At 53.4% G+C, this 140,740-nt stretch overlaps 4 protein-coding genes across 4 annotated transcripts; 2 read left to right on the top strand and 2 right to left on the bottom strand.

Annotated features, from left to right (window-relative positions):
• Positions 1 to 420: 420 nt before the first annotated feature.
• On the bottom strand, positions 421 to 1,130 carry LOC135406280 (zinc finger protein 485-like; the record flags this gene model as incomplete). Its single annotated transcript, XM_064640703.1, has 1 exon — positions 421 to 1,130. A coding segment is annotated over one exon (624 nt), but the record flags the coding sequence as incomplete, so codon positions are not given.
• A 19,370-nt stretch (positions 1,131 to 20,500) lies between these two features.
• LOC135406278 (zinc finger protein 572-like) lies at positions 20,501 to 24,401 on the top strand. The gene is made up of 3 exons (XM_064640702.1): positions 20,501 to 20,972; positions 23,380 to 23,458; positions 23,647 to 24,401. The coding sequence occupies exons 2-3, from the start codon at positions 23,407 to 23,409 to the stop codon at positions 24,399 to 24,401; spliced, it is 807 nt and encodes a 268-aa protein (XP_064496772.1). The 5' UTR covers positions 20,501 to 20,972; positions 23,380 to 23,406.
• Positions 24,402 to 56,575: 32,174 nt separating this feature from the next.
• Positions 56,576 to 126,939, bottom strand: LOC135406011 (zinc finger protein 883-like). Its single transcript, XM_064640528.1, has 4 exons — positions 126,359 to 126,939; positions 123,748 to 123,823; positions 122,791 to 123,559; positions 56,576 to 57,972 (listed from the first exon to the last, which is right to left on the bottom strand). Exons 1-4 carry the CDS (start codon positions 126,401 to 126,403, stop codon positions 57,096 to 57,098), a joined length of 1,767 nt encoding a protein of 588 aa, XP_064496598.1. The 5' UTR covers positions 126,404 to 126,939; the 3' UTR covers positions 56,576 to 57,095.
• LOC135406067 (zinc finger protein 239-like) lies at positions 77,904 to 82,052 on the top strand. The gene is made up of 3 exons (XM_064640619.1): positions 77,904 to 78,273; positions 80,807 to 80,882; positions 81,071 to 82,052. The coding sequence occupies exons 1-3, from the start codon at positions 78,226 to 78,228 to the stop codon at positions 81,823 to 81,825; spliced, it is 879 nt and encodes a 292-aa protein (XP_064496689.1). The 5' UTR covers positions 77,904 to 78,225; the 3' UTR covers positions 81,826 to 82,052.
• Positions 126,940 to 140,740: the final 13,801 nt, after the last annotated feature.

Raw genomic sequence — 140,740 nt, 5'->3', positions numbered from 1 at the left:
ACCACTTTTAATGATGGCAAATCAGAACTATTGATAGAAATGAACTTATTTAGGGTTACAAATGATCAGACAGAAGATCTTCATCAGAATTATTTACTGCACAATACAAACACTAAAACTACCAGGAGTACAGGGTAAGATAGGACAGTGCTCTACACTAAAGCAATTGTTGAAGCCATTCTACTCAAGCTGGCACAAAAGCAATAATTCTTAATTAGAGATGGATGGTACTCCCCCAGACCAACGCTGGTGGGGAGATCTCTGCTCTGAACCTCCAGCAGTGACCTTTGGGGGTCCCCAGCCAAGGCAGGAATCTCCACACAGCCTCCAGGAAGGGTTCTGTTGGAAGAAGCTGCCCCTGGGAAAGGGGACTGGCCCTTTGTGGTCGAAAGAGATGGAGTGACAGTCACTGCACTCCAGGGGTTGCCTCCCCATCAGGGGGTTCATTCGGGGTGGAAGCAGCGGCCGAAGCTCTTCCCGCAGTCGGGGCACTCGCAGGGTTCCCCTTACTGGTGGGTCCGTTGGTGTGAGGTCAAGTTACCGCTCTGGGTGAAGCTCTTCCCACACTCCCCACACTTGTAGGGCCTCTCGCCGGTGTGGATGCGCCGGTGCCTGATGAGGGTGCAGTTCCGCTTAAAGCCCTTCCCGCAGTCGGTGCAGCGGAAGGGCCTCTCATCCGTGTGTGTCTGCTCATGCCTGAGGAGAGTACCCCTGAGCTGAAACCTCTTCCCACACTCCCCACATGTGTAGGGCCGTTCCCCACTGTGGATGTGCTGGTGTAGGATCAGGGTGGAGCTGTCCCTGAAGCTCTTCCCACACTCCCTACATGTGTAGGGCCGTTCCCCACTGTGGATGTGCTGGTGTAGGATCAGGGTGGAGCTGTCCCTGAAGCTCTTCCCACACTCCCCACATGTGTAGGGCCGTTCCCCACTGTGGATGTGCTGGTGTCGGATCAGGTTGGAGCTGTCCCTGAAGCTCTTCCCACATTCCCTACACGTGTAGGGCCGTTCCCCAGTGTGAATGTGCTGGTGGGCGAGGAGTTTGGTGCTCTTCCTGAAGCTCTTCCCACATTCCAAGCACCTGAAGGGCTTCTCTCTGCTGGGAGGCTGATCAGGGACCACCAGCTCAGAGCTCTGGCTCAAGCTCTGGTCGCCTTTCCGGCACAGGCTGGCTCTTTCCTCCTCAGAGCACCCTGGGCTGGCTTTGGAGCCCCTCCTGCAGGGGGATCTCCGGCCCTTTTCCTCCCCGCTGCCTTCCTGCGCCGTGGAGCCCTTCAAAACGGCCTCTCCCACCAGGGTCTCACGGGGGGATTTGTCCTCCGGGCTCTCCGTCCTCAGCTCGGGGCCTGGGGCAGGAAGCAACAAGGACAGGGAGGGGATTTGCCTCCGGCCCACAGGGAAGGCCAAGGACATCCCCCCAACTCCGGCCCCGGCAGGACGGCGGCGCCAGCGGGGTTGTCCTGCAGCCGGGGCCATGCTCGGCTGACAGAGCCAGCACAACACCCGCCCAAAGGGACACTGACTTCCTCCTCACCTGCCTGGGGGGCCCAAGGCATCTTCCTCTTCCTCGCAGCCTCCTCCATCCCCCCAAGCTTTGGGAAGGACAAATCCTGATGGGGGGGAAACAAGGGCTGAGCACGTTGCCTTGGGGGTTCCTCCTGCCCAAGTCCATCTCTAGAACTCACCGGGCATCCTGTGACCATAAAAACCTCCAAAACACCAAGATTCAGCCCAGAAAAACCCAAACCACCCAGATTCAGGCAAAACCCCCCTCAGAAATAGCAAGAAGAGCCCCACACCCTCAAACTGCAAAAACTTGAGATTCAGATGAAATATACTCCAAAAATATGAAGGTTAGTCAAAAAAAATCTCTCCCAGAAGTTCCCCTTCTCTGGTCTCTCCCCTCTGGGGTTGGAGGGTCTCCCCTGTCTGGGATGTTTGGGGTCCCCCTTAGGGATGCTGGCAGTGTTGGGGGTCCCAAGGGTCCCTTCTCTGACTCTCGCCTTCGAGGGGTCACGTTCCCAGACATTCCCCCTCTCCAGGTTCTCCACTCTGTTGTCCCAGGGATCCCAGGGGTCCCCACTGTCCAGGCTTCCCCTTCTCCACACCCCCCGTTTCAGGCTCCTGAGGGTCCCAGGGTTCCTCCCTCTCCGTGCTCCCCCCTCCAGGCTGCCGGGGGTCCCCCAGCTCCGGCATCTCCCCGCTCCGCCCTCCACACTCGGCAGCTCCCGGGCTCCACACCCACCCCCAGCACTCCTGGGGGGCCCCAAACCCGCTGTGTCCCCCCCATCAGCACCGGGCTGACAATGGAGCCGGCGGGGCCTGACCCAGCAACACCAACCCCCATCATGGGGGGGACCCGCATCCCCCACCCACCACCAGGGCTCTGACCCCAACCCAGCCCGGCCCCCAAAAAACACCTCCCACCCACCCCCAACAGCCCCCAAGGGCACAGCCCTGCACAAGGGCCGGCTGTGCCCCAGGCACCCAAACAGCCCCACGGGCGGGGGGACACCAGAGGCTGCCCCAGGGCAATGAGAGCAGGGAGCAGATCGGGGCCCCTGACACGTGGGCGGGCTCTGGGCTCAGCCTGACCAGGGGCAATTTGGCACCAACAGCAGGGCCCTGAACGCTGGCTCGGCACAGGGGGCCCGAGCTCCCCCCTCTCCAGCTCTCGGGGCTCTCACAGCTCCCCCCTCTCTCCAGGGATCAAGGCACGGGGACACCGAGGCACCCCCACAGCAACCCCAGTCCCGCTCCCTCCCCTCCCCTCAGCCCCCCTCTCCCACCCCTTCCCCATCGGCCCCCCAAACCCCGCTCCCCCAGCTCCCTTTGGGGGTGACCCACCGCCCCTCGCGCTCCCTTTGGGGGTCCCACCCGCTCTTTTCGCTCCTCTCCCCCCTTTCCCATCGTGGCCGCTCCGCTCACCCCACAGCGGCAGGAAGGGCCGGGACAGGGGTGGAGCAGCAACAGCAACAGCAGGAGAACAATCGCCCCCCATCCCACGGGTGCCCAGGAAGGGGGAAATCGTCCCAAATATCCTGGGGGGGAGCGTGGGGGGTCTTGACATACTCAGGCTGCCAGCACAGATTTCCCTGCAAAGTCTGCAGGGAGTCAAGCTCTGCAGAGGAGACTGTGCCCCATGGATGGGATTGCAGAGGCTCCCTCAGGTCCTCAGCAGGAATCACCAACCAGGAATAGACACAAAAGGCCCCCACGAAGTTTTTTGGGGGAGTGTCCTGTAGGGAGGGGACAGTGTCACCCCACCAGGGCAGGGCTGGCAAGTGGGAGGCTGCTCCAGGGCTCTGCAAGAGGCCTCGTGCTCTGCTCGGCCCCAGCACTGGCTGGTCCCAACAGCCCCGGCTGCCCCCGGCCCTGGGCAGCTCTGCTGCCACAGGCTGTGCCCTCACCGTGGCCCTGCAATGGCCCTGCCTGTCCCTCCCCCGTGGCCCTGCCCGTGGCCTGTCCCTTGGCTCTCTCTCTGCCAGCTCAGTGTGGGGCACACGGGCTGGGGGTCCCTCCCAAGCCCCCCGGGCAGCCGGCGTTGGCTGGGGGGATGTGAGGGCTGGGCCTGCTCAGCACAGCCCCGGCCTCGTGCCCAGCACCTCTTTCCTGCCCCACACAAGAGCTTCCCGGCCCCCCCAGGGCTCCCCTGCTGCTGCCTCTGCTCCGGGCCCTGCCTTTGCTGCTCCCTTGGCTGGGGCAGCGGCTGCAGGGGGGGATGGCAGCAGCTTCAGCTCCACGGCACTTCCTGGGGGGAGCTCAGCCCGGGGGGCATGGGCAGGGACCTGATGGGGATGGACAGGGGCCCAGCAGGGACAGACAGGGCCTGCAGGGGAAGGCACAGGGACAACCTGGCCCCCCACACTGCCAGGGCTGTCTCTGCTCCTCCTTGCAGGCTCCGTGGCCAGGCACAGGTGGTGTTCCTGGGTGCCCACCATCTCAGCACTTGCAGCCGCTCAAATCAGCACCCGCAGCTCTGCAGCAAAGCCCCAGCTCACCTGGCACACAGGGGATGGACACAGCACCTGCTCGGGGATGGGCAAACACAGCTTTGTGCCTTCCCCACCACGGGGCTCTCCTTCCTCAGCAGCACCTCTGCCTTGCACTTATTCTCAGCCTCACCTCAGGGCCTGGGCTCAAGGACAGGAACCTGCAGGGAGGGGACATCAGGTGCAAGCTGAGGGCTGCCTGCTTGCACTGGGCTGGGGGCTTCTTTCTCCTTCTACAACCAGCCCACAACTCAGCCTGCTTTGCTAACACCACACATTTACAGACTAACCTTGCAGATAGATATGGACAGACATCTCTCTCACCCTGGGGATGGAGCCTCAAGCATGTGCTGCCACAGGAATGGCAATCAGAGAATCACAGAATCAGCTGGGTTGGAAAAGACCTCCGAGATCATCAAGTCCAGCCCTGGATCCAACCCTGCTGTGCTTCCCAGACCATGGCACTGAGGCCACATCCACTCTCACCTTCAACACCTCCAGGGACAGGGACTCCACCCCTCCCTGCCCAGCCCATTCCAAGGCCTGATTACTCTCTTGGCAAAAAACTGCTTCCCAATACCCAACCTAAACCTCCCCTGGCACAGCTCCAGACCCAGCCCTCTTGTCCTACTGCTGCTTCCTGGCACAACAGCCCCACCCCCACCTGGCTCCCCCCTCCTGGCAGGGACTTGCAGAGAGTCAGGAGGTCTCCCCTGAGCCTCCTCTTCTCCAGCCTCAGCACCCCCAGCTCCCTCAGCCTCTCCTCACACCACTTGTGCTCCACTCCCTTCCCCAGCCTCGCTGCTCTTCTCTGCTCCTGCTCCAGCCCCTCCAGGGCCTTCCTCAACTCAGGGCCCAGAGCTGGACACAGCACTCCAGGGGTGGCCTCACCAGCGCTCACTCCAGCCCAACAATCCCTTCCCTGCTCCTGCTGCCACACTCTTCCTCACACATTGGCCACACTTCCTCACTCCATTGGCCCTCTTGGCCACCTGGCCACACTCTGGCTCCTGTTCAGCTTCCTGTCCATCCCCACTCCCAGCTCCCTTTCTGCCTGCCTGCTCTCCAGACACTCTGGCCCCAGCCCGGGGGGCTGACGGGGCTTCTTGTGGCCAAAGGGCAGGACCCGGCCCTTGGCCTGCTGGAACCTCATCCCCTTGCAATCAGCCCATGGATCCAGCTGGGCCAGGTCCCTCTGCAGAGCCCTCCTGCCTTCCAGCACATCAACACACCCCAGCTTGGGGTCATCTGCACATTTGCTGATGAAATGCCTGGTTCTGCAGCAGCTGCAGATGCTCAAGGGGCAGCAGGACCAAGTCAGGGGCCGGGGGGGCCTGGGGGGATTTGGGGTGCGGGAGGGTCCTGGGGGAGCTGGGGAGGGGCTTTGGGGATTGGGGGTACAAACCAGCACAGACCAGTACAGACCAGTACAGACCAGTACCTCCTCACTGCTCCCCAGATCTCTCCTGGAGCTGGGCCACATTGTTGTGGGACACCTGAGCCCACCCCAGTGCCCTCCCAGTACAGCCCAGTGCCCCCAGTACAGCCACTGTGCTCCTGCTGCTGGGTGATCCCTCTTTGGGGGGGGCTGGAAGGGATTTGAAGGGGGGCTGGGGGAGATTTGACGGGATCTGGGGGGATGGTTGGATGGGGATTTGGGGGGTTTTGGGGTGCTTTGGGTGCATTTAGGGGAGTTAAAAGGGGTCTTGGGAGGTCAAAGGGATCTGTAGGGGGAGGGGATTCAAAGGAAAATGGGGGTTGGGAGACATTGGGGGGGTTAATGATGTCTAGGGGGAAAGAGGAGGGGCAGCACCAAGAGCAGGTGAGTCCTGAGACCCCCCTGGGGTTCCCAAGACTTTCTTGGTGTCCCTAATTCCCCCCTTAACACCCTGCGACCCCCCTGGTGTCTCCAATGTCCCCAGGGCCTCTCCATGGCCATAATTCCCCCTAATTCCACGTTCCCCATACCCCACCCCACTGTCCCCATACCCCACCCCACTGTCCCCAAACCCCATCCCTGATGTCCCCATCCCTCCATCTCACCCCAGGAGCCCCCCCGGACCCTCTGACACCAAACTCATCCCCCCTCCCCACCATGCTCACAGAAAGGCCAAGGGCATCTGGGGACACACTGGGGACAGCTGGGGGGCTTTGGGGGCACTGGGGGATTACTGGGGGATACTGGGACACACTAGGGGGAACCAGGGGGCACTGGGAGGGACTGGGGCGTTACTGAGGGACACTGGGAGGGAGTGGGGGGGAACTGGGGCACACTGGGGGGCACTGGCAGAGAACTGGGGAGTTACTGGGAGATTACCAGGACACATGGGGGGACACTGGGAGGTTACTGGGCCATACTGGGGGTTACTGGGTGCTCACTGCAGGATCACTGGGCCATACTGGGGGGCAGTGGGAGGTCACTGGGACACACTGGCTGGTCACTGAGGGGGTTACTGGGCCATACTGAGGGTCACTGGGAGGTCACTGGGATATACTGGGGGCACTGGGATCCCCTTACCCAGATGTGGTACATCTTCCCCCCGGATTTTCGGGGCATCCCTAGGACCCCTCCCCTGGGAGCTGGGGGACCCCCTGAACCCACTGCTGGGCTTTAGGGGACCCCCTAAAATCCCCTCAAAACCCCTGAAATCCCCCCCTCGACCCATCGAAACCTCCTCAAGGACCCCTCATCCCTCCCCAGCACCCCCTAAACCCTCTCAGTGACCCGCAAAACCCACTTGAGACTCCCCAAGCCCATTCAGGGACCCCCAATCCCCCTCACGGACCCTCAGAACCGTCTGGGACACCTTAAACCCCCTAGAGACCCCAAAACTGCCTCGAAGGTCCCCGCAAAGCCCCCCAGGAACCCCAAACCTCCTCAAAGACCCCCAAAGCCCACCTGGGACCCCCCAAATCTCCTCAGAAACCAAGACCCCCATCAGAGCCCCCCAAACCCCTTCAGGGACCTTCAACCTCCCCCCTGAGTTCCCTCAGGACACCGAACCCCCTCAGGGACCCCTCAAAACGTCCCCGGGAACCCCCGAACCCCCCCGCTAAGCCCTCCCGAGCCCTCCGGCCCTCCCACCCCCAGCCGCGCTCCCCGCAGCCCCGAGGGGATGCCCAGACCCCGCTCTCGCCGCCCCCCGCCAGCTCTCACAGCGAAGTGCAGCGACCGGCACCTTCTCCCCCCTCACGCCACGAGGCCAACATGGCGCCCGCTCTGCCCGCCCCCCGCCTTTACAGACCCGCCCCGCAGCCAATCAGCGCGCGGCCCCGGCCCCGGCCCGCCCTCCGCCTGCGCGGTGCATTGTGGGAGTTGTAGTCCTTGCGGCGGGGAGGATCGGACTGTTTGGGGTTTTGTTTCTCTGTCTTCTTTTATTTTCTCTTTTTTCTTTCTTTCTTTTCTTTATTTCTTCTTTCTTCTTTCTTTTCTTCCCTTTTTTCTCTCTCTTTTTTCTTTTTTCTCTTTTTTCATTTTTTTCTCATTTTTTTCTGATTTTTCTTTCTTTTTTTTCTCCTTTTTCTCTTTTTTCTCCCTTTTTTTAAATTTTTTTTCTTATTTTTCCCTTTTCCTTTTTTTTATACATTGTTTTCTATCAGTTGTTCTTTCAAGGAAGATTTAAACACATATCAAAACAATCTCCAGGTACATATCTTACAACAGCAGATAATCTGCCATTGTTCCAGGTTTGTGAGGATTCCCAAGATCACAAACACCGAGACACCAAGGGTGGAAGTGAAGCATCTTTATCCTGTCCCTTGCCCCAGCCTTCAATCCACACCCAGCCCCGGATTTCTGCAAAGCCGCTGGGCAGGAGCAGGAGATGGAGCTGGTGCTCGGCGGGAGGGGCAGCAACAACAAACCCGTGTCTTTGGCACAGGGGAAGGAATTTGGTGCTTGAGGGGTTACATTCCACAGGCTGCCCTGGGGATCAGCTCATGCTCGGACAGTGAGAACAGCGAGAACATTCCTCATAAAAATGGCAGAGGGAAGGGAGCGGAGGGGGAGCAGGGGCAGGAAAAGGAAGCAGAGCGATGGAAGATGGGCTGGGGCGGTCGGGGCTGGGGGAAGGCGGGCTGGACAACGCCTTGTTTGGTCCAGCAGCTGTTCCAGCTCCAGGGCAGATGTCGGGGGAGCCTCTGCCACAGGGACATGGCCAAACAGACGCTACAAAAGCTCTCAGAGGGGTTGGGGGCTCTGGGCGGGGCTGCGCTCTCGCCTCAAGCCGGGATCTCCCAGGGCAGTGGAACAGCAATTCCTGTCAGCTCCCAGCAAAGATCATTGGGGTTTGCACTGGGGAAATATTGACGCTCCAGCTTCCTCTTCTCTTTTTAGAACTTTGAGCTTGCAGTCGGGTAGAAGGGCTGGGGGGGAGTGGGAAGAGACCCATTTTGAGGGACACATCTCAACCCTCAGTTAGATGGAGCTAAACCCCTGACCTTGCTTAGGAAGAGCTGCTGATGCTCAGTTGTCTTCTTTCCCTTCTGCTTCAGTGGGATATTACATTTCCCTGCAGTATTGGTGACAGAATGCTATGTCAGCTGGAATGGTTTGGTTCTTACAGAAAGCATAAATGCATTTTAAGGAAGGTATTTTTACATAAGTGAGGCCTCCAAAAAAACCCAAAAAACCCCAAAGGTAATATAAGTGCAGAATCAAGTGAACTTTGGGGTTTTCTTTTAAATTCTTGGGTAGAAAAGCCATCCCAGTTAGGGACAGCAATTTATTGCATTGCTGAAAAAGAACCAACAAACAAACAAAAAAAGAAATCTGACTTTGTTCTCTTTCAGATTTGTTTTTGATCATAAGAATCCTTCTAGTGAAAAGAGCTAATTTACTGTCTCTAGAGGAATGTTTTAGGTGTGATTATCACAATATCACAGCTGCTGAAAAGGTCTAAAATAGGACATTGACCTTGAACGTGTTCCTGCATTTAGGATGTGGTGTTTAACATTCAAGAGACAATAGAACTGCAACTCATTTATTAAGGTATCACCTCAAATGTTAACTCTTGCTCTGTACAGACATGCCACAAGGATTGCAGAAAGCTTGCAGTATCCCAGGAAGTACAGGTGGTATTTTATCAGTGTAAATATGTGTAAGATTGTCAAGATTTCTGCTGGCAACACTCCATAACTAAAGTAAGTTTTCCCTTTGCTACTGCACTAGTTTATGATTTCATTTTTACTGACATTCCACCAGTCACATTATTAGCTTCACCAAAAGAAAGGGAAATAATCCTGCATTAATTAGAGCAACTGAATTCCCTCAGTCACCTTATCCTTGGCTGTCTGGGACAGTGATGCACTTCAGCTTCCCTACAGAAACTTCCACTAAAGAAGAGTTTGGGGTGATAGTGAGAGATCCAGATTGAAGGGTGTGCCTGAATTATCTTTAGGGAGGAGACCTTTTTTGGTGGGTGACAGGCAATGTGCCTGTGGCTCCCTTTTTCTGTCTGGGGTTTTTTCCCTTTCTTTTTGTCAGAGGCTTTGGAAAAGGTGTTACTGAATGGAGTTCAGTAACAAGGTAAGGCAATTGCTGTTGTTTCACAGAGACATTTTTTGTCTGCTGGACCTGAGGGGAGCAGCAAAAGCTAAAAGCCTTGCTCTGTGTCTTTGTGAACACACTGTGGGTGAGTTCAAAGGAGCATTCAGAGGTTGTGTGGTGTGAGCCTTTTTCCCTCAGATCAAAACAAGGAGTAATTAATGCTAAATCCAGCAGGTGGCTTTCAAGTCATAACTTGGTCCAGTTTGTCCAGCTGTGTCCAAACAGGTGAGGGAAATCTGGAACTTTAGAAGGGTTAGTTTTTTACCTCCTTAGCAGGATACCCAGGGGTGCACCAAGTGCCTGCCAGTGAGGAGCACAAGAGACCAGGAGACAGTGACAATATTGTTCTAATGTTGATCTCACTGGAGCACAGAGTGAGATCACACCCGAGTTATGTTTCTTTAATTAGTGATTGGGAATAAAGAGGAAATCACAGAGTTGATGACACTTTAGGATTTATTTCACACTCTTAGCAATAAGGTATTTTCCAGCTGGACTTTGTTCCATGGTATATTGCAAATTTCTATCTCAAGTTAACAGTCTACTTCTTCCCAAAGAAATTCTCAGCAGCTAACACCCTTCCATCATCTGGCTCTTTCCCTGATGGCTTGAGCTTGTTGCTCCTTTGGGTAAATACCCATTTGACACAATGCACTGGGCAGCTTCTGCCAAGTGCCACTGAATCTCACTTCTTCCCTTGCCTTGAGGTAGCTGTGCTTTAAGAATCTGGCTGTTCAGATGCCCTGAAATGTCTCTTGTATTTCAGTGTGAAGAAACTTAATGATGTGCTGTTTGGCACACATGAAAAATTCCCTGCCCAGAGAGCCATGGAAATGTAGGTGCTGCTCAGTGATGCCCCTTGGCTGGGACAGGCACTGCTGAGGATGTTTTCCTTCCCCTCTCTGATTCCATCCCCACTGTTTTGCACAGACTCCTTGGGGTCAGATTTTGCACTGTGCAGTTTGATAAGTTAGTGCAGATGTGTGTTTGCAGGCATGTCCTTCTTCTGTATTCCTGGATGAAATTCAGTAAACTGATACCTGGCTTGAGCTTTTTTTTCCTCCTATAGTACTCTTTTTATTTATTTCTCCAGAACAGCTGGAGAAAATGAAGGTACACTTAGCCCCAGTTCACTTGCTGCTGTAATCTCTTCACCTCTTTTTCTTTTCCCCTCCCCCAAACTGATGGGTAACTGTGAAACCCAAGGTCAGGAATGTGGTTGGAATTCCAGGCCCCAGTCTGGGGGAGGGGACACTTTCAGCCCCCGGGGGAAGAAGCCACTGCTTTGTTTATCAACAGGCAAAGGACAGCCCAGGATTTCTGGCTCTCCAAGCAGCAGCACTGGCAGGGAAGAGCTGCTGGCTTGGATGGAAGAGGGTTGAGAGAAAAGTAGTGATGGCTCCCAGGGGGAGAGGAAAAACGTGTTATTTGGGGTGTAAAGGGGGGGATGACAAGCTAACAAGGCAGTGGAAGGCACAGGAACAGGAAAAGGAGGGATTAGAGGAGACAGATCAGGACAGGAGAGACCCTCATGTTTCAGCCCCTGAATATCAAATCTTAGGAGAGAATGAAAGAAAGCAGAAATGAAGCTCACCTGTCCTTGGGTGAGTTCCCAAATGGATCAGCTGTCATATTTTAAGGAGGGAACTTAACACAGAAAAGTGACCCCATCAAATGACACATGGACAGGGATTCCTTATGGGTGATTTTTATATGAGAGAACACGTACACATGCAAAGATTTGAAAGCATTTTGGAATAAAAACTATTGAAAAAGAGCCATTTTGGGTATAAATCTATAAACAGACACTTGGAGAGATACTCAGCACAAACAATACATTTGCATTTTCATGTTTTGCTCCTGTGCACATGTAAATCAGTTTGTAGGACCTGTATTTTGAGTTCATACAGTGATACAGAGAACTATACATAAAGACATCATATTGAAGTTCTGATTTGATCCCCAAATCTCTGTTTATCAATCTGTTACTTAAAGATGCTCTAATGCAGTACCCTGCATTAGTACCTCTCATTTTAAAATGTGTTAAAAACAGGTGGTTTTTTTGCCCTTGATGTTTCTACAGAGTACTTATATTTTACTCTCCATTTCAGAGCTCTTTAATCCAGTGCTCACAAGCCAATCTACATCTTGATGACAGAATTCCCATTTAACAATACAAACAGCATAATGCTACTGGTAATTAAGCTTTTACTGCCTGCTTTTCTACAGTGGTCTGAGCTGTAGTTTTGCTGTGGTGGTTCCAATTCCTAAACTTAACTGTATTTATACCATGTTTGTAGGCAGCAGGCCCAGTCTTCACATAACATTAAATACATGACACTGGAATCTCTGCTGTTAACAGACACAAACATGTCTATTGAACCTGTATACTTTGGAATTTGGTTCTGTTACTGTATTTACTTGCTAAAATACTTTGAAACAGATCTGGAGAGGGCATTTGTGTTTCCATTTGTGAGTGGCATTACTGCATTTTGAGGGTGTGCACTGATTAGTTTTGATCTGAAAGACTGCCATGTGCATCATGTCAGGGCTCCAGTCACCAAAGATTTTGTAAGGGTTGAGCTGCATTCTAAGAAATTATTGTCTTTCCAGTGCTGTTTTGTTTTTTTTTTTCCTGGCCAGAAAAAGCCTGTGTCTGTTTTTGCTGGTAGGGGCAGGAACACTTTGAACCTGGAAAATAAGTATGGCCTCTTAGTGGTAATTTTAAGGCAAGGTAGTAGGTTCTGAGAGAAAAAATGCATTCCTAATTCATTACTGACTCTTTCAACACAGAGTTCTGGGAGTGTGTTTCAGCGCAAACAGTGTCTCTAAAGCTGAGTGTGGTCATTGTGCTGGAAGAAGTTTCATCAGGGACCTTTCAGGTGACAGAAGAACAACTCTGAGCTGGCTCTGAGCGGGGGTTGCTGGAACCGGGCTGGGTGATGTTTATGCAGGCGTGCCCACAGGGCTGGGGGTTTAATGCCCTTGCAGTTCAGCAAAACTTGCTTTACAAAAGAACTAAACCCCCAAACACTGCAGAGGTCTGGGCACCCTCCCAGATTTACTAATGCAGAGCCAGGACAGCGCAGCCCTTGGCTCATTAAAATGAGGCTGAGTTAGTGCACTCTGATCCCTGCACACTCACAGAGGAAATGGAGCAGTTCTGGAGCTTTGATTTCTCTTTCTTATGTCTAAATACACACATCTAAAGGTCCAAATATTGGCACAGGGTGTAGATATAATATATATATGTTAGGATGCAGCTCTAATCTGTACAGGAGCACACGGAGCTGTATTTGCTCCCAGTTTCACCCAGGATGTTAAGGAATGGATTTGAGGGCTCCTTTTGTTAGGAATGTCTGGTGGTTTTTTTCCTAGCTAAGTAGAGAAGGAGGCTTTCAATTCTTAAATAGTTAATTATATAATTTTTATGGTTTTATATATCATATTATATATACACACATATTCATATACGAGTGTATACACTCTCCTGTGTCCCTTCTGTGTTCCTGCTATGGAGTGACGATATTTTTGTTCTAAGCTAATTCACTGCAGCTGTTTTGGGTACAACTAATGTCAAGCAGCAAAGCTGTAACATGCCAGAAACAGGCTACAGTGTGTTGAAGACACAGCTTATGTTTGATTGTGTAAATACAGAGAGTTAGTTGGGTTTATCTGAGAGCCTGGCAGAAGGAGAGAGGAGCAGCACAAACTGTTTTCAGTAACTGTGCTGTTCAGACACCTGATAAGATGGAGAGTGCTTTGGAACTACTGATGTGCTTTGAATAAGAAAAGAATAATCAGGTCCATTGGCACTGGCTTATCAGGAAGGAAGTAAAATGCCAGCACTTTTACATTAGAAAAAGAAATGTTTTAGACACTTTGGGCCATTTTTGCATTGACATTAAATAGCAGGTGCTTTTGCCTGTGCTGTAATGAGTGGAAGGATTTATTACCCTGACAGAATGACAGGTGAATGTGTTCAGAGAGGAGTCCTCAGCAGCAATAACAACTCTTTGGATAAGTGGCCACATCTATTCCTGCTTTTGGTAGAGATTCAGGAGTTCTCTCCTTTCTTTCTCCTGAAGTGCAGTGGCTCACTAAGTATGGGCAGTTTTTCAGAGTGTCACATCCTTGTGCATTTTGTAATATCCTGGCAGCATGTTTGATATTGGGCATGTAACAGGCTGTTCATAAAATAATGCTGGATCATTGACTGGTGTGTCCTCTGCCTTCAGTCCCTGGGTATTTTCATGTTCCAAAAAGAAAATATCTCAGCCTGTGCTGGGAAGGGAAGGTGGGATTCACCATTAACTTACCCCAGCAGGCATGAAACATGCTCAGATGCACTATTGTCTTCTCAAAGTTTACTGATTTTTGGTTTTGTACCTGTTCAAAATTAATTTCTAGGTTCTTTCACATGCTTACAATTAATTTGGGGAGATTCAAATTCGATCAATGACAGTGCACGAACACATTTGATTGATTTTGGATTCTAATTGATTCCTGTCAATGAGATCCCTGTGACACTCTGAAATCAATGATATGTGAGTCAACCAAGGCACCCCTGTTCTGTACATTAGGCAGCAGTTGGGAATTTAGGAACTAAATGTTCACAAGCCATAAATGGAGAAAATGTTTAGATTTCAATAGCCCTTTGTCTGGCATTTATTCACCCAAATATGTTTCTTGGGAAAGTTAGTTTTGCAAAGGGCAGGCTTTCAGTGAAAGAAAGGTCATTGATTTAAGGTTTATTACATTTTAGCTAAAAACAACAGGCTCCATTTGGGTGTAAAATAATTTAAGTATTTCCTGCAGGCAACCTTCATGCTTTAGAGCTGTTGCTCAAAGGTTTCATTCTTCTATGAAGGTGTCAACTGTAAATATAAAAATGCCTCACTGAAAATGTAATGGTTCAAAGATTCTAACTGAAATAAAAATTCCTGCCTGGGAAAGCACTATAATCAAAATAAAGTGCTCTTAACTTTTTTTTTTCCTGTGGAGGCCGCATTTGAAAAGAGTGCTTCAAGGCAGCAGGGTTGGTAGGGAATGCCAATTGTTATTCATTTATTCATCTACTCTCCCCCACAGATGATGATAGTCCAGCTTTGGAATCAGCAACACACTTCAGCCACTAATACAAGGCAATATGTGAGCTGCTGCTGCTTCCAAAATGCAGTATCCTGGCATTTCAGTCAACTTTATAATCTGGCAAAAACCCACTTGGCAATATTAAAATCTAGTTCTGAAAAACTTTTATTTTTGAAAGCCTTTTATGTTTTTTTGTATCTTTTTAGCATATATTCAATTTCTTGGGAGCAGTGGCCAGGATGTTCACTTGATGGCTGACTGGGGGGGGGGAGTCTCCCCTCACCCCCGGCTTTTTTTTTCCTCCCCTTTAATTTTAAAAAGAGGTGTGATAACTGTGCATTAGGTAATGCTGGAACAGGAATCCTGCAGATGCAGCTGTTTGACAACATTAAGGTGGGGGGATTGTACCATTGTTAGGGAAGTTAGCAGAGATTTTCCAAGCTGAGAAGGACAGCCTGCTGCCAAGCTCTGGCATCTGTCTTAAGAAACCTTTTGCTTCAAGGATGCCCTGAGGAAAATGATGGCTGGATGCTTTTCTGAAGGCACAAAGGGCCTGTTTTCTCTTCCACAGCATTCAGAATGGGACTCCTTGTTCCAGCCTGCCTGCTCAGGGTTTTGTGGTGCTGGGTTAGGGTTTTCATGGGGTTTTTCTCCTGGGATAAAGTTGTGTACAGTGAATATTGATTATTCATCCCATGTCTTGGTCACTGTCTGCATCTTGAATTTGACCCAGAGTCTGGGTAAATGAGGAATGCATTGAAACAAAGTCAAGGATCCTTCAGTGACTTGTTTCTGTGAGTTCAATCTTCTGAGACCTCTGATGAGTCTGGCAGGGCAGTGCCTGTGTGCAGAGGGGCAGGGAAAGAGAGTCCCAGCACAGCAGCAGTGCCAGGGAGCAGCAGCATTTGGCCTGTTGAGAGCTGCTCTTTTTCTCCTGCCCCCCTCCCCTTCTGGGCCTGGGTGAGGCCTCAGTGCTCTGGGCCTTGGTCCCTGGGCTGGGCTGGGTCAGTCCTGTGGCCATGGCACTGCTGCCATGAGCTGGGCTCCACTGCACTCTTTCCACCACACAAGGGGCTCCATTTGCTCAGGCACAGCCTGAAGCCTCAGCTCTTCTTCTCCAGGGCTCTCAAGAAGAAGGCCAAGGAGCAGACTCTCCAGAGGGTCCTTGCCTTGCTGGTTTCTCCCTGGAGTCCGTGTGCTGCCCTCAGGGTCCCCCTGTGGGGGCTCAGGGGCTGAGGCTGCTCCAGCTGGTGCTGGTGGTGGCCAGTGCCCCTGGAGATGGCAAATGGGGCCTGAGGAGCCCGGGGCCGATTCTCTGCTGCTGTGCTGGGGAGCGGGGCTGGCCCTGGGGCTGCAGGAGCTGCCTGAGCTGCTGATGTGCTGAGCATTGCAGACCCAGAGGGCCTGTCCCTGAGCTCCATGGCCTCCAGTCCTGCTGCAGGGCCAGCCCTGAGTGTGCTGCTCTGCTGGGCTGGGGCAGGGGCAGGAGATGGGGGGAGCAGGGAGGGGCTGGACTGGGCAGTGCCAGGGAGGGGAAAACCCCAGTGTTGAGCTGAAGTGTGTGAGTGGGCAGGGTGGGGGCTCTGCAGGGCTGAGGGGCCTCCAGCCCCTGGCAGTGGCAGCAGGAGCCAGGCAGACACTGCCCCTGCTGCCAGGAACTGGGGGGGTGTGCAAGGGAAGGACTCGTGTCCCTGCACAGCCCTGGGGGTGTGAGCAGGGCAGGAGCCCAGCTCAGCTCTGGAGCCCTGTCAGAGCCCTGACAGCTCTGGGGTGACTCCAGGAACAGCCTTCACTGGCCCAGGGACATTCATCTCCCCAGCCTCACACACATCCCCTGCAAATGGCCCTGTCTCCTCCATCACCCTCCTCTGCCTTTCTGGCCTGGCCCTTTCATTTCACACCAGCAAAGCAGCCTGGGCACCATCTCACCTGGGCACTCAGGGGGCTTCTGTGAGCAGCAGTGGCAGATTTCTCTGGAAGGTGCACTTGTCCCCTGTCCCATGGCACAGCTCAGAGGATGAATACACTCCCAGGCACACACATCCTGGAGAGCTTTTTCAAGACAAAAATAGGGAGAGGAAGAACAGAAGAGGCAAAATTAGAGAGATGAAAGGTGCCCCAAAAATCAGGAGCTTCCTCTGAGCCATGTTTCCATAACTGAATAATTGGTGGGATATTTAGTTTGATAAGTAGCTGCAAAAAACCTATTCATGTACATAGTGAAAGAATCAGCTTAATATATATAGAAGGTGTTGTCAATGAGAAAAACTGGAGAAAAATTGTTGAAATTAAAAAAAAAAAAAAAGGTCTGACAATGCTGGCCAGGAAGCCTTCAGCAATTCCCAAGAGTTCCGTTCTCTAGAGGTTTCAAGTGTCTCCTAAATTCCACACTCCTGGCTTCAGGCAGAGCAGTCCCAGAGCTGGCCACTGCCCAGAGACGCCCTGGGGCAGCTCCAGTGCCCAAGTGGGACAAGTGGCCCAGGGTGTGTGGGAGCCCTTTGGAGCAGGAGCTGGTGGGCAGGAAGGGCCCAGCTGGGGAGGGGCAGGGAGGAGGGAAGGGCCCGGCTGAGGAGGGGCAGGGAGGAGGGAAGGGCCCAGCTGAGGAGGTTCCTGTCCAGCCCACAGCACACCGGGTCCCTCGGGGCCCAGCTGAGGAGGTTCCTGTCCAGCCCACAGCACACCGGGTCCCTCGGGGCCCAGCTGAGGAGGTTCCTGTCCAGCCCACAGCACACCGGGTCCCTCGGGGCCCAGCTGAGGAGGTTCCTGTCCAGCCCACAGCACACCGGGTCCCTCGGGGCCCAGCTGAGGAGGTTCCTGTCCAGCCCACAGCACACCGGGTCCCTCGGGGCCCAGCTGAGGAGGTTCCTGTCCAGCCCACAGCACACCGGGTCCCTCGGGGCCCAGCTGAGGAGGTTCCTCTCCAGCCCACAGCACACCGGGTCCCTCGGGGCTGCGCTGCCGGGGCCGTGCCCGGCACTGACTGCGGAACCTCCCGGGGTGCCCCGCGCGAGGCGGGGGCGGGGCGGAGGGCGGGCAGGGGGCGTGGCCGCGCGCTGATTGGCTGCGGCGGGGGTGTGTCCATGCGAAGCGCGCGAAGGGCGCCATCTTTGGCGCGGGGGGATTCGGGGGCGGCCCCGGGCAAAGCTGCGCTCGGGTGTGTGAGCTGGGGGGGTCTGCGGGGGGAGCGGGTCTGGGGATCCCCTCGGGGGCTGCGGGGAGCGCGGCTGGGGGTGGAAAGGCTGGAGGGCTCGGGAGGGCTTAGCTGAGGAGTTCGGGGGTTCCCGAGGAGATTTTGAGGGGTCCCTGAGGGGGTTCGGTGTCCTGAGGGGACTGGGGGGGGGGGGGGGGGAGGTTGAAGGTCCCTGAAGGGGTTTGGGAGTCCCTGAAGGAGTTTTGGTTTCTGAGGGGATTGGGGGGGTCCCAGGTGGGCTTGGGGGATCTCTGAGGGGGTTTGGGGGTCCTGGGTGGGCTTTGCGGGGACCTTTGCAGCAGTTTTTGTGGTCTCTAGATGGTTCCAGACGGCTTTGAGGCTCCCTTAGAGGGACTGGGGGGGTCCCTGAATGGGCTTGGGGGGGTCCCAGGTGTGTTTTGCGGGTCACTGAGAGGGTTTAGGGACTCCGGGGGGGGGGATGAGGTCTCTTAGGGGAGTTGGGAGGTCCTTGAGGAGGTTTCGATGGGTCCTGGGGTGCATTTCTGAGGGGATTTCAGGGGGTTTGAGGGGATTTTGTGGAGTCCCCTAAAGCCCAGCAGTGGGTTCAGAGGGTCCCCCAGGCCCCAGGGGAGGGGTACTAGTGATGCTCCCCAAAATCGGAGGGGGGATATATACTACATCCGGGTAAGAGGATTCCAGTGCCCCCAGTATATCCCAATAACCTCCCAGTGACCCTCAGTATAGCCCAGTAACCCCCCAGTGACCACCCAGTGTATCCCAGTGAGCACCCAGTAACCCCCAGTATGGCCCAGTAACCTCCCAGTGTCCCCCCGTGTGTCCTGGTATCCCCCAGTAACTCCCCAGTTCTCTGCCAGTGCCCCCCAGTGTGCCCCAGTTCACCTCCAGTCCCTCCCAGTGTCCCTCAGTAACGCCCCAGTCCCTCCCAGTGCCCCCTGGTTCCCCCCAGTGTGTCCCAGTATCCCCCAGTAATCCCCCAGTGCCCCCAAAGCCCCCCAGCTGTCCCCAGTGTGTCCCCAGATGCCCTTGGCCTTTCTGTGAGCATGGTGGGGAGGGGGGATGTTTTTGGTGTCAGAGGGTCCAGGGGGGGCTCCTGGGGTGAGATGGAGGGGTGGGGACATCAGGGATGGGGTTTGGGGACATCAGGGATGGGGTTTGGGGACAGTGGGGTGGGGTATGGGGACAGTGGGGTGGGGTATGGGGACAGTGGGGTGAGGTATGGGTATGGGGAACGTGGAATTAGGGGGAATTATGGCCATGGAAAGGCCCTGGGGACATTGGAGACACCAGGGGGGTTGCAGGGTGTTAAGGGGGGAATTAGGGACACCAAGAAAGTCTTGGGAACCCCAGGGGGGTCTCAGGACTCACCTGCTCTTGGTGCTGCCCCTCCTCTTTCCCCCTAGACATCATTAACCCCCCCAATGTCTCCCAACCCCCATTTTCCTTTGAATCCCCTCCCCCTACAGATCCCTTGGACAACCCAAGACCCCTTTTAACTCCCCTAAATGCACCCAAAGCACCCCAAAACCCCCAAATTCTAATCCAACCCCCCCCCACGTCCCCCCAAATTTCCCCCAGCCCCCCTTCAAATCCCTTCCAACCCCCCCAAAGAGGGATCACCCGGCACCCTGGGACAGGAGCACAGTGGCTGTACTGGGGGCACTGGGCTGTACTGGGAGGGCACTGGAGGGGGCTCAGGTGTCCCACAACAATGTGGCCCAGCTCCAGGAGAGATCTGGGGAGCAGTGAGGAGGTACTGGTCTGTACTGGTCTGTCCTGGTTTGTACCCCCAATCCCCAAAGCCCCTCCCCAGCTCCCCCAGGACTCTCCCGCACCCCAAATCCCCCCAGGCCCCCCCGGCCCCTGACTTGTTCCTGCTGCCCCTTGAGCATCTGCAGCTGCTGCAGAACCAGGCATTTCATCAGCAAATGTGCAGGTGACCCCAAGCTGGGGTGTGTTGATGTGCTGGAAGGCAGGAGGGCTCTGCAGAGGGACCTGGCCCAGCTGGATCCATGGGCTGATTGCAAGGGGATGAGGTTCCAGCAGGCCAAGGGCCGGGTCCTGCCCTTTGGCCACAAGAAGCCCCGTCAGCCCCCCGGGCTGGGGCCAGAGTGGCTGGAGAGCAGGCAGGCAGAAAGGGAGCTGGGAGTGGGGATGGACAGGAAGCTGAACAGGAGGCAGAGTGTGGCCAGGGGGCCAAGAGGGCCAATGGAGTGAGGAAGTGTGGCCAATGTGTGAGGAAGAGTGTGGCAGCAGGAGCAGGGAAGGGATTGTTGGGCTGGAGTGAGCGCTGGTGAGGCCACCCCTGGAGTGCTGTGTCCAGCTCTGGGCCCCTGAGTTGAGGAAGGCCCTGGAGGGGCTGGAGCAGGAGCAGAGAAGAGCAGCGAGGCTGGGGAAGGGAGTGGAGCACAAGTGGTGTGAGGAGAGGCTGAGGGAGCTGGGGGTGCTGAGGCTGGAGAAGAGGAGGCTCAGGGGAGACCTCCTGACTCTCTGCAAGTCCCTGCCAGGAGGTTGGAGCCAGGTGGGGGTGGGGCTGTTGTGCCAGGAAGCAGCAGTAGGACAAGAGGGCTGGGTCTGGAGCTGTGCCAGGGGAGGTTTAGGTTGGATATTGGGAAGCAATTTTTTACCAAGAGAGTAATCAGGCCTTGGAATGGCTGGGCAGGGAGGGGGTGGAGTCCCTGTCCCTGGAGGTGTTGAAGGTGAGAGTGGATGTGGCCTCAGTGCCATGGTCTGTGAAGCACAGCAGGGTTGGATCCAGGGCTGGACTTGATCTCAGAGGTCTTTTCCAACCCAGCTGATTCTGTGATTCTCTGATTGCCATTCCTGTGGCAGCACATGCTTGAGGCTCCATCCCCAGGGTGAGAGAGATGTCTGTCCATATCTATCTGCAAGGTTAGTCTGTAAATGTGTGGTGTTAGCAAAGCAGGCTGAGTTGTGGGCTGGTTGTAGAAGGAGAAAGAAGCCCCCAGCCCAGTGCAAGCAGGCAGCCCTCAGCTTGCACCTGATGTCCCCTCCCTGCAGGTTCCTGTCCTTGAGCCCAGGCCCTGAGGTGAGGCTGAGAATAAGTGCAAGGCAGAGGTGCTGCTGAGGAAGGAGAGCCCCGTGGTGGGGAAGGCACAAAGCTGTGTTTGCCCATCCCCGAGCAGGTGCTGTGTCCATCCCCTGTGTGCCAGGTGAGCTGGGGCTTTGCTGCAGAGCTGCGGGCGCTGATTTGAGCGGCTGCAAGTGCTGAGATGGTGGGCACCCAGGAACACCAACTGTGCCTGGCCACGGAGCCTGCAAGGAGGAGCAGAGACAGCCCTGGCAGTGTGGGGGGCCAGGTTGTCCCTGTGCCTTCCCCTGCAGGCCCTGGCTGTCCCTGCTGGGTCCCTGTCCATCCCCATCAGGTCCCTGCCCGTCCCCCCGGGCTGAGCTCCCCCCAGGAAGTGCCGTGGAGCTGAAGCTGCTGCCATCCCCCCCTGCAGCCGCTGCCCCAGCCAAGGGAGCAGCAAAGGCAGGGCCCGGAGCAGAGGCAGCAGCAGGGGAGCCCTGGGGGGGCCGGGAAGCTCTTGTGTGGGTCAGGAAAGAGGTGCTGGGCACGAGGCCGGGGCTGTGCTGAGCAGGCCCAGCCCTCACATCCCCCCAGCCAACGCCGGCTGCCCGGGGGGCTTGGGAGGGACCCCCAGGCCGTGTGCCCCACACTGAGCTGGCAGAGAGAGAGCCAACGGACAGGGCCACGGGCAGGGCCACGGGGGAGGGACAGGCAGGGCCATTGCAGGGCCACGGTGAGGGCACAGCCTGTGGCAGCAGAGCTGCCCAGGGCCGGGGGCAGCCGGGGCTGTTGGGACCAGCCAGTGCTGGGGCCGAGCAGAGCACGAGGCCTCTTGCAGAGCCCTGGAGCAGCCTCCCACTTACCAGCCCTGCCCTGGTGGGGTGACACTGTCCCCTCCCTACAGGACACTCCCCCAAAAAACTTCGTGGGGGCCTTTGGTGTCTATTCCTGGTTGGTGATTCCTGCTGAGGACCTGAGGGAGCCTCTGCAATCCCATCCATGGGACACAGTCTCCTCTGCAGAGCTTGTCTCCCTGCAGACTTTGCAGGGAAATCTGTGCTGGCAGCCTGAGTATGTCAAGACCCCCCACGCTCCCCCCCAGGATATTTGGGACGAGTTCCCCCTTCCTGGGCACCCGTGGGATGGGGGGCGATTGTTCTCCTGCTGTTGCTGTTGCTGCTCCACCCCTGTCCCGGCCCTTCCTGCCGCTGTGGGGTGAGCGGAGCGGCCACGATGGGAAAGGGGGGAGAGGAGCGAAAAGAGCGGGTGGGACCCCCAAAGGGAGTGCGAGGGGCGGTGGGTCACCCCCAAAGGGAGCTGGGGGAGCGGGGTTTGGGGGGCCGATGGGGAAGGGGTGGGAGAGGGGGGCTGAGGGGAGGGGAGGGAGTGGGACTGGGGTTGCTGTGGGGGTGCCTCGGTGTCCCCGTGCCTTGATCCCTGGAGAGTAGGGGAGGCTGGAGAGAGGGGGGAGCTGTGAGAGCCCCGAGAGCTGGAGAGGGGGGAGCTCGGGCCCCCTGTGCCGAGCCAGCGTTCAGGGCCCTGCTGTTGGTGCCAAATTGCCCCTGGTCAGGCTGAGCCCAGAGCCCGCCCACGTGTCAGGGGGCCCGATCCGCTCCCTGCTCTCGTTGCCCTGGGGCAGCCTCTGGTGTCCCCCCGCCCGTGGGGCTGTTTGGGTGCCTGGGGCACAGCCGGCCCTTGTGCAGGGCTGTGCCCTTGGGGGCTGTTGGGGGTGGGTGGGAGGTGTTTTTTGGGGGCTGGGCTGGGTTGGGGTCAGAGCCCTGGTGGTGGGTGGGGGATGCGAGTCCCCCCACGATGGGGGTTGGTGTTGCTGGGTCAGGCCCCGCCAGCTCCATTGTCAGCCCAGTGCTGATGGGGGGGACACAGCGGGATTGGGGCCCCCCCGGAGTGCTGGGGGTGGGTGTGGAGCCCGGGAGCTGCCGAGTGTGGAGGGCAGAGCAGGGCAATGCTGGAGCTGGGGGACCCCCGGCAGCCTGGAGGGGGGAGCACGGAGAGGGAGGAGCCCCGGGACCCTCAGGAGCCTGAAACGGGGGGTGTGGAGAATGGGAAGCCTGGACAGTGGGGACCCCTGGAATCCCTGGGACAACAGAGTGGAGAACCTGGAGAGGGGGAATGTCTGGGAACGTGACCCCTTGAAGGCGAGAGTCAGAGAAGGGACCCTTGGGACCCCAGACACTCCCAGCATCCCTAAGGGGGACCCCCAGCATCCCAGACAGGGGAGACCCTCCAACCCCAGAGGGGAGAGACCAGAGAGGGGGAACTTCTGGGAGAGATTTTTTTTGACTAATCTTCATATTTTTGGAGTATATTTCATCTGAATCTCAAGTTTTTGCAGTTTGAGGGTGTGGGGCTCTTCTTGCTATTTCTGAGGGGGTTTTTGCCTGAATCTGGGTGGTTTGGGTTTTTCTGGGCTGAATCTTGGTGTTTTGGAGGTTTTTATGGTCACAGGATGCCCGGTGAGTTCTAGAGATGGACTTGGGCAGGAGGAACCCCCAAGGCAACGTGCTCAGCCCTTGTTTCCCCCCCATCAGGATTTGTCCTTCCCAAAGCTTGGGCGGATGGAGGAGGAGGCTGCGAGGAAGAGGAAGATGCCTTGGGCCCCCCAGGCAGGTGAGGAGGCAGTCAGTGTCCCTTTGGGCGGGTGTTGTGCTGGCTCTGTCAGCCGAGCATGGCCCCGGCTGCAGGACAACCCCGCTGGCGCCGCCGTCCTGCCGGGGCCGGAGTTGGGGGGATGTCCTTGGCCTTCCCTGTGGGCCGGAGGCAAATCCCCTGCCTGTCCTTGTTGCTTCCTGCCCCAGGCCCCGAGCTGAGGACGGAGAGCCCGGAGGACAAATCCCCCCGGCAGAGCCTGGTGGGAGAGGCCGTTTTGAAGGGCTCCCCAGCCCAGGAAGGCAGCAGGGAGGAAAAGGGCCGGAGATCCCCCCGCAGGAGGGGCTCCAAAGCCAGCCCAGGGGGCTCTGAGGAGGAAAGAGCCAGCCTGTGCCGGGAAGGCGGCCAGAGCTTGAGGGGAAGCTCTGAGCTGGTGGTCCCTGATCAGCCTCCCAGCGGGGAGAAGCCCTTCAGGTGCTTGGAATGTGGGAAGAGCTTCAGGAAGAGCTCCTACCTCCTCACCCACCAGCACATCCACACTGGGGAACGGCCCTACACATGTAGGGAATGTGGGAAGAGCTTCAGGAACAGCTCCAACCTGATCCAACACCAGCACATTCACACTGGGGAACGTGACTACAAGTGCTTGGAATGTGGGAAGAGGTTTAAGACCAGCTCCAATCTCCTCCTGCATGAGCGAACGCACACGGATGAGAGGCCCTTCCGCTGCACCGACTGTGGGAAGGGCTTTAAGCGGAACTGCATCCTCATCATCCACCAGCGGACACACACGGATGAGAGGCCCTTCCGCTGCACCGACTGCGGGAAGGGCTTTAACCGGAACTGCACCCTCGTCAGGCACCGGCGCATCCACACCGGCGAGAGGCCCTACAAGTGTGGGGAGTGTGGGAAGAGCTTCACCCAGAGCGGTAACTTGACCAAACACCGACGGACCCACCAGTAAGGGGAACCCTGCGAGTGCCCCGACTGCGGGAAGAGCTTCGGCCGCTGCTTCCACCCCGAATGAACCCCCTGATGGGGAGGCAACCCCTGGAGTGCAGTGACTGTCAGTCCATCCCTTTCGACCACAAAGGGCCAGTCCCCTTTCCCAGGGGCAGCTTCTTCCAACAGAACCCTTCTTGGGGGTTGTGTGTGGAGATTCCTGCCTTGGCTGGGGACGCCCCAAGGTCACTGCTGGAGGTTGAGAGCAGAGATCTCCCCACCAGCGTTGGTCTCGGGGAGTTCCATCCATCTCTAATTAAGAATTATTGCTTTTGTGCCAGCTTCAGTAGAATTGCTTCAACAATTGCTTTAGTGTAGAGCACTGTCCTATCTTCTCCTGTACTCCTGGTAGTTTTAGTGTTTGTATTGTGCAGTAAATAATTCTGATGAAGATCTTCTGTCTGATCATTTGTAACCCTAAATAAGTTCATTTCTATCAATAGTTCTGATTTGCCATCATTAAAAGCTGGGGGACAAAAGTGGTTCAGTCACAGCTCTGTAATTCCTCTAAACTGAAACTGTTGGTATGATGCAAGGCTGAGATTGGATCCAGCAGCCCCCAGCACCCCACAGGAAGTTGGGAGCTCAGGGGGGCCACCCCCCTTTGCCAACCCCCCTGTGCCCAAAGACCCCCATGGGACCGTTGGACCCACCAGCCCACCCTCCCTTTTCCACCCTTCTCCCTGTTCCTTCCACTTTCCCATTGTCCCCTCAATCCCCATTTTCCTCCCGACCAGTTTTGGGCTCCCAACCCCCACTTTTTACCCCCTTTCCTTTGGTTGTTGAAGGATAAAATGAGGCTGCACACACAGAGTTCCATTTCAGGACTTGTTTGCCGACACTTTTCTGTGTCCCCTTTTATTCCTCTTCTCTCGTGAGCAGCACTCAGTGTTTGTCTTTTAGTCCATCAGAATTCCCAGCATGGCCCCAAAGCAGTGCCCTGATCCCACACATTCCCCTCCCCTCATGTGCTGGCTGTTCAGCCACCAGAGAAAAACACAGGCTGGTCATGGAGGCTGGTTCAAGAGCATTTGCACTTGGAGAAACAACCTTCTGTCTCTCCAAGCACTCAGCCAAGGTCCATCCTCCCTTTGCATTCCCATGAACTCAGGGCAGGTGCAGAGTGACTCCTCTTGGTCCCACCTCTGCCCCTGTTCTGTTTGGACACGCAGAGTTCAGGGCCAAGAGGGCCAGGACCCGGGCTCCTTGTCTTGGGGCTTGTCCCATGTGCTTCCAGAGGACTTGGAATATTGAAACCAGGCAGATTCTGAACCCCTGCTCCTGGTGCTGCCACAGTGCCCATACACTGGCCCTGCAGGCATGGCCTGCACTGACTGGCCAGTGCAGCAGGAGCCGTGGCTGCGGCAGCTGCCGGGATTGCTGCAGAGATGATCCAAGCAATCAGCCCTCCCCTGAGGATTTCTGCATTTCACAGTTTCCTTCATTCACTGTGTCCTGCATCATCCTCCCAGCTTCTGCTTCCCTGGGAGCCCCAGTTTGGCTCTTCTGCCCACGGGAATTATTAATGATAAATGGAGGGTAGGCACGTTTTGATCTGTGATACAACTAAAATAACAAGGATTACTTACAGGGGTGTTACAGGGCCCCTCGCCTCTCCGGTGCCACACACAGAGCCCAGTGCCAGGGCTTGGTTACAGGGATTCAGGGAGAGGTCCCAGGTTGGACTCGATGATCTTGGAGCTCTTTTGCAACCTTCCTGATTCTGGGATTCTTTTCCCGTTGGAGCTGCAGCACGTTGGCTTTCCCAGGGCAGCTTCCTTTAGGACAGCCTTGCTGAGAGCTTTGCAGCTGATGGCACAGGGATCTGTGAGGAACAGCCCAGAGCAGCTGCTGCCTTAGGTGGGGGTGGGCGAGGGGAAGCCCTCCTGTGTCGGCCCAGGCTGTTGCAGGCAGGCAGTGCTGGGGAGGAACACACTGCAGCCTGGCCCCAGGGAGTGACCTCTGGGAGATGAGACTTTTGGGGAGAAATTGTTCCCTGGGAGGGAGGTGAGGCCCTGGGCCAGGTTGCCCAGAGAAGCTGTGGCTGCCCCACCGTGGGAAGTGTCCAAGGCCGGGTTGGCCGGGGTTGGAGCCAGCTGGTGTGGGGGAAGGTGTCCCTGCCCAGGTGTTCTGATCCCATTAGGGAGAGATGCCTCAGCCCAAATTAAGGTGTAAATGGGACCATTTGCTGACAACAGGCGGAGCAAAATGGCGGCCGCCGCGTCGCCGTACGGGCGCAGCCAATCAGTGTAATAAGTGAAACGAGACTATAATTTGGGTTGCAAGGTAATAAAAGATTTATTAATGCCAACAAGCAAAAGCGGCCAACCGGGCGACCGGAGGAAACCTCAATTCCTACCGCGGTCCGCAAAGAGGAACAGAAACAGCACTTGTTCTACCCTCTGTTGTCACCTCCCCCCAAAGTCATGGCATCAGTCCATTGGTGGAGGTTTCGCGGGCTGCATCCTGCTTGGTTCCCTCTTCGCGGGCCAACTTGGGGTTGGTTCCTCCTTTCGCGGGCAATCGCCGTTGCTGAGGGGTGTCCACCAAGAATTTCAAAGTCATTGATTTCTATGAAGCCGTGGTCCTGGAAATTTCCATCAGGATGACGGTTGATCACTCGGACTCCTCGTGGTCTACCCCTCCATATTGGTTCCTATTAATATGCTTAGAACAAACATCTCCAAAATACAATATGCTAAATCATTCTTGCGTTGTGTTAATCATTCCGCCCCTTACAGAACTCGTGGTTAGGCATTGCACAACTTGTCAACTTGTAATTCCAACAAAGCAGTTAACACAATACAGCAACTGGATTAACTTTTTCCCATTTTGAGCAGCAAATTTCTTTAGATCACTTATAACATCAGCAAGCGGGATTCTCCTTAAGGAGGAACAAAGCGCGGCCATTTTGGGCAAGACAGGTGACAACGGCAGCCAATCAGCGTTTTTAAAAACAAGATAAGAGCAGGGTGAAGGGCGGAGCTTGATGTCACTTTCTGTTGGGCTTGGGGGTGCCGATCACGCGGTCTTTCACCTGGGGGGGGATGGGGGCGGGTGAGACCCCCAAAACCAGCCTCAAGACCCCCCAGACCCCCCGTGACCCCCCAAAACCCCTCCAGTGACCACCAAGCCCCCTCAAATGCTCCCGTGACCCCCCAAAATTCCCTCTGCGACCTCCCCAAACCCCCCTGAATCCCACCCAAAACTCCCCCTGGACCCCCCCAAGCCCCTCTGCGACCTCCCCAAACCCCCCTGAATCCCACCCAAAACTCCCCCTGGACGCCCCCAAGCCCCTCTGTGACCTCCTCAAACCTCTCCCCAGACCCCCCAAGCCCCCTCTGTCACCCCCCAAATTCCCTCTGAGACCCCCCAAACCCCTTCAAATGCCCCCGAGGATCCCCCAAAACTCCCCCAGTGACCCCCAAACCCCCTCAAATCCCCCCCAACTGCCCCCCGGACCCTCCAAACCCCCCCAACTCCAACCTAAATTCCATCCCGAATCCCCCCAAAACTCCCCCAAACCCCTTCAAATGTTTTTGCAGGGGGAAAAAGGGATTTTTGAGGGGAAAACCCAACATTTTTGAGGGAGAAAAAACATAATTTTTAGGGGAAAAAGGACCATTTTTGAGAGGGAAAAAAGTAATTTTTGAGGGAAAAAATGACATTTTTGAAGGCAAAAAAGGGGTTTCTGAGGGGAAAAAGGGCATTTTTGGGTGCAGCCCTTCTCCCCTCGTCGGGCTGGCTGACAATGATGTTGTGCAGTTCTGCGGGGAGAAGTGCAGGTGCTGCAGCCCCCGCTGCCGCTCCGACTCCTCCGGCAGCACGGGCCGCACGCGGCAGAACACGGGGATGTTGTCCTGGAAAACGGGGAAAAATACGGGATTTAGGGATTTGGGGAAAGTTTACAGGGGGTTCCCCTCATAAAATCCCTCCCTCTGCCCCGGGCCCACTTTGGGCTCCTGGATGTCATTGTGGAGGCGGCGTCGCTCCATCTCCAGCTGGTGGATCCGTTCGTCCTGCTGATCCAGGAGGGATTTTTGCCATCTTTGCACCTCCTGGAGCGTGACCATCTGGTCCTTCTGCAGGTGGAGATGGTCCTCGACCCGCCTCCGATGAGCCTGGGGAGGAACGGGGGGGAAATGGCACCAAAAAAGAAAAAAACAGCGGAATCGGGGCAAAATTCCCAAGGTTTTCCTGACTTTTTGCAAATTTTGAGGTGCCACGAAGCGGATTTTGACGCCAAAATGGCAGAACGGGTAAAAAAGTGCCATTTTTTCCAGATTTTTGAGGGACCTCCTGAGGGATTTTGATGCCAAAAGCAGCACAATTGGTAAAAATTCCAAATTTTTTTCTCGGTTTTTCAGCATCCTCGGTGGGATTTTTGGCCGAAAAATCGTGAAACTGGTAAAAATTTCCATTTTTCCCATGAGAATTTTGAGGTGCTCCCCCCAAGGGATTTTGGGTGGAAAATTCCCTTTTTTTCTTCTTTTCCCAAATTCTGTGGTGCTCCCTGAGAGATTTCAATGCCACAAAGCTCAAAATCGGTGCAAACCCCCATTTTCCCACCTTTTTCTTTTTGGCACCACTGGTGGATTTCGGGCACAAAGCCGCCAGACCTGGTGCAAATTCCCCATTTTTCCCAATCTTTCCCGATTTTTTGGGATGGGCTTTTGATGCCAAAAAGAAAGCCGAAATCGGAGCAAATCCCCGATTTTTTTCCCATTTTTCCCAAATTCTGAGGTGTTTTCAGTTCAAAAACCAGCAACACTGGTGCCAATTCCCATTTCTTGCCTTTTTTCCTTGACTCTTCCCATGTTTTCGGGCCCCCCATGAGGAATTTTGGGCTCAAAAGACCGGGAATTGCTGCCACCCTCAGATTTTCCCGCCTTTTTTTCCTCCGCGTTGGCGCCCCCTGGCGGATTTCGCCCCACAAAGCACCCAAACGGCTCCGGATTTCCACGGTTTTTTCCCCCGTAAGTTTTTGGGAATTCCAGGCCCCCTGCAAACCTCTGTGTTCTCCGAGATGTTCGAGCTCGTCTCGTTCTGCCGCTGCTCCTCCTCCCGCAGACGCTGCTCCAGCTCCGACTCCAGGGAGCTGCGGGAAAGTCCCAGAATTTCTTCCTGAATCTCCCCCAAATTCCCATCAAACCTCTTCCCAAACCCCCCCCCCCAAAAGTCCCGAGTCCCCGGAATTTCCAACTCCCCCTTAGAATTCCAAAGTTCTTCCCAAATCCTCCCTCTGATCCCCCAAATGCCCTGAATTTTCCTGAATTTCCCCCTGAATTCCCACCAAATCCCTTCCCAAACCCCCCTCTGACCCCCGAAATGCCTGGAATTTCCCCCTGAATCCCCTCAAATTTCCCCCCAAACCCCTTTCAAATTCCCTGATCTTTGCCCTGAATGCCCCCAAATCCCCTGAATTTCCCCCCAAATTTCCCCCTGAATCCCCCAAATTCCCAAATTGGAATTCCCAAACCTCGAGGGGCTTGGGGGATTTGAAGGCAATTTGGAGGGAATTGATGCGATTTTGGAGGGGGCTTGGTGGGGAATTGGGGAATTTGTCGAAGGGTTTTGGGGAATTTCTGTGGGGATCCTTGAGAGAATCTCAGAAATTTCCCATGTTGAGGGATTTTGAGGAAATCTCTGGAATTTGGGGCGATTTGGGGAAATTGTGGAGAAGTTGGAGGGAATTGGGGAATTTTTGGAAGGCTTTTGGGGGAAATTCTGTGGGATCTTGAGGGGTTTGGGGTTGACTTGCATGGACTTGAGGTCAATTTTTGTGGATTTTCAGAAGGTTTTGAGGGATTCTTGATGGAATTTGCGGGGGTTTGGGTGGATTTCAGGGGAATTTTGGTGGTTCCCTCACCCACTCGGAGGCAGCTTTCCCACAGCTCCGGCTGGAGGGGGATTTTCGGTGGATCTTTGACAGATTTGGAGTGGGTTTGGAAGGATTTTTGCTCCATTTCAATGGATTTCAGCTCAGTTCTGCAGGATTTCCTGGGATTTTGAGTGGATTTCAGGGGGATTTTGAGGGACTTGGATGGATTTTGATGGCGTTTTTTACGGGATTTGGGCGGATTTTGCTGGATTTGGGGCAGTTTCGGGGGAGGTTTCGGTGCTTTGCTCACCGTACTCTGGAGCTCAGGGTGCTCTCCCTCCTCTCCCGCTCCCTGAGCTCCTGATGTAGAGTCTCTGTGGACTCCTTGAGCTGCTCCCTGGACTCCTGGAGTAGCTGGTTCTTTTGCTCCAGGCTACGTTTTTCTTTCTGCAGTTTCCGGAGTCACTTCTGGGCCTGGCGCAGCTTTTCCCGGAGCTCCCACATCTGCACCCAGAAGTCCCAGGGCGAGCCTTTGGGGGGGCACAGGGGGTTCCTGGGGGGACACCCAGGGTTGGGGACATCAGTCCATTACACCTTTCTACTTTTCCTGCAGCAGGTGCCTGATATGGAATGTGATAGACCCATTCAATCCCATGCTCCTGTGCCCAAGGGGCTACTGGGCTGTTCTTGAAATGAGTCCCTTGTCTGACTCAATCCTCTCTGGAGTGCCATGTCTCCACAGGACCTGCTTCTCCAGACCTAGAATGGTGTTTGGGCTGTTGCCTGCGGTACCGAATATGTTTCCAACCATCCTGTGGTTGCTTCCACCATGGGAAGCACACAGCGTTTACCTTGGCGGGTCTGTGGCAACATGATATAGTCAATCTGCCAGGCCTCCCATATTTATACTTCTCCCAGTGTCCACCATACCACAGGGGCTTCAACCTTTTTGCCTGCTTAATAGCGGCACAGGTTTCACAGTCACGGATAACTTGAGAGATGATATCCATGGCTAAATCCACCCCTCGGTCTCGTGCCCATCTAGGAGTGGCATCTCGGCCCTGATGACCTGAAGCATCATGGGCCCATCGAGCTAGGAACAATTCTCCCTTCTGCTGCCAGTCTAGGTCTGCTTGTGATACCTTGCCCTGTGCAGCTCGGTCTGCCTGTCTGTTCTTAGCATGTTCCTCATTAGCTCGTTTCTTGGGCACGTGGGCATCTACAGGGCGGACTCTCACGTTCAGTTTCTTCACTCTGGCAGCGATGTCTTGCCACAGATCAGCAGCCCAGATGGGTTTTCCTCTACGCTTCCAATTCACCTCTTTCCACCAGTCTAGCCACCCTCACAGGGCGTTGGTTCTCATCCACGAATCGGGGTACAGGTAGAGCCTTGGCCATCCTTCTCTCTGCGATATCCAGGGCCAATTGGACTGCTTTGAGTTCCACAAACTGACTCGATTCGCCTTTACCTTCAGTGGCTTCTGCCACTCGTCGGGTGGGACTCCAAACGGCTGCTTTCCACTTCCAGCTCCTCCCTACAGTACGGCAGGAGCCATCGGTGAAAAGGGCATGGCGTGTCTCTTCGTCTGGCAGCTGATCAAATGGCAGAGCTTCTTCAGCTCGGCTTGCTGGTTCTCCTTCTTCTTCTGCCAGACTGAAGTTCCCACCTTCAGGCCAGTTGGTTATGATTTCCAAGACGCCAGGGTGATTCGAGTTCCCGGTTCGGACACGTTGTGTAATCAAAGCGATCCACTTGCTCCACGTGGCATCGGTGGCATGATGCGTAGGGGGCACCTTCCCTTTGAACATCCAGCTCAGGACTGGTAATCGGGGTGCCAGGAAGAGCTGTGCTTCGGCACCAATTCCCTCTGAAGCTGCTCATGTGCCTTCATACGCCGCTAAGATTTCCTTCTCCACAGGGGTGGAATTGGCCTCAGAACCTCTGTAGCTTCGGCTCCAGAGACCCAGTGGTCGCCCTCGTGTCTCGCCAGGCACCTTTGGCCAGAGGCTCCAGGAGGGACCTTTATCTCCAGCTGCAGTGTAGAGTACATTCTTTACATCTGGTCCAAGAGCAATTTCTTGTTTGATCTGCCTGAAAGCTTGTTGTTGCTCAGGACCCCACTGGAAATTGTTCTTTTTACGGGTCACAAAGTAAAGAGGGCTGACAATCTGACTGTACTCTGGGATGTGCATCCTCCAGAAGCCTGTGGCTCCCAGAAAAGCTTGGGTCTCTTCCTTGTTTGTGGGTGGAGCCATGGCTACAATCTTGTTGATGACGTCTGTTGGTATCTGGCGTTGTCCATTTGCCATTTCACCCCTAGGAATTGGATCTCTTGGGCAGGTCCCTTGACTTTGCTCTTCTTGGTGGCAAAACCGGCCTGGAGGAGAATCTGGATGATCTTCTGTCCTTTCTTGAAAACTTCTTCAGCTGTGTCCCCCCCTCCAATGATGTCATGGATGTACTGGATGTGTTCGGGAGCCTCACCCTTCTCTAGTGTGGCCTGGATCAGTCCATGACAGACGGTTGGACTGTGTTTCCACCCCTGGGGCAGGGGGATCAGGCCCAGCCAGTGTGGGGTTGGGAAAGGCAGGTCCTGCCTGACCAACCTGGTCTCCTCCTCTGACACAATGAGCCCCTCAGTAGCTGAGGGAAAGGCTGGGGATGTGTCTCTTGTGACTTCAGGAAAGCCTTTGAGCCCATCTCCCCCTTTTCCACTCCAACTGCGTCTCTCCTACACTGGGGGGGCAGGGGAAAGACAAACTCTCTTAAATTCCTGACCTATAAGAGAATGTCTGATGGTTGCCATGGGAACTGACATGGGCAATGCGAATGTCTGCTGGTTGCCATGGTAACTGACCCTAGCAACCAGAATGTTTGCTGTTTGCCATGGTAACCGACCGTAGCAACACAAGTGTATGATGGTTGCCATGGTATCTGACTGTAGCAGTGGGACGTATGATGGTTGCCATGGTAACTGAGCGTAACAAAGGGAATGTATGATAGTTGCCATGGTAACTGACCGTAGTAATGGGAATATACGATGGTTGCCATGGTAACTGACCATGGCAATGGGAATGTATGATGGTTGCCACGGTAACTGAAAGTAGCAATGGAAAAATGTGATGGTTGCCATGGTAACTGACTATAGCAATGACAATGTACAATGGTTGCCATGGTAACTGACCGTAGCAACGGAAATGTGTGATGGTTGCCATGGTAACTGACCGTAGCAACGGGAATGTGTGATGGTTGCCCTGGTAACTGACTGTACCAATGGGAATATACAATGGTAGCCCTGGTAACTGAGTGTAGCAACGGAATATACGATGGTTGCCATGGTAACTGGCCATAACAAATGGGACTGGATGGTGGTTGCCATGGTAACCGACCATAGCGATGGGAATGTGTGATGGTTGCCACAATAACCGACCATGACAATGGGAATGTGTGAGGGTTCCCATGGTAACTGACTGTAGCAACGGGAATGGATGCTGGTTGTCATGGAATGTGACCGTAGCAACGTGACTGTATGATGGTTGCCATGGTAACTGACTGTAGAAACGGGAATGGATGCTGGTTGTCATGGAATGTGACCGTAGCAACGTGACTGTATGATGGTTGCCATGGTAACTGACTGTAGAAACGGGAATGGATGCTGGTTGTCATGGAATGTGACCGTAGCAACGTGACTGTATGATGGTTGCCACGGTAAGTGACCATCACAATGGGAATGGTTGCTGGTTGCCATGGTAACCAATGGTTGCAGTGGGAATGTATGCTGGTTACCATGGTAACTGACTGTAGCAACAGGAATGTCTGATGGTTGTCATGGTAACTGACCGTAGGAATGGAATGTATGACAGTTGCCATGGTAGCAGACCATGGTAGCTCCAACCTCATCACCCACCAGCGCATCCACACTGGGGAACGGCCCTACCTCTGTGAGGAATGTGGGAAGAGCTTTAGGAACAGCTCAATTCTCCTCAGGCATGAGCGGACGCACAGGGATGAGAGGCCCTTCCGCTGCACTGTCTGCGGGAAGGGCTTTAAGCAGAACGGCAACCTTGTCAGGTTGCCTGGTGTATCCTAGGGCTAAGGTTGATGGTGACATTGGCTGCCTTTACCCGCAGCTCAGACACAGCCTCACTGGCCTCGGGAGCAGAGGGAACCACTAGCTCAGGGGCTGTGGGCACCGGCAGGGATTTGGGAATGCCACGTTCCTCGGGAGAGCCATCCCCTGAGCTCGTGGGGAGCAGCTCTGCCGGCCTGGCTGTGCTCCTCTGGAGGGGCACCGCAGTGCCAGTCTGATCAGCTGCCACCCAGGGGTCCTTCCCCACTGCCTGCAGGGCAGGAGGTGGCTCAGAGACCACCTTGGAGCTCCTGACAGAGGCTGCGGCCTGGGATCGTGTCACACGCTGAGGGGGAGAGTTTCCTTTGGCCTCGGCTCTGCTGAGCTCCAGGTTTTGTTTGTCCTGGAGTCGCTGAGAACATCGCACAGGAGGCAATGGTTTGAGGCTGCTCTTCCTCCTCCTGGACAACCTGGCCACGGGAACAGTGCATTAGATGGGAATGGGAGCCGAGAACAGCCCAAAGGCCTGGACTGTTCTGGGCTGCTCACTGCCACAGTTTTGCTCCTGCAGCAAGAACAGGACCCCCAGGCAGGTGAGGCCCATCTTGTCTCCCCTTTCCCTGCCCGGGGTGCAACAGGCTGTGCCCCAACACACACTGTGTCCTGCCTGAGCCAGGCCCAGGAGCACCATCTGGGGCTCAGCAGGCCCACTGGGGTGTCTGTGCCCCCGCTCACTCCTTCCCTTCCCAGCACCAGCTCCTTCAGGGAGAGCTGTTCTCCACAGGCCCCTGTGCTCAGAGACACCTGCAGTGCTCATGGAGCTGGGTCTCCTTGGGGATCTTCAACAGGAAGACAAGGCTGGGATCACATGTGCCCCAACATGGCCCCAGGAGTGGGGAGTGGGAGAAGGGGAGTGGGGAAAGGGAGAGAGACGCTGACAGGACTGCAAGGGGGGAACCTTAACAAGGATCAGGGCATCAGAGAACTCACAGCACACACTCTGTCACCCCCCAAATTCCCTCTGGGACCCCCCAAACCCCTTCAAATGCCCCCGAGGATCCCCCAAAACTCCCCCAGTGACCCCCAAACCCCCTCAAATCCCCCCCAACTCCAACCTAAATTCCATCCCATATCCCCCCAAAACTCCCCCAAATCCCTTCAAATGTTTTTGCAGGGGGAAAAAGGGATTTTTCAGGGGAAAACTCAACATTTTTGAGGGAGAAAAAGCAAAATTTTTAGGGGAAAAAGGGCCATTTTTGAGAGGGAAAAAAGTAATTTTTGAGGGAAAAAATGTCATTTTTGAAGGCAAAAAAGGGGTTTCTGAGGGGAAAAAGGGCATTTTTGGGTGCAGCCCTTCTCCCCTTGTCGGGCTGGCTGACAATGATGTTGTGCAGTTCTGCGGGGAGAAGTGCAGGTGCTGCAGCCCCCGCTGCCGCTCCGACTCCTCCGGCAGCACGGGCCGCACGCGGCAGAACACGGGGATGTTGTCCTGGAAAACGGGGAAAAATACGGGATTTAGGGATTTTGGGAAAGTTTACAGGGGGTTCCCCTCATAAAATGCCCCCCTCTGCCCCGGGCCCACTTTGGGCTCCTGGATGTCATTGTGGAGGCGGCGTCGCTCCATCTCCAGCTGGTGGATCCGTTCGTCCTGCTGATCCAGGAGGGATTTTTGTGATTTCTGTACCTCCTGGATCACAGCCACTTGGTTCCAGTGCACGTGGAGCTGCTCCTCGACCCGCCTCCGGTGAGCCTCTGTGTTCTCCGAGATGTTTGAGAGCTCTTCCTCACGAGCTCTGGTCTCGTTCTGTCGCTGCTCCTCCTCCCGCAGACGCTGCTCCAGCTCCGACTCCAGGGAGCTGTGGGAAAGTCCCAGAATTTCTCCCGGAATCCCCCCCAAATTCCCATCAAACCTCTTTCCAAACCCCCCCAAAAAGTCCCAAGCCCCCCGGAATTCCCAGCTCCCCCTTAGAATTCTGAAATTCTTCCCAAATCCTCCCTCTGATCCCCCAAATGCCCTGAATTTTGCTGAATTTCCCCCTGAAATGCCCTGAATTTTCCCCTGAATTCCCACCAAATCCCTTCCCAAACCCCCCTCAGAATTCCCAAATCCTCCCTCTGACCCCCAAATGCCTGGAATTTCCCCCTGAATCCCCCCAGATTCCCTGAATTTCCCCCCAAATTTCCCCCTGAATCCCCCAAATCCCCAAATTGGAATTCCCAAACCTCGAGGGGCTTGGGGGATTTGAAGGCAATTTGGAGGGAATTGATGCGATTTTGGAGGGGGCTTGGTGGGGAATTGGGGAATTTGTCGAAGGGTTTTGGGGAATTTCTGTGGGAATCCTTGAGAGAATCTCAGAAAATGCCCATGTTGAGGGATTTTGAGGAAATCTCTGGAATTTGGGGCGATTTGGGGAAATTGTGGAGAAGTTGGAGGGAATTGGGGAATTTTTGGAAGGCTTTTGGGGGAAATTCTGTGGGATCTTGAGGGGTTTGGGGTTGACTTGCATGGACTTGAGGTCAGTTTTTGTGGATTTTCAGAAGGTTTTGAGGGATTCTTGATGGAATTTGCGGGGGTTTGGGTGGATTTCAGGGGAATTTTGGTGGTTCCCTCACCCCACTCGGAGGCAGCTTTCCCACAGCTCCGGCTGGAGGGGGATTTTCGGTGGATCTTTGACCGATTTGGAGTGGGTTTGGAAGGATTTTTGCTCCATTTCAAAGGATTTCAGCTCAGTTCTGCAGGATTTCCTGGGATTTTGAGTGGATTTCAGGGGGATTTTGAGGGACTTGGATGGATTTTGATGGCGTTTTTTACGGGATTTGGGCGGATTTTGCTGGATTTGGGGCAGTTTCGGGGGATGTTTCGGTGCTTTGCTCACCGTACTCTGGAGCTCAGGGTGCTCTCTCTCCTCTCCCGCTCCCTGAGCTCCTGATGTAGAGTCTCTGTGGACTCCTTGAGCTGCTCCCTGGACTCCTGGAGTAGCTGGTTCTTTTGCTCCAGGCTACGTTTTTCTTTCTGCAGTTTCCGGAGTCACTTCTGGGCCTGGCGCAGCTTTTCCCGGAGCTCCCACATCTGCACCCAGAAGTGCCAGGGCGAGCCTTTGGGGGGGCACAGGGGGCTCCTGGGGGGACACCCAGGGTTGGGGACATCAGTCCATTACACCTTCCTACTTTTCCTGCAGCAGGTGCCTGATATGGAATGTGATAGACCCATTCAATCCCATGCTCCTGTGCCCAAGGGGCTACTGGGCTGTTCTTGAAATGAGTCCCGTTGTCTGACTCAGTCCTCTCTGGAGTGCCATGTCTCCACAGGACCTGCTTCTCCAGACCTAGAATGGTGTTTGGGCTGTTGCCTGCGGTACCGAATATGTTTCCAACCATCCTGTGGTTGCTTCCACCATGGGAAGCACACAGCGTTTACCTTGGCGGGTCTGTGGCAACATGATATAGTCAATCTGCCAGGCCTCCCCGTATTTATACTTCTCCCAGCATCCACCATACCACAGGGGCTTCAACCTTTTTGCCTGCTTAATAGCGGCACAGGTTTCACAGTCACGGATAACTTGAGAGATGATATCCATGGCTAAATCCACCCCTCGGTCTCGTGCCCATCTAGGAGTGGCATCTCGGCCCTGATGACCTGAAGCATCACGGGCCCATCGAGCTAGGAACAATTCTCCCTTCTGCTGCCAGTCTAGGTCTGCTTGTGATACCTTGCCCTGTGCAGCTCGGTCTGCCTGTCTGTTCTTAGCATGTTCCTCATTAGCTCGTTTCTTGGGCACGTGGGCATCTACAGGGCGGACTCTCACGTTCAGTTTCTTCACTCTGGCAGCGATGTCTTGCCACAGATCAGCAGCCCAGATGGGTTTTCCTCTACGCTTCCAATTCACCTCTTTCCACCAGTCTAGCCACCCCCACAGGGCGTTGGTTCTCATCCACGAATCGGGGTACAGGTAGAGCCTTGGCCATCCTTCTCTCTGCGATATCCAGGGCCAATTGGACTGCTTTGAGTTCCACAAACTGACTCGATTCGCCTTTACCTTCAGTGGCTTCTGCCACTCGTCGGGTGGGACTCCAAACGGCTGCTTTCCACTTCCAGCTCCTCCCTACAGTACGGCAGGAGCCATCGGTGAAAAGGGCATGGCGTGTCTCTTCGTCTGGCAGCTGATCAAATGGCAGAGCTTCTTCAGCTCGGCGCACTGGTTCTCCTTCTTCTTCTGCCAGACTGAAGTTCCCACCTTCAGGCCAGTTGGTTATGATTTCCAAGATGCCAGGGCGATTCGAGTTCCCGGTTCGGACACGTTGCGTAATCAAAGCGATCCACTTGCTCCACGTGGCATCGGTGGCATGATGCGTAGGGGGCACCTTCCCTTTGAACATCCAGCTCAGGACTGGTAATCGGGGTGCCAGGAAGAGCTGTGCTTCGGCACCAATTCCCTCTGAAGCTGCTCGTGTGCCTTCATACGCCGCTAAGATTTCCTTCTCCACAGGGGTGGAATTGGCCTCAGAACCTCTGTAGCTTCGGCTCCAGAAACCCAGTGATCGCCCTCGCGTCTCACCAGGCACCTTTGGCCAGAGGCTCCAGGAGGGACCTTTATCTCCAGCTGCAGTGTAGAGAACATTCTTTACATCTGGTCCCGTCCTGACTGGTCCAAGAGCAATTTCTTGTTTGATCTGCCTGAAAGCTTGTTGTTGCTCAGGACCCCACTGGAAATTGTTCTTTTTACGGGTCACAAAGTGAAGAGGGCTGACAATCTGACTGTACTCTGGGATGTGCATCCTCCAGAAGCCTGTGGCTCCCAGAAAAGCTTGGGTCTCTTCCTTGTTTGTGGGTGGAGCCATGGCTACAATCTTGTTGATGACGTCTGTTGGTATCTGGCGTCGTCCATTTGCCATTTCACCCCTAGGAATTGGATCTCTTGGGCAGGTCCCTTGACTTTGCTCTTCTTGGTGGCAAAACCGGCCTGGAGGAGAATCTGGATGATCTTCTGTCCTTTCTTGAAAACTTCTTCAGCTGTGTCCCCCCCTCCAATGATGTCATGGATGTACTGGGTGTGTTCGGGAGCCTCACCCTTCTCTAGTGTGGCCTGGATCAGTCCACGACAGACGGTTGGACTGTGTTTCCACCCCTGGGGCAGGGGGATCAGGCCCAGCCAGTGTGGGGTTGGGAAAGGCAGGTCCTGCCTGACCAACCTGGTCTCCTCCTCTGACACAATGAGCCCCTCAGAGCTGAGGGAAAGGCTGGGGATGTGTCTCTTGTGACTTCAGGAAAGCCTTTGAGCCCATCTCCCCCTTTTCCACTCCAACTGCGTCTCTCCTACACTGGGGGGGCAGGGGAAAGACAAACTCTCTTAAATTCCTGACCTATAAGAGAATGTCTGATGGTTGCCATGGGAACTGACATGGGCAATGCGAATGTATGCTGGTTGCCATGGTAACTGACCCTAGCAACCAGAATGTTTGCTGTTTGCCATGGTAACCGACTGTAGCAACACAAGTGTATGATGGTTGCCATGGTATCTGACTGTAGCAGTGGGACGTATGATGGTTGCCATGGTAACTGAGCGTAACAATGGGAATGTATGATAGTTGCCATGGTAACTGAAAGTAGCAATGGAAAATGTGATGGTTTCCATGGTAACTGACTATAGCAATGACAATGTACAATGGTTGCCATGGTAACTAACCGTAGCAATGGAAATGTGTGATGGTTGCCATGGTAACTGAACGTAGCAACGGGAATGTGTGATTGTTGCCCTGGTAACTGACTGTAGCAATGGGAATATACAATGGTAGCCTGGTAACTGAGTGTAGCACCGGGAATATACGATGGTTGCCATGGTAACTGGCCGTAACAAATGGGACTGTATGGTGGTTGCCATGGTAACCGACCATAGCGATGGGAATGTGTGATGGTTGCCACGATAACCGACCATCACAATGGGAATGTGTGAGGGTTCCCATGGTAACTGACTGTAGCAACAGGAATGTCTGATGGTTGTCATGGTAACCGACCGTAGGAATGGAATGTATGATAGTTGCCATGGTAGCAGACCATGGTAGCTCCAACCTCATCACCCACCAGCGCATCCACAGTGGGGAACGGCCCTACCTCTGTGAGGAATGTGGGAAGAGCTTTAGGAACAGCTCAATTCTCCTCAGGCATGAGCGGACGCACAGGGATGAGAGGCCCTTCCGCTGCACTGTCTGCGGGAAGGGCTTTAAGCAGAACGGCAACCTTGTCAGGTTGCCTGGTGTATCCTAGGGCTAAGGTTGATGGTGACATTGGCTGCCTTTACCTGCAGCTCAGACACAGCCTCACTGGCCTCGGGAGCAGAGGGAACCACTAGCTCAGGGGCTGTGGGCACCGGCAGGGATTTGGGAATGCCACGTTCCTCGGGAGAGCCATCCCCTGAGCTCGTGGGGAGCAGCTCTGCCGGCCTGGCTGTGCTCCTCTGGAGGGGCACCGCAGTGCCAGTCTGATCAGCTGCCACCCAGGGGTCCTTCCCCACTGCCTGCAGGGCAGGAGGTGGCTCAGAGACCACCTTGGAGCTCCTGACAGAGGCTGCGGCCTGGGATCGTGTCACACGCTGAGGGGGAGAGTTTCCTTTGGCCTCGGCTCTGCTGAGCTCCAGGTTTTGTTTGTCCTGGAGTCGCTGAGAACATCGCACGGGAGGCAATGGTTTGAGGCTGCTCTTCCTCCTCCTGGACAACCTGGCCACGGGAACAGTGCATTAGATGGGAATGGGAGCCGAGAACAGCCCAAAGGCCTGGACTGTTCTGGGCTGCTCACTGCCACAGTTTTGCTCCTGCAGTAAGAACAGGACCCCCAGGCAGGTGAGGCCCATCTTGTCTCCCCTTTCCCTGCCCGGGGTGCAACAGGCTGTGCCCCAACACACACTGTGTCCTGCCTGAGCCAGGCCCAGGAGCACCATCTGGGGCTCAGCAGGCCCACTGGGGTGTCTGTGCCCCCGCTCACTCCTTCCCTTCCCAGCACCAGCTCCTTCAGGGAGAGCTGTTCTCCACAGGCCCCTGTGCTCAGAGACACCTGCAGTGCTCATGGAGCTGGGTCTCCTTGTGGATCTTCAACAGGAAGACAAGGCTGGGACCACATGTGCCCCAACATGGCCCCAGGAGTGGGGAGTGGGAGAAGGGGAGTGGGGAAAGGGAGAGAGACGCTGACAGGACTGCAAGGGGGGAACCTTAACAAGGATCAGGGCATCAGAGAACTCACAGCACACACTCTCTGCAGAGATGAGGGAGACAAGTGTGGCCATGACCACCTGCAGAGAACACTTCAGCAGGGAGCTGTTTCAGGGTCAGGCAGCACAAAAGCTGTGCCCCATGTCAGGGCCGTCCTTCTCCAGCCCCTTTGAGGAGCTGTGCAGGACGAGCTCTCAGAGTGGTTTGCCTGTAGAGCAGCTTTGGTGTTGAGAGAGATGGAAGTGCTTGGGAATGGCCCTGCTCACCTAGTTCCTGGTTCAGGCCTTCTATGAGCAGCTGAAAAAGCCAATTTGTGTATTCCTGCCCTTTCTGGAGATCTTCACGCAAAGCTTTCATTTCTCGCGTGAGCTTCTGGAAGTCCTCCTTCATCCATGATTCCTGGGGCTTTGAGGCCTCTGGTTCCCATCCTTTTTCTGTGAAAAAAGACTGATGTCAGTGGGAGACTAACACTGCCCTCTTGAAGGGGAGACCACCCATCTGCCCTGGGGATGCTCAAATCCTCTGTTTTCAAGTCTCTTCTTCAGGGTCTCTCCTTAGGCCTTCCTGCAGGTTGTCTTTTCAACTTCTCTCTCCTCCTGAGAAATACTCACTTCAGAGGAATTAAACCTTGCACTCAAGGTGCAACCTGCAAATGGACTTTTTTGACTTATTTCTTCATGCAGGGAGGGAACAAGAAACTCACACTCAGGTCCCTCATGTCCAGCCTGTTTACTGATTTGTTTGCTCCACACTTCCTTTTCTTTAGAGAATCCTTCCTAATTCAGCAGCCTTGGAAAAGAACTCACTCATCCCTGAAACACAGGGCTGGGGAATTCCCAAGCTGATGCACTGTGGGCACCATCAGTGATCTCTTGCCCAGCTTTCAAATCCTTTCCCACCAGGAATTTGCTCCGGGAAGGAGCCTTGGTCTCTCTCCTGGAGCTCCAGTCTTCCTTGGGACATGGAGACTTTTCTGTTCCAGCTTTTGTCTGTGGAAAGGAGTCTCAGCAGCACTGTGAGCCCTCAGAACCATGGGCTTGGAGCTCCTGTGCTGCTGGGGAGGAGCACTGACAGGAAGCCCCCTGCCCCCTCACTCCCCAAGGGCCTGGCCACGGGGGAGAGCCCAGGCCCTGCTGATTTCCAAGGGTTCCTTGAGGGAAGAACATTGCCCTGCCCCCATGCCAGCTGCAAAGAGCAGGGACAGACAAACAGCTGCCTTAGAACCTGGGCAGGATGGGAGCCAGCAGAGCCCAGGCTGTGCTGGGCAAAGCCACTGCCGGGGCAGCTCTGCACCCTGGGGGCCTGGACACCTGCCCAGGGGTGGGAAATACAGCAGAGCACTTCTGGAGGCCCTTGGAAGTGGGAATTTATGGACAGATGGGACTATTTGACCTCACTGTGCTGGGCCCTCATGCACAACAGGCCTTTGTCTCTTCTCTTTGTTCGGCAGGGTTTAGTTTCCAGGTAGTGTGGGCAAGTCCTGGCCCTCACCTGCACGGAAAGGCTTCTCCCTTTTGGGCCTGGAGGAAAGCCCAGGAGGAGATTCCTCCTTTAGTGGTCAAGGGAAGGAGAGGAAATCCCAGAAGTGCTGTGTTATGTCTTTCAATCCTTACCAATTTTGAGGGATACCCTCTGCTAGAGCGGGACATGAGGTCAGAGAGGGACATCCCTCTGACCAAAGTCACCCCACCCCAAAGGCCTCCTGCTGTGCACTGAAGGGGTTCTGCAGGTAATGTGCTCAGGGGAGAGACCTTGACTGGCTTTGCCTCTGCCAGGGGTAACACAGAAGGCAGCAGCTGGGACTCACAGGGGCTCCTGCTGCCAAGGTCCCTCAGTGCAGTCTGGGCAGTGACAGCCCCAACAGCGACTGTGACCTGCAGCCAGGCTGGAGAAAAGTGGCTGCCTCTCCCTCCAGTGCCCAGGGGGAAGAGGATGGCCATCCTTCCTCTTCTGGTCCTCCGATTTTTCCTGTCAAACCCTCGGCCCCCAGGATGAGGGGATGGGGTGGACATTCATCACAAAGCTCCACGCCCTGGCTTTGGAACCATAACACTGATGCTTCCTCCTTGAGAGGCAGACCAGCTCTCTGACACAAGGATGCCCAAAGGCTCTGATTTAAGCTCCCTGCCAGAGGGTCTCTTCTCAGGGCTCTCCTCTGGGTGCATATTTTCCTTGCTCACTCCCCCTCAGAAATCCTCAGCTCACAGGAATTCAATTTTGTGATGGAGGTACAGTCTGCAAATGGTTTTCCCTTTGCCCTCTGTCCTTTAGCAGGGAGGGAACAAGAAACTCAGAGCACATTTTCCTCTTTTTTCAACCCCTCATTGGTGCTTTCTGTAGCTCAATTAAATATGGCTTCAGCTTTGAAAAGAAGGTCACAGGCTTCATTCTAAGGCCACAATGGCCTGAGCCATCAGGAGGTCAAGGGGTTGCCCTGGACTGTTCTGGGCTGCTCACTGCCAGAGATTTGCTCCTGCAGCTGCTGCAAGAACCTGCTATGCTGGGGCCTGAAGATCCGGCCCTGAGCCAAAGTTAACCTATAAGATGAGCTCTCCTACCTAGTATTGTATTTCGCCCTATATCTGCTTATTAACCAAGAGGCTATATAATCCTTAGTACTGCCTGAAGAACACACATTTATGCTTGTTAGCCCAGCATGTTATCAATAATTAGTAAGGCCTGTATGTGTTATAAATATGCCTTTTCTTTCCAGCCAAGGTCACGAAAAATAGTAGGGCCTCACATGGTCACAGCTGGTTCAATTTGATTTCAATGTAGCTATAAGTTCTGTATTTAGTGACCAGTCAAGGCCATGAAGCATTTAATAGTGGATGCTCCAAATCTACTCCCTTGGTCTCCCTCTGGGCCCTGGCCAGGCCGAAGGGGAACACCAACGGAGGTAGAAAGGCAGATTGTGTTTCTGCCCCAATCGAGTGACTCAGCTGGTTTGTTTAACACTGTATAGGCTGGACCTTCTCACAGCGAGGATGGAGGCCCCACCTACGAGTGGATGCACTGCACAGGATTTCCCAGTTACAGGGAAGGGCTTCTCCAGGCCTTCACTGCCACAGGGCTCCCCAGCTGAAGTGTGGTCTGGATCATGACGATTCCTTAGGGGAACTGGTGATGTATCTGTCTCTTAATCACTCCGAGACTTTCTCTGTAGTAATGATTAGATGCATTGCTAAGTGTATCCTTTGATAAGCCACTGCTTCTTTTGTAATTCTTTACTGTCTTGCACTAAAGGAAACTTATACACTTACTCTTTAAAGTTGGTGTCTGTGCTCTCCAATCTATCCTGGTTACCAGGGGAGGGAGGGGGCAAAACAGAACAGGACCCCCAGGCAGGTGAGGCCCATCTTGTCTCCCCTTTCCCTGCCCGGGGTGCAACAGGCTGTGCCCCAACACACACTGTGTCCTGCCTGAGCCAGGCCCAGGAGCACCATCTGGGGCTCAGCAGGCCCACTGGGGTGTCTGTGCCCCCGCTCACTCCTTCCCTTCCCAGCACCAGCTCCTTCAGGGAGAGCTGTTCTCCACAGGCCCCTGTGCTCAGAGACACCTGCAGTGCTCATGGAGCTGGGTCTCCTTGTGGATCTTCAACAGGAAGACAAGGCTGGGACCACATGTGCCCCAACACGGCCCCAGGAGTGGGGAGTGGGAGAAGGGGAGTGGGGAAAGGGAGAGAGACGCTGACAGGACTGCAAGGGGGGAACCTTAACAAGGATCAGGGCATCAGAGAACTCACAGCACACACTCTGTCACCCCCCAAATTCCCTCTGGGACCCCCCAAACCCCTTCAAATGCCCCCGAGGATCCCCCAAAACTCCCCCAGTGACCCCCAAACCCCCTCAAATCCCCCCCAACTCCAACCTAAATTCCATCCCATATCCCCCCAAAACTCCCCCAAACCCCTTCAAATGTTTTTGCAGGGGGAAAAAGGGATTTTTCAGGGGAAAACTCAACATTTTTGAGGGAGAAAAAACAAAATTTTTAGGGGAAAAAGGGCCATTTTTGAGAGGGAAAAAAGTAATTTTTGAGGGAAAAAATGTCATTTTTGAAGGCAAAAAAGGGGTTTCTGAGGGGAAAAAGGGCATTTTTGGGTGCAGCCCTTCTCCCCTTGTCGGGCTGGCTGACAATGATGTTGTGCAGTTCTGCGGGGAGAAGTGCAGGTGCTGCAGCCCCCGCTGCCGCTCCGACTCCTCCGGCAGCACGGGCCGCACGCGGCAGAACACGGGGATGTTGTCCTGGAAAACGGGGGAAAAATACGGGATTTAGGGATTTTGGGAAAGTTTACGGGGGGTTCCCCTCATAAAATGCCCCCCTCTGCCCCGGGCCCACTTTGGGCTCCTGGATGTCACTGTGGAGGTGGCGTCGCTCCATCTCCAGCTGGTGGATCCGTTCGTCCTGCTGATCCAGGTGGGATTTTTGCCATCTTTGCACCTCCTGGAGAGCAGCCATCCGGTCCTTCTGCAGGTGGAGATGGTCCTCGACCCATCTCTGGTGAGCCTGGGGAGGAACGGGGGGTAAATGGCACCTAAAGGGAGCTCCCTCTGGAGCTACTCCTGGCACTCCCTGAGCTCCCTCTGGAGCTGCTCCCGACACTCCTTGAGCTCCCTCTGGAGCTGCTCCCGGGACTCCTTGAGCTCCCTCTGGAGCTGCTCCCAGCACTCCTTGAGCTCCCAATTCTCACACTCCAGGCCCCGTTTCTCTGTTTGCACCTTCCGGAGCTGCTCCCGGGCCTGGCCCAGCTTGTCCCGGAGCTCCCGCATCTGCACCCACAGGTCCCAGGGCGAGCGTTTGGGGGGGGGCACAGGGGGCTCCTGGGGGGACACCCGGGGTTGGGGACATCAGGAACGGGGTTTGGGGACTGTGAGGAGGGGTTTGGGGACATCAGGGAGGAACTGGCTCCGGATTATCCCAATTTTTTTTCTCCCCTCCCCGTAAGCTTTTGGGAATTCCAGGCCCCCCGCAAACCTCTGCGTTTTCCAGGTTTCCAACAGCGCTCGCTCTCGAGCTCTGGCCTCATCCTGTTCCCGGCACCACCACTCCTCCTCCTGCAGACACCGCTCCAGCTCCGACTCCAGCTCCGACTCCAGGGAGCTGCGGGAAAGTCCCAGAATTGAGTAATTGAGTCCATTTCTGGAATTCCCTTTTCTTCCAGTTACCAGGCCGCGGGTAATTGTTCTTTGGTATGTTACTCTCCCATTCTGATGTCTCTTCTTCACCCAGCGTCACTGTTTCCACCGTTGGTTTGGGTGCCCAGATATTCGGTATTTTATCTTTATCTCCTCCGGCTGTTATCCACAGTTTCTCATATATCTGTGTGATGTTTTCCTCCAGCAAAACCGCCCTTAAGGTGTCATCAGAACATCGTGCCAGCCTATGCAACCTTCTGGCTTGTACACTCGGGATCAGTGCTTGTAATTTCGTGATTCCTAACCCGCCATCCTTTGTGCTGGAATATAGAATGGCATCACAAGTGCTGGCTGGTAGATGTAACCATTTCTTAACCGTCGCCCTAATCTTTAAATCTAGTACTTCCAGAAATCCAGTTTTTATCTCTGTATGATCTGCTAAGTATATTATTCGAGGGATCACATATGTTCTCAACATATCCACTTTTTGTAATGGTTTGAGTGGTGCTTCACTGATGCGGCATAACCACGTTTCTATTTTTGATGACAAATCTGGTTTAGCTGTTTGTACCCAAGATATTTCTCAGAACTACCCGGATTGACCATATTGAGGGGTGTACCACCTATAGTCCATGGAGGACAATCATTAATTGTATATGCATCTCTAGTAGGCTTTATGAGAAAACCATGACATTTTTCCCCTTGCGTCTTGAGACCGGTTAAATCGCAAAATGTCTCAAGAATCTCGATGTTCTTTTTCACGCCTTCCCAGGATCCACTAAGTAAGACCAAATCATCGGCAAAAACCATTGCAGTAATTGATTTATTTCTGAATTGGAACCCTTCTCCATACTGTTCCAATTCACACAATAAAGGATCCACAGCCAGATTAAATAGCAATGGAGACATAGGGTCCCCTTGTTTAACACCCACTTTAATTTGAATTGGATCTGATTGTTTATTATTAATGCCAATTCGGGTGTAGATATTTTCATACATGTTTGCAATCAAATTAATTATATGGACATCTACCCCTTTTTGCTTTAGGCCTGTGATAATGTGTTGGTGACTTATTGTATCGAAAGCTTTCGCGATATCAACGAATACCACTCCCAGTTCATTGTGTTCTCTTTTTGCATTCTTCATAAGAAGTTGTAATAATTTTAAATTTTCAGAGCATCCCGGGGATTTTATGAAACCCCTTTGTCTAGGGTTTATGGGGCACGCCTTTGTTAGCCTGGCCATCAATATCCTTGAGAATAACCTTAAGATTACAGACCCGATCGGAATGGGTCTCCAATTATTGATGTCATTGAGACGGTCTGGCTTAGTTGATTCTGGCAATAATACAGTTCGGCATTTCCCTTATCATGTCCGGTGTTCTTCCAGATGTTAACCATAAATTAAACATTTCTGTTATTTGTGTATATTTGGGATCCATTTTAGTTAATTCTCTTACTGTGATCCCATCCGGCCCAGCTGTATTTTTATTTATCTCATTAATGTTCTTAATAATTACCTTTTCAGTAATCATGGCTTTAAAAGCTGTGTTATCAGCCATACCTATAGATCGATAGTTTCCAAGATTTTTAAACCCCCCAGTTGTTTCCCATCTGGGTTTAAACACTGGCCCCCTCATAAAATGCCCCCCTCTGCCCCGGGCCCACTTTGGGCTCCTGGATGTCATTGTGGAGGCGGCGTCGCTCCATCTCCAGCTGGTGGATCCGTTCGTCCGGCTGATCCAGGAGGGATTTTTGTGATTTCTGTACCCCCTGGAGCACAGCCACTTGGTTCCAGTGCACGTGGAGCTGCTCCTCGACCCGCCTCCGGTGAGCCTCTGTGTTCTCCGAGATGTTTGAGAGCTCTTCCTCACGAGCTCTGGTCTCATTCTGTCGCTGCTCCTCCTCCCGCAGACGCTGCTCCAGCTCCGACTCCAGGGAGCTGTGGGAAAGTCCCAGAATTTCTCCCGGAATCCCCCCCAAATTCCCATCAAACCTCTTTCCAAAGCCCCCCCCAAAAGTCCCGAGCCCCCCGGAATTCCCAGCTCCCCCTTAGAATTCTGAAATTCTTCCCAAATCCTCCCTCTGATCCCCCAAATGCCCTGAATTTTCCTGAATTTCCCCCTGAATTTTCCTGAATTTCCCCCTGAATTCCCACCAAATCCCTTCCCAAACCCCCCTCAGAATTCCCACCAAATCCCTTCCCAAACCCCCCTCAGAATTCCCAGATCCTCCCTCTGACCCCCCAAATGCCTGGAATTTCCCCCTGAATTTCCCCCCAAATTCCCTGGGTGTCTCTGAATTTCCACCCGAATGCCCCCAAATCCCCCGAATTTCCCCCCAAATTTCCCCCTGAATCCCCCAAATCCCCAAATTGGATTCCCAAACCTCGAGGGGCTTGGGGGATTTGAAGGCAATTTGGAGGGAATTGATGCGATTTTGGAGGGGGCTTGGTGGGGAATTGGGGAATTTGTCGAAGGGTTTTGGGGAATTTCTGTGGGGATCCTTGAGAGAATCTCAGAAAATTCCCATGTTGAGGGATTTTGAGGAAATCTTTGGAATTTGGGGTGATTTGGGGAAATTGTGGAGAAGTTGGAGGGAATTGGGGAATTTTTGGAAGGCTTTTGGGGGAAATTCTGTGGGATCTTGAGGGGTTTGGGGTTGACTTGCGTGGACTTGAGGTCAGTTTTTGTGGATTTTCAGAAGGTTTTGAGGGATTCTTGATGGAATTTGCGGGGGGTTGGGTGGATTTCAGGGGAATTTTGGTGGTTCCCTCACCCCACTCGGAGGCAGCTTTCCCACAGCTCCGGCTGGAGGGGGATTTTCAGTGGATCTTTGACAGATTTGGAGTGGGTTTGGAAGGATTTTTGCTCCATTTCAAAGGATTTCAGCTCAGTTCTGCAGGATTTCCTGGGATTTTGAGTGGATTTCAGGGGGATTTTGAGGGACTTGGATGGATTTTGATGGCGTTTTTTACGGGATTTGGGCAGATTTTGCTGGATTTGGGGCAGTTTCGGGGGAGGTTTCGGTGCTTTGCTCACTGTACTCTGGAGCTCAGGGTGCTCTCTCTCCTCTCCCGCTCCCTGAGCTCCTGATGTAGAGTCTCTGTGGACTCCTTGAGCTGCTCCCTGGACTCCTGGAGTAGCTGGTTCTTTTGCTCCAGGCTACGTTTTTCTTTCTGCAGTTTCCGGAGTCACTTCTGGGCCTGGCGCAGCTTTTCCCGGAGCTCCCACATCTGCACCCAGAAGTCCCAGGGCGAGCCTTTGGGGGGGCACAGGGGGCTCCTGGGGGGACACCTGGGGTTGGGGACATCAGTCCATTGCACCTTTCTACTTTTCCTGCAGCAGGTGCCTGATATGGAATGTGATAGACCCATTCAATCCCATGCTCCTGTGCCCAAGGGGCTACTGGGCTGTTCTTGAAATGAGTCCCTTGTCTGACTCAGTCCTCTCTGCAGTGCCATGTCTCCACAGGACCTGCTTCTCCAGGCCTAGAATGGTGTTTGGGCTGTTGCCTGCGGTACCGAATATGTTTCCAACCATCCTGTGGTTGCTTCCACCATGGGAAGCACACAGCGTTTACCTTGGCGGGTCTGTGGCAACATGATATAGTCAATCTGCCAGGCCTCCCCATATTTATACTTCTCCCAGCGTCCACCATACCACAGGGGCTTCAACCTTTTTGCCTGCTTAATAGCGGCACAGGTTTCACAGTCACGGATAACTTGAGAGATGATATCCATGGCTAAATCCACCCCTCGGTCTCGTGCCCATCTAGGAGTGGCATCTCGGCCCTGATGACCTGAAGCATCACGGGCCCATCGAGCTAGGAACAATTCTCCCTTCTGCTGCCAGTCTAGGTCTGCTTGTGATACCTTGCCCTGTGCAGCTCAGTCTGCCTGTCTGTTCTTAGCATGTTCCTCATTAGCTCGTTTCTTGGGCACGTGGGCATCTACAGGGCGGACTCTCACGTTCAGTTTCTTCACTCTGGCAGCGATGTCTTGCCACAGATCAGCAGCCCAGATGGGTTTTCCTCTACTCTTCCAATTCACCTCTTTCCACCAGTCTAGCCACCCCCACAGGGCGTTGGCTCTCGTCCACGAATCGGTGTACAGGTAGAGCCTTGGCCATCCTTCTCTCTGCGATATCCAGGGCCAATTGGACTGCTTTGAGTTCCCCAAACTGACTCGATTCGCCTTTACCTTCAGTGGCTTCCGCCACTCGTCGGGTGGGACTCCAAACGGCTGCTTTCCACTTCCAGCTCCTCCCTACAGTACGGCAGGAGCCATCGGTGAAAAGGGCATGGCGTGTCTCTTCGTCTGGCAGCTGATCAAATGGCAGAGCTTCTTCAGCTCGGCTTGCTGGTTCTCCTTCTTCTTCTGCCAGACTGAAGTTCCCACCTTCAGGCCAGTTGGTTATGATTTCCAAGACGCCAGGGCGATTCGAGTTCCCGGTTCGGACACGTTGTGTAATCAAAGCGATCCACTTGCTCCACGTGGCATCGGTGGCATGATGCGTAGGGGGCACCTTCCCTTTGAACATCCAGCTCAGGACTGGTAATCGGGGTGCCAGGAAGAGCTGTGCTTCGGCACCAATTCCCTCTGAAGCTGCTCGTGTGCCTTCATACGCCGCTAAGATTTCCTTCTCCACAGGGGTGGAATTGGCCTCAGAACCTCTGTAGCTTCGGCTCCAGAAACCCAGTGGTCGCCCTCGCGTCTCGCCAGGCACCTTTGGCCAGAGGCTCCAGGAGGGACCTTTATCTCCAGCTGCAGAGTAGAGAACATTCTTTACATCTGGTCCAAGAGCAATTTCTTGCTTGATCTGCCTGAAAGCTTGTTGTTGCTCAGGACCCCACTGGAAATTGTTCTTTTTACGGGTCACAAAGTAAAGAGGGCTGACAATCTGACTGTACTCTGGGATGTGCATCCTCCAGAAGCCTGTGGCTCCCAGAAAAGCTTGGGTCTCTTCCTTGTTTGTGGGTGGAGCCATGGCTACAATCTTGTTGATGACGTCTGTTGGTATCTGGCGTCGTCCATTTGCCATTTCACCCCTAGGAATTGGATCTCTTGGGCAGGTCCCTTGACTTTGCTCTTCTTGGTGGCAAAACCGGCCTGGAGGAGAATCTGGATGATCTTCTGTCCTTTCTTGAAAACTTCTTCAGCTGTGTCCCCCCCTCCAATGATGTCATGGATGTACTGGATGTGTTCGGGAGCCTCACCCTTCTCTAGTGTGGCCTGGATCAGTCCATGACAGACGGTTGGACTGTGTTTCCACCCCTGGGGCAGGGGGATCAGGCCCAGCCAGGTTGGGGTTGGGAAAGGCAGGTCCTGCCTGACCAACCTGGTCTCCTCCTCTGACACAATGAGCCCCTCAGTAGCTGAGGGAAAGGCTGGGGATGTGTCTCTTGTGACTTCAGGAAAGCCTTTGAGCCCATCTCCCCCTTTTCCACTCCAACTGCGTCTCTCCTACACTGGGGGGGCAGGGGAAAGACAAACTCTCTTAAATTCCTGACCTATAAGAGAATGTCTGATGGTTGCCATGGGAACTGACATGGGCAATGCGAATGTCTGCTGGTTGCCATGGTAACTGACCCTAGCAACCAGAATGTTTGCTGTTTGCCATGGTAACCGACCGTAGCAACACAAGTGTACGATGGTTGCCATGGTATCTGACTGTAGCAGTGGGACATATGATGGTTGCCATGGTAACTGACCATGGCAATGGGAATGTATTATGGTTGCCATGGCAACTGAAAGTAGCAATGGAAAATGTGATGGTTGCCATTGTAACTGACTATAGCAATGACAATGTACAATGGTTGCCATGGTAACTGAGTGTAGCAACGGGAATGTGTGATGGTTGCCATGGTAATTGACTGTAGCAGTGGGAGGTATGATGGTTGCCATGGTAACTGGCCGTAACAAATGGGACTGTATGGTGGTTGCCATGGTAACCGACCATAGCGATGGGAATGTGTGATGGTTGCCACGATAACCGACCATGACAATGGGAATGTGTGAGGTATGCCATGGTAACTGACTGTAGAAACGGGAATGGATGCTGGTTGTCATGGAATGTGACCATAGCAACGTGACTGTATGATGGTTGCCATGGTAACTGACCATAGCAATGGGAATGTATGATGGTTGCCATGGTAACCAAAGGTTGCAGTGGGAATGTATGCTGGTTGCCATGGTAACTGACTGTACCAGTGAGATGTATGATGGTTGCCATGGTAACCGACTGTGGCAACAGGAATGTCTGATGGTTGTCATGGTAACCGACCGTAGGAATGGAATGTATGATAGTTGCCATGGTAGCAGACCGTAGCAGTGGGAAGTATCATAGTTACCATGGTAACCAAACGTAGCAGTGAGAATGTGTGATAGTTGCCATGGCAACTGGCCATAGCAGTGGGAAGTAGGATGGTTGTCATGGTTACTGACTGTGGCACTAAAGCTGCATTATATGGGAAAACTGTTGTTTAAACGTGTCTTAAACTGGATCTTTGTGGTCTCTTTGCAAACACGTGTTTCTTCTTCCCAACACCCCCCACAGCAACTGTTATCTCCCATGCAGGAATGTCCTGGGAAGGTGTCCTGAGGTGTTTCCCATTGGACCTTGTTCACCCCTTCCTGTGATTGGGTGTTCCTGTAAGCCCCTTGAGACTTGTAATTGGTTAACCTGTGATTCTCCCTAACCCTATAAATGTAACATCCCCAACAATAAACTCCCTCTTGCCTCCTCTCCACACCGGTGTGCTGTCTCTGTACCAGCCATGGGACCACGTGGGTGCTGGGGGGAGGGGAGGGCACCTCTCCCCTCCAGGCTCAGGACCTGAAACCCCTGAAGAAACCCCTGGAGTTCCCTTTCCCCGTCCCTCAAGACGTCGGAATGGTTCTTCAGATGGAGGTGGAACTAGAACTGGGCTCCCCCACGTTGTGGGTGGGGAAAGGGATCCAGAAGCAGGAGCAGTCCCAAGGAGAAGAGAGTAGAGGCCAAGAAGTGTCTGACTGGGAAGAATACGGCGAGGAAGAGCTGTCCCATGGAGTGAAGAGCTACCAAGAAGTGTCCGACTGGGAAGACTACACACCCTCCTGGCTGTCCCGATGGGAAGATGACAGCGACAGAGAGCTGGCACCGGCGGACTGGGAACACATGAGCGTCCCCAGCTTGGGGTCAAGCCCTTGCTCCCGGAGGAGGATGAGTGGGAAGAATTGAGCGTGCTGGAGCTGTCCCAAGGAAGGACAAGGCACAGAAGACAGGCTGAGAATTCTTGCAGCAGAGGGGCTCCCAGTGCCCGTCCCTCGCCAGGCATAGGCTGAGCGCCGGGCACCCGCCCCGTGCACACAAGTGCCGCTCTGTGCCTCACCTCCCCAGCTGGAAGCCCTGTCCCCCAGAGGGACTGAAGCTTCTTCTGCCTTCGACCAGCAGGTGCCATGGGCAGAGACACAGAGCCAGGTCCCTGCCCCACGCAGCCCCTGCTGCCCCCCCAGCCCCTCGCCTCCCCAGCTGGAGGCCCAGGCCCTCAGCAGGCAGCTGCCTGTCCCCACCAAACGTCTCTCCCGCTAAAGGCGGGCGCTCGGGGCTCTGCGCAGGCTGTTCCACTCCTGCACGGCGGGACAGCCCCAGGATTAGGCCCCGCTCCAGCGCCAGGCGGGCCCGGACACCTCTGCAGTGCTTCCAGCACAGACACTGACACCACCACCCACCTGAGACACTGATTCCAATGCCTGACTGCTCCTGCAGGGAATGAACAAGACAGGACATTTTGCTCCCAGAAACTCCCTGCAGGATAACAACATACACGATTTTTGCCAAACAAACAAAATAAGCCTTAAGTCAATTAACTACTTTAATTAATTAATTAGGCTAGTTAGATAATTAAGTAATTTAATTAATAATTATTATAACATGTAGTTATAATATTTAGATAGACTATTGTAGATTTACTTCGAAGATAGAGTTACATAAGATAGATATACTATATTTACATATTATAATAATTACTATATTTATAGGGCACATAGATAGATGTTTACAGTTAGACTATAGGAATTAGAAACAAGACAAGACATAAGATTAGGAAGATTTCCTGTAGTTTCCATTTAAGTACCCATTCCCTCTACCTATCTCTTTAACTCACATTTATTGTTAAATAAAATCTGTGTTAAATAAAATCTGCATTAAATAAAATCCGCCTGTTTTGGGCAAATGGTCTCATTTACACCTTAATCCGGGCTGAGGCATCTCTCCCTAATGGGATCAGAACACCTGGGCAGGGACACCTTCCCCCACACCAGCTGGCTCCAACCCCGTCCAACCCGGCCTTGGACACTTCCCACGGTGGGGCAGCCACAGCTTCTCTGGGCAACCTGGCCCAGGGCCTCACCTCCCTCCCAGGGAACAATTTCTCCCCAAAAGTCTCATCTCCCAGAGGTCACTCCCTGGGGCCAGGCTGCAGTGTGTTCCTCCCCAGCACTGCCTGCCTGTAACAGCCTGGGCCGACACAGGAGGGCTTCCCCTCGCCCACCCCCACCTAAGGCAGCAGCTGCTCTGGGCTGTTCCTCACAGATCCCTGTGCCATCAGCTGCAAAGCTCTCAGCAAGGCTGTCCTAAAGGAAGCTGCCCTGGGAAAGCCAACGTGCTGCAGCTCCAACGGGAAAAGAATCCCAGAATCAGGAAGGTTGCAAAAGAGCTCCAAGGTCATCGAGTCCAACCTGGGACCTCTCCCTGAATCCCTGTAACCAAGCCCCGGCACTGGGCTCTGCGTGTGGCACCGGAGAGGCGAGGGGCCCTGTAACACCCCTGTAAGTAATCCTTGTTATTTTAGTTGTATCACAGATCAAAACGTGCCTCCATTTATCATTAATAATTCCCGTGGGCAGAAGAGCCAAACTGGGGCTCCCAGGGAAGCAGAAGCTGGGAGGATGATGCAGGATACAGTGAATGAAGGCAACTGTGAAATGCAGAAATCCTCAGGGGAGGGCTGATTGCTTGGATCATCTCTGCAGCAATCCCGGCAGCTGCCGCAGCCACGGCTCCTGCTGCACTGGCCAGTCAGTGCAGGCCATGCCTGCAGGGCCAGTGTATGGGCACTGTGGCAGCACCAGGAGCAGGGGTTCAGAATCTGCCTGGTTTCAATATTCCAAGTCCTCTGGAAGCACATGGGACAAGCCCCAAGACAAGGAGCCCGGGTCCTGGCCCTCTTGGCCCTGAACTCTGCGTGTCCAAACAGAACAGGGGCAGAGGTGGGACCAAGAGGAGTCACTCTGCACCTGCCCTGAGTTCATGGGAATGCAAAGGGAGGATGGACCTTGGCTGAGTGCTTGGAGAGACAGAAGGTTGTTTCTCCAAGTGCAAATGCTCTTGAACCAGCCTCCATGACCAGCCTGTGTTTTTCTCTGGTGGCTGAACAGCCAGCACATGAGGGGAGGGGAATGTGTGGGATCAGGGCACTGCTTTGGGGCCATGCTGGGAATTCTGATGGACTAAAAGACAAACACTGAGTGCTGCTCACAGGAGAAGAGGAATAAAAGGGGACACAGAAAAGTGTCGTCAAACAAGTCCTGAAATGGAACTCTGTGTGTGCAGCCTCATTTTATCCTTCAACAACCAAAGGAAAGGGGGTAAAAAGTGGGGGTTGGGAGCCCAAAACTGGTCGGGAGGAAAACGGGGATTGAGGGGACAATGGGAAAGTGGAAGGAACAGGGAGAAGGGTGGAAAAGGGAAGGTGGGCTGGTGGGTCCAACGGTCCCATGGGGGTCTTTGGGCACAGGGGGGTTGGCACAGGGGGGTGGCCCCCCTGAGCTCCCAACTTCCTGTGGGGTGCTGGGGGCTGCTGGATCCAATCTCAGCCTTGCATCATACCAACAGTTTCAGTTTAGAGGAATTACAGAGCTGTGACTGAACCACTTTTGTCCCCCAGCTTTTAATGATGGCAAATCAGAACTATTGATAGAAATGAACTTATTTAGGGTTACAAATGATCAGACAGAAGATCTTCATCAGAATTATTTACTGCACAATACAAACACTAAAACTACCAGGAGTACAGGGTAAGATAGGACAGTGCTCTACACTAAAGCAATTGTTGAAGCAATTCTACTCAAACTGGCACAAAAGCAATAATTCTTAATTAGAGATGGATGGAACTCCCCGAGACCAACGCTGGTGGGGAGATCTCTGCTCTCAACCTCCAGCAGTGACCTTGGGGGGTCCCCAGCCAAGGCAGGAATCTCCACACACAACCCCCAAGAAGGGTTCTGTTGGAAGAAGCTGCCCCTGGGAAAGGGGACTGGCCCTTTGTGGTCGAAAGGGATGGAGTGACAGTCACTGGACTCCAGGGGTTGCCTCCCCATCAGGGGGTTCATTCGGGGTGGAAGCAGCGGCCGAAGCTCTTCCCGCAGTCGGGGCACTCGCAGGGTTCCCCTTACTGGTGGGTCCGTTGGTGTTTGGTCAAGGTAGAGCTCTGGGTGAAGCTCTTCCCACACTCCCCACACTTGTAGGGCCTCTCGCCGGTGTGGATGCGCCGGTGCCTGACGAGGGTGCAGTTCCGCTTAAAGCCCTTCCCACAGTCGGTGCAGCGGAAGGGCCTCTCATCCGTGTGTGTCCGCTGGTGGATGATGAGGATGCAGTTCCGCTTAAAGCCCTTCCCGCAGTCGGTGCAGCGGAAGGGCCTCTCATCCGTGTGCGTTCGCTCATGCAGGAGGAGATTGGAGCTGGTCTTAAACCTCTTCCCACATTCCGAGCACCTGTAGGGTCGTTCCCCAGTGTGGATAAGATGGTGGGTGCGGGGGCTGGAGCTGTAGGGCCTCTCCCTGCTGTGGATGCGCTGGTGGGTGACAAGGGTGGAGTTCTGGTTGAAGCCCTTCCCGCAGTCGGTGCAGCGGAAGGGCCTCGCATCCGTGTGTGTCCGCTGGTGGATCATGAGGTGGGAGTTCCGCTTAAAGCCCTTCCCGCAGTCGGTGCAGCGGAAGGGCCTCTCATCCGTGTGTGTCTGCTCATGCCTGAGGAGATTCCCACTGCACTGAAACCTCTTCCCACATTCCCCACACGTGTAGGGCCGTTCCCCAGTGTGGGTGCGCTGGTGTCGGATCAGGGTGGAGCTCTGCTTGAAGCTCTTCCCACATTCCCTACATGTGTAGGGCCGTTCCCCAGTGTGAATGTGCTGGTGTTGGATCAGGTTGGAGCTGTGTCTGAAGCTCTTCCCACATTCCCTACACGTGTAGGGCCGTTCCCCAGTGTGAATGTGCTGGTGGGCAAGGAGTTTCGTGCTCTTCCTGAAGCTCTTCCCACATTCCAAGCACCTGAAGGGCTTCTCCCTGCTGGGAGGCTGCTCAGGGACCACCAGGTCAGAGTTCCCCCTCAAGCTCCAGCCGCCTTCCCGGCACAGGCTGGCTCTTTCCTCCTCAGAGCACCCTGGGCTGGCTTTGGAGCCCCTCCTGCGGGGGGATCTCCGGCCCTTTTCCTCCCCGCTGCCTTCCTGCGCCGTGGAGCCCTTCAAAACGGCCTCTCCCACCAGGCTCTGCCGGGGGGATTTGTCCTCCGGGCTCTCCGTCCTCAGCTCGGGGCCTGGGGCAGGAAGCAACAAGGACAGGGAGGGGATTTGCCTCCGGCCCACAGGGAAGGCCAAGGACATCCCCCCAACTCCGGCCCCGGCAGGACGGCGGCGCCAGCGGGGTTGTCCTGCAGCCGGGGCCATACTCGGCTGACAGAGCCAGCACAACACCCGCCCAAAGGGACACTGACTGCCTCCTCACCTGCCTGGGGGGCCCAAGGCATCTTCCTCTTCCTCGCAGCCTCCTCCATCTGCCCAAGCTTTGGGAAGGACAAATCCTGATGGGGGGGAAAACAAGGGCTGAGCGCGTTGGCTTGGGGGTTCCTCCTGCCCAAGTCCATCTCTAGAACTCACCGGGCATCCTGTGACCATAAAAACCTCCCAAACACCAAGATTCAGCCCAGAAAAACCCAAACCACCCAGATTCAGGCAAAACCCCCCTCAGAAATAGCAAGAAGAGCCCCACACCCTCAAACTGCAAAAACTTGAGATTCAGATGAAATATACTCCAAAAATATGAAGATTAGCCAAAAAAAATCTCTCCCAGAAGTTCCTCCTGTCTGGTCTCTCCCCTCTGGGGTTGGAGGGTCTGCCCTGTCTGGGATGTTTGGGGTCCCCCTTAGGGATGCTGGCAGTGTTGGGGGTCCCAAGGGTCCCTTCTCTGACTCTCGCCTTCGAGGGGTCACGTTCCCAGACATTCCCCCTCTCCAGGTTCTCCACTCTGTTGTCCCAGGGATCCCAGGGGTCCCCACTGTCCAGGCTTCCCCTTCTCCACACCCCCCGTTTCAGGCTCCTGAGGGTCCCGGGGCTCCTCCCTCTCCGTGCTCCCCCCTCCAGGCTGCCGGGGGTCCCCCAGCTCCAGCATCGCCCCACTCTGCCCTCCACACTCGGCAGCTCCCGGGCTCCACACCCACCCCCAGCACTCCTGGGGGGCCCCAAACCCGCTGTGTCCCCCCCATCAGCACGGGGCTGACAATGGAGCCGGCGGGGCCTGACCCAGCAACACCAACCCCCATCGTGGGGGGGACCTGCATCCCCCACCCACCACCAGGGCTTTGACCCCAACCCAGCCCGGCCCCCAAAAAACACCTCCCACCCACCCCCAACAGCCCCCAAGGGCACAGCCCTGCACAAGGGCCGGCTGTGCCCCAGGCACCCAAACAGCCCCACGGGCGGGGGGACACCAGAGGCTGCCCCAGGGCAACGAGAGCAGGGAGCGGATCGGGCCCCCTGACACGTGGGCGGGCTCTGGGCTCAGCCTGACCAGGGGGAATTTGGCACCAACAGCAGGGCCCTGAACGCTGGCTCGGCACAGGGGGCCCGAGCTCCCCCCTCTCCAGCTCTCGGGGCTCTCACAGCTCCCCCCTCTCTCCAGCCTCCCCTACTCTCCAGGGATCAAGGCACGGGGACACCGAGGCACCCCCACAGCAACCCCAGTCCCGCTCTCTCCCCTCCCCTCAGCCCCCCTCTCCCACCCCTTCCCCATCGGCCCCCCAAACCCCACTCCCCCAGCTCCCTTTGGGGGTGACCCACCGCCCCTCGCGCTCCCTTTGGGGGTCCCACCCGCTCTTTTCGCTCCTCTCCCCCCTTTCCCATCGTGGCCGCTCCGCTCACCCCACAGCGGCAGGAAGGGCCGGGACAGGGGTGGAGCAGCAACAGCAACAGCAGGAGAACAATCGCCCCCCATCCCACCAGTGCCCAGGAAGGGGGAAATCGTCCCAAATATCCTGGGGGGGAGCGTGGGGGGTCTTGACATACTCAGGCTGCCAGCACAGATTTCCCTGCAAAGTCTGCAGGGAGTCAAGCTCTGCAGAGGAGACTGTGCCCCATGGATGGGATTGCAGAGGCTCCCTCAGGTCCTCAGCAGGAATCACCAACCAGGAATAGACACAAAAGGCCCCCACGAAGTTTTTGGGGGGAGTGTCCTGTAGGGAGGGGACAGTGTCACCCCACCAGGGCGGGGCTGGCAAGTGGGAGGCTGCTCCAGGGCTCTGCAAGAGGCCTCGTGCTCTGCTCGGCCCCAGCACTGGCTGGTCCCAACAGCCCCGGCTGCCCCCGGCCCTGGGCAGCTCTGCTGCCACAGGCTGTGCCCTCACCGTGGCCCTGCAATGGCCCTGCCTGTCCCTCCCCCGGGGCCCTGCCCGTGGCCCTGTCCCTTGGCTCTCTCTCTGCCAGCTCAGTGTGGGGCACACGGGCTGGGGGTCCCTCCCAAGCCCCCCGGGCAGCCGGCGTTGGCTGGGGGGATGTGAGGGCTGGGCCTGCTCAGCACAGCCCCGGCCTCGTGCCCAGCGCCTCTTTCCTGCCCCACACAAGAGCTTCCCGGCCCCCCCAGGGCTCCCCTGCTGCTGCCTCTGCTCCTGGCCCTGCCTTTGCTGCTCCCTTGGCCGGGGCAGCGGCTGCAGGGGGGGATGGCAGCAGCTTCAGCTCCACGGCACTTCCTGGGGGGAGCTCAGCCCGGGGGGACGGGCAGGGACCTGATGGGGATGGACAGGGGCCCAGCAGGGACAGCCAGGGCCTGCAGGGGAAGGCACAGGGACAACCTGGCCCCCCACACTGCCAGGGCTGTCTCTGCTCCTCCTTGCAGGCTCCGTGGCCAGGCACAGTTGGTGTTCCTGGGTGCCCACCATCTCAGCACTTGCAGCCGCTCAAATCAGCGCCCGCAGCTCTACAGCAAAGCCCCAGCTCACCTGGCACACAGGGGATGGACACAGCACCTGCTCGGGGATGGGCACACACAGCTTTGTTCTTCCCCACCACGGGGCTCTCCTTCCTCAGCAGCACCTCTGCCTTGCACTTATTCTCAGCCTCACCTCAGGGCCTGGGCTCAAGGACAGGAACCTGCAGGGAGGGGACATCATGTGCAAGCTGAGGGCTGCCTGCTTGCACTGGCCTCTGGGCTTCTTTCTCCTTCTACAACCAGCCCACAACTCAGCCTGCTTTGCTAACACCACACATTTACAGACTAACCTTGGAGATAGATATGGACAGACATCTCTCTCACCCTGGGGATGGAGCCTCAAGCATGTGCTGCCACAGGAATGGCAATCAGAGAATCACAGAATCAGCTGGGTTGGAAAAGACCTCCGAGATCATCAAGTCCAGCCCTGGATCCAACCCTGCTGTGCTTCCCAGACCATGGCACTGAGGCCACATCCACTCTCACCTTCAACACCTCCAGGGACAGGGACTCCACCCCCTCCCTGCCCAGCCCATTCCAAGGCCTGATTACTCTCTTGGCAAAAAATTGCTTCCCAATATCCAACCTAAACCTCCCCTGGCACAGCTCCAGACCCAGCCCTCTTGTCCTACTGCTGCTTCCTGGCACAACAGCCCCACCCCCACCTGGCTCCAACCTCCTGGCAGGGACTTGCAGAGAGTCAGGAGGTCTCCCCTGAGCCTCCTCTTCTCCAGCCTCAGCACCCCCAGCTCCCTCAGCCTCTCCTCACACCACTTGTGCTCCACTCCCTTCCCCAGCCTCGCTGCTCTTCTCTGCTCCTGCTCCAGCCCCTCCAGGGCCTTCCTCAACTCAGGGGCCCAGAGCTGGACACAGCACTCCAGGGGTGGCCTCACCAGCGCTCACTCCAGCCCAACAATCCCTTCCCTGCTCCTGCTGCCACACTCTTCCTCACACATTGGCCACACTTCCTCACTCCATTGGCCCTCTTGGCCCCCTGGCCACACTCTGCCTCCTGTTCAGCTTCCTGTCCATCCCCACTCCCAGCTCCCTTTCTGCCTGCCTGCTCTCCAGCCACTCTGGCCCCAGCCCGGGGGGCTGACGGGGCTTCTTGTGGCCAAAGGGCAGGACCCGGCCCTTGGCCTGCTGGAACCTCATCCCCTTGCAATCAGCCCATGGATCCAGCTGGGCCAGGTCCCTCTGCAGAGCCCTCCTGCCTTCCAGCACATCAACACACCCCAGCTTGGGGTCACCTGCTCATTTGCTGATGAAATGCCTGGTTCTGCAGCAGCTGCAGATGCTCAAGGGGCAGCAGGAACAAGGCCTAGGGGGGCCTGGGGGGCTTTGAGGTCCAGGATGGTCCTGGGGGAGCTGGGGAGGGGCTTTGGGGATTGGGGGTACAAAGCAGGACAGACCAGTACAGACCAGTACCTCCTCACTGCTCCCCCAATCTCTCCTGGAGCTGGGCCACATTGTTGTGGGACACCTGAGCCCCTCTCAGTGCCCTCCCAGTACAGCCCAGTGCCCCCAGTACAGCCACTGTGCTCCTGCTGCCGGGTGATCCCTTTTTGAGGAGGTTGGAAGGGATTTGAAGGGGGGCTGGGGGAGATTTGAAGGGATCCGGGGGGATGGTTGGATGGGGATTTGGGGGGTTTTGGGGGTCTTTGATTGCATTTGGGGGAGCTAAAATGGGTTTTGGGGGCATTGGGGCATCAAAGGGATCTGTGGGGGGAGAGGATTAAAGGGAAAATGGAGGTTAGGGGACATTTGGGGGGGCTTAATGGGGCCTGTGGGGGGAGAGGAGGGGCTGCACCACAAGCAGGTGATCCCTGATGTCCCGAAGACCCTCTTGGTGTCCCCAGTTCCCCCCCTGACACCCCCAATTCCACTGTCCCCAAACCCCATTCCTGATGTCCCCAACGCTCCATCTCATCCCCCTGGACCCTCTGACACCAAACTCATCCCCCCTCCCCGCCACGCTCACAGAAAGGCCAAGGGCATCTGGGGACACACTGGGGACAGCTGGGGGGCTTTGGGGGCACTGGGGGATTACTGGGGGATACTGGGACACACTGGGGGGAACCAGGGGGCACTGGGAGGGACTGGGGTGTTACTGAGGGACACTGGGAGGGCACTGGGAGGGACTGGAGGTGAACTGGGGCACACTGGGGGGCACTGGCAGAGAACTGGGGAGTTACTGGGAGATTACCAGGACACACGGGGGGACACTGGGAGGTTACTGGGCCATACTGGGGGTTACTGGGTGCTCACTGCAGGATCACTGGGCCATACTGGGGGGCAGTGGGAGGTCACTGGGACACACTGGCTGGTCACTGAGGGGGTTACTGGGCCATACTGAGGGGGTCACTGGGAGGTCACTGGGATATACTGGGGGCACTGGGATCCCCTTACCCAGATGTGGTACATCTCCCCCCCAGATTTTGGGGGGCATCCCTAGGACCCCTCCCCTGGGAGCTGGGGGACCCCCTGAACCCACTGCTGGGCTTTAGAGGACCCCCTAAAATCCCCTCACAACCCCTGAAATCCCCCCTCGACCCATCGAAACCTCCTCAAGGACCCCTCATCCCTCCCCAGCACCCTCTAAACCCTCTCAGTGACCTGCAAAACCCACTTGAGACTCCCCAAGCCCATTCAGGGACCCCCAATCCCCCTCACGGACCCTCAGAACCGCCTGGGACCCCTTAAACCCCCTAGAGACCCCAAAACTGCCTCGAAGGTCCCCGCAAAGCCCCCTAGGAACCCCAAACCTCCTCACAGACCCCCAAAGCCCACCTGGGACCCCCCAAATCTCCTCAGAAACCAAAACCCCCATCAGAGCCCCCCAAACCCCTTCAGGGACCTTCAACCTCCCCCCTGAGTCCCCTCAGGACACCGAACCCCCTCAGGGACCCCTCAAAACGTTCCCGGGAACCCCCGAACCCCCCCGCTAAGCCCTCCCGAGCCCTCCGGCCCTCCCACCCACAGCCGCGCTCCCCGCAGCCCCGAGGGGATGCCCAGACCCCGCTCTCGCCGCCCCCCGCCAGCTCTCACAGCGAAGTGCAGCGACCGGCACCTTCTCCCCCCTCACGCCACGAGGCCAACATGGCGCCCGCTCTGCCCGCCCCCCGCCTTTACAGACCCGCCCCGCAGCCAATCAGCGCGCGGCCCCGGCCCCGGCCCGCCCTCCGCCTGCGCGGTGCATTGTGGGAGTTGTAGTCCTTGCGGCGGGGAGGATCGGACTGTTTGGGGTTTTGTTTCTCTGTCTTCTTTTATTTTCTCTTTTTTCTTTCTTTCTTTTCTTTATTTCTTCTTTCTTTTCTTCCCTTTTTTCTCTCTCTTTTTTCTTTTTTCTCTTTTCTCTTTTTTCATTGTTTTTTCTTTTTTTTTCTCATTTTTCCTGTTTTTCTTTCTTTTTTTCTCTTTTTTTTCTCCTTTTTCTCTTTTTTCTCCCTTTTTTTTATTTTTTTTTCTTTTTTTTCCCTTTTCCTTTTTTTTATACATTGTTTTCTATCAGTTGTTCTTTCAAGGAAGATTTAAACACATATCAAAACAATCTCCAGGTACATATCTTACAACAGCAGATAATCTGCCATTGTTCCAGGTTTGTGAGGATTCCCAAGATCACAAACACCGAGACACCAAGGGTGAAAGTGAAGCAACTTTATCCTGTCCCTTGCCCCAGCCTTCAATCCACACCCAGCCCCGGATTTCTGCAAAGCCGCTGGGCAGGAGCAGGAGATGGAGCTGGTGCTCGGCGGGAGGGGCAGCAACAACAAACCCGTGTCTTTGGCACAGGGGAAGGAATTCGGTGCTTGAGGGGTTACATTCCACAGGCTGCCCTGGGGATCAGCTCATGCTCGGACAGTGAGAACAGCGAGAACATTCCTCATAAAAATGGCAGAGGGAAGGGAGCGGAGGGGGAGCAGGGGCAGGAAAAGGAAGCAGAGCGATGGAAGATGGGCTGGGGCGGTCGGGGCTGGGGGAAGGCGGGCTGGACAACGCCTTGTTTGGTCCAGCAGCTGTTCCAGCTCCAGGGCAGATGTCAGGGGAGCCTCTGCCACAGGGACATGGACAAACAGACCCTACAAAAGCTCTCAGAGGGGTTGGGGGCTCTGGGCGGGGCTGCGCTCTCGCCTCAAGCCGGGATCTCCCAGGGCAGTGGAACAGCAATTCCTGTCAGCTCCCAGCAAAGATCATTGGGGTTTGCACTGGGGAAATATTGACGCTCCAGCTTCCTCTTCTCTTTTTAGAACTTTGAGCTTGCAGTCGGGTAGAAGGGCTGGGGGGGAGTGGGAAGAGACCCATTTTGAGGGACACATCTCACCCCTCAGTTAGATGGAGCTAAACCCCTGACCTTGCTTAGGAAGAGCTGCTGATGCTCAGTTGTCTTCTTTCCCTTCTGCTTCAGTGGGATATTACATTTCCCTGCAGTATTGGTGACAGAATGCTATGTCAGCTGGAATGGTTTGGTTCTTACAGAAAGCATAAATGCATTTTAAGGAAGGTATTTTTACATAAGTGAGGCCTCCAAAAAAACCCAAAAAACCCCAAAGGTAATATAAGTGCAGAATCAAGTGAACTTTGGGGTTTTCTTTTAAATTCTTGGGTAGAAAAGCCATCCCAGTTAGGGACAGCAATTTATTGCATTGCTGAAAAAAAACAACAAACAAACAAAAAAAGAAATCTGACTTTGTTCTCTTTCAGATTTGTTTTTGATCATAAGAATCCTTCTAGTGAAAAGAGCTAATTTACTGTCCCTAGAGGAATGTTTTAGGTGTGATTATCACAATATCACAGCTGCTGAAAAGGTCTAAAATAGGACATTGACCTTGAACGTGTTCCTGCATTTAGGATGTGGTGTTTAACATTCAAGAGACAATAGAACTGCAACTCATTTATTAAGGTATCACCTCAAATGTTAACTCTTGCTCTGTACAGACATGCCACAAGGATTGCAGAAAGCTTGCAGTATCCCAGGAAGTACAGGTGGTATTTTATCAGTGTAAATATGTGTAAGATTGTCAAGATTTCTGCTGGCAACACTCCATAACTAAAGTAAGTTTTCCCTTTGCTACTGCACTAGTTTATGATTTCATTTTTACTGACATTCCACCAGTCACATTATTAGCTTCACCAAAAGAAAGGGAAATAATCCTGCATTAATTAGAGCAACTGAATTCCCTCAGTCACCTTATCCTTGGCTGTCTGGGACAGTGATGCACTTCAGCTTCCCTACAGAAACTTCCACTAAAGAAGAGTTTGGGGTGATAGTGAGAGATCCAGATTGAAGGGTGTGCCTGAATTATCTTCAGGGAGGAGACCTTTTCTGGTGGGTGACAGGCAATGTGCCTGTGGCTCCCTTTTTCTGTCTGGGTTTTTTTCCCTTTCTTTTTGTCAGAGGCTTTGGAAAAGGTGTTTTGTCAAGAGAATAATATTCATTTATAGCCATGTGAACCGTTTCTATCCTGCACCAGTGAAGGCAGTCATCTAAATACCCAGACCCATGGCCTTGGAAATAAAACAAGGAGAAAATATGGAGTGTTTGTTTGAGACCAGATAAACTGAATGGAGTTCAGTAACAAGGTAAGGCAATTGCTGTTGTTTCACAGAGACATTTTTTGTCTGCTGGACCTGAGGGGAGCAGCAAAAGCTAAAAGCCTTGCTCTGTGTCTTTGTGAACACACTGTGGGTGAGTTCAAAGGAGCATTCAGAGGTTGTGTGGTGTGAGCCTTTTTCCCTCAGATCAAAACAAGGAGTAATTAATGCTAAATCCAGCAGGTGGCTTTCAAGTCATAACTTGGTCCAGTTTGTCCAACTGTGTCCAAACAGGTGAGGGAAATCTGGAACTTTAGAAGGGTTAGTTTTTTACCTCCTTAGCAGGATATCCAGGGGTGCACCAAGTGCCTGCCAGTGAGGAGCACAAGAGACCAGGAGACAGTGACAATATTGTTCTAATGTTGATCTCACTGGAGCACAGAGTGAGATCACATCTGAGTTATGTTTCTTTAATTAGTGATTGGGAATAAAGAGGAAATCACAGAGTTGATGACACTTTAGGATTTATTTCACACTCTTAGCAATAAGGTATTTTGCAGCTGGACTTTGAATAAGGTTCCATGGTATACTGCAAATTTCTATCTCAAGTTAACAGTCTACTTCTTCCCAAAGAAATTCTCAGCAGCTAACACCCTTCCATCATCTGGCTCTTTCCCTGATGGCTTGAGCTTGTTGCTCCTTTTGGTAAATACCCATTTGACACAATGCACTGGGCAGCTTCTGCCAAGTGCCACTGAATCTCACTTCTTCCCTTGCCTTGAGGTAGCTGTGCTTTAAGAATCTGGCTGTTCAGATGCCCTGAAATGTCTCTTGTATTTCAGTGTGAAGAAACTTAATGATGTGCTGTTTGGCACACATGAAAAATTCCCTGCCCAGAGAGCCATGGAAATGTAGGTGCTGCTCAGTGATGCCCCTGGACTGGGACAGGCACTGCTGAGGATGTTTTCCTTCCCCTCTCTGATTCCATCCCCACTGTTTTGCACAGACTCCTTGGGGTCAGATTTTGCACTGTGCAGTTTGAGAAGTTAGTGCAGATGTGTGTTTGCAGGCATGTTCTTCTTCTGTATTCCTGGATGAAATTCAGTAAACTGATACCTGGCTTGAGCTTTTTTTTCCTCCTATAGTACTCTTTTTATTTATTTCTCCAGAACAGCTGGAGAAAATGAAGGTGCACTTAGCCCCAGTTCACTTGCTGCTGTAATCTCTTCACCTCTTTTTCTTTTCCCCTCCCCCAAACTGATGGGTAACTGTGAAACCCAAGGTCAGGAATGTGGTTGGAATTCCAGGCCCCAGTCTGGGGGAGGGGACACTTTCAGCCCCCGGGGGAAGAAGCCACTGCTTTGTTTATCAACAGGTAAAGGACAGCCCAGGATTTCTGGCTCTCCAAGCAGCAGCACTGGCAGGGAAGAGCTGCTGGCTTGGATGGAAGAGGGTTGAGAGAAAAGTAGTGATGGCTCCCAGGGGGAGAGGAAAAACGTGTTATTTGGGGTGTAAAGGGGGGGATGACAAGCTAACAAGGCAGTGGAAGCCACAGGAACAGGAAAAGGAGGGATTAGAGGAGACAGATCAGGACAGGAGAGACCCTCATGTTTCAGCCCCTGAATATCAAATCTTAGGAGATAATGAAAGAAAGCAGAAATGAAGCTCACCTGTCCTTGGGTGAGTTCCCAAATGGATCAGCTGTCATATTTTAAGGAGGGAACTTAACACAGAAAAGTGACCCCATCAAATGACACATGGACAGGGATTCCTTATGGGTGATTTTTATATGAGAGAACACATACACATATATTTTACTCTTCATTTCAGAGCTCTTTAATCCAGTGCTCACAAGCCAATCTACATCTTGATGACAGAGTTCACATTTAACAATACAAACAGCATAATGCTACTGGTAATTAAGCTTTTACTGCCTGCTTTTCTACAGTGGTCTGAGCTGTAGTTTTGCTGTGGTGGTTCCAATTCCTAAACTTAACTGTATTTATACCATGTTTGTAGGCAGCAGGCCCAGTCTTCACATAACATTAAATACATAACACTGGAATCTCTGCTGTTAACAGACACAAACATGTCTATTGAACCTGTATATTTTGGAATTTGGTTCTGTTGCTGTATTTACTTGCTAAAATGCTTTGAAACAGATCTGGAGAGGGCATTTGTGTTTCCATTTGTGAGTGGCATTACTGCATTTTGAGGGTGTGCACTGATTAGTTTTGATCTGAAAGACTGCCATGTGCATCATGTCAGGGCTCCAGTCACCAAAGATTTTGTAAGGGTTGAGCTGCATTCTAAGAAATTATTGTCTTTCCAGTGCTGTTTTGTTTTTTTTTTTCCTGGCCAGAAAAAGCCTGTGTCTGTTTTTGCTGGTAGGGGCAGGAACACTTTGAACCTGGAAAATAAGTATGGCCTCTTAGTGGTAATTTTAAGGCAAGGTAGTAGCTTCTGAGAGAAAAAACGCATTCCTAATTCATTACTGACTCTTTCAACACAGAGTTCTGGGAGTGTGTTTCAGCCCAAACAGTGTCTCTAAAGCTGAGCGTGGTCATTGTGCTGGAAGAAGTTTAATCAGGGACCTTTCACGTGACAGAAGAACAACTCTGAGCTGGCTCTGAGCGGGGGTTGCTGGAACCGGGCTGGGTGATGTTTATGCAGGCGTGCCCACAGGGCTGGGGGTTTAATGCCCTTGCAGTTCAGCAAAACTTGCTTTACAAAAGAACTAAACCCCCAAACACTGCAGAGGTCTGGGCACCCTCCCAGATTTACTAATGCAGAGCCAGGACAGCGCAGCCCTTGGCTCATTAAAATGAGGCTGAGTTAGTGCACTCTGATCCCTGCACACTCACAGAGGAAATGGAGCAGTTCTGGAGCTTTGATTTCTCTTTCTTATGTCTAAATACACACATCTAAAGGTCCAAATATTGGCACAGGGTGTAGATATAATATATATATGTTAGGATGCAGCTCTAATCTGTACAGGAGCACACGGAGCTGTATTTGCTCCCAGTTTCACCCAGGATGTTAAGGAATGGATTTGAGGGCTCCTTTTGTTAGGAATGTCTGGTGGTTTTTTTCCTAGCTAAGTAGAGAAGGAGGCTTTCAATTCTTAAATAGTTAATTATATAATTTTTATGGTTTTATATATCATATATACACACCTATTCATATACGTGTGTATACACTCTCCTGTGTCCCTTCTGTGTTCCTGCTATGGAGTGACGATATTTTTGTTCTAAGCTAATTCACTGCTGCTGTTTTGGGTACAACTAATGTCAAGCAGCAAAGCTGTAACATGCCAGAAACAGGCTACAGTGTGTTGAAGACACAGCTTATGTTTGATTGTGTAAATACAGAGAGTTAGTTGGGTTTATCTGAGAGCCTGGCAGAAGGAGAGAGGAGCAGCACAAACTGTTTTCAGTAACTGTGCTGTTCAGACACCTGATAAGATGGAGAGTGCTTTGGAACTACTGATGTGCTTTGAATAAGAAAAGAATAATCAGGTCCATTGGCACTGGCTTATCAGGAAGGAAGTAAAATGCCAGCACTTTTACATTAGAAAAAGAAATGTTTTAGACACTTTGGGCCATTTTTGCATTGACATTAAATAGCAGGGTGCTTTTGAGTGTGCTGTAATGAGTGGAAGGATTTATTACCCTGACAGAATGACAGGTGAATGTGTTCAGAGAGGAGTCCTCAGCAGCAATAACAGCTCTTTGGATAAGTGGCCACATCTATTCCTGCTTTTGGTAGAGATTCAGGAATTCTCTCCTTTCTTTCTCCTGAAGTGCAGTGGCTCACTTACAATGGGCAGTTTTACACTTGTGCATTTTGTAATATCCTGGCAGCATGTTTGATATTGGCTGTGTAACAGGCTGTTCATAAAATAATGCTGGATCATTGACTGGTGTGTCCTCTGCCTTCAGTCCCTGGGTATTTTCATGTTCCAAAAAGAAAATATCTCAGCCTGTGCTGGGAAGGGAAGGTGTGATTCACCATTAACTTACCCCAGCAGGCATGAAACATGCTCAGATGCACTATTGTCTTCTCAAAGTTTACTGATTTTTGGTTTTGTACCTGTTCAAAATTAATTTCTAGGTTCTTTCACATGCTTACAATTAATTTGGGGAGATTCAAATTCGATGAATGACAGTGCACGAACACATTTGATTGATTTTGGATTCTAATTGATTCCTGTCAATGAGATCCCTGTGACACTCTGAAATCAATGATATGTGAGTCAACCAAGGCACCCCTGTTCTGTACATTAGGCAGCAGTTGGGAATTTAGGAACTAAATGTTCACAAGCCATAAATGGAGAAAATGTTTAGATTTCAATAGCCCTTTGTCTGGCATTTATTCACCCAAATATGTTTCTTGGGAAAGTTAGTTTTCCAAAGGGCAGGCTTTCAGTGAAAGAAAGGTCATTGATTTAAGGTTTATTACATTTTAGCTAAAAACAACAGGCTCCATTTGGGTGTAAAATAATTTAAGTATTTCCTGCAGGCAACCTTCATGCTTTAGAGCTGTTGCTCAAAGGTTTCATTCTTCTATGAAGGTGTCAACTGTAAATATAAAAATGCCTCACTGAAAATGTAATGGTTCAAAGATTCTAACTGAAATAAAAATTCCTGCCTGGGAAAGCACTATAATCAAAATAAAGTGCTCTTAACTTTTTTTTTTCCTGTGGAGGCCGCACTTGAAAAGAGTGCTTCAAGGCAGCAGGGTTGGTAGGGAATGCCAATTGTTATTCATTTATTTATCTACTCTCCCCCACAGATGATGATAGTCCAGCTTTGGAATCAGCAACACACTTCAGCCGCTAATACAAGGCAATATGTGAGCTGCTGCTGCTTCCAAAATGCAGTATCCTGGCATTTCAGTCAACTTTATAATCTGGCAAAAAACCACCTGGCAATATTAAAATCTAGTTCTGAAAAACTTTTATTTTTGAAAGCCTTTTATGTTTTTTTGTATCTTTTTAGCATATATTCAATTTCTTGGGAGCAGTGGCCAGGATGTTCACTTGATGGATGACTGGGGGGGGGAGTCTCCCCTCACCCCCGGCTTTTTTTTTCCTCCCCTTTAATTTTAAAAAGAGGTGTGATAACTGTGCATTAGGTAATGCTGGAACAGGAATCCTGCAGATGCAGCTGTTTGACAACATTAACGTGGGGGGATTGTACCATTGTTAGGGAAGTTAGCAGAGATTTTCCAAGCTGAGAAGGACAGCCTGCTGCCAAGCTCTGGCATCTGTCTTAAGAAACCTTTTGCTTCAAGGATGCCCTGAGGAAAATGATGACTGGATGCTTTTCTGAAGGCACAAAGGGCCTGTTTTCTCTTCCACAGCATTCAGAATGGGACTCCTTGTTCCAGCCTGCCTGCTCAGGGTTTTGTGGTGCTGGGTTAGGGTTTTCATGGGGTTTTTCTCCTGGGATAAAGTTGTGTACAGTGAATATTGATTATTCATCCCATGTCTTGGTCACTGTCTGCATCTTGAATTTGACCCAGAGTCTGGGTAAATGAGGAATGCATTGAAACAAAGTCAAGGATCCTTCAGTGACTTGTTTTTGTGAGTTCAATCTTCTGAGACCTCTGATGAGTCTGGCAGGGCAGTGCCTGTGTGCAGAGGGGCAGGGAACAGAGTCCCAGCACAGCAGCAGTGCCAGGGAGCAGCAGCATTTGGCCTGTTGAGAGCTGCTCTTTTTCTCCTGCCCCCCTCCCCTTCTGGGCCTGGGTGAGGCCTCAGTGCTCTGGGCCTTGGTCCCTGGGCTGGGCTGGGTCAGTCCTGTGGCCATGGCACTGCTGCCATGAGCTGGGCTCCACTGCACTCTTTCCACCACACAAGGGGCTCCATTTGCTCAGGCACAGCCTGAAGCCTCAGCTCTTCTTCTCCAGGGCTCTCAAGAAGAAGGCCAAGGAGCAGACTCTCCAGAGGGTCCTTGCCTTGCTGGTTTCTCCCTGGAGTCCGTGTGCTGCCCTCAGGGTCCCCCTGTGGGGGCTCAGGGGCTGAGGCTGCTCCAGCTGGTGCTGGTGGTGGCCAGTGCCCCTGGAGATGGCAAATGGGGCCTGAGGAGCCCGGGGCCAATTCTCTGCTGCTGTGCTGGGGAGCGGGGCTGGCCCTGGGGCTGCAGGAGCTGCCTGAGCTGCTGATGTGCTGAGCATTGCAGACCCAGAGGGCCTGTCCCTGAGCTCCATGGCCTCCAGTCCTGCTGCAGGGCCAGCCCTGAGTGTGCTGCTCTGCTGGGCTGGGGCAGGAGATGGGGGGAGCAGGGAGGGGCTGGACTGGGCAGTGCCAGGGAGGGGAAAACCCCAGTGTTGAGCTGAAGTGTGTGAGTGGGCAGGGTGGGGGCTCTGCAGGGCTGAGGGGCCTCCAGCCCCTGGCAGTGGCAGCAGGAGCCAGGCAGACACTGCCCCTGCTGCCAGGAACTGGGGGGGTGTGCAAGGGAAGGACTCGTGTCCCTGCACAGCCCTGGGGGTGTGAGCAGGGCAGGAGCCCAGCTCAGCTCTGGAGCCCTGTCAGAGCCCTGACAGCTCTGGGGTGACTCCATGAACAGCCTTCACTGGCCCAGGGACATTCATCTCCCCAGCCTCACACACATCCCCTGCAAATGGCCCTGTCTCCTCCATCACCCTCCTCTGCCTTTCTGGCCTGGCCCTTTCATTTCACACCAGCAAAGCAGCCTGGGCACCATCTCACCTGGGCACTCAAGGGGCTTCTGTGAGCAGGAGGGGCAGATTTCTCTAGAAGGTGCACTTGTCCCCTGTCCCATGGCACAGGGCACAGCTCAGAGGATGAATACACTCCCAGGCACACACATCCTGGAGAGCTTTTTCAAGACAAAAATAGGGAGAGGAAGAACAGAAGAGGCAAAATTAGAGAGATGAAAGGTGCCCCAAAAATCAGGAGCTTCCTCTGAGCCATGTTTCCATAACTGAATAATTGGTGGGATATTTAGTTTGATAAGTAGCTGCAAAAAACCTATTCATGTACATAGTGAAAGAATCAGCTTAATATATATAGAAGGTGTTGTCAATGAGAAAAACTGGAGAAAAATTGTTGAAATTAAAAAAAAAAAAAAGGTCTGACAATGCTGGCCAGGAAGCCTTCAGCAATTCCCAAGAGTTCCGTTCTCTAGAGGTTCCAAGTGTCTCCTAAATTCCACACTCCTGGCTTCAGGCAGAGCAGTCCCAGAGCTGGCCACTGCCCAGAGACGCCCTGGGGCAGCTCCAGTGCCCAAGTGGGACAAGTGCCCCAGGGTGTGTGGGAGCCCTTTGGAGCAGGAGCTGGTGGGCTGATATTGGAGATACAGGACAAGCTAATGTAAGGAGATGTCAGGAGTTTCACTTGAAATTAAAGGGTGTGTTTGCAATACATGTTTCACAGTTACCTTTTTAAACTCTTGATTTTCAGTGTCCTCTTCTACCACTTGCTCCACAGCATCCTGCTGCGGCTCGGCCTCCTCCTTCACCACCTGTTCTTCGGGAGCTTGCACAGCAGCAACCAGAACATCTGGCTGTTCAGAATTAACAGGGGTTGCACTTCTCCCACTCTCTTCCATCTCAGCTTCCTCAGCGTGTAACACAGGAGCATCACTCAAGATCTCAGGTTTATTTTTCAGGGCATCGACCGTTTCTGTCTTTGGCCCAGCAGGACTGACAGCGGCAGACGCTGAGGCAGAAGCCCTGCCCGATAACTCATCATCTGAGTTTATTTCACTCACACTTCTGCTGTCTAAGGACTGGACACTGAATGAGTCAATCCTTTCAAAAGCACCAGAGGAGCCACAGCTCTCTGTCATTTTTTGGAAGTCATCTAAACGATTATAATCCGCACAGGCAGAGGTGGATAAAAGCTGGAACGACGTCTGCATGAGGTGAAGGCTGGATTTGGAATCTGCAGCTTCTTGTCTTGAACTCACGGAGCTCTCACTTATCACACTTTCATGGTTTCAAGTGTCTCCTAAATTCCACACTCCTGGCTTCAGGCAGAGCAGTCCCAGAGCTGGCCACTGCCCAGAGGTGCCCTGGGGCAGCTCCAGTGCCCAAGTGGGACAAGTGCCCCAGGGTGTGTGGGAGCCCTTTGGAGCAGGAGCTGGTGGGCAGGAAGGGTCCAGCTGGGGAGGGGCAGGGAGGAGGGAAGGGCCCAGCTGAGGAGGGGCAGGGAGGAGGGAAGGGCCCGGCTGGGGAGGGGCAGGGAGGAGGGAAGGGCCCAGCTGAGGAGGGGCAGGGAGGAGGGAAGGGCCCGGCTGGGGAGGGGCAGGGAGGAGGGAAGGGCCCAGCTGAGGAGGGGCAGGGAGGAGGGAAGGGCCCGGCTGAGGAGGGCCCTGTCCAGCCCACAGCACACCGGGTCCCTCGGGGCCCAGCTGAGGAGGTTCCTGTCCAGCCCACAGCACACCGGGTCCCTCGGGGCCCAGCTGAGGAGGTTCCTGTCCAGCCCACAGCACACCGGGTCCCTCGGGGCCCAGCTGAGGAGGTTCCTCTCCAGCCCACAGCACACCGGGTCCCTCGGGGCCCAGCTGAGGAGGTTCCTCTCCAGCCCACAGCACACCGGGTCCCTCGGGGCTGCGCTGCCGGGGCCGTGCCCGGCACTGACTGCGGAACCTCCCGGGGTGCCCCGCGCGAGGCGGGGGCGGGGCGGAGGGCGGGCAGGGGGCGTGGCCGCGCGCTGATTGGCTGCGGCGGGGGTGTGTCCATGCGAAGCGCGCGAAGGGCGCCATCTTTGGCGCGGGGGGATTCGGGGGCGGCCCCGGGCAAAGCTGCGCTCGGGTGTGTGAGCTGGGGGGGTCTGCGGGGGGAGCGGGTCTGGGGATCCCCTCGGGGGCTGCGGGGAGCGCGGCTGGGGGTGGAAAGGCTGGAGGGCTCGGGAGGGCTTAGCTGAGGAGTTCAGGGGTTCCCGAGGAGATTTTGAGGGGTCCCTGAGGGGGTTCGGTGTCCTGAGGGGACTGGGGGGGGGGGAGGTTGAAGGTCCCTGAAGGGGTTTGGGAGTCCCTGAAGGAGTTTTGGTTTCTGAGGGGATTGGGGGGGTCCCAGGTGGGCTTGGGGGATCTCTGAGGGGGTTTGGGGGTCCTGGGTGGGCTTTGCGGGGACCTTTGCAGCAGTTTTTGTGGTCTCTAGATGGTTCCAGATGGCTTTGAGGCTCCCTTAGAGGGACTGGGGGGGTCCCTGAATGGGCTTGGGGGGGTCCCAGGTGTGTTTTGCGGGTCACTGAGAGGGTTTAGGGACTCCGGGGGGGGGATGAGGTCTCTTAGGGGAGTTGGGAGGTCCTTGAGGAGGTTTCGATGGGTCCTGGGGTGCATTTCTGAGGGGATTTCAGGGGGTTTGAGGGGATTTTGTGGAGTCCCCTAAAGCCCAGCAGTGGGTTCAGAGGGTCCCCCAGGCCCCAGGGGAGGGGTACTAGTGATGCTCCCCAAAATCGGAGGGGGGATATATACTACATCCGGGTAAGGGGATTCCAGTGCCCCCAGTATATCCCAATAACCTCCCAGTGACCCTCAGTATAGCCCAGTAACCCCCCAGTGACCACCCAGTGTATCCCAGTGAGCACCCAGTAACCCCCAGTATGGCCCAGTAACCTCCCAGTGTCCCCCCGTGTGTCCTGGTAATCTCCCAGTAACTCCCCAGTTCTCTGCCAGTGCCCCCCAGTGTGCCCCAGTTCACCTCCAGTCCCTCCCAGTGTCCCTCAGTAACGCCCCAGTCCCTCCCAGTGCCCCCTGGTTCCCCCCAGTGTGTCCCAGTATCCCCCAGTAATCCCCCAGTGCCCCCAAAGCCCCCCAGCTGTCCCCAGTGTGTCCCCAGATGCCCTTGGCCTTTCTGTGAGCATGGTGGGGAGGGGGGATGTTTTTGGTGTCAGAGGGTCCAGGGGGGGCTCCTGGGGTGAGATGGAGGGGTGGGGACATCAGGGATGGGGTTTGGGGACATCAGGGATGGGGTTTGGGGACAGTGGGGTGGGGTATGGGGACAGTGGGGTAGGGTATGGGGACAGTGGGGTGAGGTATGGGTATGGGGAACGTGGAATTAGGGGGAATTATGGCCATGGAAAGGCCCTGGGGACATTGGAGACACCAGGGGGGTTGCAGGGTGTTAAGGGGGGAATTAGGGACACCAAGAAAGTCTTGGGAACCCCAGGGGGGTCTCAGGACTCACCTGCTCTTGGTGCTGCCCCTCCTCTTTCCCCCTAGACATCATTAACCCCCCCAATGTCTCCCAACCCCCATTTTCCTTTGAATCCCCTCCCCCTACAGATCCCTTGGACAACCCAAGACCCCTTTTAACTCCCCTAAATGCACCCAAAGCACCCCAAAACCCCCAAATTCTAATCCAACCCCCCCCCACGTCCCCCCAAATTTCCCCCAGCCCCCCTTCAAATCCCTTCCAACCCCCCCAAAGAGGGATCACCCGGCACCCTGGGACAGGAGCACAGTGGCTGTACTGGGGGCACTGGGCTGTACTGGGAGGGCACTGGGGTGGGCTCAGGTGTCCCACAACAATGTGGCCCAGCTCCAGGAGAGATCTGGGGAGCAGTGAGGAGGTACTGGTCTGTACTGGTCTGTCCTGGTTTGTACCCCCAATCCCCAAAGCCCCTCCCCAGCTCCCCCAGGACCCTCCCGCACCCCAAATCCCCCCAGGCCCCCCCGGCCCCTGACTTGTTCCTGCTGCCCCTTGAGCATCTGCAGCTGCTGCAGAACCAGGCATTTCATCAGCAAATGTGCAGGTGACCCCAAGCTGGGGTGTGTTGATGTGCTGGAAGGCAGGAGGGCTCTGCAGAGGGACCTGGCCCAGCTGGATCCATGGGCTGATTGCAAGGGGATGAGGTTCCAGCAGGCCAAGGGCCGGGTCCTGCCCTTTGGCCACAAGAAGCCCCGTCAGCCCCCCGGGCTGGGGCCAGAGTGGCTGGAGAGCAGGCAGGCAGAAAGGGAGCTGGGAGTGGGGATGGACAGGAAGCTGAACAGGAGGCAGAGTGTGGCCAGGGGGCCAAGAGGGCCAATGGAGTGGGAAGTGTGGCCAATGTGTGAGGAACAGTGTGGCAGCAGGAGCAGGGAAGTGATTGTTGGGCTGGAGTGAGGGCTGGTGAGGCCACCCCTGGAGTGCTGTGTCCAGCTCTGGGCCCCTGAGTTGAGGAAGGCCCTGGAGGGGCTGGAGCAGGAGCAGAGAAGAGCAACGAGGCTGGGGAAGGGAGTGGAGCACAAGTGGTGTGAGGAGAGGCTGAGGGAGCTGGGGGTGCTGAGGCTGGAGAAGAGGAGGCTCAGAGGAGACCTCCTGACTCTCTGCAAGTCCCTGCCAGGAGGTTGGAGCCAGGTGGGGGTGGGGCTGTTGTGCCAGGAAGCAGCAGTAGGACAAGAGGGCTGGGTCTGGAGCTGTGCCAGGGGAGGTTTAGGTTGGATATTGGGAAGCAATTTTTTACCAAGAGAGTAATCAGGCCTTGGAATGGCTGGGCAGGGAGGGGGTGGAGTCCCTGTCCCTGGAGGTGTTGAAGGTGAGAGTGGATGTGGCCTCAGTGCCATGGTCTGGGAAGCACAGCAGGGTTGGATCCAGGGCTGGACTTGATCTCAGAGGTCTTTTCCAACCCAGCTGATTCTGTGATTCTCTGATTGCCATTCCTGTGGCAGCACATGCTTGAGGCTCCATCCCCAGGGTGACAGAGATGTCTGTCCATATCTATCTCCAAGGTTAGTCTGTAAATGTGTGGTGTTAGCAAAGCAGGCTGAGTTGTGGGCTGGTTGTAGAAGGAGAAAGAAGCCCCCAGGCCAGTGCAAGCAGGCAGCCCTCAGCTTGCACATGATGTCCCCTCCCTGCAGGTTCCTGTCCTTGAGCCCAGGCCCTGAGGTGAGGCTGAGAATAAGTGCAAAGCAGAGGTGCTGCTGAGGAAGGAGAGCCCCGTGGTGGGGAAGGCACAAAGCTGTGTTTGCCCATCCCCGAGCAGGTGCTGTGTCCATCCCCTGTGTGCCAGGTGAGCTGGGGCTTTGCTGCAGAGCTGCGGGCACTGATTTGAGCGGCTGCAAGTGCTGAGATGGTGGGCACCCAGGAACACCAACTGTGCCTGGCCACGGAGCCTGCAAGGAGGAGCAGAGACAGCCCTGGCAGTGTGGGGGGCCAGGTTGTCCCTGTGCCTTCCCCTGCAGGCCCTGGCTGTCCCTGCTGGGCCCCTGTCCATCCCCATCAGGTCCCTGCCCGTCCCCCCGGGCTGAGCTCCCCCCAGGAAGTGCCGTGGAGCTGAAGCTGCTGCCATCCCCCCCTGCAGCCGCTGCCCCGGCCAAGGGAGCAGCAAAGGCAGGGCCAGGAGCAGAGGCAGCAGCAGGGGAGCCCTGGGGGGCCGGGAAGCTCTTGTGTGGGGCAGGAAAGAGGCGCTGGGCACGAGGCCGGGGCTGTGCTGAGCAGGCCCAGCCCTCACATCCCCCCAGCCAACGCCGGCTGCCCGGGGGGCTTGGGAGGGACCCCCAGGCCGTGTGCCCCACACTGAGCTGGCAGAGAGAGAGCCAAGGGACAGGGCCACGGGCAGGGCCACGGGGGAGGGACAGGCAGGGCCATTGCAGGGCCACGGTGAGGGCACAGCCTGTGGCAGCAGAGCTGCCCAGGGCCGGGGGCAGCCGGGGCTGTTGGGACCAGCCAGTGCTGGGGCCGAGCAGAGCACGAGGCCTCTTGCAGAGCCCTGGAGCAGCCTCCCACTTGCCAGCCCCGCCCTGGTGGGGTGACACTGTCCCCTCCCTACAGGACACTCCCCCAAAAAACTTCGTGGGGGCCTTTTGTGTCTATTCCTGGTTGCTGATTCCTGCTGAGGACCTGAGGGAGCCTCTGCAATCCCATCCATGGGGCACAGTCTCCTCTGCAGAGCTTGACTCCCTGCAGACTTTGCAGGGAAATCTGTGCTGGCAGCCTGAGTATGTCAAGACCCCCCACGCTCCCCCCCAGGATATTTGGGACGATTTCCCCCTTCCCGGGCACCCGTGGGATGGGGGGCGATTGTTCTCCTGCTGTTGCTGTTGCTGCTCCACCCCTGTCCCGGCCCTTCCTGCCGCTGTGGGGTGAGCGGAGCGGCCACGATGGGAAAGGGGGGAGAGGAGCGAAAAGAGCGGGTGGGACCCCCAAAGGGAGCGCGAGGGGCGGTGGGTCACCCCCAAAGGGAGCTGGGGGAGCGGGGTTTGGGGGGCCGATGGGGAAGGGGTGGGAGAGGGGGGCTGAGGGGAGGGGAGGGAGTGGGACTGGGGTTGCCGTGGGGGTGCCTCGGTGTCCCCGTGCCTTGATCCCTGGAGAGTAGGGGAGGCTGGAGAGAGGGGGGAGCTGTGAGAGCCCCGAGAGCTGGAGAGGGGGGAGCTCGGGCCCCCTGTGCCGAGCCAGCGTTCAGGGCCCTGCTGTTGGTGCCAAATTGCCCCTGGTCAGGCTGAGCCCAGAGCCCGCCCACGTGTCAGGGGGCCCGATCCGCTCCCTGCTCTCGTTGCCCTGGGGCAGCCTCTGGTGTCCCCCCGCCCGTGGGGCTGTTTGGGTGCCTGGGGCACAGCCGGCCCTTGTGCAGGGCTGTGCCCTTGGGGGCTGTTGGGGGTGGGTGGGAGGTGTTTTTTGGGGGCCGGGCTGGGTTGGGGTCAGAGCCCTGGTGGTGGGTGGGGGATGCAGGTCCCCCCACGATGGGGGTTGGTGTTGCTGGGTCAGGCCCCGCCGGCTCCATTGTCAGCCCCGTGCTGATGGGGGGGACACAGCGGGTTTGGGGCCCCCCAGGAGTGCTGGGGGTGGGTGTGGAGCCCGGGAGCTGCCGAGTGTGGAGGGCGGAGCGGGGAGATGCCGGAGCTGGGGGACCCCCGGCAGCCTGGAGGGGGGAGCACGGAGAGGGAGGAGCCCCGGGACCCTCAGGAGCCTGAAACGGGGGGCGTGGAGAAGGGGAAACCTGGACAGTGGGGACCCCTGGGATCCCTGGGACAACAGAGTGGAGAACCTGGAGAGGGGGAATGTCTGGGAACGTGACCCCTCGAAGGTGAGAGTCAGAGGAGAAAGGACCCTTGGGACCCCCAACACTGCCAGCATCCCTAAGGGGGACCCCAAACATCCCAGACAGGGGAGACCCTCCAACCCCAGAGGGGAGAGACCAGAGAGGGGGAACTTCTGGGAGAGATTTTTTTTGGCTAATCTTCATATTTTTGGAGTATATTTCATCTGAATCTCAAGTTTTTGCAGTTTGAGGGTGTGGGGCTCTTCTTGCTATTTCTGAGGGGGTTTTTGCCTGAATCTGGGTGGTTTGGGTTTTTCTGGGCTGAATCTTGGTGTTTTGGAGGTTTTTATGGTCACAGGATGCCCGGTGAGTTCTAGAGATGGACTTGGGCAGGAGGAACCCCCAAGGCAACGTGCTCAGCCCTTGTTTCCCCCCCATCAGGATTTGTCCTTCCCAAAGCTTGGGCAGATGAAGGAGGCTGCGAGGAAGAGGAAGATGCCTTGGGCCCCCCAGGCAGGTGAGGAGGCAGTCAGTGTCCCTTTGGGCGGGTGTTGTGCTGGCTCTGTCAGCCGAGCATGGCCCTGGCTGCAGGACAACCCCGCTGGCGCCGCCGTCCTGCCGGGGCCGGAGTTGGGGGGATGTCCTTGGCCTTCCCTGTGGGCCGGAGGCAAATCCCCTCCCTGTCCTTGTTGCTTCCTGCCCCAGGCCCCGAGCTGAGGACGGAGAGCCCGGAGGACAAATCCCCCCGGCAGACCCTGGTGGGAGAGGCCGTTTTGAAGGGCTCCCCGGCGCAGGAAGGCAGCGGGGAGGAAAAGGGCCGGAGATCCCCCCGCAGGAGGGGCTCCAAAGCCAGCCCAGGGTGCTCTGAGGAGGAAAGAGCCAGCGTGTGCCGGGAAGGCGGCCGGAGCTTGAGGGGGAGCTCTGACCTGGTGGTCCCTGAGCAGCCTCCCAGCAGGGAGAAGCCCTTCAGGTGCTTGGAATGTGGGAAGAGCTTCAGGAAGAGCACCCAACTAATCCGACACCAGCACATCCACACTGGGGAACGGCCCTACACATGTAGGGAATGTGGGAAGAGCTTCAGGAACAGCTCCAACCTGATCCAACACCAGCGCATTCACACTGGGGAACGTCACTACAAGTGCTTGGAATGTGGGAAGAGGTTTAAGACCAGCTCCAATCTCCTCCTGCATGAGCGAACGCACACGGATGAGAGGCCCTTCCGCTGCACCGACTGTGGGAAGGGCTTTAAGCGGAACTCCATCCTCATCATCCACCAGCGGACACACACGGATGAGAGGCCCTTCCACTGCACCGACTGCGGGAAGGGCTTTAACCGGAACTGCACCCTCGTCAGGCACCGGCGCATCCACAGCGGGGAGAGGCCCTACAAGTGTGGGGAGTGTGGGAAGAGCTTCACCCAGAGCTCTAACTTGACCAAACACCAACGGACCCACCAGTAAGGGGAACCCTACGAGTGCCCCGACTGCAGGAAGAGCTTCGGCCGCTGCTTCCACCCCGAATGAACCCCCTGATGGGGAGGCAACCCCTGGAGTGCAGTGACTGTCACTCCATCCCTTTCGACCACAAAGGGCCAGTCCCCTTTCCCAGGGGCAGCTTCTTCCAACAGAACCCTTCCTGGGGGGTGTGTGGAGATTCCTGCCATGGCTGGGGACCCCCCAAAGTCACTCCTGGAGGCTGAGAGCAGAGATCTCCCCACGAGCATTGGTCTGGGGGAGTTCCATCCATCTCTAATTAAGAATTATTGCTTTTGTGCCAGCTTGAGTAGAATGGCTTCAACAATTGCTTTAGTGTAGAGCACTGTCCTATCTTACCCTGTACTCCTGGTAGTTTTAGTGTTTGTATTGTGCAGTAAATAATTCTGATGAAGATCTTCTGTCTGATCATTTGTAACCCTAAATAAGTTCATTTCTATCAATAGTTCTGATTTGCCATCATTAAAAGCTGGGGGACAAAAGTGGTTCAGTCACAGCTCTGTAATTCCTCTAAACTGAAACTGTTGGTATGATGCAAGGCTGAGATTGGATCCAGCAGCCCCCAGCACCCCACAGGAAGTTGGGAGCTCAGGGGGGCCACCCCCCTGTGCCAACCCCCCTGTGCCCAAAGACCCCCATGGGACCGTTGGACCCACCAGCCCACCCTCCCTTTTCCACCCTTCTCCCTGTTCCTTCCACTTTCCCATTGTCCCCTCAATCCCCGTTTTCCTCCCGACCAGTTTTGGGCTCCCAACCCCCACTTTTTACCCCCTTTCCTTTGGTTGTTGAAGGATAAAATGAGGCTGCACACACAGAGTTCCATTTCAGGACTTGTTTGCCGACACTTTTCTGTGTCCCCTTTTATTCCTCTTCTCTCGTGAGCAGCACTCAGTGTTTGTCTTTTAGTCCATCAGAATTCCCAGCATGGCCCCAAAGCAGTGCCCTGATCCCACACATTCCCCTCCCCTCACGTGCTGGCTGTTCAGCCACCAGAGAAAAACACAGGCTGGTCATGGAGGCTGGTTAAAGAGCATTTGCACTTGGAGAAACAACCTTCTGTCTCTCCAAGCACTCAGCCAAGGTCCATCCTCCCTTTGCATTCCCATGAACTCAGGGCAGGTGCAGAGTGACTCCTCTTGGTCCCACCTCTGCCCCTGTTCTGTTTGGACACGCAGAGTTCACGGCCAAGAGGGCCAGGACCCGGGCTCCTTGTCTTGGGGCTTGTCCCATGTGCTTCCAGAGGACTTGGAATATTGAAACCAGGCAGATTCTGAACCCCTGCTCCTGGTGCTGCCACAGTGCCCATACACTGGCCCTGCAGGCATGGCCTGCACTGACTGGCCAGTGCAGCAGGAGCCGTGGCTGCGGCAGCTGCCGGGATTGCTGCAGAGATGATCCAAGCAATCAGCCCTCCCCTGAGGATTTCTGCATTTCACAGTTTCCTTCATTCACTGTATCCTGCATCATCCTCCCAGCTTCTGCTTCCCTGGGAGGCCCAGTTTGGCTCTTCTGCCCACGGGAATTATTAATGATAAATGGAGGGTAGGCACGTTTTGATCTGTGATACAACTAAAATAACAAGGATTACTTACAGGGGTGTTACAGGGCCCCTCGCCTCTCCGGTGCCACACGCAGAGCCCAGTGCCGGGGCTTGGTTACAGGGATTCAGGGAGAGGTCCCAGGTTGGACTCGATGATCTTGGAGCTCTTTTGCAACCTTCCTGATTCTGGGATTCTTTTCCCGTTGGAGCTGCAGCACGTTGGCTTTCCCAGGGCAGCTTCCTTTAGGACAGCCTTGCTGAGAGCTTTGCAGCTGATGGCACAGGGATCTGTGAGGAACAGCCCAGAGCAGCTGCTGCCTTAGGTGGGGGTGGGCGAGGGGAAGCCCTCCTGTGTCGGCCCAGGCTGTTGCAGGCAGGCAGTGCTGGGGAGGAACACACTGCAGCCTGGCCCCAGGGAGTGACCTCTGGGAGATGAGACTTTTGGGGAGAAATTGTTCCCTGGGAGGGAGGTGAGGCCCTGGGCCAGGTTGCCCAGAGAAGCTGTGGCTGCCCCACCGTGGGAAGTGTCCAAGGCCGGGTTGGACGGGGTTGGAGCCAGCTGGTGTGGGGGAAGGTGTCCCTGCCCAGGTGTTCTGATCCCATTAGGGAGAGATGCCTCAGCCCGAATTAAGGTGTAAATGGGACCATTTGCTGACAGCAGGTGGATTTTATTTAGTACAGATTTTATTTAACAACAACAAATCTTTCTAATCTTCTGTCTTCTATTCTGTAATTCTTATCATCTAACTATGTATATACGTCTAACAAACGTCTGTGCCCTATAAATATGGTAATTATTATAATATTTAAATTTAGTATTACCTATCCTATGTAAGTCTATATTCACAGTAAATATATCTAAATATTAAAAAGGCATATTATATTAGTTTTAATTAAATTACTTTTTTATGTAACTATCAAAATTAATTAAATTAGTTAACTGACTTAAGCCATCTTTGTTTTTTTTGGCAATAATCGTCTTTGCTCATTCCCTGCAGGAGCAGTCAGGCATTGGAATCAGTGTCTCAGGTGGGTGGTGGTGTCAGTGTCTGTGTTGGAAGCACTGCAGAGGTGTCCGGGCCCGCCTGGCGCTGGAGCGGGGCCTAATCCTGGGGCTGTCCCGCCGTGCAGGAGTGGAACAGCCTGCACAGAGCCCCGAGCGCCCGCCTTTAGCGGGAGAGACGTTTGGTGGGGACAGGCAGCTGCCTGCTGAGGGCCTGGGCCTCCAGCTGGGGAGGCGAGGGGATGAAACAGGAACCCGGCCTGGAAGAGTTAACTGAGATATCTTGGCCTGCTAAGAAACCCAATACCTGTTTTGCTGGAAGAACATTTTCAGAGCACTGGTTAATATCATGTTCTGTTCTGCTCACTGGACCAAAGGCCTTATTCTAGAAAGAATAGGAGTAGTACACACACAGTAATAAATTAGGTAACCCAGATGTTTGAATAAGATCTAGAAGGCCCAGAGCCAGGATTTTGCAAGCTTGAAGAATTCAGGTCACCTGATTGAAGAGGTCAAATTGAGGAAGACGTCCATGGCGACCACCAGAGGGATGAAGGCTTGAGGAGAAGACCCCACAGTAAAGACTGGGCATGTCTGGAAAGACTCTGCTCAGAGACCAGCCTACTTATTAATATGTATAATAAATGAGGTAACCCTGTATCCAAAGCGTATAAAATGGCTTAGTTTTGCACTTGCAAGTTGAGCAAGTTTGTCCAGTGTGAGCTGGCTTGCTCCCAACGTTGAATAAACAAATACCTTGCTGCTTAAAGATAAAAGAATGTCTCTGAGCAGTCTTTCGGGCCGATTTTTCGGATTCACTGGTCATGTGCAAACAGGTGAGTGGTCAGTGCCCATCCCTGGCCATGCCCAGCAAGGGATCCCCACAGTCTGTCCCGTTTGCTTCATCCCTCCATTGCCAAGAACTTTTTAGGACAAGGGAACTCTGTGCTCTGGGTTTGGAGGGAGGTCCAAGTGCCACTTTCTGGAGTGGGAAGCACAAATGATGGGGTCTTGTGTTCTCTGGGGGGCCAGACTCCGGTGAGACTGGTGTGTGTGCACATGAGACTGGTGTGGGTGTGGGTGGGTGTAACCACCAGTGAACATCAAACCGGAGCACCCACTGCCTAGATGAGACCTGGGAACCATCTCCTGGAGGGATCCACCTGGGCTGGGTGTCCCTGTAGCTCTACATCTCCCCCTGAGGTGGCAGAGCACACAAACTGCCCATCCCTGTGTCCCTTTCTCCACTGGCTGTGCTTTGGTTTGGCCCAGAAACCTGCCGAGGTCCCTTCCAGGATGAGTCCCAGTGCACTGCCCTGCACCGTGGGCCTTCCCCTCCTGGTCCAGCATCTGTGGGGCAGCAGAGCTGGGTCAGTGCAGGGACAGGGCTGGCTCTGACAGGGGCCATGAAGCCACTGCCAGGAGGTGACAGCAAGGACAGTTTGCAAAGAACAAATTTAGATAGGGTGCCTTTGCTGGAATCAAGGGGGCCATTGTGACACCAGAGAAAGTCAGGGAATCAATGAGCTGTTGTGACACTTCAGGGTCTCCTGGAACCAAAGGAGCCCTGGGACAGTTTGGAACCTCATGGACTCAAGGGCCTATTGAGACCCTGCAAAGCTCATGGAAGCAGAGGAATTCTGGGAGAGTGTGGAACTTCCTGGAATCAAAGGGCCATTGTGACACTGCAGGGCCTCATGGATCTGAAGGAAAGCTGGGAGACTGCAGAATCTCCTGGAATCAAGTGGCCAGTGTGACACGGGGGACCTCATGGCAGCAAAGAAACCCTGGGTCATTTTGGAACTTCATGGAATCAATGGGCCATTGGGACACTGGGGAACCTGATGGAATTGTGTGGCCATTGTGCCATTGCAGAGCCTCCTGGAATAAAATGAAACCTGGGACACTGGGAAACCACATGGGAGCAAGGGGTGCCTGTGACCCTGCAGGACCTGATGGAACCAAGGGAAGCCTGGGACCCTGAGGAAACTCGTGGAACCAAGTGGCCTTTGTGACCCTGCAGAATTGCACGGAATCAACAACCCCTTGTGACACTGCAGGGCTTCGTGGAACCAAAGGAGTCCTTGGACACTGTGGAACCTCATAGAAACAAAGGGCCATTGTGCCACTGAAGAACCTCATGGAATCAAGGGGCCATTGTGACACTGCTGGGCCTTGTGGATCCAAAGGAATCTTGGGATGCTGTGGAACCTCCCAGAATCAAGGGGCCATTTTGACACCGTGGAACCTCATGGAATCAACAGTCCATTTTGCCTCTGCAGGGCCCAGGGAAGCAAAGGAATCCTGGGATACTGTGGAATCTGACAGAATCAAGGGACCATTGTGACCCTGCGGAGTCTCACGGAGATGAAGAAGCCCTGGGAGACTGGAACCTCATGGAATCAAGGGACCGTTGTGGCAGTGCAGGTCCCCATGGAAGCAAGGGGAAATGGGGACACTGTGAAAACTCATGGCATCAAGGGGCCATTGGGACATGCAGGGCTTCCTAGAACCAAAGGAAGCCTGGGACGTTTGGGATCGTCCTGGAATCGAGGGGCCATCGGGACACTGCGGAACCTCCTGAAAGCAGAGGAACCCTGAGACTGTGCAGAACCTGAGGGCAGAAAGGAGCCATCGGGACACTGCAAAACCTCGTGGAATCGAGGGGCCACTGCTTCGCATCTGGGTCTCATGGAACCAAAGGAAACCTGGGACTCTGGGCAAACTCATGGAAACAGGGAGACCCTGGGACACTGTGGAGCCTCACGGAATCGAGGGGCCATCGGGACACTGCAGGACCTTGTGGGGCCAAAGGGACTCTGGGCTGCTGCAGAACCTCACGGAGCTGGGAAGCTGCTGTGTGGGGCCCCCCGACGAGTGGCTGAGGTTGCTGCAGGAGAAGGTGAGTGAAGCCAATTTGCAGAAGTGGAAGCCGTGGGCAACGGCACTGAGCCCCCTTGCCAGGGTCAGTTACCATGGCAACCATCGTACGCTCCCATCGTGTGCTGGGTTAAAAGTAAACCGGAGGGAGAAATGAACCCACGCCAGGGATTACAAGTCAGACTGACAATTTCCTGAGAAGATGACAAGAAATACAATGATACAGAGAAAACTGGTTCTAACCCACAAAAACAGCTGTATAAGCCAGCAGCCTGGGACAAGAAGAGAACAGTGCTGAGCACCACGTGGCCCCCAGGGTGCAAAGGGAAAGGAAAGGCAACGCTGTTGGTGCAGATGATGGTGGCAGTTGTGTTGAGGTACTGATGGCAGTCCTGTGGAGAGTTCCAATCCCAGTCCTGTTGGAGTTCTGCTCCTCCTCTCGGTGCCACGAGTGGTAGCAGAAGTGCCCAAAGCCCAAGAGTAAATGGGCTCAGGTTCAGGTGGGGATGTGCAGCACCTCCCCCAGGGCAGGGAGTTTCCCAGTGGGTGATTTAACTCTGAGTCACGGGGTATTTTTGGAGTGTGTGATGGTCTGGGTGTTGCAGCTGCCTGTTCTGCCAGCCCAAGGCGGCCCATTGGCAGAGATGACCCCTCAGGCTGGGGGTGAAGGTGCTAATGCCTCCCCGAGGGGAGTTCTGACAGCAGAGTCCTGGGTGTGAAGGCAAAGGAACACTCCTTGCACAGTTCTTTCATGGCCAGCTTGTGGGCTGAGGTGGCAGGTGGGCCCTGGGCAGCTGCTGCAAAGGATCCATTCTTAAGAGTCCCTCAGAAATGCCCCAGAGGGTGTAAAATACACCGTTTTGGTGGCACCCACCCAGTGATAAACTGGTCCCGGCCCCTGCAACTAGGAGAGATTGTGTGGGTTGGTTACCATGGCAACCATCATACACTCCCATTGCTATGGTCAGTTACCATGGCAACCATCCTACATTCCCATAGCTACAGTTGGTTACCATGGCAACCATCATACATTCCCATAGCTATAGTCAGTTACCATGGCAAACGTCATACTTCCCACTGCTATGGTCGGTTACCATGGCAACCATCATAAATTCTCATTGCTATGGTCAGTTACCATGGCAATCATCAAACACTCCCACTGCTACTGTTGGTTACCATGGCAAACATCATACATTCCAGTTGCTACAGTCAGTTACCATGGCAACCCTCATACATTCCCATTGCTACAGTCAGTAGCAATGTACACCTCAGCCCACAAGCTGGCCATGAAAGAACTGTGCAAGGAGTGTCCCTTTGTCCCTTTGTTCTGGGCACCTGGGGGCACCTGGGACACCTGGGGACACCTGAGGACACACCTGGAGACACCTGGGGACACACCTGGGGAGGACCTGGGGGGACCTGGGCACACCTGGGGACACACCTGGGACACACCTGGGACATGTGAGGGCACACCTGGGGACAGGTGGGGACACACCTGGACACACCTGGGCACACACCTGGGACACACTTGGGGATACCTGGGACACACCTGGGACAAACCTGGACATGTGAGGGCACACCTGGACACACCTGGACACACCTGGGCACACCTGGGGGCACCTAGGACACACCTCAGACACACCTGGGCACACACCTGGGAACACACCTGGGGGCACCTGGGGACACCTGGGCACACCTGGGCACACCTGGGACACCTGGGGGGACCTGGACACACCTGGGGGCACCTGGGGGCACCTGGGGACACCTGAAATCACCTGGGGCAGGTGGGGGCACACCTGGGGACACACCTGGGGACACCTGGACACACCTGGGGACACACCTGGGACAAACCTGGACATGTGAGGGCACACCTGGAGACACCTGGGCACACCTGGGGGCACCTGGGACACACCTGGGGGCACCTGGGACACACCTGGGGACAGGTGGGGACACCTGGGGGGACCTGGGGGCACCTGGGACACACCTGGACACACCGGGGGACACACCTGGGACACACCTGGGGATACCTGGGACACACCTGGGACACCTGGGGACAGGTGGGGACACACCTGGAGACACCTGGGGACACCTGGAGACACCTGGGACACACCTGGGACACACCTGGGGACACCTGGGACACCTGGGGGGACCTGGACATGTTGCGGACGACGGGAAAGTATCACACGATCACAGTATTGATCATGACTAATCCAACTTTATTGCTGTAAGCTCCATGCTTATAAAGGTTAATAATTAGGCTCATTAATATTCCAAATACAAGCTCATCATTGGCTCCTAATTACCTAAGTTCTATTTGCGCAAATGCTGCCTCTTTCTCATGGCTATAGTTACTTTATTTACTATTTGCTACTTTCTCTACCTTTCCCATCCTGTTGCTCTAATTTTTCTATCACGTATGCAGTTTCTTAAACAATACAGCTTCACAGCAGACAATGCAGCCTTGCAGTTTCTTAGACAAAGCAGTTTCACAAACACACTAATCAGTGACCTTCTAATAGTTTTCTTGCTTTAGCGTGAGACCAGCGGTATAGAATCTTTAATGTGTCCTCTCTCTACCAACCAGGTTTCTGCAATATCTTCTACACTTCCCCCGCTCTGTTTAGACAATGTTAAAAACACGTCACTCATTGCCTTTGTTAGCATGCTTTGAATGCATTTAAAAGCACAAGGAACAATGCATAAAGCAGCCAGCAGTATTAGTAAAAGCGAAATTGCTTGTTTAGTGATCTCCGCAAGCCATGGTCCTAAACCTAATTTTGCTAGCCATCCCCTAATGGGATCTTTTTGAACTTCAAAGTCATTCAGGTGACTTTGCATTAGCAGGGCTCGAGACATTCACAGCAGCTCGAGTCCACTTGGCAGGTATCCAAAGAGGTCCCTGTGGTGAAGAAACACAAAGATAACCTCTTCCCCAATAGAGTACTTTTGCTGGATCTTGCCAAATCCCTGTGCGTGGATCTTTAAATCTGACCCACACCTCTTCAGGTTTCTCTGTATCCTGTTTTAATGTATAATGAATTGTTACAGGAGGATCTTTTTGATCTCCAAAAATGCATAAATGATTCAGGACAAACAGCACCTTGCTTAACCTTTTCTTAATATCAGTAATGTTTTTATGTTTTTCAAGATACGTTTTTAGTGTGTAATGAGCCCTTTCTATGATTGCTTGTCCTGTGGGAGAGTGAGCAATACCTGTGCGGTGAGTGATTTTCCACTTTTTCAAAAATTGGCCTACTCTAGTTCCCACATAGGCAGGTCCATTGTCTGTTTTTATCTGTTGTGGTTTCCCCATCACAGCAAAACATTCACACAAATGTCTTTCTACTTGTAAAGCTTTTTCTCCCGTTTGAGCTGTAGCCCACATAAAATGACTATATGTGTCAATACACACATGTATATATTTAAATCTTCCAAAAGGTGCATAATGTGTAACATCCATTTGCCAGATTTCATTACTCTTTAACCCTCTGGGATTTACTCCCATACCCAATCCTACACCACCATTATGATTGCTACATGTTGGACAGGATCGAACAATATTTTTAGCATCATTTAAGGTGATGTCATACATTCTTTTTAGTCCTCTGGCATTTTGATGATATTGTTCATGATCTTTCTGTGCTTTGGTAAATTCTTCCTCATCCTCTGTAGCCATAGAAACTAATCTGTCCGCCCTAGCATTTCCTTCACCCAGCCCAATGTCCCATTTATGGCTTCGTACATGTATGACAGCATAGTCATGATCTCTGTTTGTTACTGCCAACCATAATTGACAAAATAACTGAAAGAGCCTCTTATTCGGGACTTCTTTAATTAGGGCCCCTTCTATCCGATTAACTACTCCTGCTACATAGAATGAGTCAGTAACAATATTAAGGGGTCTATCCATGCTAACCAGTGCTCTGACCACTGCTAACAACTCTAAAGTTTGTAATGAATCTGTAGGTTCTCCTGTTAAAATTTCATGCTCCCATTCTCCTTTCTCTAACCAGGTTAGGGCAGCAGTGTGAGATTTTTTGCCAGCGTCTGTGTAAACTGTTCGTGCATGTGGAATTGGTTGTTCCTGTTTTTTAGGTTTCAGTATCCATTGCCAAGAACCAATCCATGCTGTAGGGACATTGTGCAGTCTACTGGTAATTATGGGACATGTCAGTCCTAATAATGCTTCTTGAAGACCCTCATTAGTACATAGGTACCAATCAAGATCATTTTTCTGCATTGGTAATCGTATACGTGCAGGCTCTTGAGCATCAATTTGTAACACACGCTCTCGACCCTTTTTTATCAGGGTTGCCAACATTTCAATTTTTTGTAAAAGTGTTTTAGGCTGTTGTATGCTAGTTGATAACCATTCTAAAACCCCTATATCCTCCCCCGTTTCTGTTTGTGATTGTGTAATAGCACCCAAAATGTATCGTTTGTCAGCCCAAAAGGTAAGTTCTAAAGGTAATTCCCATTGTCTTCTCCGAACACGGCCCTGAGTGACACAATCTAAAATTTGTTGGAGTATGAGTTGTTGGTGCTTTGTGACAGTAATTTTGGTTGTTGGGTCTGTTCCTTTTAATAGGGGTCGCAATTCAGCTAAAAGGTCAGCAGGGATTCCCACAACAGGGCGTAACCACTGTAAATCCCCAAGAAGTTTTTGTGCATCATTCACAGTGCGCAATTTTGATTGAAATACCAATTTCTGTGGGATAACAGCATGTCGAGAGATAGTCCACCCCAAATATCTCCATGGTTCTGTCGTTTGAATTTTTTCATCTGCTATTATTAACTTATATTGTTCCAAATGTCTGCGAATTATTTGTATTTGTTCGGGTACAAACTCCTCAGGCTGGCAAAACAATATATCATCCATATAGTGATAGATTATGCAGTCAGGCCATCTTCTTCGCAAGGCTTGTAAGGCAGTATCCACATATAGTTGACACAAAGTTGGACTGTTCCTCATCCCTTGTGGTAATACTGTCCATTCAAATCGTTGGTCAGGTCTTTCTCTGTTAATAGCAGGTAATGTAAAAGCAAAACGTTTAGTATCCCGAGGGTGCAATTGAATTGTAAAGAAACAATCCTTTAAGTCTACAATCAGTAAGGACCAATCCATGGGAAGCATTGCAGGATTTGGTAGTCCAGGCTGTAAAGCCCCCATGGCTTCCATTTGTGAGTTAACTGCTCTTAGATCATGCAATAATCGATATTTTCCAGACTTTTTCTTTATTACAAATATAGGTGTATTCCAGGGACTAGTAGAAAGTTTTAAGTGTCCTTGATCAATTTGTTCTTGTACTAATTCATGAGCAGCTTCCAAGCTTTCCCGTTTTAAAGGCCATTGCTTAACCCATACTGGAGTATCAACAATCCAAGTAATAGGAATTGGGAAAGACCAAGCAATGGCTATTCCCCCAAAGGGTAATCATTGGAGAGTTTCATCCCAATTTGTGTCAAAACATCTCTCCCGATTAAGCATTGTACTGTTGGTGGAAGCTGCACAACAGACAGGACAGCACTGGCCACACGACCTTCCACCTCGATGTTCACAGTAGGAGTCCGCATAGCAATTGAGGCACCCCCAATGCCAGTCACAGTTGTAGTAGCAGGTTGCAGAGGCCAGTGTCTAGGCCAACAATGAGGAGCTATTATACTGGAATCAGCTCCTGAATCTAGTAAAGCATCCAGTGTTTTTGTTTGATCTTTCCATATAATTGTAACTTTATGTTTTGGCCTCTCACTTAAATCCAGTGTCAGTAAGGTAAGTCCCCTTGTAGAACCAAATCCATGATCTCCACGTTGCATCAGTTGTCGGTCGTTGGTTAAAGGTTTTGCTAACTGTGGCAGGGGTATTAATTGAGCAATACGTTGTCCTTTAGGAATCCTTAAAGGTGGAAAAATAGTATATGCCATAACCATTATCTGTCCAGTGTAGTCAGCATCAATTAATCCAGGCAGCACAAATAATCCAGCAAGGCTAGCCGACGATCTGCCAATCAACAGTGCCCCAAATGCTTGTTTATTTATTACCAAAGGCCCGTAGATACCAGTAGGAATCTTTTGAGGTTGGGTGGATAGCAAAGTGACCTCTAGTGTCGTGGCCAGATCCAATCCGAGGCTACCGGCTGTGGCAGGTTGTAATCCGAAAGCATTGGCTGAGGCTGTGGTTGTGGCAGGTTGCAGCTGTTCTCCTGTCCGTGGAATGGATTGTTCGGTGAAAAGTTGCTGGCTGGGGTTATCTGTGCTGCAGCAACGATTTGTGTCTGAGCGCGGCCGCTGCAATTCCTCCCGCTCTGCCGTGAGTTTCCCGACCGGCTCCGACAAACAGAAGTGTTGTGGGTGGAGTTCTGACACTGCTGGCACCAAATTCCTGTTGCTCGGCACTCCCTTCTGAAGTGTCCAGTAGCTCCGCATCGATAACACTTTGATCGAGTTTTTCCATCTGTGGAGTTATTAGCCTTTCCCTGGAGGGGTGCAAGAGCTGCTAACACTTGAATTTGGGAATTTTGAGCCTGTTCTTTAAGCTCCTTAACTAAGTCCTGAGTCTGTTCTTTAAGCCCTTTAGTAAAATCCTGAATAGCATTGACTAAAAATGCATTCTCTCCTGTTGGTATTTGCAATACTTTGTCTAATAATTCTTCTATAGTCCAATAAGGACCCAATGTATTTATTACTTGTTTAACCATTGAGTTAGCATTTTGCAAAACACACTGCTTTAGCATGGTTCCCTTCATATAATCTGGGACCCCAGCTTTTGTGATAGCAGCTGTTAACTTGTCAACATATTCACCAAAAGATTCATTCCTTCCCTGTTTTAAGCTCATATATAATGGCACTCCCCCTGGCTCCTTGACCCTATTTAATGCTTTCCTTACAAGGTCCATGGCCTCTCTAATTTTATCTGCCCCAATGTGTACTTGTGCTTCGGTTCGTGAGTATGGACCTGTTCCCATTAGTTCGTCTGCTGTAACGCCGTGTAAAGGATCCCCCGGTTGCCTGATCACAGCAACACTTTCATTAACATATGCTTGCCAATAAGCATTAAACAAAAGTTGCTGATGTTCTGTAAGTATCATTCTCGAAATGGAACGGAGATCTGAGGGTAGTAAAAGTTGAGTGGCCCAGAAATAATCTAACATTTGTTTAACAGGTTCTCCATGCAAACCAAATTCACTTACAGTGCTCCGCAGTTGTGCCAAAAGTTTCCAATCTAATGGAGTTATAGTGGCATTTAGCCCTCCCCCTGGCATTTGATTATAAATAACTGGAAATGCCATGCCCTCTGCCCCCTGCAATTCTTCTGACAGGCAATGTTTAGCAATCGCTGCCCATGTATCTCTCCTCTCCTTGGCTATGGCCCCCGCCGGGTCAGTGCTTGCCCCAGGGACAGGCATCACAGCATCTAAAGCAGGAGGAGGGGGTGCTGGTGGCTCCAGCAATGGATCAGCGTTATTGCTTAAAGGTTCTGCAGGGGCAGGAGGGGCAGGAGGGGTTGCAGAAGGGGGAGCCGTATTTTCATTAGGAGGGGGGGCAGACGGCTGTGCTGGGAGCATAACTGATTGAAATGCAGGGGGGGTCGGGGAAATAGAGAACCAATCTCTGTTGTGTTGCTGCATACCTCGAGCTTGCTCAGCAGCTCGTTTCTCTGCCTCATGTTGTAACAATGTATCATTCACAACTTTCCAAAACTTTCCCAGCTTTTTTGCAAATTTATCCTCTTCTAGAATGGCCTCACATATTTTATCTCCAAACTTTCGCCACTCTTCTAAAGAATGCACGGTATGCGGGTTGATAAAACACCCTTTTGCATACCCAAAAGCAAGCAATCCTGGTAATTCTTTTTTTAAATCTATATCTTTAATACCCTTTTTCTGCAAAAATTCAGAAAATAAACTATATGCTGCTTCCCTTTCCATTTTTTACCTATTTTTAGCGCGCTCTTGCAGCCTCCAGGGTCCGGCAGCACGTACGGTGGAACTCGTCCCAAGTGACGCTTTAAGGATCCGAAGTTGCAGTTGCCCACTTTTTGATCCGGGTCCGAAGTCGCAAATTCTGCCGACTTTTTGACCAGTTCCAGGTCCAAGTCACTCCTCAATTTGACTTTTTGACCAGCCTCGCTGCTAAGGCTCCGACACTATGCCATCCCAACCGTGGATTCCCCTGTTTCTTTAAATTATCACGTCGGAGGTCACCATTTGTTGTGGACGACGGGAAAGTATCACACGATCACAGTATTGATCATGACTAATCCAACTTTATTGCTGTAAGCTCCATGCTTATAAAGGTTAATAATTAGGCTCATTAATATTCCAAATACAAGCTCATCATTGGCTCCTAATTACCTACGTTATATTTGCGCAAATGCTGCCTCTTTCTCATGGCTATAGTTACTTTATTTACTATTTGCTACTTTCTCTACCTTTCCCATCCTGTTGCTCTAATTTTTCTATCACGTATGCAGTTTCTTAAACAATACAGCTTCACAGCAGACAATGCAGCCTTGCAGTTTCTTAAACAATACAGCTTCACAAACACACTGATCAGTGACCTTCTAATAGTTTTCTTGCTTTAGCGTGAGACCAGCGGTATAGAATCTTTAATGTGTCCTCTCTCTACCAACCAGGTTTCTGCAATATCTTCTACAGGGTAAACGTTGGCTCTCAATTGCAGTGCTGTTCTGGGTTTCATGTGGGTGATGCCTCTGTAGTTGTTGATCCCAAAGTTGCTGGTCCCACCCCTTTCAAAGTTGGTAATGCCCAGGTGCTGGGATACCAGCTTGGTCCATTTTGTGAATTCTGATGCTCTCCAGTTTCAGGGTTTCAGAAAGCTGATCTTTGGAGTGGGTACCTCCCAGTCTGCTGGCCCAGATATTTCTCAGAACTACTGGGTTCAATCCCATTGAGGGGTGTGCAGTTAAGGGTCTGTGCTGGACAGTCACTGACGGTGTACGAATCCTTAGTTGGCTTGGTGTAGAAGCCGTGGCGCTTTTCTCCCTGTGTCCTGCAGAAGGTCTGTAGGATTTTGATGTTGGTTTTTATGCCTTGCCAGGATCCATTTAATAGGACCAAGTCATCAGTGAAGGGCATTGCTGTTACAGTGTTCCCTCCCTGCTGGTACCCTTTTCCACAGGCAAATTGAATAGAAGCAGCGACATTGGATCACCTTGTTTCACCCCACTTTGTATGTGGATGTGATCTGTGTGTTCATTCTTTGTGTCTATACAGGTGTAGAAGTTCTCATCCAGGTTCTTAAACAAGGTGATAATAGGAGGGTCTCCTCCCTTCTGTTTCAGAGCCCTTAGGATGTGTTGATGGCTCACGGTATCAAAGGCCTTTGCGATATCAACCAATAGCACTCGCAGTTCTCTGTGTTCTTAGCATTTCAGATTAGCAGTTGGAACAGTTTGGGATTTTTGGAGCATCCTGCCTGTCTTCTAAATGCTCTCTGCCTGAGATTAATGGGACATGCCTTGGCCAACTTTGCTGTCATTGTTCTGGAAAAGAGGCTTAAAGTGATTGATCCAATGGTAATGGGCTGTGAGTTGCTGATGTCCTTCAGACGTTTTGGTCTGATTGACTTAGGTATTAAAATAGTCCGGCAGCACCTCACCATGTCTGGTATCACTGCTGATGCCAGCCATAGATGGAAAACTTCCATGGTCTGGGAGTGGCGAGGGTCCAGCTGCCACTGCCACCCTCTGTGACGGTGAATGGCGAGTCGATAACTAAGTGATTGCAGGTGGAGGCGAGAAACTGGAATACTTTATTGAAGAGCAAAATGTAATTTAAGGGCCTTGGGGGTTGGGCATGTTAATGAGGAGGACAGGTCATGAAAATAAGGGAGTTCCACAAGTTTTTACTGAAGTTACTTAATTGATTAATCTTTCCCTCAACCAGGATTACATGGGGGGAAGAGAATAAAGGGTTTAAACATGGTCTGATAAAACCATCTCAAAGTCCTTTCTTATTTTGCTGCAGGAGCCAGGCTAAACCACATGGTTGTACATCACCAGGTCTTGTGAGGAAGGTCCAGTCCCTCAGGTCATGGGATTTCTCTCAGTCCCTGTTGTCGAAGGTTTACTGTTCAACCCACTAAGCCCCTTTCTGCTGGCAGCTGGGTTTGGGCTCCTACAACGAGAGGCCTCCCACGTGCCCTGCTATTGATGCCAGGCCCCCGGGCCCTGGGCACTTGGCACCAGAAGCAAGAGCCCCCCTCGGGGCTCACCCCTCCCTCACTGGTGAGTGACAAAACCATCAGAGTAGTGGCATTTCGGGGGCCCCCTGGTGGTCTAGTGGTCAGGATGTGGCACTCTCACCGCCGCGGCCCGGGTTCGATTCCCGGTCAGGGGACTTCCCCAGGCAGATGGAGCTCATCAGCCCTTTAAGGCCACCATCTGAGAGAAGGTCACTCTAATCAAACCTACGTCCTGAGGACCTCGCTGCCACCGTCCGAGCTTGCTCGGCCCCGGCAGATGAAGCTCAGGATTAAAGGGTGGGCTCAGTTCAGCGCACACTGTGTCTCACCTAAAAAATCCACTGCACAGGCTCAAAGGGTAAAAAGACCTTTCCCAAATCTTCGTTCACGAAGACTGGCCATGATGAGATGATGATGAGTGGTATTTCACCGACGGCCGGGACGCCGGCGGGCAGGTCGCCCTGCACTGCCGAGCACGTGCCCGGCCTCCCACTTATTCTACACCTCTCGTGTCTCTTCCCAGCGCCAGACTAAAGCTCAACAGGGTCTTCTTTCCCTGCTGATTCTGCCAAGCCCGTTCCCTTGGCTGTGGTTTCACTGGGTAGTAGGTAGGGACAGTGGGAATGTCCTTCATCCATTCATGCACATCACTAATTAGATGACGAGGCATTTGGCTATTTATTGAACACATAGAAATATATGTTCCTTTTCTGGGTTACATAAAGGTGGCCTGTCCACTTTGGTCAGAATGGTAGAATTTTGTCCAGAAGTCGACGTTATGTGACACGTGATGATCTGAGTCCCAATTGTCATCCCCACGTACTGTCTGCCCTGATCCAACTGGCTTGTGGCAGCCCTGCAGCTGTAGGTATTGCTTAACTTTATTGTAAATTAAGATACAGCAGTATGAGCTATTTTTGCCTTGACTATGCCATTAGCTTGCAGATAATGTGGTGTGTGGAATACCCACTGAACTCCTCCTTCTTTGGGCCAGTCTTGGACTGTAGCTGTGAAATATGACCTGTTGTCTGATTGAATTGACACAGGTTTTGGGAAGAAACTGAAACCTGCTTTAAGAGCTTCCAGAGTGTTTGCCCCAGTTGCTGGAGGGAAAGCCTCGGCTTGTCCCAGTCCTGATCTAACTTCCACTCCTACCAACACATATTGCTTTCCTTCTGATTTCCAGAAAGGTCCAGTATAGTCCAGCTGCCGTGTGTCCCCCGGTCTCTTCCTGTCTCTTATGTGCAAGGGAGGTTGTTGTAGGGGATGATGCTCTAGTTGGACTCGACACTGTTCCCATGCAGATATGCAGGTATGAGCCATCTCAGGAGTTACTGCCATCCTCTACTTCCTGCTTGTTTGTCTAGATCTTGTGCCCCTGTGTGCTTTTCCTTTGAGTGCAACCACTCTAATAATTGGTCCCAGTTTTCTGCTGGAGTTTTTACGTGTGGTGGGGCTAGTCTGGCCAGTTCATCTGCCTTGTCATTCCAGTGGCTAGTTGGGATTTCAGTCTCTTGGTGAGAGGCTACTGTTGCCTAAAATGAAAGGAAAATTCTCTGGAGAGTTTGTTGAAGTAAGGCAGAGAACAGGTCTTTATTTAAGGCCTTAAGGTGCATAAAATACATTCAGCACACACACGCAGAATAGCTGTTACAATTTTATAATACTGGCTAATTATCCTATCTAACTATTACATCCTGGCCCAAAAACTGTACATCCCCCCTCCCGCCTTCAGGCCCTGCCCTAGGCACACCTCCCCAAATTGGGTTGGTGGTCCCAAGAAAACAAGAGTTGGTCCCTCCTTCATCTTCATCATCCCTCTCTGTCGTGCTCGGCCCTCTTTCAAGGATCCTGGGTGTTCTCTACTAGTTTAGTCTAAAGTTTGATAAGGGGTGATCAAAATCTAGAATGGTGATAAAAGATTGTGGCCTTAGATACTTCCTAGAGTTAATTTTAGATATAATACTGTTAAATTAGAATAGGCCTTGCTTGCTTGTGTTAATTCACAGACAGGATATAGTTAACTTTATAATGAGAACTGTAGCAGGAGCAGAAAACCTTGGGGTTTCGATAAGGGGCTTTGAGGCTTAAGAAGAGGGACCTTGAAGACTGCTAAAGAAAGGTTCCTAGAGATGATACCAGTTTTGAGGTAATTGGACAGTGCCAGCTCAGCAATTCTTAGCAAAGGTGAAAAGTTTAGAGCTGAGGAAGACTCTTACTTCATCCAAAAGACCCCCAAATGAAGACCCTCAAGGGGCATTCTGAGGCGGAGTCGGAGGTGTGGTGTATGTTAATGACTTCCCCTCCCAGTTGTCAGGAATTTGCTGACTGCATCTGCAACACAATTAATGTGTATGTAACATTGTATGACAAAAAAGGGCCAAACAAAGGGAGTAGGTGTGCATAGTGGGCAGAGGTATTCCCTATGCACCTGGTGCCTGCATAAACATACCTACTCAGTACTCTCTGTGAGTTTTGGGCTTTGTTTCCACAAGTCAAGTTATATCAAACAATGTGTGTGTTATGTTGTCTAGGTACATCTCCTCCAGATTGGATGTTTTTGCTAAAATCTTTCTTTGGAAAAGAACATTAAACAGAGTTTCAGGAATTTGACACAAAGGGTGGTTAGAAATGACACTAAATTGTAAATACTAGGATCTAAGGATCATGCTGCAGGCCTTTTAATTTGGTCTAGGGCAGTGAGGGTGTCCGGGGAAATACAGACCATTCTATTCCCAGGAGTTTCACTTCTTGCGAAGGCAGTTGTACTTTTTCGGGAGGGAGATGTTTAAGAATGTGTGTTTGGGTTGACTGTCCAGGTGCAGTTTCATCTCCTGCTACCAAAATGTCATCAGTGTATTGGTTGGTATACTTTTACTCCCCGTGCAAGAAGAATGAATTACAATTCTGGTGCCAGAGTGTGGTGTGGTAGAGTGGGTGAATGCTTCAGTCTTGTAGGAGGCAGGTTACAGTGTCCTGCTGGCCTTCCCACGTGAAAGCAAAACACTCCTGATCTTGGTCCCACAGGGGAAGCGTAAAAGACATGTCTTTGACATCAACAGTGGCCATGATTTGGTGGTTTTGTTGTTGTATGGTAGCCATTAGTTCAGCAGTATTTGGGACTGCTGCAGTAAGGGGCCCTGTGTTTGCATTAAGGCGTCGGTAGTGCCCAGTTAATCTCCACTTGCCTTTTGGCTTGTGAAGTGGCCAGTTCTTAATTAGAGGTGGATGTAACTTCCCCAGACCAACGCTCGTGGGGAGATCTCTGCCCTCAACCTCGAGGAGTGACTTTGGGGGTTCCCCAGCCAAGGCAGGGATCTCCACACACCCCCCAAGAAGGGTTGTGTTGGAAGAACCTGTGCGGAGGTCGGCGCTTGAATAAAGACCTCCACAACTTTTCTGGGTGCAGCTGGTGAGGTGATTTTATTATAAAAGTAGCGGGGCAACTGAACGGCTTAAAGGGAGGAACAAAAGGGCACAAAAGAGCACTGCACAAAATGGCTCCAGCCTTAAATAATATGGGTAAGGAAGGCACTGGAACAGAAGGTGGGGTTTAGGTGGAGCATGCAAATTACAACCAATCATCGGAGATAGGGGCTGAACATAACCATGTATGGTACTGCCTCAAATACCAACCAATGAAAGGACAGAACATACATACAGTACAATACAATACAACTTATATGCATAATCTACGATTTCCTTATTAATTACAGAAACCTTAAAAGCCTTAAGAAAACCAAAAAGAATTGCTGTAGTGCATGTGAGAGCACATGGAAGGGGATTGAAGAATACAATTAGGGGAAATTGAAGGGATTTGATAAAGGGATATGGTGTGTTGCTGACAGAACCAGTTTCATGTGTGTGATGTTCTTGATGCTTCCTGGCTGGGGGTGCATCTCCCAGCACTTGGGGGTGCCACACGGCTCCTGTCACAGCAACTTCTATATTGGCTGCATTAATTTGGGGTCCGACGTTGCTGGCGGGACTGGTTTCACCTTTGGGATGTCCTCGATGCTTCCTGGCTGCTGTTGCACTTCCTAGCCCTTGGTGATCTCACATGGCTCCTGTCACGGTGACTTCTGGACCGTCCGGATGGATTCGGGGTCTGATATTGTTGGCGGGAGCGATTTTGTGTGCGGGATGTCCTCTGTTTCCTGGCTGCGGCTGCTCCTCCTGGCACTCGGTGCTCTCACACGGCTCCTGTCATGGGGACTTCTGTACTGGCCAGATGGATTTGGGGTCTGACTTTGCAGGCGAGAGTGGTTTCACCTGCAGGAAGGCCTGGGCCTCCAAGAACTTGGTGCTGGTACATGTGTCCTGCAATGGGGACTTCTGGACGGGCTCTGTGGATTTGGGGTCCGACGCTGCTGGCGGGAGTGGTGCTGCCTTTGGGAAGTCCTGGCTGCTCTCCCCCTTGGCTTTCGCCTCCCAGCACTCGGTGCTGGCGCGCAGTTCCTGCCATGGGGACTTCTGGACCGGCCGGATGGATCTGGGGTCTGACGTTGCAGGCTGGAGCGGTTTCGCCCACGGGATGGCTCTGATGCTTCCTGGCTGGGGGTGCACCTCCCAGCACTTGGTGCTATTAAGCAGTTCCTACCACGGTGACTTCTGGACCGGATGGATGGATTTGGGGTCTGACGTTGCAGGCTGGAGCGGTTTCGGGGGTGTTATAGTCAATAGACCAGAAATATTTTCATTTAAAATATATCGAAATTATTTTTTTTGTGTGCGGGATGTCCTCGATGTTTCCTGGCTGCGACTGCTCCTCCTGGCACTCGGTGCTCTCACACGGCTCCTTCTCCTCATCCCTTCGTACATACACCTTTTGTGCTGCCCTCAACAATTCATCCATTCCCTTATGTTGCCAATCTTCATTATCCTCCAATTTCTTTTTAATATCTTCCCATGCTCCTGCTACAAACTGCTTTTTAAGTACAGCTTGGCCCAGTTTATTACGTGATTCAAAGCTGGTATAAAGCTGAAAGCTTTTCCTTAACCTCTCCAGCCATTCAGTAGGAGTTTCCTCCTTCCTTTGACACTTATTAAAAGCTTTCTTAATATTTTGCCCCCCAGGAACAGCTTCACGTATGCTTTGAACTATCACGTTCCTTAAGTCATTCATGCTGTTCCTATCATTTGCCTCATGATTATTCCAGTCCGGTCGCTGCAAAGGCCATTTATTATCAGCAGCTGGACCGTGCTGATGGTTTTGGTCCCAAATCTTCATCCCTGCTCTCCTGATCATGCCTCGCTCTTCCACCGTGAATTAGTATTCCTAAAATTGCCTGCACTTCGTCCCAGGTATAAATGTTAGGACCTGGGAACTGATCGAATCTCTCTGCCACTCCTAAAGGATCCTCCAACAAATTTCCCATCTCTGTTTTAAATGCTCTGACATCTCCTGAATTCATTGGCACCGATATAAACCCTATGCCGTGTTGTCTCCCTGGTCCTTGCATTGGAGTTTCCCTTAGGAGGGGGTACAGCTGTGACTGGGTGGTAGGGGAAGAAATCATTTCTGTGTCATTAGATTCCCTCTCGGTTGACTGAGAGGTTGCCGGAGACAAGGTGGCGGACTCCAGCACTCGGGCTGGGGGAGACAAGATGGCGGACTCCAGCACTCGGGCTGGGGGAGACAAGATGGCGGATTCCCGCGCTTGGGCCGGACAGGACAAAATGGCAGATTCCCTCGTCCGTGCAGGTGCTGATGGAAAAGGGGGGACCAACTCCATTGAAGCACTTGGGGTGAGTCCACTCCCAAGGTCATTCCGGACTGAGGCATCACACGGGGGTAATGAGGTGGACATAGACAAGGGTGGAACATATGGTGGGGGGAACTTTTGAGACTCCCTGGAGTCACAGCAACTCCTTTGCTTTTTCCTTTCCCTTAAGGGGAATAGACTAATGCTTGTATCTGGTCTCAGCCACAAGCTAGCATATTCTTTCTCTTCCATACAGAAGGGCTCTTTACTGCTTACACAGAAATTTAAGCTTGACATATCCAATCCTCAGATGAGCCACTGGCCAATACAAATTGTCTGATCTTATTTGCTTCCCTCCCCACACTTCTATGCAATAGTATACCATTTTCTCTCTTGATCTTCCTTTTGTGTAGGGATAGTCATTCCAATACTTTAACATCATCCCCAGAGGACTATCTGGTGGAATTACCGGTGATTTTGCCTCAAAATCACCACCCGTGAGCTTTCCCTTCTCCTGAGAGATATTCTTAAAGTCGCTCATGAGTTTCCCCTTCTCCTGAGGGGTACCCTGTAGCCCTACATTACGGCCACCCGTGGGAGCAGAAGACTTACTTTTCTTCTGTCCCCTCTTCCAGAGTGCCTTCTTTCACTCGCACACGCACACTCCACACGCTTCCCTCCGTTCGTGGCTCGCTCCCTCGCGGGCTACGAGAACTGCACTACCAGGAGGTCCTCACTCGCCTCGTCCTGCCGGACGTCTCAGTCAGTCACACTCCAGGGCCCCCTCCCAACCGAAAGAGGGGGATCGCAAATACTCACCTCACCAGGGCAAGTCTTCGTCCAGCTCCTCACTGGACGGTCCCTTCCCCGACCGGACGGCACCCGCAGCCCTTCCTCTCGCCTGGAGTAAGGCACTTACTCTCTCCCGGAGTAAGTCCCGTTCGCTCACCTGGCAGAACAGACCCCTTTCACCCCAAGGGGTTTTCTACTCACTTCTGTCCTGAGTGAGTCTTCGCCCGGGCTTGTGCACAAAGATTGCAGGGAACTGTAGTGTTTTATTTGCTTATTTGTCTCTTTCTAATTCTCGGTCGGATATCGAGACTCTGTGCTGCAGGAGTCCCTCCAGGACCGTCCAAGCAGGGATGGGGGTGCCCCCCTGGAGAGATGATCCTACCGCCCAGGAGGTCTCGATCCGAGTCACGGCACCAATTGTTGTAGTCCTTAGACTCGAGAATTTTAAATTTGAAAATATAAAAGAATTTATTAAAGGTAAATAAGCAAAATGGAGCACCGGGCGACCGGAGGAAACCCTTGTTCCTGCCGCGGTCCGCAAAGAACACAGTCGAAACCCCATCTTTTATTCCCTTTGCAACCACCTCCCCCTCAGTCTCATGTCATCTCGTCATTGGTCCATCTTTTGCAGGCTTTGCTCTGCTTGGTTTCCCTTTTCCAACTTTAGCCCAACTCTTCCAACTTTCCAACCACTGGGCAAGGTTCTGAGTAAATAACTTCTGTATGTTATTACCAAAAATTTGTATTGATTCGTTTGATTACTCTCTCTGGGCAGTGACTCCAGACAATAGGGAGAGAGAGGCTTTAACCCCTCCTCCGAACTGGGGCCGAGGCCGACTTAGTTACCTGTAAAGTGCATCCAGCGGGACCACGAGGAGGTGCGACCACTGTGGCTGAGCCCAGTCAGTAACTCTACTCCACCTTAGGAGAGTGATAGTTACTCCCGCCGTTTACCTGCACTTCACTGAATTTCTTCCCTTTGCCATTGAGAGCTCTGGGCAGAAATCCCAGCGCGTCAGCCCCCGCCGTGGGCCTTGGCGATGCTTGGCTTTGATTAAACAGTCGGATTGCCCTGGTCCGCACCAGTTCCGAGCCTGGTGCTGAGCCCTGGCCAAGGTCCCCTCTGGGGACCCTCCCCCACCTGAGCCGTGGAGCTGATGTGTCCCCACCGGGCAGAGCGGGAACCCTCCAGACCCAGAGGGTCCACCCTGGGGTGGAGCTGGCACGATGTCATGGTTTGAGATAGCCCCAAAATCCTTATTCCCTAGTCTTAGCCCCCTCCCCCATCTCAACCTAATGTGAGATGGGTTTTTCCAGACAAAACCACACCAGACTCCAAATGGGGAAAGGGAATATATTACAATGACTGTACAAATAAATATTATTACACATTATACACACGATCACAACTATCTCTACCATGACATATAGTATTTACAATGGATCAGATCTCTTCTCCCCTCCAAATAAAAGTCCAGGAGGAAAAGAAGGACAGATCCCTTCCAGTCTCATAGCAGGAATCTCTTCTACAGCAGCAGTCATCTGTCCTCTCCACATGCAGCAGCTGATGGCTGGATTTCTGCCAGCACTCACGAGGGAGGCCTCCAAGCTCCCTCGGCCCCTTGACGCAGGCAAAGGGGTCTTCTGTGGGCTACGTTCACCCCAGACAAGGTCGTTCCACCACAGTCATATCACAAGCACAGGGGTCTTCGTGACGGTCTGGTATCTCCAGGAGATTCAAGCTCCTTGCAGGGCCTCTGTGCCCTGCCTCAGGCTGCGAGCTTCTTTGTAGCTTGCAGCAAGGGAGGGCCCCAAGGCCAACCTCCCACAGCGTCCTGGCTCAGCTCTCAGGACGACTGAGCTTCTCAGCTCCTCTGTCTCTCCGGTGCTGCTGTACTCCAAGGCTCCTCTCAAATAGGAGTCCATCTACTCCTCCTTTCTCGGAGGTCTCAAAGGAGTTTGGGGGATCTGGTACAGTTCTTACCCCCAGAACTCTGTAGCTCTGCTGCTGACTCTCCTCAGCTCTCCGGGACAACTCGGTGTCTCCCTTCCTCAGTTGCATGTCTGTGCTGCTTCTCCGGTTCAGTTCTTATCTGTCCTGGCTCTTAGCCAGTCTCTGGATGCTGCGTCTGCCGCTGCTGTCTCTGCTCACAGTGGCTCAGCTCTCACCTACAGGCACTTAGCTCAGCTTTAGGCTGTTCCAGGTCCCCGCAGGCCCCCGCTGGGGGCTGGGGGCCAAAGCCCCCCTGTGGGGCTCTGAGCCCCTTCCTCGTGGCTCTATAACATGGCCACCATTTCCTGCCACAACCAAAAACTACAACCCTTCTCTTCCAGTCAGCTTGTGGAATGTTTACATTTTGCAGGAGCGCCCTGTCATGGTTTGAGATAGCCCCAAAATCCTAATTCCCTAGTCCTAGCCCCCTCCCCCATCTCAACCTAATGTGAGATGGGTTTTTCCAGACAAAAACACACCAGACTCCAAATGGGGAAAGAGAATATATTACAATGACTGTACAAATAAATATTATAACACATTATACACACGATCACAACTATCTCTACCATGACATAAGTATTTACAATGGATCAGATCTCTTCTCCCCTCCAAATAAAAGTCCAGGAGGGAAAGAAGGACAGATCCCTTCCAGTCTCAGAGCAGAAGCATCTTCTAAGGCAGCAGGTTTTTTCATCTCTCTTCCATGCAGCAGTAACTGGGTTGTTGTAGCTGGATCTCTTTTCCATACACACAAGGGGGTCTCCAAGCCCCTCGGCTCTCCTTCGGTCCAAGCGAAGGCCTCACCTGTGGGCTGCCAGCAGGGACCAGACTCGCGTCACCACAGGTATGTCACGAAATGCAGGGGCATCTTCGTGAAAGTCCCTTCCTCAGGGGTTCACCCCTGAGTCAGAACATCTTGGGCAGCATTCAGTTGCAAGCCTTTGCCTCAAGAGTTCTGCCAGAGCTCCTGTGCTCTGTCTCAGGCTGCCAGGCTTGTCAGCAGCAGCAGGGGGGGGCCAAGGTCAACCCCCCCCCCCCATTCCATCTGGCCTTCCCAGTCCAGCTCCGGGACGTCTTTTGAGCTTCTCAGCTCCTCTCTCTCTCCAGTGCTGCATGTCCAAAACTCTTCTCCAAAATAGGAGTCCATCTCCCTCTTTTTCTCAGAGGGATCAAAGGAATTTTGGGGGGAGGGGTCTGGTATCAGTTCTTACCCCCAGAACTCTGTCTCTCAGCTGCTGGCTCTCTTTTCCTCGGCTCTCCTTCCAGGAGTCTTCTCTGCAGTGCTGCATGTTGTTCCTGCTGCTCCTCCGGTTCAGGTCTTATCTGTCCTGGCTCTCTGCCAGTCTCTGGACGCTGCGTCTCTGCTTTCTGCTCTGTCTCCACTGCCCAGGGTGGAGAGAAACATCTCCCAGCTTAACCACAAACACTTAGCCCAGTCTAACACTGTTCCAAGTCTCTGCAGTCCCCCCCCAGCTCGGGGCTGGGAGGGCCCAGAGGCCCCGAGGGGCTCAGAGCCCCTTCCTCGTGGCTCTACAACATGACCACCTCTCCACAACAACCAAACTACAATTTGTCTCTTCCGGTGCTTGTGATATGTTTACATTTTTGCAGGAGCACCCATTGGACAGAACTTCAAAACTTCCAGGGGTTTCCACCCCTTGGGGTTCTACCACTTTCTTAGCCTCTGGGGGAAAACAAGGTTCAAACCACTACACACGAGTAAATTGGGATAATGAGTGATTGGTCACTCAGAAATCTGAACATGAAATAACACGTTCTTTAGAAGATCTGGTGAAGGAGTTGTACTTTCAGTTAAATGAGGAGAAGGAAAAAGAGATGCAGGTAGAGGGGCTGCTGCTGGTGAGCACCGTGTTGGAAAGCTTCCCCCAGAGCTTTGGAATGCACATGAGAGAGAATCCCAGGGAAGAATTGCAGGATGTAGAACCTGTGACTCAGACCTTCTGTGTTCAGTGGAGGAGTTTGGGAGATGGTGAATGAGTGTTGTTCTGATAAAGAGCAAAATCTAATGTTTGCATTGACAGCTGATGACGAGGAAGTAACATTACGACCCTTAATTAAAACTGAAACCACAAACGATTGTCAGGGTCAGCAAACTGCTACTAAAATGGTGCCAGGCACGGCTACAGAGATGTGAAGGTCTGGCCATAAATGAGGTGAGATTGAAATCTGGTCAGTATTAAAGCAGTGGGATGGTGAGGGGCCAGGTGTGCTTCCCGGGTAGCAAAGAGTTAAAATCACTGCAGTAAACAGAGCAAGTGGGATCTGCCAAACTGCTGAGGTTACTTTATGGCTCCTGGTTGAAAAGTGGAAATCTGGTAATCTTAACCCTAAAGGAAACACAGGGACTGTGCTCTCACAGTGCTGGGGTTTGCTGCAACACCAAACAGAATTTCTGAAGTTACAGCTAATTTGGCTCCACTGACAGCTGCACTATTAAATGTTGCAAACCCGGGAGCCACAGGACCAGCACACCCGTGCTTCAGCCCTGGAGGAGTGGTCTCAGCCTTCCCTTCCTATTCTCCTCCCTGGGCAGTTTATTACAGACAGTTGAATACCAATGCTTGGCCTTTAAGGGCTGCTCTGCCAACCAGGACCCCCCTGAAAAATAGGGGAAGTTTGTGTTGTTTTCTTTTCCCAGGAAAGCCAGCACTGCCCCCACTGAAGATGAGAGGAAGGAGTTGCAAGCAGGGCAGCTGCCAGCGGATTTCCCCGAGAAGGCTCACAGCCAGCCAAGATGGGATAATCATTTTTCCCTTAGGCCCTTTGAACTTTGGTTACTTGCTGCTTGAGTAGCATCCTGCCAGACAAGACATTCTTTCTTCTTTTTCAGGATTGGTCTGTATTAGGCCAAATTTTCCCTTTTCTTTTCCTAGGAACCTGCTGACAGGTGAGACCCAGCTGCCTGAAACCGATGGAACTTTTAACTGCCCCATAATTGCTTGTGCTGTCAGTTTATTAATGTTTGTGATTTGTTTGTGTTTCCATGGCAAGCAACTTGTTGAGAACTAAAAATATTAGGAGGATTATATAAGACAAACCATTCTGTGTATTGCCAGTTTGATTTTTGCTAAGTTCATTTTGTCTTTTTACTAAAAAGAATGGGGTGGGGAAAGCTTTTATCGTATGGACGTATAAGTTTGTCTCAGAAAACTCAGTCAAATTTAGCCTGGGAGTTGGTACAAGAATTTATGCCTATTTGGAATCATATAAATGTGTATTAACCTTCCCATTCTGCTTCAGAAGGATTTAGATTTATTATGATTTGGCTAAATTTTTCAGAGATGTTAATGAGTGAACTAAATAATCTTAACAAAAGAAAACATTACATGGAAATGGTTGAGTCCCCCTTCCTAAACCAGAAGGAGGGATGGCCACGGACTGCAGAGGGGACATGGATAAAATACAGGAAGGTCTTTTACCAGCTCTCAAGACCTGTAACCAGTTTTGGAAACACTTGTATTCTCACTTGAACGTGTCTGATGTACTGTTGGGTTTCCTACCCTGTGTCCTAGGCAGGTTTTTTACTTTGCATCTCTTCTTTCATTTATGCTAATCAATATGGTAACTCTAGTCCACTGTGCACCCCACATGCTTCTAAACTTTGGGTGCAATTTACTGTAGCAGCAATTGTAAAGGAGTGTGATGAGGGGAATTTGCCCACTAAAATTAAAAAAATAAAAAAGGAAAAGCACCTGGGGATAATACAGTTAAATTTGAAAGGGAATTAATTTCATTTATGACCCCAACAGTAAAGCCACAGCTTTTTGTTTTGTGTCAGGACTAAATCACGACAGAGCTCTCCCCTGTGCTCTGTCCCCTGAGAATGGAGCATAGGCCCGATGTAAAGATGTGCTTATATGAACACTCTTTTATATTTTGTATGAGGACTTTGTATGCCAAAAGTTTATTTTTCATGGTGTGTAGAATTACCCAGTGGGGCAGGAACGTTGCCTAGAAATTCTTCCAACTCGATGTGGATGTGGCCAAGAGAGAACCCTGTTTTAAAGCCTTTGAACTGTATGAACACACCTCCTTACAAACCCAGTCACACTTGTTCTGGTGTGCAAAGGGAACCAATTTACTGGGAGACCTGGAGATGCCCTTTGAGTCTTGGCTGAAAAACACGTGTCTTATACGTGAGGTGTGTTTGTTGGGGATCCCCCTCGATGGGATTGAAAAATCAGAACTTGCTGTGGAATTCTGGGACTCATTTCAAGCCCCAAATGTACTTGATAGACCCCTGGACTTGCAAGACAAGCAGCTCTGGTGCCCCACTTGGGTCAGCTTGGGGTGTTCCTGACTCATCACTCTGCTCTGAGGTGGGGGGTAGTGCTGCCATCCATTTGCCCAAATCGTGTCTCTCCTTACCCGTGGGCAGGAAGGACAGGGCAGGAACTGAGTTGTCCTGAACAAAGCTGAGACTGGATCACTGACACACGTGCCCCAGATTATTAAACAGTCAGGCAAAGGATAGATTTTCATCTTTGGGTATTTTTTACACCTTCTGTAGTTCTAACACACCACCACTGGGCCTTGGAAAGTACCCCAGGGCAGGTGCATGCCCTCAGTAATTGGTCCAGGTGTGTGTTCAGAGAGCTGAACTTGGGAGTCCAGCAGGTGTCAAAACTGGCTTTACAAAATGGGTTGGTGTTAGATATGTTACTGTTAAAGGAACAAGGGGTGTGTGGAATGTTAAATCTTACTGAATGTTGTATTGCCATTCACAATGTAATGGCAGCAATTGAAAAAATCTGAGCCAAAATGAAAGAAAAGACTGATCAAACATCAGAACTTCTGCAATCACTCCAACCCAAGGACTGGCTTCAAGGAACTGGCCCTAGTTCCTGGCTGATGTCCATGTTCTAATCCTTGGGACTTGCGGGGTGGGGGCAGTGGCTGATGAGGGTTGGGTTGATGGTTGCAATTGGATTTACATTTTTCATGATTGGAACAGCTGATGTCCAGAGTATGATTACTCTTGTTGTTGTTTCTGCTGTTTGTGTCTTTTCTGCTCTGTCTTGTCTACGTGCACATCACCCTGATGGAAAACCCGTGAACTGAGGAAAAGTCCCTGGCAGAGAGTGTTTGAGCCATGGGGTGGGGTAAGGACTTCAGTGCAGTTCCCTCTCTCCAAACCCTGTCAAAGCCACAGAAGGAACTTGCTGTAAGAGAAGCCAGTGGACAAAAAATCCCTGCTGTGCAGACTGTGAGAACTTGAGATGAGCCCAGAAGGGAGGAATCTGCAAGAGGAAAGAGCTCATGCCAGGCAGGTGGTGAGGCAGATCTGGGGAACCTCCTCATTCCTGCATCTCAGCAAAAATTCCCCCTGTGGCAGCCTGGGGGAAAGGAAACAACTGCTCACACATGTGCCATCCCAAGTAATGGGAATGGGATCTAGGCCCCTTTTAAAGTCCATGAGTTCAAGTAAGGCAGTAAAACTTAGGAGACTGATGTATCTCACCATACTCAGCCATAAGGTTCACATCTGCAGCGGACACTTTTATAGCATGGAGGCAAGAGGTACCTGCACTACCACTTCATGAGGTAAAGATGACTGACTGTAGTCAAGGGGGGGCTGTGGCAGGGGGGCCTACCCCGAGAAGGCCCAGAAGCCCATCAGACAATGCCCACAGTGCAGGCTCTCATGCAAGCTGGCTGTGGTGAGTTCTGGTGGTGCCACGGTGGTGGGGTTTGGTGTTGAATGAGGCTAAAACCAGCCTGGTTCACCAAATTCCAAACACATCCTGCTTTTTGAAGTTGGGTGTGGCAGATAAGCTGGTGGCTGGCCTGTAAATTTGTGACTAGCAGTCAATCACTTTATACTATAAAAGTCCAGTCCACTTTTCTGCAGTCAGGTTCTTCAAACCTAACCCTTCTTGGGGTGTATGTGTGGAGATTCCTCCCTTGAGCTGGGGACCCCCCAAGGATACTCCTTGAGGTTGAGCAAAAGAATTCTCCCCACAAGCGTTGGTATGGGTGAGTTACATCCAATCTCTACTTAATGATTATTTCCTTCTGCTACCTTGAATATAATTGCTTCAGGAATTGCTTCAATAGAGTGCACTATCCTATCCTACCCTGTGTAGTAGTAGTCTTAGCCTTTATATTGTGCAGTAAATAATTCTCATTGAGGTCTTCCCTCTGTTCACTCATCTGTTGATTTTTCTGATCATTTGTATTAATAAATGATTAATTTTATAGAAATAGTCTCACTTTGTCATCATTCAAACCTGCAGGACAAAAGTGGTTCAGTCCCACCTCTGTAATTCCTCAGATTTAAACCATTGACATGATCCGAGGCTAAGATTGGATCCAGGCACACTGAGACTCCTCTCTGAGAAGGACTTTAGAAAGCAAGGGGGTCCTTTCTGCCCTTGTGACTCCCCAGCAGGGCTTCTGTAATAAATGTTGTCTGAGCCTTCCACTCCCACCCGTGACAGCGATCTGGGGGTGTCTCGGCCCTCCTGGTCTTGGAGCCAGAGGAGCTGCTCCCAGGGCTGCTCTCAGTGCTGCTCCTCGTGCAGAAGGAGCTGTGTCATGGCAGTCCCAGCCCTGAGGACGTGCTGCTTGTCCTGGAAAAGGAAAGGAGAGGCTCTGCTGGGAGGGCTGAAGGTTGGTCTGTCCTCCCTGCTGGGAGGGGTTTCCCTTTGCCTTCTGGCCTGCAGGAGAAGGGCTCCCTGGAGAGCAGAGAAAGCAGCATTTCCCCATGCTGGCCCCCCAGGCCTCCCTGCAGAAGGGGCCCAGGACTGGGCTGTGTCCCTCCAGGGAGCCCCCAGCCTCGGGCACGGTGCTGGCAGGCTCCTGGCTTGGGGTGCTTTGTCACCCACACGGCCCTTCCCAGCCCCCCTCTCCTGACGTGCCACCAGGCACAGATGGACCCACGGACGTGGCCATCCCAGCTGTGGCCCAAGGCGTGGGAAGCAGCAGCTCTCTCCTCTCCTCCTGGCAGCCCAGCCAATTGACCAGCACGTAATGGAAGAGAGGGTAAATGTCTTCACAGAGCTGCACTTCCCGGCTGCCAGGGAAGGGGTGTTGCTCCTGGGTGACATATTGACCCCTTTGGACCATTGTTTCACAACTGTGCCAGAAGAGAAAAGGGAGCACTTGAGAGTCTGCAGCCAGGAAGGTTCCTTGCACCCTCCCCCAAGCCAAGCTTTCTGGGCAGTTCCAGGCTCAGCCCAGGACCAACTCTGGATCCAAGCTCAGCCTGTGCCCTGAGGTATCTGGATTCAAACCCCTGGCTGTTTCTCTCCTCCTCCCCATTGCACCTTTTCCTTCTAAGTGGCTGTTCCCCTCCAGCCTCTTCCACTGCACCCCTGCACTTCCCCTCCCAATACTCACCCTTTTAACCCTAAAGCAAAGCCAGGGAACAAAGCCATGGGAAGGGACCCAGGAGTTCCTGTGCTCAGCACTGGGGAAGGGACCCTGCAGCTCCTCCACCCCAGCACTGCCACATCCTGCCCACAGAAACCTCCCAGGCTTCCCCCACTCCTCCTGCTCACTCACAGCAGTTGGGCATCGCCAAAGCCTGACCTTGCAGCAGGCTGACACTCCCCATGTTCCCTCTGAGATCACAGGGAGGCATCCAAGGTCACTCCAGCCCCATCCCCAGGATCCCGGCCAAGGAGCCGACACTCAGCACTGCAGACGGGCACAGGATCCGGCCCCTCCACACCCGACTGGGCACAGCAGGGCGAGAGCGGCGTTGCCACGAAGGGGATGCACCGGGGGCTGCGGAGAAGGCAGAGACAGGCACTGAGAGGAGCAGGGAGAGACACAGGAGGCTGGGGCTGTTCCCTGGCAAGGCTGGGGCTGCTGGGCCGTGCGGGATGAGCTGGGGGTGTGGGGAGAGCTGTCTTCCTAAGGGGGACCCAGAGGAGCCCTTGAGGCAAATGAGGAGGACAGAGAGGGGCAGAGACCCTGCAGGTTTTTCCCAGCGGGTTCCTACCCTGCAGGAACTGGGATTGGGCTGGTAAGGCAGAGCAGCCGGCTGGCCCTGGCTCAGAGCAAGGAGGCACAGCAACTTCACAGCCCCCAGTCCAACAGGGAGCTTTAGAGAAAGGGGAGGGACCTCCCCATGACCGCAGACCCCTGCCCAAACCAGGGGGCCGAGAGTGCCGTGCCGGAGCTGCGGCCACTTTGCCCAAGGTGAGGAGCACAGCCTCACCAGGGCCCTTCCCCGTGGCCTTCAGGTGGCTCTGGAGCTTGGACAGGGCACAGTGGGAGCAGGAGTGGGCCAGAGCCACCCAGATGTCACTCACAGCTGCCGTCACATCATCTGTCACCCCCTGAACAAGCACCACGGGACAAGCTCGTGGCTTCCATTATCTGGTGGTTTGACACTGTAATGGAACTACAGTGGTATTTTTGTTCCTGTCATGTACGTGCTTTGCCCACAGAAATAGGGAAGGTCTCCTTTCCCGGATGAAGCCGTCCCAAATGTCCCGTTGCTCTGGTGGCAACTCATGGAAGTTGTTCATTTCTGCAGCTTTATTTGCAAGCTGTTTCCTTCCACCTCTGGCTTGGGCTGCTGAGGCTGCACCAGCAGCTCCACTGTGCAGGGAACAGAGGCTCTTTGGCTCTTTGGTCCCTTAAGTGTCAGCTCATTTGGATCTTCCTCTGGAAACCACCCTCATGTGGGAGGCGTGTCTAGATGCACAGGGGATGTGCCAGGGCGAGGGGCCCGAGGGGACATGCACAGTCACATATAACTCTATTGGCTGAAGAAGTCACATGGTATACAGGGATTTAAGAGTGGGAATTTTGAATAAAGTTCTCTTTGACCACACCATCACACGAGGAGCGTCTTTCATTCCTTGTTATACAAGGGACCCCTGCTACAAATGGCGATCCGACAGGGACATTTTTAGCTTATATTAAGTGAGATATCTATCCTGGATCAGGAGATCAGCTGGTGACCCTGGGATCGTTTCAATTTTTGGAGACGGGGGTCTTGATCACAAAAAACCTTGACGTCAATAAACCCCGTGCTCTTAGTGGCGCCTAAGAGATGGACAGTTAGTTTAGCGAGCTCAAAAATAGTAAGATAGTGCACGGAAGAAGAGAAGAAAGAAGTTGAAGAAGAAACCGAGAGGTCAAAGCAGTCACCGGAGAGAGCGGAGAGGGTCAACGCAACATCAAAAGCGGTGAGTCTGGGACGCTCCCCGCACGACTGGACTGCTCCCTGGGCGAGAGCGTGCCTGCAGCTTGGAGAACAAGCCGCGGAGCACCTTAAGATCGTCAGGGAAAAGCCTGTTGGTCCCCTGAGAGTCGGTCATCTGGTAAAGCGACTCTTCGCTACCGACTGTGTGGACCACGTGCGAGAAGCGGTTTTGCCGCTGCCGCGTCTTAGCAACCCCAGCCACCGCTGACCCCCGCGGAGCCCCGTTCCAGTTTTCTGTCCAGCAGAAACTGCCGCGGCTCCCCGCCTGCTCGCCGCCGCTGACTGACCCTGCGGCGTGCTTAAAAAGCACTGCCAGCAAAAAGCCCTTGCGCCGTGTTCAGACCGCGCGGGCTTTACCGAGGCGCCACGCCACGCATTCCGATACAGCGCGCCCCGACCCCCGCACCGCCCAGCGAACCGCGGGAGCCCCCGGAGCCGCTGCTGCCGCCGCTGCGAACGCCGCGCTCACCGGAGACGGAGCCGGGACCACGCCGAGCCGTCGCCACATGACTGAGAGGCCGCCGCCAGCGCCGCCGCTTCGTTCGCCGCTTTGCAGCCCGCGCACGCCGATCGCCACAGCCCCAGGTCACCGCCTCTACAGCCAGCCCCTGCGTCCGTTGCTACAGCTGCCCGTGCCTGCCGCCGCCGCTTGCTGCTTGCCGCCTGCACCGGGACACCACCCACCACCGCCGCCGGGACGCCACAGCCCAGCCGACAGAGAGCCAACACGAATCAACAAACCGACAGACCCTCTTCAGCAGCGCACCCCAGCAGCGCCGAGGCTCAAAGGTAACATGGGGAATTTTTTCCCTACCGAGCTATCACGGGACACAGAAACATTGGCTACTCTGCTGAATCCTATGTTCAGGTTACAAGGGTTGAACTATCAGAGTTGGTGCGGCTCATTAAAGCAGCCGTACCAGAACTGCCTCTGGTTGAAGCCCTCAACATTCACATATGGGACAAAACAGGGAATCTTATCAGACTCAAGGCTCAGGGAGGGGATTCCCAAGCAAACAAAGCTTACCCAGCCTGACAAGCTATAATGACTGCATTGAGCAGAGCCCACCAAAGAACGACAAACACACCCCCCCACTCACGCTGCGAGCAGCAGCCCCACTTTTACGCGCCGCAGTTCAAACACACAAAGCTCGGCGGGGGGAGGGGGTGGAGCCGTTCACAATTCAACTCCGGGGAAGGGAACCGGGAGCCCAAGGGACACGGACCGGCGGGAGGGAGCGGGGCCCCAGATGCGAGGTTCCAGTCCGTGGGACAGCAGCAGGGGGTCCCGTGACGGGGGTGGGGGGCTAGCCCAGCTTACTTGCCAACCCATCCCGCAGATGAACGCCGAGCACGCGCCCAGGGACGGGCACCATCATCTCACCCACCACGCAGTACGGACACCAACCCGTCCTTCCCCACCCCTGCGCCGTACCCCCCACCCACCACCACCCACCCACAGGCAGCCGCTTCCACCAGAGCTGCAGGGGGGGGAATGGGAGGAATGGGGGGAGGAGGAACAGGGGGATTTCGGGATAGCTCTGCCGGAAGGGGAGGAAGCAACATACCGAGAGGGTTCCATTGACAGATGGGCTTTGTGCAGGGAGGAGGCATCGCGAATTGGGGACTTGTCGCTGATAATGTCGGAACGGCCAAAGCGACACGAAAAAAGGTTCCAGCAAAGTTTATTCCAAGGAAAAATCAGGGACCCCGGGGCTGCTGCGCAGCCCCTTAAGTAGAGTTTTAGAACACATGTAATGCACATGGATAGGACAGTTCAAACTTTCACACCAGAATTCTTACAGCTAATAGGTGCATTTTCTAAACTCTACTTTCTCACAACAACTTTGCTCTTTCTCAAAACAGCCCAGTTCTTTCCCACAACAGTCCCGAGCACCTGCTCTTATTTTTCTCTCATGTTGATGTTTTTCCCAACTACTCTCGTTCAAAACAGGTCCTTGTTCTCATGAGACAGTGCTCCTGTTTTCATGAGACAGTGTTCTCTGTTCCCACGGGACAGTTTCTTCAGGATGCATCAGTATGTTGTCAGGATCAGGGCCTCCATTTTCAGTCTTCTCTTTCAGTCCATCTCAGGGGTATACTTTGATCTGGTCAACATCTATTGCTTCATCAGTATGTGCCAAGGTGCTGACAGACCCGCTGTCACCCCTGACAGGGACTTACAAGTTATACAAGCATGTCCAGTAATTATCGGGCCACGCCAAAGCCGCAGGTTTCAGCCCTTGCCACATGAACTAACCAAAGCACTGAGACAGCTGATAAGAGAAACTGGTGTATCTTCCCCTAACACACCTGCATTTTTAGAAACACTGAGCTCCACATACATCTTCATGCCACATGACTGGAGAACCCTGTTGAAAATAAGCCTCCCTAACACACAGTACAATGTATGGCTGAACAATTTTAGAGAAATCTGTTCCACTTATGTCAATGACCCACAAACTGGGGTAACAGCACACCAGCTCACAGGGGAGGGAAACTACTGTTCCATAGATGCTCAAACCGGGTACAATAGAGAAATATATGAAGTCATAGCAAAACATGCCATGCGGGCAATGAGAAAACTACCCACATCAGACAGAGACACAAACTTGTCTTTTACAAAAATAATGCAGGGCCCAACAGAACCTTACACACAATTCCTAGATCGGCTGCAATCTGCTCTGGATAGGCAGATTGAAAATGAGGAAGCCAGGGAAATCCTTAGCAGAACACTGGCTTTCGAAAATGCTAATGTTGATTGTAAAAGAGTTCTGCAAACCCTTCCTAAAAGGGAAACTTGTAGCATCTCAGAACTAGTTCGTGCTTGCCAGGGGTTGGTTCCTTGACACACCAAACCGATTTACTGGCAGTAGCACTGAGTGTTCAATTAAGGACACAGCAGGGGGCCAGACCCAGAGATGGTTGCTACATCTGTGGGGCTCCCGACCACTTCCAAAGGGATTGCTTGACGAAACCTCTAGCAGTGGTACCTCGAAAGCACCCCAAAGCAAGGAGGGTGCCAAAAAACTGGAGGAGAGGGGCTCTGTCGCACGCCCCGATACAGCAAACACATGCGACACAGGGGAGCAGGCTGGTGATTTGTGCCCCCCCAACTCAGCCAGCAATCTGTGCCCCCCCACATCAGCCAGCAATCTGTGCCCCCCCACATCAGCCAGCAATCTGTGCCCCCCCACATCAGCCAGCAATCTGTGCCCCTGCAACCCACCCAGTGCTCTGTGCCCCTATACCTGGGGGTACTAATTGACAGGAAGCTCAACATGAGCCAACAGTGTGCCCAGGTGGCCAAGAAGGCCAATGGGATCTTGTCCTGTATCAAAAATAGCGTGGCCAGCAGGAGCAGGGAAGTGATCCTTCCCCTGGACTCTGCATTGGTGAGGCCACACCTTGAGTATTGTGTTCAGTTCTGGGCCCCTCAGTTCAGGAAGGATATTGAGGTGCTGGAGCGGGTCCAGAGAAGAGCAACAAGGCTGGGGAAGGGACTGGAGCATAAGTCCTATGGGGAGAGGCTGAGGGGGGAGAGGCTGAGGGAGCTGGGGTTGTTTAGCCTGGAGAAGAGGAGGCTCAGAGGTGACCTCATCACCGTCTATAACTACCTGAAGGGAAGTTCCAGCCAGGTGGGGGTTGGTCTCTTCTCTCAGGCACTCAGCAATAGGACAAGGGGGCACGGGCTTAAGCTCCGCCAGGGGAAATTTAAGTTGGATATCAGGAGGAAATTCTTTACAGAGAGAGTGATCAGGCAGTGGAATGGGCTGCCCAGAGAGGTGGTGGATTCACCATCCCTGGAGATTTTCAAACGCAGATTGGACGTGGCACTGAGTGCCATGATCTAGTAAATGGACTGGATTTGGACCAAGGGTTGGACTCGGTGATCTCGGAGGTCTTTTCCAACCCAGTCGATTCTATGATTCTATGATTCTATGATCACATTCTTCCTGTGACATCACATCCTTCCTGTGACATCATGTCCCCACTGTGACATCACATCTCTCATGGTACATCACATCTTCTCTAAGATGTCACATCAATCATATGACATCACACACCTCTCCTGTGATATCATATCATCCCTGTGACATCCCGTGCTTGTCTGTGACATCAAATCCTCCCTGTGACATCGCATCCTTATTGTGACATCACATCTCCCTTGTGATATCACATACTTGTTGTGACATCAGGGTCCTCTATGATGTCACATCAATCATTTGACATCACACCTGCCCCGCAACTTCACATCTCCCCTAAAACATCACATCCTTCCTGTGACATCACATCCTTCCTGTGACATCACATCCTTCCTGTGACATCACATCCTTCCTGTGACATCAAATCTCCCATATGACATCACAGCTCTCCTTTGAAATCACATCCTCCCCATGACATCACATCTCACTTATGATGTCACATCCATCATGATATCAGACCTCCCCTGTGACATCACTCCATCCCCTATGACATCACAACCATCATATGACATCAAATCCTCCCTGTGACATCACATCCTTTTTGTGACATCACATCTCACGTCTGATATCACATCCTGGTGGTGACATCAAGGCTCCTCTATGACATCACATCCATCATATGACATCACATCTCTCCAGTGACATCACATCCAGTGACATCCAGATCCATCCCAAGGTTGGGGGGGTGTGTGACACAGGCAGAACCACAAATGCCTGCACAGCCCAGAGCAGTCAGTGTGGGGCTGTGCTTGCTGCTGCAGAGACCCCCAGGGAACAAACCCAGGCAGGAGTTTGAGGGGGGGGTGTCCCTAATGAGGACACTTGCCTTATTATTGCTCATTATTTGTAATATCTTATAGATCTATCACACAACACCTAAGGATGGATTCTATAGAATATGTGCCAGAGATATTTGGGTTGGGTCTGGCTGAGCTGCAGTTCAGTTCCCCACAGCAGCCCTCCCAGGGCTGGGCTTGGCATTGGCAGCTGGAAGGGGGTTGAGAACACCCCAGTGTTTTGGCCACTGCTGAGCACAGCACCAACACTGGGACATTCCTTCCTTAGCTGAGGGCAAGAGCCTGGCAGGGGACCCAAGTAGGCCAGCTGAGCCCAACTGACCCAAGGGACATTGCAGCCCATGGGAGGTCAGCTCAGCTCTAAAAGCTGAGGCCCGGAGCAGGAGGGGGGCATTCATTGCCTAATGGCTGCCTGCTGAGGAACCCTCACAGGTACCCAAGCCCTGCTCCTCGGGAGTGGCCGACCATGGCTGCTCATGGGAAGCAGAGAACAAACCCTGCTGTCTTTGGCTTCTGTTTGCACAAGCTTTGCTTTGCTTTTTGCTTTAAATAAACTGCCTTATCTCAACCCACTATTTTTTTTTCCACCTTACTCTCTCCCCTGTCCTGCTGGGAAGGGGAGTGAGAGAGTGTCTGGGAGGGCACCTGGTGTCCAGCCAAAGTCAACCCACCACACACCTGAACACTTCCAGAGACTCCACCACCTCCCTGGGCTACTTGTTCCAATGCCTGAACACTCTCGCAGTGGAAAAAGGGTTTTTTTAACATCTAATCTGAGCCTCGCCTGATGCAATTTAAGGCCGTTTCTCCTCTTCCTGTCACTAAAGGCTTTGCAGAAGAGACCAACTCCCACCCCACTAAAACCTCCTTTCAGGCCATTGCAGAGAGCAATGAGGTCCCCCCTGAGCCTCCCCTTCTCCACACTCAACCAGCCCAGTTCCCTCAGCCGTCCCTCAGCACACATGTTTTCCAGAGCCTTCCCCAGCTCCGTTCCCTTCTCTGGACACGCTCCAGCCCCTCAAGGGCCTTTTGGCACTGAGGGGCCAGAACTGGACACAGCACTCCAGGTGGGGCCTCCCCAGTGCCCAGCACAGAGGGGCAATCAGTTCTCTGCTCCTGCTGGCCACACTCTTCTCCACAAAGGCCACGATGCCCTTGGCCTTCTTGCCCCCCTGGGCACACTCTGCCTCATATCCAGCCGCTGTCAAGCAGCACCCCCAAGTCCCTTCCTGCTGAGCAGCTCTCCAGCCCCTCTGCCCCCAGCCTGGAGCGTTCCAGGGGGTTGTTGGGACCCAAGGGCAGGGCCTGACACTTGGCCTTATTGATCCAGCCTGTCCTGATCCCAGAGCATGTTCCAGGAAGGACATGGTGGAACCTCATGGAACCAAGGACCACTGTGACACTGTAGGGTTTTCTGGAGCCAAAGGAGCCCTGGGACACTGGGCAATCTCATGGAATCAAGGCAGCACTGTCACCCTGGGAAAACTCCTGGAATTCAGGGCCCATTGTTACACTGCAGCTCCCCATGGAACAAAAGGAACTCTGAGATGCTGCAGAAACTCATGGAACCAAGGGACCATTGTGACATTGAGGGGGCTGATGGAATCAGGAGTCCATTGGGACAATAGAGGGCTTCATGAAATCAAAGGAATTCTGGGACACTGTCAAACCTCCAGGAACCAAGGGTTCCAGGTGACATGTGTGTCCTCCTGGAACCAGGGGAGCCCGGAGATATTTCTGAACCTCCCAGAATCCAGGGGCCATTGTGACCCTGCAGAACCTCCTGCATTCCAGTGGTCCTTGTGAAACTGCAGGCTCTCCTGGAACCCAAGGATTCCTGGAACACTGCAGAGCTCACGGAACCAAGGGGCCACTGTCCCACTGCAGCTGCTTCTGAAGCACAGGGGACCCTGGGACAGTGGGAAATCTCCTGGAATCCAAAGGGCATTTTGGGACTGCAGGGACTCATGGAACTAAAGGAACCTTTGGAAACTGTGGAAGTTCATGGAATCCAGGGGCCACTGGGACATGTGGGGCCTCCTGGAAGCAAAGGAACCCTGAGAATTTTTGTGGGAACAAGTTAAGGCAGCAGCAGCTGCATTCAGTTAATCAGGATCCAAAAGGAGTGTTTTGGCCTTGACCGGTGTTCTCCATCCAGAGAGTGCTGTTTGCCAAAGTGGAAACCACTTGGAACATGGTTGGCACGGTAGTCTGTGTTTTTCTTTGGTGGCTGAACACAGCCAGCACATGAGGCTGAACCACTTTTGTCCCCCAGGTTGTAATGATTGCAAATAAAATCTATTGATAGAAATGAATTTATTTAGGGTTACAAACGATCAGACAGAAGATCTTCATCAGAATTATTTACTGCACAATACAAACACTAAAACTACCAGGAGTACAGGGTAAGATAGGACAGTGCTCTACACTAAAGCAATTGTTGAAGCCATTCTACTCAAGCTGGCACAAAAGCAATAATTCTTAATTAGAGATGGATGGAACTCCCCCAGACCAACGCTGGTGGGGAGATCTCTGCTCTCAACCTCCAGGAGTGACCTTGGGGCGTCCCCAGTCAAGGCAGGAATCTCCACACACCCCCCAGGAAGGGTTCTGTTGGAAGAAGCTGCCCCTGGGAAAGGGGACTGGCCCTTTGTGGTCGAAAGAGATGGAGTGACAGTCACTGGACTCCAGGGGTTGCCTCCCCATCAGGGGCTTCATTCAGGGTGGAAGCAGCGGCCGAAGCTCTTCCTGCAGTCGGGGCACTCGAGGGCTTCCCTTACCGGCGTGTCCGTTGGTGTTTGGTCAAGTTAGAGCTCTGGGTGAAGCTCTTCCCACACTCCCCACACTTGTAGGGCCTCTCCCCGCTGTGGATGCGCCGGTGCCTGACGAGGGTGCAGTTCCGGTTAAAGCCCTTCCCGCAGTCGGTGCAGCGGAAGGGCCTCTCATCCGTGTGTGTCCGCTGGTGGATGATGAGGATGCAGTTCCGCTTAAAGCCCTTCCCACAGTCGGTGCAGCGGAAGGGCCTCTCATCCGTGTGTGTCCGCTGGTGCAGGAGGAGATTGGAGCTGGTCTGAAACCTCTTCCCACATTCCAAGCACTTGTAGGGACGTTCCCCAGTGTGGATGTGCTGGTGTTGGATCAGGTTGGAGCTCTGCCTGAAGCTCTTCCCACATTCCCTACATGTGTAGGGCCGTTCCCCACTGTGGATGCGCTGGTGTCGGATCAGGTTGGAGCTGTCCCTGAAGCTCTTCCCACATTCCCTACATGTGTAGGGCCGTTCCCCAGTGTGGATGTGCTGGTGGGTGAGGAGTTGGGTGCTCTTCCTGAAGCTCTTCCCACATTCCAAGCACCTGAAGGCCTTCTCCCTGCTGGGAGGCTGCTCAGGGACCACCAGGTCAGAGCTCTGGCTCAAGCTCCAGCCGCCTTCCCGGCACAGGCTGGCTCTTTCCTCCTCAGAGCACCCTGGGCTGGCTTTGGAGCCCCTCCTGTGGGGGGATCTCCGGCCCTTTTCCTCCCTGCTGCCTTCCTGCGCCGGGGAGCCCTTCAAAACGGCCTCTCCCACCAGGCTCTGCCGGGGGGATTTGTCCTCCGGGCTCTCCGTCCTCAGCTCGGGGCCTGGGGCAGGAAGCAAGAAGGACAGGCAGGGGATTTGCCTCCGGCCCACAGGGAAGGCCAAGGACATCCCCCCAACTCCGGCCCCGGCAGGACGGCGGCGCCAGCGGGGTTGTCCTGCAGCCGGGGCCATGCTGGGCTGACAGAGCCAGCACAACACCCGCCCAAAGGGACACTGACTGCCTCCTCACCTGCCTGGGGGGCCCAAGGCATCTTCCTCTTCCTCGCAGCCTCCTTCATCTGCCCAAGCTTTGGGAAGGACAAATCCTGATGGGGGGGGAAACAAGGGCTGAGCACGTTGGCTTGGGGGTTCCTCCTGCCCAAGTCCATCTCTAGAACTCACCGGGCATCCTGTGACCATAAAAACCTCCCAAACACCAAGATTCAGCCCAGAAAAACCCAAACCACCCAGATTCAGGCAAAACCCCCCTCAGAAATAGCAAGAAGAGCCCCACACCCTCAAACTTCAAAAACTTGAGATTCAGATGAAATATACTCCAAAAATATGAAGATTAGTCAAAAAAAATCTCTCCCAGAAGTTCCCCTTCTCTGGTCTCTCCCCTCTGGGGTTGGAGGGTCTGCCCTGTCTGGGATGCTGGGGGTCCCCCTTAGGGATGCTGGCAGTGTTGGGGGTCCCAAGGGTCCCTTCTCCTCTGACTCTCGCCTTCGAGGGGTCACGTTCCCAGACATTCCCCCTCTCCAGGTTCTCCACTCTGTTGTCCCAGGGATCCCAGGGGTCCCCACTGTCCAGGTTTCCCCTTCTCCACACCCCCCGTTTCAGGCTCCTGAGGGTCCCGGGGCTCCTCCCTCTCCGTGCTCCCCCCTCCAGGCTGCCGGGGGTCCCCCAGCTCCGACATCTCCCCGCTCCGCCCTCCACACTCGGCAGCTCCCGGGCTCCACACCCACCCCCAGCACTCCTGGGGGGCCCCAAACCCGCTGTGTCCCCCCCATCAGCACCGGGCTGACAATGGAGCCGGCGGGGCCTGACCCAGCAACACCAACCCCCATCGTGGGGGGAACCCGCATCCCCCACCCACCACCAGGGCTCTGACCCCAACCCAGCCCGGCCCCCAAAAAACACCTCCCACCCACCCCCAACAGCCCCCAAGGGCACAGCCCTGCACAAGGGCCGGCTGTGCCCCAGGCACCCAAACAGCCCCACGGGCGGGGGGACACCAGAGGCTGCCCCAGGGCAACGAGAGCAGGGAGCGGATCGGGCCCCCTGACACGTGGGCGGGCTCTGGGCTCAGCCTGACCAGGGGCAATTTGGCACCAACAGCAGGGCCCTGAACGCTGGCTCGGCATAGGGGGCCCGAGCTCCCCCCTCTCCAGCTCTCGGGGCTCTCACAGCTCCCCCCTCTCTCCAGCCTCCCCCGCTCTCCAGGGATCAAGGCACGGGGACACCGAGGCACCCCCACGGCAACCCCAGTCCCGCTCCCTCCCCTCCCCTCAGCCCCCCTCTCCCACCCCTTCCCCATCGGCCCCCCAAACCCCGCTCCCCCAGCTCCCTTTGGGGGTGACCCACCGCCCCTCGCGCTCCCTTTGGGGGTCCCACCCGCTCTTTTCGCTCCTCTCCCCCCTTTCCCATCGTGGCCGCTCCGCTCACCCCACAGCGGCAGGAAGGGCCGGGACAGGGGTGGAGCAGCAACAGCAACAGCAGGAGAACAATCGCCCCCCATCCCACGGGTGCCCGGGAAGGGGGAACTCGTCCCAAATATCCTGGGGGGGAGCGTGGGGGGTCTTGACATACTCAGGCTGCCAGCACAGATTTCCCTGCAAAGTCTGCAGGGAGTCAAGCTCTGCAGAGGAGACTGTGCCCCATGGATGGGATTGCAGAGGCTCCCTCAGGTCCTCAGCAGGAATCACCAACCAGGAATAGACACAAAAGGCCCCCACAAAGTTTTTTGGGGGAGTGTCCTGTAGGGAGGGGACAGTGTCACCCCACCAGGGCAGGGCTGGCAAGTGGGAGGCTGCTCCAGGGCTCTGCAAGAGGCCTCGTGCTCTGCTCGGCCCCAGCACTGGCTGGTCCCAACAGCCCCGGCTGCCCCCGGCCCTGGGCAGCTCTGCTGCCACAGGCTGTGCCCTCACCGTGGCCCTGCAATGGCCCTGCCTGTCCCTCCCCCGGGGCCCTGCCCGTGGCCTGTCCCTTGGCTCTCTCTCTGCCAGCTCAGTGTGGGGCACACGGGCTGGGGGTCCCTCCCAAGCCCCCCGGGCAGCCGGCGTTGGCTGGGGGGATGTGAGGGCTGGGCCTGCTCAGCACAGCCCCGGCCTCGTGCCCAGCGCCTCTTTCCTGCCCCACACAAGAGCTTCCCGGCCCCCCCAGGGCTCCCCTGCTGCTGCCTCTGCTCCTGGCCCTGCCTTTGCTGCTCCCTTGGCCGGGGCAGCGGCTGCAGGGGGGGATGGCAGCAGCTTCAGCTCCACGGCACTTCCTGGGGGGAGCTCAGCCCGGGGGGACGGGCAGGGACCTGATGGGGATGGACAGGGGCCCAGCAGGGACAGCCAGGGCCTGCAGGGGAAGGCACAGGCACAACCAGGCCCCCCACACTGCCAGGGCTGTCTCTGCTCCTCCTTGCAGGCTCCGTGGCCAGGCACAGGTGGTGTTCCTGGGTGCCCACCATCTCAGCACTTGCAGCCGCTCAAATCAGCGCCCGCAGCTCTGCAGCAAAGCCCCAGCTCACCTGGCACACAGGGGATGGACACAGCACCTGCTCGGGGATGGGCACACACAGCTTTGTGCCTTCCCCACCACGGGGCTCTCCTTCCTCAGCAGCACCTCTGCCTTGCACTTATTCTCAGCCTCACCTCAGGGCCTGGGCTCAAGGACAGGAACCTGCAGGGAGGGGACATCAGGTGCAAGCTGAGGGCTGCCTGCTTGCACTGGGCTGGGGGCTTCTTTCTCCTTCTACAACCAGCCCACAACTCAGCCTGCTTTTCTAACACCACACATTTACAGACTAACCTTGCAGATAGATATGGACAGACATCTCTCTCACCCTGGGGATGGAGCCTCAAGCATGTGCTGCCACAGGAATGGCAATCAGAGAATCACAGAATCAGCCACGTTGGAAAAGACCTCCGAGATCATCAAGTCCAGCCCTGGATCCAACCCTGCTGTGCTTCCCAGACCATGGCACTGAGGCCACATCCACTCTCACCTTCAACACCTCCAGGGACAGGGACTCCACCCCCTCCCTGCCCAGCCCATTCCAAGGCCTGATTACTCTCTCAGCAAAAAACTGCTTCCCAATATCCAACCTAAACCTCCCCTGGCACAGCTCCAGACCCAGCCCTCTTGTCCTACTGCTGCTTCCTGGCACAACAGCCCCACCCCCACCTGGCTCCAACCTCCTGGCAGGGACTTGCAGAGAGTCAGGAGGTCTCCCCTGAGCCTCCTCTTCTCCAGCCTCAGCACCCCCAGCTCCTCAGCCTCTCCTCACACCACTTGTGCTCCACTCCCTTCCCCAGCCTCGCTGCTCTTCTCTGCTCCTGCTCCAGCCCCTCCAGGGCCTTCCTCAACTCAGGGGCCCAGAGCTGGACACAGCACTCCAGGGGTGGCCTCACCAGCGCTCACTCCAGCCCAACAATCCCTTCCCTGCTCCTGCTGCCACACTCTTCCTCACACATTGGCCACACTTCCTCACTCCATTGGCCCTCTTGGCCCCCTGGCCACACTCTGCCTCCTGTTCAGCTTCCTGTCCATCCCCACTCCCAGCTCCCTTTCTGCCTGCCTGCTCTCCAGCCACTCTGGCCCCAGCCCGGGGGGCTGACGGGGCTTCTTGTGGCCAAAGGGCAGGACCCGGCCCTTGGCCTGCTGGAACCTCATCCCCTTGCAATCAGCCCATGGATCCAGCTGGGCCAGGTCCCTCTGCAGAGCCCTCCTGCCTTCCAGCACATCAACACACCCCAGCTTGGGGTCACCTGCACATTTGCTGATGAAATGCCTGGTTCTGCAGCAGCTGCAGATGCTCAAGGGGCAGCAGGAAAAAGTCAGGGGCCTGGGGGGGCCTGGGGGGATTTGGGGTGCGGGAGGGTCCTGGGGGAGCTGGGGAGGGGCTTTGGGGATTGGGGGTACAAACCAGGACAGACCAGGACAGACCAGTACCTCCTCACTGCTCCCCCGATCTCTCCTGGAGCTGGGCCACCTTGTCGTGGGACACCTGAGCCCCTCTCAGTGCCCTCCCAGTACAGCCCAGTGCCCCCAGTACAGCCACTGTGCTCCGGCTGCCGGGTGATCCCTCTTTGGGGCGGCTGGAAGGGATTTGAAGGGGGGCTGGGGGAAATTTGGGGGGACGTGGGGGGGTTGGATTAGAATTTGGGGGGGGGGGTTGGGGTGCTTTGGGTGCATTTAGGGGAGTTAAAAGGGGTCTTGGGAGGTCCAAGGGATCTGTAGGGGGAGGGGATTCAAAGGAAAATGGGGGCTGGGAGACATTGGGGGGGTTAATGATGTCTAGGGGGAAAGAGGAGGGGCAGCACCAAGAGCAGGTGAGTCCTGAGACCCCCCTGGGGTTCCCAAGACTTTCTTGGTGTCCCTAATTCCCCCCTTAACACCCTGCGACCCCCCTGGTGTCTCCAATGTCCCCAGGGCCTCTCCATGGCCATAATTCCCCCTAATTCCACTGTCCCCATACCCCACCCCACTGTCCCCATACCCCACCCACTGTCCCCATACCCCACCCCACTGTCCCCATACCCCACCCACTGTCCCCAAACCCCACCCCACTGTCCCCAAACCCCATCCCTGATGTCCCCACCCCTCCATCTCACCCCAGGAGCCCCCCCTGGACCCTCTGACACCAAAAACATCCCCCCTCCCCACCATGCTCACAGAAAGGCCAAGGGCATCTGGGGACACACTGGGGACAGCTGGGGGGCTTTGGGGGCACTGGGGGATTACTGGGGGATACTGGGACACACTGGGGGGAACCAGGGGGCACTGGGAGGGACTGGGGCGTTACTGAGGGACACTGGGAGGGAGTGGGGGGGAACTGGGGCACACTGGGGGGCACTGGCAGAAAACTGGGGAGTTACTGGGAGATTACCAGGACACACGGGGGGACACTGGGAGGTTACTGAGCCATACTGGGGGTTACTGGGTGCTCACTGGGATACATTGGGTGGTCACTGGGGGGTTACTGGGCTATACTGAGGGTCACTGGGAGGTTATTGGGATATACTGGGGGCACTGGAATCCCCTTACCTGGATGTAGTATATATCCCCCCTCCGATTTTGGGGAGCATCACTAGTACCCCTCCCCTGGGGCCTGGGGGACCCCCTGAACCCACTGCTGGGCTTTAGGGGACTCCACAAAATCCCCTCAAAACCCCTGAAATCCCCTCAGAAATGCACCCCAGGACCCATCGAAACCTCCTCAAGGACCCCCCAACTCCCCTAAGAGACCTCATCCCCCCCCCCCCGGAGTCCCTAAACCCTCTCAGTGACCCGCAAAACACACCTGGGACCCCCCAAGCCCATTCAGGGACCCCCCCAGTCCCTCTAAGGGAGCCTCAAAGCCGTCTGGAACCACCTAGACACCACAAAAACTGCTGCAAAGGTCCGCACAAAACCCACCCAGGACCCCCAAACCCCCTCAGAGATCCCCCAAGCCCACCTGGGACCCCCCCAATCCCCTCAGAAACCAAAACTCCTTCAGGGACTCCCAAACCCCTTCAGGGACCTTCAACCTCCCCCCCCCCCCAGTCCCCTCAGGACACCGAACCCCCTCAGGGACCCCTCAAAATCTCCTCGGGAACCCCTGAACTCCTCAGCTAAGCCCTCCCGAGCCCTCCAGCCTTTCCACCCCCAGCCGCGCTCCCCGCAGCCCCCGAGGGGATCCCCAGACCCGCTCCCCCCGCAGACCCCCCCAGCTCACACACCCGAGCGCAGCTTTGCCCGGGGCCGCCCCCGAATCCCCCCGCGCCAAAGATGGCGCCCTTCGCGCGCTTCGCATGGACACACCCCCGCCGCAGCCAATCAGCGCGCGGCCACGCCCCCTGCCCGCCCTCCGCCCCGCCCCCGCCTCGCGCGGGGCACCCCGGGAGGTTCCGCAGTCAGTGCCGGGCACGGCCCCGGCAGCGCAGCCCCGAGGGACCCGGTGTGCTGTGGGCTGGAGAGGAACCTCCTCAGCTGGGCCCCGAGGGACCCGGTGTGCTGTGGGCTGGACAGGAACCTCCTCAGCTGGGCCCCGAGGGACCCGGTGTGCTGTGGGCTGGACAGGAACCTCCTCAGCTGGGCCCCGAGGGACCCGGTGTGCTGTGGGCTGGACAGGAACCTCCTCAGCTGGGCCCCGAGGGACCCGGTGTGCTGTGGGCTGGAGAGGAACCTCCTCAGCTGGGCCCCGAGGGACCCGGTGTGCTGTGGGCTGGAGAGGAACCTCCTCAGCTGGGCCCCGAGGGACCCGGTGTGCTGTGGGCTGGACAGGGCCCTCCTCAGCTGGGCCCTTCCCTCCTCCCTGCCCCTCCTCAGCCGGGCCCTTCCCTCCTCCCTGCCCCTCCTCAGCTGGGCCCTTCCCTCCTCCCTGCCCCTCCCCAGCTGGGCCCTTCCTGCCCACCAGCTCCTGCTCCAAAGGGCTCCCACACACCCTGGGGCACTTGTCCCACTTGGGCACTGGAGCTGCCCCAGGGCGTCTCTGGGCAGTGGCCAGCTCTGGGACTGCTCTGCCTGAAGCCAGGAGTGTGGAATTTAGGAGACACTTGAAACCTCTAGAGAACGGAACTCTTGGGAATTGCTGAAGGCTTCCTGGCCAGCATTGTCAGACCTTTTTTTTTTTTTTTAATTTCAACAATTTTTCTCCAGTTTTTCTCATTGACAACACCTTCTATATATATTAAGCTGATTCTTTCACTATGTACATGAATAGGTTTTTTGCAGCTACTTATCAAACTAAATATCCCACCAATTATTCAGTTATGGAAACCTGGCTCAGAGGAAGCTCCTGATTTTTGGGGCACCTTTCATCTCTCTAATTTTGCCTCTTTTGTTCTTCCTCTCCCTATTTTTGTCTTCAAAAAGCTCTCCAGGATGTGTGTGCCTGGGAGTGTATTCATCCTCTGAGCTGTGCCCTGTGCCATGGGACAGGGGACAAATGCACCTTCCAGAGAAATCTGCCCCTCCTGCTCACAGAAGCCCCTTGAGTGCCCAGGTGAGATGGTGCCCAGGCTGCTTTGCTGGTGTGAAATGAAAGGGCCAGGCCAGAAAGGCAGAGGAGGGTGATGGAGGAGACAGGGCCATTTGCAGGGGATGTGTGTGAGGCTGGGGAGATGAATGTCCCTGGGCCAGTGAAGGCTGTTCCTGGAGTCACCCCAGAGCTGTCAGGGCTCTGACAGGGCTCCAGAGCTGAGCTGGGCTCCTGCCCTGCTCACACCCCCAGGGCTGTGCAGGGACACGAGTCCTCCCCTTGCACACACCCCCAGTTCCTGGCAGCAGGGGCAGTGTCTGCCTGGCTCCTGCTGCCACTGCCAGGGGCTGGAGGCCCCTCAGCCCTGCAGAGCCCCCACCCTGCCCACTCACACACTTCAGCTCAACATTGGGGGTTTCCCCTCCCTGGCACTGCCCAGTCCAGCCCCTCCCTGCTCCCCCCATCTCCTGCCCCAGCCCAGCAGAGCAGCACACTCAGGGCTGGCCCTGCAGCAGGACTGGAGGCCATGGAGCTCAGGGACAGGCCCTCTGGGTCTGCAATGCTCAGCACATCAGCAGCTCAGGCAGCTCCTGCAGCCCCAGGGCCAGCCCCGCTCCCCAGCCCAGCAGCAGAGAATCGGCCCCGGGCTCCTCAGGCCCCATTTGCCATCTCCAGGGGCACTGGCCACCACCAGCACCAGCTGGAGCAGCCTCAGCCCCTCAGCCCCCACAGTGGGACCCTGAGGGCAGCACACGGACTCCAGGGAGAAACCAGCAAGGCAAGGACCCTCTGGAGAGTCTGCTCCTTGGCCTTCTTCTTGAGAGCCCTGGAGAAGAAGAGCTGAGGCTTCAGGCTGTGCCTGAGCAAATGGAGCCCCTTGTGTGGTGGAAAGAGTGCAGTGGAGCCCAGCTCATGCCAGCAGTGCCATGGCCACAGGACTGACCCAGCCCAGCCCAGGGACCAAGGCCCAGAGCACTGAGGCCTCACCCAGGCCCAGAAGGGGAGGGGGGCAGGAGAAAAAGAGCAGCTCTCAACAGGCCAAATGCTGCTGCTCCCTGGCACTGCTGCTGTGCTGGGACTCTGTTCCCTGCCCCTCTGCACACAGGCACTGCCCTGCCAGACTCATCAGAGGTCTCAGAAGATTGAACTCACAAAAACAAGTCACTGAAGGATCCTTGACTTTGTTTCAATGCATTCCTCATTTACCCAGACTCTGGGTCAAATTCAAGATGCAGACAGTGACCAAGACATGGGATGAATAATCAATATTCACTGTACACAACTTTATCCCAGGAGAAAAACCCCATGAAAACCCTAACCCAGCACCACAAAACCCTGAGCAGGCAGGATGGAACAAGGAGTCCCATTCTGAATGCTGTGGAAGAGAAAACAGGCCCTTTGTGCCTTCAGAAAAGCATCCAGCCATCATTTTCCTCAGGGCATCCTTGAAGCAAAAGGTTTCTTAAGACAGATGCCAGAGCTTGGCAGCAGGCTGTCCTTCTCAGCTTGGAAAATCTCTGCTAACTTCCCTAACAATGGTACAATCCCCCCACGTTAATGTTGTCAAACAGCTGCATCTGCAGGATTCATGTTCCAGCATTACCTAATGCACAGTTATCACACCTCTTTTTAAAATTAAAGGGGAGGAAAAAAAAAGCCGGGGGTGAGGGGAGACTCCCCCCCCCCAGTCATCCATCAAGTGAACATCCTGGCCACTGCTCCCAAGAAATTGAATATATGCTAAAAAGATACAAAAAAACATAAAAGGCTTTCAAAAATAAAAGTTTTTCAGAACTAGATTTTAATATTGCCAGGTGGTTTTTTGCCAGATTATAAAGTTGACTGAAATGCCAGGATACTGCATTTTGGAAGCAGCAGCAGCTCACATATTGCCTTGTATTAGTGGCTGAAGTGTGTTGCTGATTCCAAAGCTGGACTATCATCATCTGTGGGGGAGAGTAGATGAATAAATGAATAACAATTGGCATTCCCTACCAACCCTGCTGCCTTGAAGCACTCTTTTCAAGTGCGGCCTCCACAGGAAAAAAAAAAGTTAAGAGCACTTTATTTTGATTATAGTGCTTTCCCAGGCAGGAATTTTTATTTCAGTTAGAATCTTTGAACCATTACATTTTCAGTGAGGCATTTTTATATTTACAGTTGACACCTTCATAGAAGAATGAAACCTTTGAGCAACAGCTCTAAAGCATGAAGGTTGCCTGCAGGAAATACTTAAATTATTTTACACCCAAATGGAGCCTGTTGTTTTTAGCTAAAATGTAATAAACCTTAAATCAATGACCTTTCTTTCACTGAAAGCCTGCCCTTTGGAAAACTAACTTTCCCAAGAAACATATTTGGGTGAATAAATGCCAAACAAAGGGCTATTGAAATCTAAACATTTTCTCCATTTATGGCTTGTGAACATTTAGTTCCTAAATTCCCGACTGCTGCCTAATGTACAGAACAGGGGTGCCTTGGTTGACTCACATATCATTGATTTCAGAGTGTCCCAGGGATCTCATTGACAGGAATCAATTAGAATCCAAAATCAATCAAATGTGTTCGTGCACTGTCATTGATCGAATTTGAATCTCCCCAAATTAATTGTAAGCATGTGAAAGAACCTAGAAATTAATTTTGAACAGGTACAAAACCAAAAATCAGTAAACTTTGAGAAGACAATAGTGCATCTGAGCATGTTTCATGCCTGCTGGGGTAAGTTAATGGTGAATCCCACCTTCCCTTCCCAGCACAGGCTGAGATATTTTCTTTTTGGAACATGAAAATACCCAGGGACTGAAGGCAGAGGACACACCAGTCAATGATCCAGCATTATTTTATGAACAGCCTGTTACACAGCCAATATCAAACATGCTGCCAGGATATTACAAAATGCACAAGTGTGTGACACTCTGAAAAACTGCCCATTGTAAATGAGCCACTGCACTTCAGGAGAAAGAAAGGAGAGAATTCCTGAATCTCTACCAAAAGCAGGAATAGATGTGGCCACTTATCCAAAGAGCTGTTATTGCTGCTGAGGACTCCTCTCTGAACACATTCACCTGTCATTCTGTCAGGGTAATAAATCCTTCCACTCATTACAGCACACTCAAAAGCACCTGCTATTTAATGTCAATGCAAAAATGGCCCAAAGTGTCTAAAACATTTCTTTTTCTAATGTAAAAGTGCTGGCATTTTACTTCCTTCCTGATAAGCCAGTGCCAATGGACCTGATTATTCTTTTCTTATTCAAAGCACATCAGTAGTTCCAAAGCACTCTCCATCTTATCAGGTGTCTGAACAGCACAGTTACTGAAAACAGTTTGTGCTGCTCCTCTCTCCTTCTGCCAGGCTCTCAGATAAACCCAACTAACTCTCTGTATTTACACAATCAAACATAAGCTGTGTCTTCAACACACTGTAGCCTGTTTCTGGCATGTTACAGCTTTGCTGCTTGACATTAGTTGTACCCAAAACAGCAGCAGTGAATTAGCTTAGAACAAAAATATCGTCACTCCATAGCAGGAACACAGAAGGGACACAGGAGAGTGTATACACACGTATATGAATATGTGTGTATATATAATATGATATATAAACCCATAAAAATTATATAATTAACTATTTAAGAATTGAAAGCCTCCTTCTCTACTTAGCTAGGAAAAAAACCACCAGACATTCCTAACAAAAGGAGCCCTCAAATCCATTCCTTAACATCCTGGGTGAAACTGGGAGCAAATACAGCTCCGTGTGCTCCTGTACAGATTAGAGCTGCATCCTAACATATATATATTATATCTACACCCTGTGCCAATATTTGGACCTTTAGATGTGTGTATTTAGACATAAGAAAGAGCTCCAGAACTGCTCCATTTCCTCTGTGAGTGTGCAGGGATCAGAGTGCACTAACTCAGCCTCATTTTAATGAGCCAAGGGCTGCGCTGTCCTGGCTCTGCATTAGTAAATCTGGGAGGGTGCCCAGACCTCTGCAGTGTTTGGGGGTTTAGTTCTTTTGTAAAGCAAGTTTTGCTGAACTGCAAGGGCATTAAACCCCCAGCCCTGTGGGCACGCCTGCATAAACATCACCCAGCCCGGTTCCAGCAACCCCCGCTCAGAGCCAGCTCAGAGTTGTTCTTCTGTCACCTGAAAGGTCCCTGATGAAACTTCTTCCAGCACAATGACCACACTCAGCTTTAGAGACACTGTTTGGGCTGAAACACACTCCCAGAACTCTGTGTTGAAAGAGTCAGTAATGAATTAGGAATGCATTTTTTCTCTCAGAAGCTACTACCTTGCCTTAAAATTACCACTAAGAGGCCATACTTATTTTCCAGGTTCAAAGTGTTCCTGCCCCTACCAGCAAAAACAGACACAGGCTTTTTCTGGCCAGAAAAAAAAAAAACAAAACAGCACTGGAAAGACAATAATTTCTTAGAATGCAGCTCAACCCTTACAAAATCTTTGGTGACTGGAGCCCTGACATGATGCACATGGCAGTCTTTCAGATCAAAACTAATCAGTGCACACCCTCAAAATGCAGTAATGCCACTCACAAATGGAAACACAAATGCCCTCTCCAGATCTGTTTCAAAGCATTTTAGCAAGTAAATACAGCAACAGAACCAAATTCCAAAGTATACAGGTTCAATAGACATGTTTGTGTCTGTTAACAGCAGAGATTCCAGTGTTATGTATTTAATGTTATGTGAAGACTGGGCCTGCTGCCTACAAACATGGTATAAATACAGTTAAGTTTAGGAATTGGAACCACCACAGCAAAACTACAGCTCAGACCACTGTAGAAAAGCAGGCAGTAAAAGCTTAATTACCAGTAGCATTATGCTGTTTGTATTGTTAAATGTGAACTCTGTCATCAAGATGTAGATTGGCTTGTGAGCACTGGATTAAAGAGCTCTGAAATGAAGAGTAAAATATATGTGTATGTGTTCTCTCATATAAAAATCACCCATAAGGAATCCCTGTCCATGTGTCATCTGATGGGGTCACTTTTCTGTGTTAAGTTCCCTCCTTAAAATATGACAGCTGATCCATTTGGGAACTCACTCAAGGACAGATGAGCTTCATTTCTACTTTCTTTCATTCTCTCCTAAGATTTGATATTCAGGGGCTGAAACATGAGGGTCTCTCCTGTCCTGATCTGTCTCCTCTAATCCCTCCTTTTCCTGTTCCTGTGGTTTCCACTGCCTTGTTAGCTTGTCATCCCCCCCTTTACACCCCAAATAACACGTTTTTCCTCTCCCCCTGGGAGCCATCACTACTTTTCTCTCAACCCTCTTCCATCCAAGCCAGCAGCTCTTCCCTGCCAGTGCTGCTGCTTGGAGAGCCAGAAATCCTGGGCTGTCCTTTGCCTGTTGATAAACAAAGCAGTGGCTTCTTCCCCTGGGGACTGAAAGTGTCACCTCCCCCAGACTGGGGCCTGGAATTCCAACCACATTCCTGACCTTGGGTTTCACAGTTACCCATCAGTTTGGGGGAGGGGAAAAGAAAAAGAGGTGAAGAGATTACAGCAGCAAGTGAACTGGGGCTAAGTGTACCTTCATTTTCTCCAGCTGTTCTGGAGAAATAAATAAAAAGAGTACTATAGGAGGAAAAAAAAGCTCAAGCCAGGTATCAGTTTACTGAATTTCATCCAGGAATACAGAAGAAGAACATGCCTGCAAACACACATCTGCACTAACTTATCAAACTGCACAGTGCAAAATCTGACCCCAAGGAGTCTGTGCAAAACAGTGGGGATGGAATCAGAGAGGGGAAGGAAAACATCCTCAGCAGTGCCTGTCCCAGCCAAGGGGCATCACTGAGCAGCACCTACATTTCCATGGCTCTCTGGGCAGGGAATTTTTCATGTGTGCCAAACAGCACATCTTGAAGCTTCTTCCCATTGAAATACTAGAGACATTTCAGGGCATCTGAACAGCCAGATTCTTAAAGCACAGCTACCTCAAGGCAAGGGAAGAAGTGAGATTCAGTGGCACTTGGCAGAAGCTGCCCAGTGCATTGTGTCAAATGGGTATTTACCCAAAGGAGCAACAAGCTCAAGCCATCAGGGAAAGAGCCAGATGATGGAAGGGTGTTAGCTGCTGAGAATTTCTTTGGGAAGAAGTAGACTGTTAACTTGAGATAGAAATTTGCAGTATACCATGGAACCTTATTCAAAGTCCAGCTGGAAAATACCTTATTGCTAAGAGTGTGAAATAAATCCTAAAGTGTCATCAACTCTGTGATTTTCCCTTTATTCCCAATCACTAATTAAAGAAACATAACTCGGGTGTGATCTCACTCTGTGCTCCAGTGAGATCAACATTAGAACAATATTGTCACTGTCTCCTGGTCTCTTGTGCTCCTCACTGGCAGGCACTTGGTGCACCCCTGGGTATCCTGCTAAGGAGGTAAAAAACTAACCCTTCTAAAGTTCCAGATTTCCCTCACCTGTTTGGACACAGTTGGACAAACTGGACCAAGTTATGACTTGAAAGCCACCTGCTGGATTTAGCATTAATTACTCCTTGTTTTGATCTGAGGGAAAAAGGCTCACACCACACAACCTCTGAATGCTCCTTTGAACTCACCCACAGTGTGTTCACAAAGACACAGAGCAAGGCTTTTAGCTTTTGCTGCTCCCCTCAGGTCCAGCAGACAAAAAATGTCTCTGTGAAACAACAGCAATTGCCTTACCTTGTTACTGAACTCCATTCAGTTTATCTGGTCTCAAACAAACACTCCATATTTTCTCCTTGTTTTATTTCCAAGGCCATGGGTCTGGGTATTTAGATGACTGCCTTCACTGGTGCAGGATAGAAACGGTTCACATGGCTATAAATGAATATTATTCTCTTGACAAAACACCTTTTCTAAAGCCTCTGACAAAAAGAAAGGGAGAAAAAAAAACAAACCAGAAAGAAAAAGGGAGCCACAGGCACATTGCCTGTCACCCACCAAAAAAGGTCTCCTCCCTAAAGATAATTCAGGCACACCCTTCAATCTGGATCTCTCACTATCACCCCAAACTCTTCTTTAGTGGAAGTTTCTGTAGGGAAGCTGAAGTGCATCACTGTCCCAGACAGCCAAGGATAAGGTGACTGAGGGAATTCAGTTGCTCTAATTAATGCAGGATTATTTCCCTTTCTTTTGGTGAAGCTAATAATGTGACTGGTGGAATGTCAGTAAAAATGAAATCATAAACTAGTGCAGTAGCAAAGGGAAAACTTACTTTAGTTATGGAGTGTTGCCAGCAGAAATCTTGACAATCTTACACATATTTACACTGATAAAATACCACATGTACTTCCTGGGATACTGCAAGCTTTCTGCAATCCTTGTGGCATGTCTGTACAGAGCAAGAGTTAACATTTGAGGTGATACCTTAATAAATGAGTTGCAGTTCTATTGTCTCTTGAATGTTAAACACCACATCCTAAATGCAGGAACACGTTCAAGGTCAATGTCCTATTTTAGACCTTTTCAGCAGCTGTGATATTGTGATAATCACACCTAAAACATTCCTCTAGAGACAGTAAATTAGCTCTTTTCACTGGAAGGATTATTATGATCAAAAACAAATCTGAAAGAGAACAAAGTCAGATTTCTTTTTTTGTTTGTTTGTTGTTTTTTTTTCAGCAATGCAATAAATTGCTGTCCCTAACTGGGATGGTTTTTCTACCCAAGAATTTAAAAGAAAACCCCAAAGTTCACTTTATTATGCACTTATATAACCTTTGGGGTTTTTTGGGTTTTTTTGGAGGCCTCACTTATGTAAAAATACCTTCCTTATAATGAATTTATGCTTTCTGTAAGAACCAAACCATTCCAGCTGACATAGCATTCTGTCACCAATACTGCAGGGAAATGTAATATCCCACTGAAGCAGAAGGGAAAGAAGACAACTGAGCATCAGCAGCTCTTCCTAAGCAAGGTCAGGGGTTTAGCTCCATCCAACTGAGGGGTGAGATGTGTCCCTCAAAATGAGTCTCTTCCCACTCCCCCCCAGCCCTTCTACCCGACTGCAAGCTCAAAGTTCTAAAAAGAGAAGAGGAAGCTGGAGCGTCAATATTTCCCCAGTGCAAACCCCAATGATCTTTGCTGGGAGCTGACAGGAATTGCTGTTCCACTGCCCTGGGAGATCCCGGCTTGAGGCGAGAGCGCAGCCCCGCCCAGAGCCCCCAACCCCTCTGAGAGCTTTTGTAGCGTCTGTTTGTCCATGTCCCTGTGGCAGAGGCTCCCCAGACATCTGCCCTGGAGCTGGAACAGCTGCTGGACCAAACAAGGCGTTGTCCAGCCCGCCTTCCCCCAGCCCCGACCGCCCCAGCCCATCTTCCATCGCTCTGCTTCCTTTTCCTGCCCCTGCTCCCCCTCCGCTCCCTTCCCTCTGCCATTTTTATGAGGAATGTTCTCGCTGTTCTCACTGTCCGAGCATGAGCTGATCCCCAGGGCAGCCTGTGGAATGTAACCCCTCAAGCACCGAATTCCTTCCCCTGTGCCAAAGACACGGGTTTGTTGTTGCTGCCCCTCCCGCCGAGCACCAGCTCCATCTCCTGCTCCTGCCCAGCGGCTTTGCAGAAATCCGGGGCTGGGTGTGGATTGAAGGCTGGGGCAAGGGACAGGATAAAGTTGCTTCACTTCCACCCTTGGTGTCTCGGTGTTTGTGATCTCGGGAATCCTCACAAACCTGGAACAATGGCAGATTATCTGTTGTTGTAAGATATGTACCTGGAGATTGTTTTGATATGTGTTTAAATCTTCCTTGAAAGAACAACTGATAGAAAACAATGTATAAAAAAAAGGAAAAGGGAAAAATAAGAAAAAAAAATTAAAAAAAAGGGAGAAAAAAGAGAAAAAGGAGAAAAAAAAGAGAAAAAAAGAAAGAAAAAAAGGAAAAATGAGAAAAAAAAAGAAAAAACAATGAAAAAAGAGAAAAGAGAAAAAAGAAAAAAGAGAGAGAAAAAAGGGAAGAAAAGAAAGAAGAAAGAAGAAATAAAGAAAAGAAAGAAAGAAAAAAGAGAAAATAAAAGAAGACAGAGAAACAAACCCCCAAACAGTCCGATCCTCCCCGCCGCAAGGACTACAACTCCCACAATGCACCGCGCAGGCGGAGGGCGGGCCGGGGCCGGGGCCGCGCGCTGATTGGCTGCGGGGCGGGTCTGTAAAGGCGGGGGGCGGGCAGAGCGGGCGCCATGTTGGCCTCGTGGCGTGAGGGGGGAGAAGGTGCCGGTCGCTGCACTTCGCTGTGAGAGCTGGCGGGGGGCGGCGAGAGCGGGGTCTGGGCATCCCCTCGGGGCTGCGGGGAGCGCGGCTGTGGGTGGGAGGGCCGGAGGGCTCGGGAGGGCTTAGCGGGGGGGTTCGGGGGTTCCCGGGAACGTTTTGAGGGGTCCCTGAGGGGGTTCGGTGTCCTGAGGGGACTCAGGGGGGAGGTTGAAGGTCCCTGAAGGGGTTTGGGGGGCTCTGATGGGGGTTTTGGTTTCTGAGGAGATTTGGGGGGTCCCAGGTGGGCTTTGGGGGTCTGTGAGGAGGTTTGGGGTTCCTGGGGGGCTTTACGGGGATCTTCGAGGCAGTTTTGGGGTCTCTAGGGGGTTTAAGGGGTCCCAGGCGGTTTTGAGGGTCCGTGAGGGGGATTGGGGGTCCCTGAATGGGCTTGGGGAGTCTCAAGTGGGTTTTGCAGGTCACTGAGAGGGTTTAGAGGGTGCTGGGGAGGGATGAGGGGTCCTTGAGGAGGTTTCGATGGGTCGAGGGGGGGATTTCAGGGGTTTTGAGGGGATTTTAGGGGATCCCCTAAAGCCCAGCAGTGGGTTCAGGGGGTCCTCCAGCTCCCAGGGGAGGGGTCCTAGGGATGCCCCCCAAAATCTGGGGGGGAGATGTACCACATCTGGGTAAGGGGATCCCAGTGCCCCCAGTATATCCCAGTGACCTCCCAGTGACCCTCAGTACGGCCCAGTAACCCCCTCAGTGACCAGCCAGTGTGTCCCAGTGACCTCCCACTGCCCCCCAGTATGGCCCAGTGATCCTGCAGTGAGCACCCAGTAACCCCCAGTATGGCCCAGTAACCTCCCAG

Source organism: Pseudopipra pipra, chromosome W (genome assembly GCF_036250125.1).
Source record: "Pseudopipra pipra isolate bDixPip1 chromosome W, bDixPip1.hap1, whole genome shotgun sequence".
Classification (NCBI taxonomy): Eukaryota; Metazoa; Chordata; class Aves; order Passeriformes; family Pipridae; genus Pseudopipra; species Pseudopipra pipra.
The sequence above is the reverse complement of the archived record's forward strand: the minus strand, read 5'-3'. Positions and strand labels throughout refer to the sequence as shown.

Bases quoted from the DNA above. Each gene is read 5' to 3' on its own strand.
- LOC135406278 (XM_064640702.1), top strand. From the start codon at position 23,407: ATGGAGGAGGAGGCTGCGAGGAAGAGGAAGATGCCTTGGGCCCCCCAG. The intron at 23,459-23,646 runs GTGAGGAGGCAG...TTCCTGCCCCAG, and splicing joins GCCTTGGGCCCCCCAGGCAG to GCCCCGAGCTGAGGACGGAG.
- LOC135406067 (XM_064640619.1), top strand. From the start codon at position 78,226: ATGATGTCCCCTCCCTGCAGGTTCCTGTCCTTGAGCCCAGGCCCTGAG. The intron at 78,274-80,806 runs GTGAGGCTGAGA...CCCCCCCATCAG, and splicing joins CCTTGAGCCCAGGCCCTGAG to GATTTGTCCTTCCCAAAGCT. The intron at 80,883-81,070 runs GTGAGGAGGCAG...TTCCTGCCCCAG, and splicing joins GCCTTGGGCCCCCCAGGCAG to GCCCCGAGCTGAGGACGGAG.
- LOC135406011 (XM_064640528.1), bottom strand. From the start codon at position 126,403: ATGTCCCCTCCCTGCAGGTTCCTGTCCTTGAGCCCAGGCCCTGAG. The intron at 123,824-126,358 runs GTGAGGCTGAGA...CCCCCCCATCAG, and splicing joins CCTTGAGCCCAGGCCCTGAG to GATTTGTCCTTCCCAAAGCT. The intron at 123,560-123,747 runs GTGAGGAGGCAG...TTCCTGCCCCAG, and splicing joins GCCTTGGGCCCCCCAGGCAG to GCCCCGAGCTGAGGACGGAG.